This window comes from Thunnus albacares, chromosome 24 (assembly GCF_914725855.1).
Source record: "Thunnus albacares chromosome 24, fThuAlb1.1, whole genome shotgun sequence".
In the NCBI taxonomy this organism is placed as follows: domain Eukaryota; kingdom Metazoa; phylum Chordata; class Actinopteri; order Scombriformes; family Scombridae; genus Thunnus; species Thunnus albacares.
Genome location: NC_058129.1, coordinates 364,229 through 484,670, shown reverse-complemented (window position 1 = coordinate 484,670; position 120,442 = coordinate 364,229). Strand labels below are relative to the sequence as shown.

At 38.7% G+C, this 120,442-nt stretch overlaps 2 protein-coding genes across 5 annotated transcripts; both read right to left on the bottom strand.

Annotated features, from left to right (window-relative positions):
• Positions 1–5,643: 5,643 nt before the first annotated feature.
• On the bottom strand, positions 5,644–14,766 carry LOC122976772 (protein downstream neighbor of son homolog). The gene is made up of 12 exons (XM_044345436.1): positions 14,180–14,766; positions 13,426–13,500; positions 13,098–13,298; positions 12,797–12,975; positions 11,587–11,662; positions 11,390–11,492; positions 10,844–10,952; positions 7,248–7,367; positions 6,945–7,143; positions 6,790–6,859; positions 6,498–6,631; positions 5,644–6,141 (listed from the first exon to the last, which is right to left on the bottom strand). Exons 1-12 carry the CDS (start codon positions 14,630–14,632, stop codon positions 6,001–6,003), a joined length of 1,860 nt encoding a protein of 619 aa, XP_044201371.1. The 5' UTR covers positions 14,633–14,766; the 3' UTR covers positions 5,644–6,000.
• Positions 14,767–23,267: 8,501 nt separating this feature from the next.
• On the bottom strand, positions 23,268–105,712 carry runx1 (RUNX family transcription factor 1). 4 transcript variants are annotated; one of them, XM_044345138.1, is made up of 9 exons: positions 105,293–105,712; positions 103,369–103,472; positions 54,141–54,292; positions 53,887–53,997; positions 50,338–50,494; positions 41,723–41,827; positions 38,481–38,678; positions 27,212–27,358; positions 23,268–27,114 (listed from the first exon to the last, which is right to left on the bottom strand). In XM_044345138.1, the coding sequence occupies exons 2-9, from the start codon at positions 103,424–103,426 to the stop codon at positions 26,567–26,569; spliced, it is 1,476 nt and encodes a 491-aa protein (XP_044201073.1). In that variant the 5' UTR covers positions 103,427–103,472; positions 105,293–105,712; the 3' UTR covers positions 23,268–26,566. The 4 variants fall into 4 exon arrangements, with proteins under 4 accessions (XP_044201073.1, XP_044201076.1, XP_044201074.1 ...); XM_044345141.1 differs by lacking the exons at positions 103,369–103,472; positions 105,293–105,712 and adding an exon at positions 62,635–62,747; XM_044345139.1 differs by lacking the exons at positions 103,369–103,472; positions 105,293–105,712 and adding an exon at positions 56,528–57,214.
• Positions 105,713–120,442: the final 14,730 nt, after the last annotated feature.

Here is a 120,442-nt window from a genome sequence, read left to right as displayed (position 1 = left end):
TTTTTGTCTTTATTCCCACACATTTGTGTACGTGTGTGTCGGAACTATAGCCAAAGTCACGTCAAAAGAGGTCAGGTGATTGTTCTGCAAGCGAGCATGAAAGGCACCAATGATTATTTTTTTTATGCAGATAATTGAAGAACCTGTGTAACGCGAGCAACGACAGAATTTTTTGATTAGTAACTCTAATGTTATTACTGAATGTAGGAACAGTAATGTGTTTCATTACTGCGTTACAGACAAATGTAATGTGATTACAGTAACTTTGTGACGCGTTACACCCAATACTGATTATATTGCATGGTGCATTAGTGAATAGTGCATTATTGAAAAGTCTTTCTAATGTTTTGCCCCCCTCGTATTAATGGAGTGGACAAAATATTAGGAGCACCATTCAATATAATGCACCCCAGTACACCACCACCACCTACCATGACCTCAATAATAAACATAAAGTAGAATTATCACCTTTCTGACAATGTCAGCAAAAATGAAAATGTATAAGCTTCATTAAACACACAATATGTAATTTAAGGGTCTCTCAATCAAAACAAGAGCTAAAGACGAGTGTGATGACGTTGTGAAGTAGCATGGGATCATAGGAGTTGTTGTGTTCATTGCTGAACAACCAGCTTCTTCAGGTTAGGATTACTCTAGTGTGCATCATTCAGGATCTTTCTACCAGGAGCAAATTATCTGTAGAGGTCTCCTCCTCTCCAAAAACATACATACACGGGGAGTAAAACCAGTAAAAAATACTGAATAAAACTGTTTCACGTAAAAAATCAGTGTTTCTCCAATGATGTTCAGTGAGCACAGGACTTCCGGGAAGGGCTGCTAGCCGAGCTGCTCCTAACATTTGCCCAGCTTGTTTCTCTGATAACTTAAGATCCAGATGTCTGATGACTAAAATCCTTCATCTAGTTAAAAGATATAATTAAAAACGACCAAGATCTAAAAAGTTTATCATAAAAATGTGGGTTAAAACTGAATAAAAGTCAATATATAACTGTTTCTGTCGAACAACCACACCACCAATGTGTTATCTTGTAGGTGTATACTCTTTGGTAGCAGAAGTGTAATGGACAAACACAAACCCGATGCATGCATCTTGTGCGTGTATACTCTTTGGTAGAGGGGTATGATGCCATTGCCAGGCAACCAAATGAAACGGACCGTTACCTTGATTACAGTAAATTACAGATTATTACAGATTTCTCTGGCTTTGAAAATTGTTGGAAACATTTGGGATAATGTAACTACACAACTGAACAAAATATATAATATAAGTTTAGTTGTTTTTAGATATTTACATAATCTAAAGTTAGTTACATATTATAGCTTTAAAATAGAATTTATGGCAGAGCTGTTGTATTGGATTACATTAGACGGCACAGATGTTCCTGTGGTAAGTGGCTGGTGAGTATATATATGTAGACAAAGAGAGATAGGCAGTTTCACAATTTTAATTTTTTCAAGTGTGTCTAAAAACAACAGTGAGGTGTCCATATGAGCAGTGAAAGAGGTTTTCCTCGCTGTAATCCTTCCTCCTGTTCATACTGGCTATTAAAAGATCCCCTTCAAATGTGCTTTCAGTGTAAGTGATGGTGGCCAAAATCCACAGTGTGCCTACACACAAAACTGCAAAACTGTTTTGTGTGCAAAACTGCTTTTATTCATGGATTTTAGATAGCATGTTAGATTCAAATACAGAAAACATGAGAACAGTGTGAGACTCATTTAATTATGGTTATGGAGTCACAGAGAGGACCATTATGTTATAACAGTCGTTAACATCTCCAGCTCATGTAGAGAAAGTGGATCACTTTAATCTAAAAGCTCTCTCTCCAAATCTTTAAAACACATGCTCTCTTTATGCGTGCATGCTAAACGCATATATCAATGCTGGTGGTGACGAACATCTATAAAAGGCCTATGTATGGTTAGTCTGACAGCTTGCTGCCATACCACCCTGAACATGCCCGATCTTGTCTGATCTTGGAAGCTGAGCAGGGTCAAATTCAGTGCCCCATATCGCCATTTTCCAAGCTACACATAATACAGCCTCTATGCTTGACTCAAACTGTTAACTCACAGTCCTTCAGAATTAACGTTTCCCATCACTCAACATCAGACACCCACTGAACATACAGTTAGGAGGTAGTAGGCTAGCGATGCAAGCACTGACACCTGGCCAATCCTAGCACTACACCAGGTCATAATTACTACATGCACTAGACTGCATCTGTCACTCAAACCTAACTATGTGTCGTTCTTGGGCACCTGACATTACTACCAATTGTGTTGTCATGGGAGGACAGTCTCTTATGAACTATTACTTACTGGAAATATGAAATGTGATGTGGGAATACTGACAAATTAAAAATGTGGTCAGACGTAAATAAATAGACATGACTGAAATTATTGGTACCCTTGCATTTTATTAAAATAATGCACCATTCAACCTGAACAGTGTTGAAATTAAAAGATATTTTATTATCAAGGCATGGCTATGTTTGGTTTACACTGGAACAAAACAAAAAAGTTGTGAAAATAACTGAATTCATGTTTATTCTATTAAGACATTCTAAAATAGCCTGGACAAAATTATTGTTAGCCTTTAGAAGTTGTAAGAAATAATTGATTTATACTGATACTTTAAGCAGACTTTTGTGTTTTAATTAGTATAACAGGTGTTTTCAATCTTATAATCACTCATGTAGCCAGTTTAAAAGGAGAAAAATGCTCACTCTGCTGTTTTGTGCCACTGTGTGCATCACACTGAACATGGAAAACAGAAGGAAACCTAGATAGTGGTCTGACGATATTAGAAAAAAGGTGATAGCCAAGCATGTTCAACATAAAGGTTACAAGACCATCTCCAAAGAACTTGATGTTCCTGTGACCACTGTTGCCAATATTATTAAGAAGTTAAAGGCCCATGGAGCTGTAGCCAACATCTCTGGATGTGGTCACACAAGGAAAATTGGCCCGAGATTGAACAGAGGGATTGCTTGAATGGTTGAGAAGCAACCAAGGAAAACTTCAATACAGATCCAAACTGATCTTCAAGTACAATCTCTAAAGTACAATATTTTCAACTCACACCATCCGTTGCTGTCTGAATGAAAATGGGCTCCATGGTAGAAGAAGACCCACTTCTAAGAGGGAGACACAAAAAAGCCAGACTGGACTTCCATTACACAGATGAAACAAAATTAGAGCCTTTTGGTAAATCACACCAAGCCTATATTTACAGAAGAAAAAATGAAGCCTTCAGAGAAAAGAACACCATGCCTACTGTAAAACATGGAGGAGGCTCAGTGATGTTTGGGGTTGCTTTCTGCCTCAAGCACTGGGTGCCTTGAATCTGTGCAGGGCACAATGAAATCAGAAGACTATCAAGGCATTTTGGAGTGAAACATACAGTCCAGTGTCAGACTGGGCTGTATGCTGTACAGTGTCTGACCTGTCATAGTCGCAGGTCATGGGTCTTCCAGCAGGATAATGACATACATCAAAAAGCACCCAAGAGTGGGTGAGAAGAAAATGTTGGACTGTTATAAAGTGGCCTGCTATGAGTCCTGATCTGAATCCCACTGAACATCTGTGGAAAGAGCTGAAACTTGCAGTTAGGAGACAGTACTCATCAAACCTGAGAGAACTGGAGCAGTTTGTTCATGAAGAGTGGGCCAAACTACCAGTGGAGAAGTGTAAAAACCTTATTCAGAGTTACAGAAAGCGCTTGACTGCAGATATTGCCTCCAAAGGATGTGCTACAAAATATTAAGTTAAGTGTACCAATATTTTGACTATGCCATTTTCATTTGTTTTATTGTATTTAATAATGTGTTTAGTTGTAAATCAAAAACAAAGTTTCAGTTATATTCAGTGTGAAACAAAGAATGATGGATACCATATACTTCTGTCAGTTTCAACTTCATACAGAGAATTTTTTTTTTTTTTTTTAAAGGTGGAAGGGTACCAATATTTTCAGCCACTTCTGTAAATGTAGATTTGCAGATATGTAGAAACTACAAGTATTTATTTTCTGACTGGCATTTGTTTATTTATTGACTTGAGCATCATCCTTTTTCTTTCTGTATTTATCTCAGCATTTATTTATTGATGAATAAGTCCCTTGTAGTCCTCCACATCTGTGCAGAACTGTGTAAAGGATTCCTTTTCCCCTTACTTATCTTATATTTCTCCCACTGAGAAATTAATGAGGTTCTTACCTAAAGCCTGCACATTGTCTTTACACATAACGCTGACAACCCCCATTGATAAAGGACCTATAACTGGGGAGAACTGTTGTTTATGGCCATACCACCCCTGGATGTATAATAAGAACCGGATACATCGTCGGAGGCAGGACCCCGTTCATTCCTATGAAAGTTGCTCAGTGGCGCATGAAGCCGGCCGAGCTGGTTACTTCTGGTTTAGCCCTCTGGCTAACTTGAATGGGGATAAAACAATTGAATTGTGCGGCTCTTCTAGACATTCAAAATGTGGTTGGACCGCACATATCAAATTATTATAGTGAAACGAGTCATTTCGTAGGGGTTGTGACTCTAAAAAAAATGTATCTGCTGATCTACAGACATATCTTTAACAATTTAAGTCTATGGGGAAAAGTCTTTTTGGGCCAGTGTGCATCACATGACGTTGAAATTACATAGTTTGGCTGCTATGTCAAATTTGCTTCAAAGCCCAGTGCTCTTCCTGTAATCAGTTCTCTTTATACATCCATGATACCACCCTGAACACACCCGATCTCATCAGATTTCGGAAGCTAAGGGTCAGCATTGAGTGTATATAAATATGGATGTCATGACAGCTCCCCAAAAGTGAAGCCAAACACATCTCAATCGCCCACTGGTGGCTGGTTACAGTATAGGTCATAAAACCCGCCTCCTCCATGTTAGCGAATAGGATATGAGCCAAACTAAAAAGTCAAAGTACATGTCAAATAAATTTTTCCCAAAGATAATTTCTGTTCTTGTCACGCTGATGTTTGTTCAAGTGCTAAGTTTTCTGATGAGTTTGTTTTTAATTAGTTGACAATATAAGAAGGGGATGTGACGTCATGATTGAAAGCTGTGACAGCTGCTCTCAAACCTGTCAGGCAACGGGACGATTGAGGGGGCATGCCTGACTCTACCGCACAGACTCTGGCTCCAAATGACACCACACAAGCAAGATTGCAGCTCCCAGAAAGGAGATATGTATTTTTTCACTTTTGCATAGTGACAGGAAGTGGAGACACGTCCATATTTACATACACTAAATAGCTGGGCCTGGTTAGTACTTGGATGGAAGAATCTGCAGTATTTCACCTTTTAACTTTTTCAGGCTGTGGTGCAGCTTGAACTCTAATTAGTCTTAACAAAATGCACCATCATAACAAATGAAATACTGGATAAAAGTTTATGTGTGAAACAAGCAAGACAAACACATATTGTAACCATACATTCCTGAAATGTGACTATTAAAAACTCCCAAACACTCAAAGAATGTCACAAAGAACTTCCTCAGCATTACCTTTTCTGGAAAGTAACCTCAAAAATTGCACTAACAGTGCAAACTTTATAAACTGGTGACAGTTCTGTCTGTTCCGATAGTAAGGACACTCAAACCATGTAACAATGCACCAGTGATTTATTTGGATATGTTTCATAGATAAAATTCCATGGGGGGAAAAATACACAATTTATGCCAAAATAATAAAATTAAAAGCAATTTTAAACAAGCTACCTAGACTATGAGTAATAAAACCAGAACAATTGAAGCAGTAAAAGTTCATAGCTTTAAAAGAGATTAAAAGTACAGTGAAACAGCTAGATCTGTTTTTAAAGGTACTGTAAAAGAAACACACAGTAAAAGACACAGTAGTAGTGCAGTTCTTATGTGCAACAAAATGGAAATTTCCATCACACGCTTTCTAGTTCTTCGAAGGCAAATAGTTCCAGGAACACACAGTCACCAACACTTTCTCTGTCACTTCTTCCAAGTGTAGCTGAAGTTGTTCATGGTGATGTGTGTCAGAGCAGTCTTGCCCAGGCTAGAGGGCTGCTGCAGCTGCTGGATGGAGGCAGGATGGACACCACAACCAGACAGGTCCACTGACCCACCTGTATGCTGCAAACACATTGTCCGCTAAGTGGTGCAATACAGACATACAGACATATGCAATTCTCTTGGAAACAGACGGATAATTTCTACCAGTATTCAAATGACACACATGAAACATGGAGTCAAGACGCACAGATCTGATGTGGTCATGCTTGATTGACATCTCTGTGATGCTCTAGTTTTTGCTTCACATGTGACATCTGACACCTGTATGAATTCTTAAGTATTTATCCAACTTTTTTGCTTTCTTATCAACCATAGCACTTGTGGGAGTGTCAAGGAGCTTTGAATGATCAAATGTGCAGTACAGGTAACTATGGTACATGTCTCGTCCCTACATCACAAGTATTTGCCAGTCTTACCTGTTGCTTGTCATTGATGTGTATGTTCATGACAGCTGTAGGTGTGTGTGAGTAAAGAGCAGCTGAGAAGTTTCCTTTCTGTGCAGGTCGAAGGAGGTTTGTGATGGTGTGGAGAGAGGAGGGGAGGATGGGTCCTGGAGGAAAAATGAAACAAGAAAACATTTAACTACACGAGAAGCTGCCTACAGTAATGATTTTGGTTCAGTGAATGAATAGAAATAGAAAACATAAGCTGTGCAATTTGAAAACAATGGTTGTTAGATCAATGAGATTGGATGGTGCAGCTGTGTACCTGTGATCTCCAGACTGCTGATGTTCTGGTAGGTAGAACCAACCTGGCTCTTCACATTCACACTGCGGGCCTGAAAAAACACAGACTCAGACTGATGCACACAAACTAACAGCTATGTGTGTATACACTGTAGGTGTGTGTGTGTGCCTCCATACCTTCAGTGTATGCATTGTAGCTCCTCTGAAAGCAATGGGAGCCAGCAGTGTAGGGGGTAACCCGGCCTGGGAACCAGCTGCTGCCACCAAACTCTTGCAGTTGATGAGGAAGTTGATTAGGGTGAAAGTGTCTGATCCCTCCACACACACCACAGACTCTGGTTTATGGTCCAGAGACACTGTGTGACCCTCCTTACGACTGGACAAGCAGTTAAGGAGTTTGGACTGGTTGTTCTAACTGAAATATGGTATGAAACATAAACATGACGGCTGACAGGCAGAGTCAGTGAAGCAGGAGGATACAGTTGTATAGTGATGCTATCTGGCTTCTTGATTTTGTCCTGGACTCCCATCTCCTTCAGCCAGGAGAAGTCTTCATCATCGCCTGTCTGACAGTCCTCACCCTCCTTCAGGTCAGAGCACCTGCAATGAAAATCATGCCAATCATTATAATCATGTGTAGGTATTAGGGGTGTGCCTGTAGGTATTAGGGGTGTACATTATTTGGCAAGGCACAAATAGTGTTTGTTTTTTTTTTACTAATATTTGTTTCATACAAATATTTTCAAAATTGTTTTTGGGAAGAAAAAGTACAAAAGATCCTATTCTATCAGATCATTTTTTAATAACTTTTGAATTCCTATTACTGGATTACACACCATTAGACAAAAATGTCCTCACTAGATGTCTCTCTGATAGTGTTGTAGATAAATTTAAGGAAGCAATTCCATCAGTACTGAATTCACTGCCATGTCTCAATACTACAGAGGACTCTTATGTTAAAGTCCCTCCCAAATTGATAATCTTGTTGATAGTGCTGCAGGCTCATTAAGAAAAACACTCGACTCCATCGCCCCCTTAAAAAAGAAGATAATAAAACATAAGAGGTTAGCTCCATGGTATAACTCCCAAACCCGCAAATTAAAGCAAACATCGCGAAAATTGGAAAGGATTTGGCGTTCCACCAAAGTAGAAGAATCTCGCTTAGTCTGGCAAGATAGTCTTAAAACATATAGGAAGGCCCTCTGTAATGCCAGAGCCGCCTATTACTCAGCATTAATAGAAGAGAATAAAAACTGCCCTAGGTTCCTTTTCAGCACTTTGGCCAGGCTGACAAAGAGTCATAACTCTACTGATCCATGTATTCCTATAGCTCTCAGTAGTAATGACTTTATGAGCTTCTTTAATGATAAAATTCTAACTATTAGAGACAAAATTAACCACCTCCTGCCCTCAACAGGCACCGTTCTCTCCCCAAACACCTTGGTAACGGCAGTAAATCCTGACATATATTTGGACTGTTTTTCTCCAGTAGACTTGTCTGAACTAACAATGATTTGTTCAGCTAAACCATCAACCTGTCTCTTAGATCCCATCCCAACTAGGTTGCTTAAGGAAGCCTTACCCTTAGTGAGCACTTCTTTACTAGATATGATCAATCTGTCTTTAGTAACAGGCTATGTACCACAGTCCTTTAAAGTAGCTGTAATTAAACCTCTTCTTAAGAAGCCTACTCTTGATTCAGGTGTTTTAGCCAATTATAGACCTATATCTAACCTTCCATTTCTATCTAAGATCCTTGAGAAAGCGGTCTCTAATTAGTCCCATCATTTTGATGGAGAGTACACAGACCCCCAGTCCTCCTGCCAGTTAAAAACGAACAACTTTGGTCTTTGCAAACGGAAATGATGTATGTGTTCATTTGCATATAGAGCGGGTGAGTGAGATCCAATCACAAGTGGTCATTTAAGACGCATGTGGAGACGCATGTTAATACCTGGTGAGCTGTCCACTTGTGATCGGATCACCCAAGACAAATGTTAATGCCAGGTGTAGACAGGGCCTGAGAAACAGACTTGACATGTACTGTAGGCTGTTACAAGAGTTCAGTGTGGGGTACATAGGCATCGCTTAGCCTGGGCATCTGAAGCTGTAGAGATAAAGGGATTGAAGCTGAAACATTGGCATAAAGATCCTCTCACGCTGAGCCAGGAAAAGAAGGTGTGTAAATGTCTGTATGGGATCCAAGTTAGGTAAACATGATATGAGCAGAGCACAAGTTATATACATTAGGGATGTGCAGAGAGCCCAGTGTTGATGTTTGTATCTATATTTGTTGAGGCAGCAAAATTATTTAGATTTGTATAAAAGTGGAAATAGGTGTAAAAATCCAGATTTTATGCTTTATCCTATTTTTATGCTTTTAGTTTTAGGATATTTAAGTGTTAAAATGAGTGTTTATGAATAAACTATCTTACAAAGGAGGTCCCCACACCATGTCTCTAACAGGACTCTCCCAGATCATAGGCGACTGCGCTGACTACTGAGCCAAACCGAGTGCATCGCCAACCCTCGGACAGACCTCTACTTATTTATACACCCATAACACAGAGACAGCACAGTGTGTAACATGTGGAGAAGAACTTCAAAGGCCATTATTGCTTTGCACTTTTCATTTATTGCCTATGTTTTTACAACCTAACTTTGTGGAAAGGAGAAGGGTAACAACAAGTTATGAAGCATTGTAAGCACTTCCCTTGCGTCAATAGCTCAGCTTTATCTCTGGGGAACACCCCCAACTCTGAGAGTGATGTCCAAATAAGGAAATGTACGTCATGTGGCAGGTTGATGTGACTCCACTCATTAAGAGCTGCTAATAGACATACCCAGCAGAGCAGAGGAGAGAGACTGGGATACCAATGTAAAAGACCTATGTGCTGTTATTTGACTTTTTTTTTCTTCCCGAAAACAAATAATTAAAAAAAAAATTGTTAAGTATATATATATTAAGTATAAAGTATATATAAAGTTATAAATTTTCGTAAAGAACCTACTATTTGTGCTTTGCTGCATAAAGTATTTGGTTTTGGGCACACCCCTAATATACAGCTAACATACTTTGCATTGCACTATAGCCAGCTAACCATTAGCAGTGATAGCTTAGTACGTCCCCTTGGCTAGTGACACCAAACTAGCCTAGTCTTGTGTTAGATAGCAAAAAACTTTTATTTTATTGGTCTGGTAGTCCTACAAACAGTGACAAGACCTGGGGCAAGGTTTATGACCCATCCAACTTTTTTTCTGATTCATGTCATACATTGACAGCTAAGTTACCACACGCTTCCATAAAACAAAACTTTAGGCTACTAGCTGAGCTGATGATGTTAAGTCTGTTTAAAAGGTTTGCTCACTCATGAGAGGTGTCAGATTAAACTAGGAAATAAACACTGAATCTAAATGATTTACATGTATCACACACACATCACTATAAGTCAGTGTCAGGTGTAATATACAGTATATTGTGTAATCATATATTGTGGTTCATATCAAGTGGGTCCATCAGCATTGATTTCGCCACCAAATTATTAAAGTTTACTCAGTCACTTTAAGTAGTTAGCTGTTTTCAACCTTCATTCATGAAATTGCCATTGAATTATGGGTTTTCCGGATTTTCCATCATGTAGGCCTAATAATAATGGTAGTAGGTATATGATATGATTTTGGTTTGAGACATTCAAGTGGTTGGAATATTCATGTGCAGATTATATGGTAAATCAAATCCAAACCCTTCTTACCTTCCCTAATTTTCAGCAATGTGCAGCTCTCACATGCAAGAAAAAAATGCATGGAAACAGTCTATTCAAAAGTGTTTTAAATAGTTTTTTGATGGAGAAGAATCTGGGCTCAGCCCCTGATGGTTAACAGTCCAGCTAATGCCCCTGGTGGGGCTCTGCAGATGAGCTTATTTATTTCTCATTTTAGGTAAGTTTACTGAAGAAAAACATCGGTAATAATGTATTTATATTATATATATATTATCTATTGATATTAAGGGCATGACAAATTAAAATACCAAAGTCAATCACCAAAAAGAGAATAGAAATGCAAATTGAACTTACTCCTCTTCTTTTTCTTTCTGCTGCTCCTCCTCTCCCTGGTTCCCTGTCAGGTTCTGTTGCTCCCTGCTCTTCCTCCCCTCCTCCACTAGAGGGAGACTGAACTCTATACCTGAACAAGTCAACGCAAGCAGAAAACATGGAGGCAATTAATGATGCAGTCACACATTTCATTACATTAAATAAGTGAAGAATGTGAAAAGACTTAAGCTTTAAAGATGACAATGTTAAAAGTCCAGTTTGAGATTTGTATTTGTATAAATGACGCAGTCACTGCTTTGCTTACTTAAAAATATATGAATGAAAGTTAAGATAAGTTGTTGTTTTTTTAAATTATAAATGGCGGCATATAAGATAATACAATTCCAAAACCAAAGACAAAAATCTTACAGTTCACCTGCCATCTACTGTGTATTATCAAGGAATGCATGAGATGACAAAATCAAACAGGATGTTCCAAATGTAGCGAGAAAATGTATTAAAGTGCAAACTGTGTGGCAATGTTAAGTTGTACACAAATATACATTACTCTACTCTGTGAAGACTCACCTTCAGCCTTCATTGCCATTCTGAGCCCTCTAGTTGTGGGAGATATCAAGGCAACGATGCTGTTCGAGCCCCCAAGACCTGCTGCCCTGAACAACACTGTAAACTACCAGGGTAGAACAGAAATTAAGTCCAGCTGTTATTAAAACCTTTATTATTTCAGTTTAATGAAAACAAAAACCTTAAACACTAACACCTACCTGATAAGAGCAGACGTAGAAGTAAGGACACAGTCTGGCCTTAAGTAGACTGTAGAGGGATGACAGACTGACTGACCTAAAGCAACAGAGAGAAAAGGCTGTGAGATGACAAGCACTGTACATTGTTCAATTGTTAACTTAAAGTTCAATTGAAGTCTTTTTTCAAGTCCCCCTCTACTCTACAAAGTGTTTTTCTTATTGTTCTGTCACTGGATGTAACACTTTAAAGGACAGTTTCATAGTTTTTCAATGCTTCGAAACAGTAAACCATTTTCAATAAAATTGCTTAGTATTGATTCAGTGCTTCAGAAAGCTTTGTTTCCCCCATCACTAGTTCATACTGACCATTAGAAGATTCTTACATAATGCACTTACAATGTGAGTGATGGGGGACAAAATCCACAGTCCTCCATCTGTGCAAAAATATATTTAAAAGTTTATATGAAGCTTCAGCCAAATGAGTCAAATCAAGTAGATATCTTTCAACGTTAGTTTTTAGTGCCAAAGTCCCTCTTTTTGTTACTCTATTTCTACCACAGCTCAACAGGGAAACACTGTACAAGGAAACCCAAAGAGGGAATTTGATGCTGAAAAGACTGTAAATATGGCAGATATCCACATGATATGACGAACTCAGACTGCTGAAGCCTCATATAAGCTTCACATCAACTTGCATTTTTGCACAAAATGACTGTATGGACACATTGTGGAGTTTGGCCTCCATCACTTACATCAAAAGCAAATCTGAAGGGGAACTTTAAATAGCCAGTATGAACAGGAGGAATGATTACGGCAAGGAAAACCTCATACCTCTGACTGCTATTTTAAGACACACTTGAAAATTGGGAACAGAACACAGGACAGTTAACAGAACTTTTTCATGGAAAAAAAACATATACGCCACAAAGTATTATCCAAAGTAGAGTATTTTAACATATGAAAGTATGATGGAGGACCAGTGGAACAATATGGCCGACAATTATATAATATTTCATTATATCAATTTTTGTCATATACTTCCCAGTGACAGGATTTTACAACTCTGGCGAGTTATCATCATAGCAAATATCTGATCTTTTGCCAAGATGATTGCAAGGTAAACAGTAGAAATACGCTGCCCTTTAGAGGTTTTTCTGCCATAAACTTGTAGAGAGAAGTGTTGTGTGACCGACCAATTTTGTCATCAACCCTGGAACCAATGCCGCCTCACCATTCGCTCATGAGACTCTGCTGCAGTACTGTATCTTGTGCCCAGGGAGTGCTCTTTCCTGTAAAGCTCCTCTCAGCGTTGATCCTGGGAAACAGAGAGATCCAGGGCAGGGAGGGATGTTGCCAGTAGACCAGACTCTGCTGGAAGGCACAACGAAGCTCAGAGCAGGACCTGGGATCCTTCAGGGGGGCAGTGAAGATTCATTGAGTGGCACTTAACATGGCATTACACAGTAAAAATCATCTTCTTGAAGACATGGGGATAATTACTGTAATGCCACATAATGACACTAAAACTATACCTGTAGAGTGTGTGGCAAGGTACTAAACTGAGCTCTGCAGTGCTGGCTGAGCCCCAGAGCTTCTTCCTGAGCTTTGGGCTGCTCTGCCCAAGACAGTGAGAGTGGGGAGGTGAAGAGGAGACGAGTCTTCAGGCTCCAGTCTGCTGGATACTCTGTGCAGACGGGAGGAGCTATGGAGACAGGAGCAATGGCCCGGGGGCTCTGGGAAGAGAGAAATGGAAGACGACATTTTTAACATGTATTTTATATGGGTTTGCTACACAATGTCAAATACAATGGAGAGACAGATATTTTTTATGGATATGTCAAGTAATTGTGAGAAAAGTACCTTCAGCAGTGGACTTTCAACATCTTCCTCCTCTTCTTCGAACAGAGAGTCATCTTCAGAGAAAGTGAGACACTTCTACAGCAGATGTGCAAATGGAAATTATGAAAATGCATGCCACCCCTTAACAAAATTCATTTTTCCCTAATGATCTTACACACATTAATCTTATGAACACAGTAGTGCTTTCTCAGACATAATTAGACGCTAAATGCAACAATAACAACCACAGAGATGTGGGATTCTTCTCTGGTCCCTGGCTTAAACATTCAGCATGTTCAGCACGTCCTGAATAACATCTATCTCTAAACAAGATATCCATTTCAATTCCAATATCTCGTCAAAAATTTTGAAATTTAGTAAATGTTTACTCTCTAACCAGCGAAAGCTGATAGATGTAACCACATATTGTCAAGAGCTTTAAACAATTGTTAGGTTCAAGTCTGCTCACTACAAACATAAGGAGGCGATCATTTGAATAAAGTATTAACTTTTAAGAATGCTTCAGTTCACGTAATTGTGCACACAGGGTTAATAACACGTCATGTCGAGCATTCTTAAAAATGTGACTTTCTAAAAGGAGAGTTCTGTTGTGTGCATTACCTGGTAAATCTACCTCTAACGGATAACGTAGCGTTTCCTAGGGTTTGTATCTTGACAAATTGACTATCTGACTCATTTGCTATTTTTGAACGTGTTGTTCCGCTCTATCGACACAACTACACTTTTAAGTGCAGGATTAAATAAATATACCAACCTTGCTGGAAATATCTTGGCGTTCCTGTTTCTCGGCCTCAATCAACCTTGCACTGAAAGGTAAAACTCCCCGACTCTCTTTCTCTGTTGACATGTCCTCCTCTCCCTCCTTTTCAGTCGATTTCTGCAGCTTGTAACTGTCCCCAGCTTCTGCACTTCCGTCGTCATTATAAATGAGTAATTTCTTTTTCGGGCTGTATGTATTCTCAATGTTTGCGAAGGGGTTTCTGCGTTTAATCCCTCCTCCGGAGCGGTTTTGGTTATTGAAAAGCGGCCCCGGGGAGAAAGGCCGGACACAAGCCTGGGGTGAGCTGCTTTGTCCGGTACTGCCAGCGGAACCCTGGCCGCTCTGGCTAGGGAAGACTCCGGCGTCGCTTCGGGCTCTTTTCCTCCTCATTCGCATGATTTCAGCCGGTCGCTTGAAGCTGGGCGAATAGCCTGCCTGCTGAGACATACTTAAGATATGTTGCTTATCAAAAATAGTTGAAATTCAGCGACAAATTGTCAATAAAACTAGATCCGCCGATGTTTTGTTGTTGAGCCTTCCGCACTATACAAATTTGGCGCGTCGCATGATGACGTAAAGGTCCCGCTCATGTGGCGTTCCGGTCTCATGGAAAAATGGACAATGCAAACGGCTTAGGAACTATAATATGGTCAGGTTTAAAGCAGAATGTGATGAGGGAAATGTACCACTTACGAAATGACAGGTACGAAATACTACGTGATTTCACCACGCAAGTCACTTAAAACCCCTTAAATACCATGACTATACATATTTGTTAATAAAATGAATGTCATGTCTGGTTTGGCGTAAAAAATGAATTAAATGTAAAATAACATCACTAAACGTGAACTAACTATACACACATTTATTAGAATTATACAACGTCAATCCGTAATATCTTCATGAACTTAGCGTAACGTGTAATGTCTGCATTTTACAAGTAGCCTAAACGCATCATGTCCCTAGCGTCAAAAGTATGAAAATATAGTTAACTGGTCTTTTTTTTATATAGAAGTGGATAAAAATATTAAATAAATAGATATATAAACATTAACTAAGTAACAAACGCTAACACTTCTCTAAAACAACATGATTAAATATTTTCATATCAAAAGGGGTTTTTTTCTGTTTGTTTTTGTGTGTGTCTAGTGTGTATCTGTTTGATGTGGTTTAACTTTAACTTATATTAAACATTTTTTAATTTTTATTTACATTTTTTAATTTACTTTGTTAATATTGACAATGCATGTATTCTTGTCTTGTCTCAATTACAGGTGTTATGTTCAGTAATGAAACAACTAAGGCATGATTTAGCTTAAAGGAGACCTTTTGATTGCTCATGCTCATTTCCAACTCTATATTTTTATTCTGGGACTCCATTAGAGTAGCTTTGCATGATTGACAGTCCAAAAACTCCTTATTTATCTTATATACTGGCCCTTTAAGCAGCCCCTCAGTTCAGCCTCTGTCCCTTAACTGTCTCTTTGCCTGTCTTGTTTTTGTAATAAACAAATCCATGTTATTAAGCCTATAGGCTCGTTATTATGTGTGTACATTATATGTATAACATCATCATCACTGTGGCTGTTTCTGCTTGTACTATTCCTCCCTGCATTATTTTTATCTGATCTGCTCAACAAAGAGCTCCAAATATCTTTTTAGCACCACTAACAAAGCTCTGCTAATTCAGTGAGGAACATGTTTCACTTCCTGTAAATTCTTTATAATAAAAATCATCCATTATTTAGTCTTTTAAAAGATTCTAATTTGAAGCAGTAAAGCAGGAAATGTTGGATTAGCATCAGTGGTAACTTAACATGACTGTGATACGTCTGCCCCTTGTCAGGCTTCTGGAAAGAACAGAGTGGGCTCATCAGGAGGGGAGCCTTAAAGAGACATGAGCTAAGACTGACTGTTAGAAACAGAGGCTGAACAAAGGGGCTGTACAGAGGGCCAGTATAAGATAACTGTGAATCATGCAAAGCTACTCTAGTGGAGTCTCAGAATAAAAATATAGAGCAGGAAATTAGCATAATAGGTCCCCTTTAAAGGTGCAATGTGTATGATTTAGTCATCTATTGGTGAGGTTGCAGATTGTATTCAACTGAATATCCCTCCTCCTCCCTTTCCAAATGTGTAAGAGAACCTACGGTGGCTACAAAAAACATGAAAGGCCTTCTCTAGAGCGGGGTTTGGTTTGTCCATTCTGGGCTACTGTAGAAACCCCTCCCTCTCTAGATATAAAGGGCTCATTCTAAGGTAAAAAAAACACAACAGTTCTTATTTTCAGGTGATTATACACTAATCAAAACATAGTTATGGATATTATATTCAATTTCTGCCAAGTCCATTCTGCTAGATGCCACTAAATTCTACACACTGCATCTTTAAGTCAGAACAAGGTTTGGTTGTACCATTCTGCTGAAACCCTGATTCACTGCACAAATGCTCACAAACCTATTTGATTTTGAACATATATCTCAAAAAAATCTGCCTTTCATGGACTTCTCTTCCTGGAGCTGTTCTTTGCCACCCCTCTGCAATCACCCCCTCTCTCTGTCACAGTGATTAATAGGACATTATGTAAATTTAGTCTCCCTGTTAATTTCTCCCTCGTTTGTCATTACTATGGGTCATCAATCACATCTGAAGATCAGCCAACCGCTAAATTATGGTTGCTGTTGTAAATCAATTTCATCCCTGTTGGTAGACTAGAAGAGAAAAAACCAGAGCCTTAAGCATCAAAACAGTGATTCAAGGTTGGTAATTGATGGCTAATGACCCTATGCGGGGCAGCTGAAATGTTTTCATGTCCTCAATCCCCTAATGAACATGCAGTATGCTCCATGAAACTCTATGTAGTCCAAGGGAACCATAGGGGAAGTTACATTATTTATTAGTTCTTTTTAACTGTTGTTTAACCAGGTTTTTCCCAGTGACACTAATTCATTATTTCACAGGCTTGAAAGTAAGTCTAGACCATGAAGGCCCATTAACCCTCTAAGTCATGCCACAAACTCCAACAACAAAATGTACTTAAAGTATCAACAGTAAAAGTACAAATTCCACAGAAAATCAGCCCGTGTGAGTGACATAGTATTAAGTATGACATTATTAGACAAGTAATACAGATGCATCAATGTGTAAGCAGGATTTGGAGGAGGTTTGAACTAATTTAAATACAGTTAGGCCTACTGTAGGTTGTTTAGATGAGTGGACGCTGACCTGAGGTTTGGGCTCCTCCAAATAAAACTGATGGGCCGTGACATGATTAATGAAGTAGAAATGAAGAAAAAACAAAGTTCTGCTACACAAATGTATATTCTATTTGTTTTCTCTAAAGAGGTTAAATTATTTTTTACAATAAAAATATAAATATAAATATAGTCTAAGTGGAAAGAGTTGTTAAAGATTAAAAAATATGGTGCAAGATATTGACCAGGAGTGTGCCAATGTTCGCAGTATAAATAGTATAAACAATACAAGTAATGTGCAAATGAAGTAATACATATAATTGCGTTAATATAACACTCATTGTACGATGTGATGGGTTCACAGATGGGACATTGTTGATGAGGCCAACTGCAGTTGGGAAGAAACTGTTCTTGTAGCATGAGATTTTGATCTTGACAGACCACAGCCTCTTGCTGGAGGGGAGTGTTTCAAAAGGTTTATGTCCGGGAAGGGAGGGGTCAGCCATAAGACCTTGTCCTGCAGGAGAACCAGCATGATTGTATTAAAGGCAGAGCTGAAGTCCACAAACAGGATCCTGGCATAGGTTCCCGAAGAGCCCAGGTGCTGGAGCATGAAGTGGAGGGTCATGTTGCCTGTGTCGTCAACAGACCTTTTGCACTGTAGGCAAACTGTAGGGGGTCCAAGAGTGGGTCTGTGATTTATTTGAGGTGGGACAACACAAGGTGCTCAAAGGACTTCATTACCACAGAGGTCAGGGCAATGGGTCTGTAGTCATTAAGGCCTGTGGTCTTTGGTTTTTTGGGGATAAGGATGATGGTGGAGGATTTGAAGCAGGCTGGCACGTGGCATGTCTCCAGTAAGGTGTTAAAGATGTCTGTGAACACTGGAGACAGCTGGTCAACACAGTACTTCAGGGTGGAGGGAAAGGCAGAGTCCAGTCCGGCTGCCTTGCAGACATTCTGTCTCTTAAACAGCCTGTTAATATCTCTCTCCAAGATGGAGAGAATCATTGTTGTGGTTGGGGAGGAGGGGGCCTCTGAAATAAATGTAGTTGAGTAAAAAGAATAATAGGCCTATTTTCCTCTTAAATGTATTGGAATGGAAGTATGAAGTAGAATAGAATGTAAATAGCTAGCTACTCAAGCAGAGTAAAAATACCTCAACATTGTATTTTAGTACAAACTTGAGTATGGTAAATATATAGTTACTTTCCACCACTACCACTAACTAATCTGGAGATGCTCCTACAAAGAAAGAGAAAACAGAATCAAAAATGGGTATGGGGAAAACAAAAAAAGAAAAAAACATTGTCATGTGTATTCAACAAGACTGCCAATCAAATAAATTCTCTGATGCCAGCCGTTCAACCATACAACTGCTGTTTTGAAGGTGACACAATCAGATAATCAGCCTGTGTTCTACTCAGTGCCATATTGATTTAAACCACTAGATGTCACTGTTTAACAAGGATAAATGACTTGTCCACAGCTACTGCATTACATATAAGATAATTTCTCTCACTCATTGACTTTTTCAAATACAGGCAGATATATTGTCTCATATTCAACTCCAAAAACATCTTCACTGTTCCTTGAATTTGATGAGAATTTTTGAATCACTAAAGGAAATTAGGGAATTCCATATACAGTATATTCAAATATACAATAATTCCATATTTTCAAGGTATTTTAAGAGAAATTATCTTAAGCAATATAATTTAACACCCATAATAGTGAATGTAAAGGAGTGCAGTTTTTTTTTCAATAAGACCCTGCCATTGAACTGTCTGGCAGGCTGTTGGATCTGAATAGGTGTTGCAGGAAAAACTACAGAGCATGTGTGAGCTACATGTGAGTTGAATTTTGAAGGCTATGGGCAATTACATTTAAGGTTGATGTAAGTACTGAAAAAAGCTGCTAAGTCCTGAGTGAACATAGCAAAATAGTGCTTTGAAACTATGAGCAAAATAATAACCTAAAATAAATATTTTGCATCCGGTTGAGGTCCTTTTAAACTGAATTTTCATTCTTAATATATTAGTCAGGAGCAAGGTATCAACACAAAGCTGACATTGTCCCTAAAATATTCTCCTGACTTTTCTGTGGATCCTCTGACTTATTATGTGACACAATGGTTTGTTCATAATGAAAATTACCTTACATTAAAAAATACTACAATCATTTACCTGCTAAACCTAGAGGAAAAGTATCACATTTTCTATATTCCCTGCCTTATACTAAAAGCAAAGTGAACTCTACTCTGGTTAAATGAGCCATGGTGGAAGAAGTATAGGACAGCAAATACTGTAAAAATACTCCATTACAAGTAAAAGTCCTGTATGACAAATCCTACCACGGTAAAAGTACATAATTATTATCAGCTTGATGTAGTTAAAGTATTGCAGTAAAAGTAGTGCTTTGGTCCCTCTGACTGATATATTATTAAATATGACATCATTAGATTATCAATACTGGAGCATCAGTGTTAGAGCAGCATGTTACTGTTGTAGCTGCTGGGGGTGGAGCTAGTTTCAACTACTTTATTTACAGTTAGCTAGTTTAGTCCGGTAGTTTAGTCTGAGGGGTCGTGAGACAATTAATGGGAGAGGAAAGAAGAAAAAACAAAGTTCTGATATACAAATGTGTTTTCAGTTTTCAGACATTTCTCTAATCTTTTATTTTTGGTGAAATATTGGATCATTTTAACATTTATTAAAATGAAAACGTGAGAAGTTTAGAGGGAAAAATCACTTTTTAATGGAGCTGCTAACAACTCATTGACATCTGAAATGTCAAAAGCCAAAAAGGTTGGAAACCACTGGTTTCATCTTTAACAATGTGTTATATTTTAAAAGCTTGTTACATTATCTATTGTGTCAAATGTTCATCTGAAAAGTGACTAAAGCTGTCAAATAAATGTAGTGGAGTAGAAAGTACAATATTTCCCTCTGAAATATAGTGGAGTGGAAGTAGAAAGTAGCATCAAATGGAAATACTCATGTAAAGTATCTCTAAACTGTACTTAAGTACAGTACTTGAGTAAATGTACTCCACCACAGGAAATGAGTTGATAGATCCCCATTTCCCTGACCTTGAGTGCCAGTCCATTAGTTTCTATTAACTTCCAATCATGAAAACCAGTTCACAGAAACCTGAAACCTGAATTACTTCATCGCAGCAAACATCATGTCTGCTTTTATGGTTTTCAAAACCATAAAACTGTGCAGCACTAACATAATTTTGACAACAAAAGCAGACAAAATATTCACTGTGATGACAGAGCCTCCTTAACTAGAGTGAATTCACAAGTCAAGTCAATTTTATTTGTATAGCCCAATATTAAAAATCCTAAATTTGCCTCAGGGGGCTTTACAATCTGTACAGCAATACAACATCCTCTGTCCTTAGACTCTTGATTAAGGATAAGGGAAAACTCTCCCCCAAAAAAACCCTTTAACAGGGAAAAAAATGGAAGAATTCTGAGAAAGAGCAACAGAGGAGGGACTCCTCTCCCAGGACATGCAATAGATGTCGTGTGTTCAGAAAAGGCCAGATAGCAAAATTACAGAAATACAGCATGGACAAACAGGATGACAAAATTATATACAGATTGATAAGATCATTTATATGAAGACTCTGATCAGGAGAACATCGAGCAACTTCCATGTGCCGCCAAACAGAGGACCAAACAGAGGACAGTCTTTAAGTGAGTTGATTAGCATAGTCTAGTGAAGAGATCATTAGCTGCCTGACAGGAAGGAAAAACACACTCAGCAAGATACAACACTGTACTGTCACTGTTTGCACTGGAAAATTGTCAGAAGTAAAATAAATGATATATGACTGGTATTGAATGGGCTAAAACACACAAAACACTGGTGTGATCCTTTAAAAGTGATTATTTTTATGTCATGAATATGGATGGGATTCGTTGTCTCTTCAGAATTACAGTTCCTATCAGGGTAAAAATAAAATATCATGGGAGACTAAAAACCTTAATTGAATTTCTGAAATTCAGAAATTCAACTGGCTCCTGGGTGTTCAACCACAAAAGTCCCCAACCTTAACAAACCAGTTTGTAGGTAATGGTACATTTTGTGGGTGACTTTAACATTTATTTTAATTACTGTATTGACCTGAATATAAGATGATATTTTATTTTAAAAATGACAGTTGAAAAAGAGGGCATCATCTTATATTTGATGACTAGACAATTGCATATTCATAAGATCAGATATTCTTTTTGAATGAGAGTGTACCGCTGTAACATTGGCTCCTACAGAGAGAGTTGTATTATGGGTTGTTTGAAGCATTAATGTTGCTAGGCTCGTGAGTATCTTAAAGTCTGTTAGAAGTGTAAAAATGTTTTGTTAGCTCAGTTTAACCTGCAGGAGTTTCTGTTGGCTCATATAACATGTTTTTTCTGCCACAGAGGAAATAAATTCATGACGAGTGAAAATGAGTCCAAAGTGTCTTCCAACATCTTTACTGCAGAAACGGACCACAGACTGAATCTGTCAAGCTGCCATGAAGCATGATTGCTTCTTAACCCCCTTCTTCCCCTGTGGGACACAGTTCCTTATCCTTGGCAACATGTTGAGCTTCACCCCAAGTGAAGTTCATCTTGGCTAGCTGGTCTACTAATTTGATCTCAGTGAAACCTTTGGGATGTGATCTGCTTCGGCTATGTTTGACAATTTTTGTACAGGCTGGGGTATGCCAGAAAAGAAGTTTGTACGATGTGTAGTCCAAACACGTCTGAAGGTGAAACTGTACTGGCAATATATTGTACAAATGGGAATAATGGCACACACCTTTGGACAGTCTACCCACAAAGACATTCACAGTGTTGCAGTCGTTTGAACATTGTGACAGAAGTAGCTGTGTAACAGATTGAAGAGTATGGGACAAAAGTCCTGCCCACTGTCACACCTCCACACACCTAGCCCATCACTGTATAAAGTGGCCATGATTGTAAGATTGTCGGTTTCTGAAAGTTACAAAAATGTTCCAACTTCGGAGAGGTGTTGGGGGAAGGGGTTTCAGATGCTTTTCATTTATCTGACGCATACTTCATCTGAAGCATACTGACCCCTTAACTTTCTGAAACCAACAATCATACCAGCTTTACGCAGCAATACTTCTATCATGTTCTGTCTATACAAATTTATTGTGTCTCATCCCTTTATGATGGCAACTATACATTTTTTCTAACACTTTTGCTTTTAGACGTGTTCGGGCAACATTTTGTGTGTAACAGTTTCCTTGAAGCATACTGACACATTTGTTTGGACTTTCAGATGTTGTGGAGTTGGGAAAACACACCTTGGGCTTTCCCCAGCCTTGTCTTGATGTGTTCTGCGGTCCTTGCTGATAAGGCTGCCTGAACAGGTGAAGTCTTCCACAAACTAGGGTGGCTCACCATTTATTCAAGTATTGAAGGTGTTAAGCATGAAAACCAATACGCTCTGTAAACACATTGATGATTTTTGGTGTCCATTACAGTATGTTCTAAGTAAGTTGACTAACATGATACTCTACCCACACTGTGCACTCGTTTTCCCAATGTCTGCCTGCACTACAACAGCTTTTTATACTGTGAACTCTGGCTGCAAACACCCCACCTTTATTTAGCAGCCAGTGTGTGTGTGTGTGTGTGTGTGTGTGAGTGTAAACTTGCAGAGAAGGCAAGCTAGGGCATGTCTGTTTGCCTGTAGAAATTCCTTCATGTTCAGGAATAGCAGGATGAAATGTGTGTATGTGTATGTGTGGTGTGTGGGGGTGGTTTGGCATGGATACCGGTGGCAGCCTGCAGGAGAGAATTTTATATATGGAGAAAGATAAAGAAGTCTGACATTCAATAAATACAAGAAAACAGTTGTATTTTCTTCACAAGAATATTTATATAAATCAAAACCAAATGTGAGAAACTTGATGCTGCACGATCAACATTGTCAAAACAAAACTGCTGTGAGTGTGAATGTGTGTGAGGAAGGGCGATGAAAGCATGATCAAATGCAGGTGTCATTTACAGCCATGGTTTTATACAATACTTTAACAGTGGATCATGGGCAAATGTGACACACACTCTCTCTCTCTCACACACACATACATGCAGATGCATGAAAGGCTACAGAAAATGGTTTCATAGGAATAAATTAAACTATTTTATAAAACTCCATGCTGTAATAGTTTCTCTGTGTGGTGAGGGAATGAGAGAAGTGGAAGGCCACAATAAGTCATTTTTGAGTAGAATTGCTGATGGAAGACAGTGGGCCTCATGCAAGAAGCACTAGTACCAACAGATTTTTTGTGGCATGTATGAGGGATTTCAGAAAATTTGTGGCATTCATCAATTTTCTCGGACGTAGAATTTTTTCTGAGGTAGGAACGAAATTCACAAGTGGTCCAGACATGTTGTACCAGTCTTGTACAGTCTGTGTTCTTCACAGGGCAAAAACATTAGACTTGAAATTATAATGCCTTAAACTGAATTCATTTAGAGTTTAAATATGCTGCTGAAATGGACTGAAATAAAATATATAACTAGATTTGATGATTTGTATTGTCACATTTCAGCACAACAGCGTCTACATTTCAGTAGTAGTTGTAAACAGCTGCCTCGGTGTCTCTCTGCAGGTCTCTGTCCAATATCATGTTGTGTAGCAGTAACATCACCTATTGTAGGCTATAATAATATCTCCCCTAATATCTCTGTGACAGTCACATGTAATACCTCTCATATTAGTCACAGAGTGCTTTGGTTTAGAAAGACATTTTTTAGTATCTAACATCATGTCAAAGCATTCCCTCTTTATTTCTGTTACTACAGTGCTGCTGTCGTCACATATCGCTGACAGCTGGATTCATATTTTCTAATTGTTTCGGATTCCCTACTGCTATGCTAGCACTGCTAAATTGTCTGCTGATTTCAGCTCTGCAGTATCAAAGTCTTCTTTTTACTCTTTGGTAACAATTTGTGAATGAAGCGAACAGTTTGCCCTTGATGGCAATTTTAGGGGCGTTGATTATGTTAATGATATGCTAACATTAACATGCACCTCCTCATGTATTTATGTATGTATTTATTAGGCTGAAATTATGGCAAGTTTATGGAGTGAAGAGAGTTTGCTGAATCTGACTTGAAATCACACACAAAAAAGTTAGAGAGATTTAGGAGAAAAATATGAAAATGTTCTTGCATGAGGCCCAGTGTGGCCAATGTGTTCCTCCTCTGAGACATAGTTTAGGCCTCAACATTGTCTTCTGTGTTAGTGTAGAAATCTGATCAAAATGTCCCATCAAATGTAGCTTTGATCAATGCAACAATAAATATTCAATCAAGCAACTTGTTGAACTGCTGTAGAGCAATTCGGTCATTAATCACAAGGTTGTTGTTTGGATCCCCGAGCTTCTCCTGCCCACATGTCGAAGTGTTCTTGAGCAAGACACTGAACCCCAAATTTCAGCTGATACTTTTGACAAAAATCATCTGCCAAAATGTCAAAGGGTCGCTAAAAAATAAGGTTAGTTGAAATTTATGATGAATTATCTTGATGGGCGAGGATAAAGTCAGCCTTAGGGGCCTATGAGGTGATGGGCTCAGTTTTTCAAAAAATGTCCACCGATGATGAGACAGGAGTGGTGAAAGCATTGAGAAGAAAAAAAGATGGAGGGATGGATTGATGAAGGTAAACACAAACAGGCCATCACAATATTTGGCAAGAACAAATCATCTATTCACAACACCAACAACATGTATGAGGAAGAAGTCCTGTTATTTTACAAAGGAAGATGAATTGATCAGTTAAGTGCTACTGCATGCACTTTGTCAGTGTAAAGCCTCTCAATGTTTCTGTCCACTTTAATATCCTTCATTTTATAGAAGCTCCTTTCTGGGGTCTTGTGTCCCTTTCTGTGTGCGGAGTGACACTGGGATGTTTGGTTTTATAACCTAACGAGTCAGCTCAGCCCCACTTGACGCTGTCTGTTGGTTAACACACCTGTCAGTCATTCTGTTTGTTGTTTTGTTTTTGTTCCAAAAATGACAAACCAACTATCACTGAACAATTCAAACAAAGTCAAAGCAGTTTCAAAGCAATATTGATAGGTGGCAATTAATATTGCTGCTAACTGGGGGGCACCACCACTGGATGATACCAGACTATCCTTTCAGCTGTTTCAGAAGTCTTAGAGAGTCTTTCAAGTCATCATGACTTTATTGTAGCACCCGATTGCACCCTATAAACACATACTCCATGCTCTCGATGTTTTGAAAGTCACATTGCCGATATGATCTGGTACATTTGGGATTTTTTGGTGAGCACATCAAGTAGTGCTCCATGTAACTGCTAACAAAAATATATCAGCTTATTAACTAGCAGATGTCCTGTACTGTGGAAGACTGATGAAAACGTGTAGGAAATGCATCTTCAATAAATGATATGGAACACACTCAAGTGAATATAACTTACAGGTGGTCCCTTAAAGGAGAAGTCTGGTGATATTCTATATGTTTCTTATTTTCAACAAATCTCATGTGCAGAGCCAAACCAACAATGAATTGATTTACTAACAAGTATTTTGTGTACTCACTAGAATGCTAAATGTGGATTAATCCACCGTTAAAAATAGTCCCTGACAAATGCACTACTTCCTTTTGTCTGAGAAATGTTTGTTAAAAACTACAGTGTCCAACTGTTTGAAGAAATTATTGAGCATTTTTAAAAAAAAATGAAACTTTATATTTGTGGGCCCAAAACCAATGGGCTTGTAGCTGACAGGCAAGACATGAGGGGAAGTCAGAAAGTATTGAGAGATGAACTAATACATTATTGGGTATGTTTTTTTTCATGAGATTACTTGACAGTAAAAGAAGTATACAATAGCACCGGCCTTACACTTTAACTGAGATGAGCAGTTTTGTGACCACTCAGCCTCCGAGTTTGAGATCTATCTTTATGTTGATATATTATCTTTGTCAATTATATTACTTAGACTATATTACTTAGACTTATTGCCTTTCATGTCTCTCTATCATATTTTGGATTGTTGCGTATTTATGTGTTCAATGATGTCAGTTTGCTCTGCCCTTGTTGGTGTCCGTCATCACATGACCAGGAGATCACCTTATATGAGCGCAACCATTGTGCGTCATTCAAAGTGTTAGTCTACCACCTCAGCTGGCTCAGTAAGGTCTCCAGACAGCTTCAGCGGCTGCCATGTTTGTGGGGGAGCTACTGTGGCTGGACTCCACCTCCACACCCACCCCTTCATTCTGATTGGGCAAAGAGGGGTGCAGTAGGGACGAACCTGTGGAGGCATTGGTGCATGGTGGTAGGATCCTTGGCGGGGAGCGTGAGTCGCCTCCGCCTCCTCCTCCGGCCATCACGGAGAACTGGTAGGAGCTGGCAGCGGTGGAGTAGTACAGGTGATACGGTGAGGAGGTGGACTGGAAGGGCCCATTTTGAGCCTGGTGGGGGGTGTTCGCAGGGTAGGGAGGAGGCAGGTAGGTGTGATACCTCCCCGCAGGTGTAGTCGCCATGGCTGTTGCCATGGTGATGCCGAGGGCGCTGTTGGAGACTGGGTTGTGGGAGGGGGTGTAGGTGAAGGCTGCTGCAGTGGGAGGGTAGTGCACCCGGGGGTCGGAGAAGCGGGAGTCAGGCAAGGAGGGGAGGGAGGTGAAAGGTCGTTCTAAGGTCATCCTGGGGTCACCAAATGCTGTGAGGTCAGGACCTGAGAGAGAGCAAATGTCAACAGTTACAACCTACTTATCTCCTCACTTATGTTCTTCTTTCTGTTTTCTCTGTGTGTACATGCTCGTGTGTGTTACCTGTCAGTCGTGAGGAAAGGTCACTGAGTGAGGAGCGACCAGGCGAAAGGGGATTGGCTGAGTGGACACTGGGCGTGGTTATCTGGCCAAGGTAGGGATATGATTGGTCATAGGACCAAGATGGAGATGACTGCATCTGTCTGGAATCTGAGAGAGTAAGACAGAAAGAAAAAAGACAGATTCATCTTTGAAACTTTCAGAACTGTAAAGCAATTCTTTTTCATCAGAATAAGTTGAGAGAGAAGTTCTTTCCAGTTGACACACCAGCTTTATTATTCAGCTTTATGATTATTTATTAATATTAATTCCACATTTATTACCACTTGAATCCTATTTTTATAGTTTTGTCCATCATTTCTGAGAATCTGGGAACACAGAGTAATTGATGCAACAAAGTAAAATGGGTCAACAAACACAAGCAGACAGCAGTCACGTGGGGACAGGTTTGAAACAAGCCAATAGTTTTGTCTGATTATTTAAACTAGAGGTTCCTAAACTTTCTTTCTCACATTCCCCTTCAGGAGCCCAAAAAATGAAAGCACCGCTTCCCTCTATGACACATAAATCATTAAAATATTTATCAACTGGTAAAAATAATGGGGGAACTAGTAACAGAAAGAAAGTCCAATTTCATCAAAAGAATGTTTCCTGTTAGTTTTGGCAAATAAAAAATGCAAGTTGCATAAGATATTAAGAGTCTCCTGTGATATTGACAGTGAACTCGCAAGATAAGCTTCTTTGGTTTGTTTCTATTCTTCTGTTGAGACTCAGTTAGGAGCAGGTTTGGTTATTAGCAACAGTTTTAATTATAATTATCGAAGATAAGTAGCCTCTAACTTGGACCGTTTAGGGAAGCGAGTGGGTGACTGTGTAGTCTGTTGGTTAGGTCCAAACTTGGTTGAACAGCTGGATCCTAACGGAGGCTGGTGTCCTCCCATTGTTGATGGGTTGCAGCAGCTGGTCTTCTCAGTGGATGGCGGGGAAAACGACGAGTCAACTCACCTAAAGTTGAGCGGGGATCCGAGAATTATGTTCGGAATAAACGCAAAGAAATCTCATACTCAACCAGCAAGGAGAGATTATTGGCCTTAACAAGAATAACAGTACGTACGTGTTTGCTTCCTTAAGTGGTGCAAGCCACATAAGAAGCATTGATTTCTGCTCAGCTCTCAACTTTATATCCTTGGTGACACCCCAGGACCCCCCGTGGGTTGTTGGCTGGTCTCATCCAATGGAAGGTGAGAGATTGAGCAAGCTGGACGTCACACTTAGGTGCGAGTTTGCTAAGTCTGCTGGGAGCTAGAGTCTGTTTCAGACTCTTGTTGTCTAAGTTGGTGCTTTTTTCCATGATGGCCTAGGGTCAGGCTGCTGTGTGAACACACAGGCCTGGCCCTTTGTTCTGGCCATGTGCACGGCCCAACACTTCTCAGTCAAAAGTCTCTCCATCTTCTACTTTATATGTTGTTTTACTCTCAACTTGTTTCTCTGATAACTTAAGATCCAGACGTCCGATGATTTAAATCCTTCATCTTGTTAAAAGATATAGTTAAAAATGATCAGAATCTAAAAGGTTTATCATAAAAATGTGGCTTGAAATTGAATAAAAGTCAATTATGATGGTTTCTGGCAGACAATGTCGACGTATTATCTTGTATGCGTATACTCTTTGTTAGAGGGGGTATGACACTATTGACAGGTGACCAAATGAAATGGTAACCTTGATTAAAATTACGTATTTCTCTGGGTTTGAAAATACCTAGAAACATTTGGGATAATGTAAGTACATAACTCAATAAAATATATAACATAGGTCTAGTCGTTTTTAGACATTTTAATGCGGAATGGTTACATATCATAGCTTTAAGTTGGTGATTGCAGTGTTATGACTGATAGAAATGATGGCCAACATTATGATTCTAAGACCCAAGTTGTAATAAAGAACTTCAGTTGTAAATTGATGCACACGGTTTGATCCTGACAACTGTAAATCTAATCTATTATCAGTGCATGATTTGTGCAGAATGTGGTGTTTAAATACAGACTGACTGAAATGAACTTTGTCTTGAGACAGAAGCTGTTGATAGTGAAAGAAACAGAAGAAAGAGAGGTGGAGAGGGGAGGAAGCAATTAACTTAGTGTGGGGGTGGACGGATGAAGGGGAGGGCTGTGTGTTTGTGTGTGTATGTGTGTGTGTGTGTGTGTGTGTGTGTGTGTGTGTGAGAGAGAGAGTTCTTTCATTCAATCCAGTCTTTTCCCCACAGTCTAATAAATGGCACTGATCACCCACAGATTTGCAGACAAGAGTGTGTATGTGTGTGCATGTGTGTATTTGCAGACAGACGAGGAAGCAAATTGTACCCAGCAGCCAAGACGTCAATGAAGGCTTTTCAAGTCTAGCCAAGAGCCCTCCCAAGCATTGACGTATGTGTGTGTGTACTGTATCTGGGTTGGTGGTGAAGCCCAGGCCCTGTGCCAAGCCCCCTCCTTTCCTGGCTTCTCTCCCCCAGCAGAGTGCACTAATGTGGGGCAGGGGAGTCATAGACAGTTGGCGGCTTGGAATAGAGATAGAGCACATAGACAGGCATCTCTGTGGTGCAATATCTGTATTCTTGTTTATCTTTATTAAAAGTTAAATGTGGTGTAGTAAGTGTTGTCAAAGTCAGATAAAATTGACATGCTGCAGTTTGACAGGATAAATATGAAGCTACAGCGAACAGCATTAGCTTAGCTTAGCATAAAGACTCAAAGCAGGGGGAAACAGCTAGTCCAGATCTGTCTTAAGGTAGAAAAAGAAAAAGAAAACCTCAGCAGCACCTCTAAAGCTTACTAATTACCCCATTCTATCTTGTTTGTATAATCTACACAAAAGCTATAATGTAAAAATGACAGTTTGTGGTTTTAAGGGGTTTATTTTTACACTTGCTAGCCAGGCTAGCTGTTTATCCCTGCTTCCAGACTTTATGCTAAGCTAGGCTGGCTTAGGCTTCATATTTAGCATATACATAAAGGAGTTTTATCTTCTCATCTAACTCAGCAAAAATGCAAATAAATATATTTCCCAAAATATCTGACAATTCCTTCAGTATGAATGAATACTGTGAAACAACTGTGATTCTAAGTGTATTTTTGGACTTTTTTTTGTATCAAAACACCCACCTAAAAACAGTTTAGATGGGTGTTTTAGGCTCATCATGACATAAACTTCTGTGGCAAACACTGAATGCTGGGAGTCTTTGGCTTGCAAATATTAAAATACTAAAAGTAAGGTTGGTAGAGGCTGCAGTTTGTTTTGAATTAAGGTCAAAAATATTATATTAAAGTCATTGGCACCAGTGTTTGTGACATACATAGCATAAATATTTGTTACACAGTGAGGGGTATCATCAACAGGTTGCATAAGATAGGCAAAACAGCCTAATATTTTTTGTGCACATTCATGACTGTATGCTCAAGGACCTCTCATGGTTGCGGTAATTCACAATTTTTGAAAAACCTATTTCATAATGCCATACCGTATGAGCCCATTGTACAACTTAGACTTTCGTCTTGTCAGCAGTCCTCGCCATTTTACGATATGTGTTACAACATAGCAAAAGGCATGTCTGGAAATTGGCTAGACTAAAAACAAAGCTTACCTAGTCTGTTGCAGGCCACATTTTAGCCTTTGTTATTGCTCAAAAACTGACATCCATGGAAAAGTTTGGTCTCATCTTGAACCAGAACATCTGCAGATTAATTCCATACCCAATATATTATGATCCACTAAAGTTAGGCATGATATGACATGAATAAATCCCTGTTTCTGTTATCTTCACCACCATCTTGACTGTACACACCTGGCGGAGATCTACACTCTCTAGGTTTGTTTTGTTGTTAGTTTGCAACACAGTAACACCTCATATTTTATACGGTCTGAATATCATGTTCACACATTTAAATTCTTTATGCCTAAGCCCACATCAGTTTTCTTTTCATCTGGACCTTTTTCATGTGACACTCGCTCTGAGTATTTTACATCTGTTATGAGCGGTTTGGCAGCAGAGGGAACATAGTTTTACTGCACTGCCACACATGTGCAGACCAAAGCACCAAGTTCCATGCAAATGAACAAATATGTACACACACACATGCATGCACACATGCACGCACAAAGATTTTAGAAGCACAACAAAATACTATGGAACTACATATACAGTATTACTGAGAAAAAGAAAGAGAAGTGAAAGAACGGAGGACAAATATTAAAAGAGAAATGAAAACTAAGTAGGGGGGTGATGACGGGGGAGAGAGAATAAAGAAAAAAGGAAAGAAAGGGGAAAAGAAAGAAAAAGAGAGTGAGGTCTTGAATGGCTTAACAATGGTTTCCTGTTGCCATTTTAATTTTTAGAGCGATCAGAAAACAGAACACAGAAAGCACAGAGAGCTACTTCTGTTTCTCTTTCCCTCCATCCACAACTACATAGTTCTTGTTCTCAGTCTCTCACCACTACTTAACATTTTCTATTTGTTTTAAATTTCAGCCCCTTGCCAGTCTGAAACTTTTGTGATTTTCTGTTGCAAAGAGTGAAACCTAAATGCAAGTGTGAGAAGAGACTAGAAGCACTAGCAGACTAAAGCAGTTCCTCTCACAAGTAGGAAACTTTCCATTAGCCAAGCTTTAGCATTTTCACAGGTACATACTAAATCGAAACAATGACATGGTTTCACAGTTGTGTGCATTAACTTTCAGTTTCTCTAAAGGCCGCTAGATACTGGCTCCAATAAAACTCTGACTTTGTTTGAGGACCTCCTATAATCCTGTCTCCTAGAAATTACATTTATATATTTCCCAATTACATTGTGGTATCAAACATAATCACTGGATTATATTCATGGATCGATGATTGAATAAAGTACTACATTTCTGTATATTTCTGGTCTACAAAGCATGGGACTTTACCACCAGAGACCAAGGTTTGCATCCTGAGTTCTGTGTGTGGTTATGGTTAGACAACAGAGGAGCACTGCAGACTTTTTCTGTATTAAATGAAAACCATGATCTTTTCCCCAACCTCAACCACAAGAAAAGAAATGAAATACGTTATCCCTAAATATTTTTCCAACACATTCAATATCAACATTCTACAAATTGCCAGATTTGTTTGTTGATTTGTTGAATTTGTTATTTCATTTCTGCGAAGTCTGTTCTGCTAGATGCCACTAAATTCTACATGTTGCACCTTTAATGGTCTGGATTTTGTATGTTGAATTGCTGTTTCCTAATGTTTTGAGATTTCTTTATATATTTAAAGGGGACCTATTATGCTAATTTCCAACTCAATATTTTTATTCTGGGACTCCACTAGAGCAGCTTTGCATGATTCACAGTTCGAAAAACTCCTTATTTATCTTATACTAGCCCTTTATGCAGTCCCTCAGTTCTGCCTCTGTCTCTAACAGGCAGTAATGCAGGGAGGAATAGTACAAGCAGAAACAGCTACAGTGATGATGATGTTTGGTGAAGAGCTGCATACAACCAGCACACCTCCAACAGGTAAACTACTTAACTTTACTTTTCTACTTAGTTTGCAGGGCTGTGTAATGGAGTCATGGCTCAGCGTGACTACCCCCAAAACAATGGAAACAATTTGATTTGAGGTCTACTTTGTATTTTTGTCATTCTATATCTATTGTAAAAATTGTTTGCATATTTGCATATGTATTTGATCTATGTTTGAAGTTTCCGTATGTACTGTAATTGACTGTGTGAGTTACATGATTGTGAATTTGTTTAACTGCACAGTGATGAGTTGTGACCACATGATTCTCATGATATCACACCTGTGATGTGTTCTTCTGATTGACAAGTTAGCACAATGAAGCAGACGTGAACATTTTTGCTTACTCTTCCATTTGCAAAAAATGTAGTTAATTTAGTTAAGTTAGTTATAAGTTGGTCCAGAGCTGACTAGATTGAATTCTATTCAACCTCCTAAAATCCACTGGGTCGCCGGCAACCTACTTAAGCCAATTGTAAGCAGTTGCATCACACAGTAATGAGTAAAAGCAACTGGCACAATTTGACCAATTGGAGATGATTCGAGAGGTTCAGGGACACCAGTGACACCACAAACTAAAAACTCCCTAGTTCCCATATAGTTAGGCCTAAAGGTCTGGAATTTTATACAGGTTGACAAGATGTAGAAGGTATATGGTGTTCTGCATAGTTCTGGCATAAAGCATGTCTTAATTATTGTTATTCAAATATGACTCATGATAGACGAGGACCAAAAACACTTTTTTGAGCCCTATTTGAAGTGATGTAGTTTTGTTTGCGTTTTAGCCACATGCTAAACAAACACATTTCCAGAAACTAGAAGATGTCACTTGTCAAATGAAGCCTAATACATGCATTGTGGCCTTACAGTTCTTCTGTTATAAGCTTTTCCATTTGGATTTGCCAAATAGGCAAAAATTCTGTAAAAAGGGTGGATGTTAAGGGGTTAAAAAGTCCTGACTTGTCTCTCAAAGTACAAAAACAAGGTTTTTCCTCTGGACAACTACACTTTCAATTACATTTGCCTTTTCAAATGCATGTCTTGTATTGGTTTTAAGAATAAATGTTCTCGGAAGTAGATATTAAAATATTTTAGGGTGTGTTTTCTGGATTGACAGATGTCTCAGCCTGCTGAACTTGATAAGATCCCATCATAGATGTTATGTCTGTGTTTTATGGGGAGGTAAGAGAGCTGCTTTTAATCTCTTAGACATCCATGAATTTAACTAAACTTAATCTCACAGTTAGACAAATCTTTAAACTGCATGCAAAAGGTAAGTCCCCCCAAAACTGAATTATAAACTTCAAAGGCTTTCCTTAAACAATCAGTAACAAAGCCACAATATGCATCATATCCATAATAGCAGTGGTGGACCAGACATGAAATGAAATGAGAATTCTTTGTTAGAGGAATGCAAGGTGTTTTAGACAAATTCTGACAGTTAAACACTCAGTATTCAAATTTTTTTCTCACAGAAGCACTTCCTGCCAGCTAACTCTCATTTCCTCCTTAAGGCATGACTTGCTTCCTCACTTAGAGATACACACACATGCAAATGCAAACACATAGAAAAAACACTGTTTCTAACTGTACTTCAACAGTTGTGCATGCGTGCGTAAACACACTCTGCGTCACTACCACTGAAGGCAGTAGAGGAACAGATACTTCTGGGGCCACACAGAGTATCCACAGCAACCACAAGACACACTCTCACAGGTACACACACACACACACACACACACACACACACACACACACACACACACACACACACACACACACAAACACACACACATACATGCACACCCACATACCACAATGGATATCACTTAAACCACAAGGAGGAACAAGGTTTGAGGTTTGATGCAAGCTGAAGTAAGCCATGGGCAACTTTGGGAAACAGACACACACACACACACACACACACACACACAGTGTAATGTTTTTGTCTGTTGTTAAATTTTGTAAATGATCTTGTATTCAGTAATAACCAGACAAATCTTCCTCTTCTTCAGTGGTGTGCACAGACTATTAAGGAGAGGTTCACAATTTTTCAAGTGTGTCTTAAAACAACAGTCAGGTGCCAATATGAATACTGGAAGAGGTTTTCCTCACTGTAATCATTCTTCCTGTTCATACTATTAAAAGATCCCCTCCAAATGTGCTTTCAATGTAAGTGATGGAGGCCAAAATCCTCAGTGTCTTTTTAGCATCAAATTCCCTCTTTGTGTTTCCTTGGAGAGTGTTTCCCTGTTGAGCTCCAGGGGAAATATAGTAAGACTGTAATGTTGACAGATATCTACTTGATTTGACTCAGCACTGGAGCTTCATATTAGCCTCAGATAAACTTTTAAATATATTTTTGTACAGAAGGAGGACTGTGCAATTTGTCCCCCATCACTTACATTGTAAGTACATTATCTAGAGAGAGAATTGGTGCTTTATTGGTGCTCATGTCTGTCAAATATGTTAAATATGTTGAAGTTACAGCCAGCTGCTGGTTAGCTTACCTTAGCATAAAGACTGGAAACAGGGGAAAACACCTAACATGGCTCTGTCTGAAGATAAAAAATATCCATCTACCAGCACATCTCAAGCTCACTAATTAACAACTTATATCTCATTTGTTTAATCCATACAAAACCTCCAAGAAGTTGTCTGGTACATAAACTCATAAAACCATAGCTTTTCATTTTTCATAATGTGTTAATCAGCAACATTTAGAAGAAGTGGTAGGCAGATGTTTTTATCTTTGGACAGACCCAGGCTTGCTGTTTCCCCCTGCTTCCAGTCTTTATGCTAGGCCTGCCTGTTGCTTCATTTTTAACAATGGGTGTTATCAATCTTCTGACCAAACTCTCTGCAAGAAAGTAAACGAGTATTATGTCAAGCTAAGTAACATGTCCAACTATTACTTTAAGGACCTTAAGGCATTTTAAAACTAGCTTCAACACTCAGCTGGTAGTTGTTGATTGGTGCTTGGCAGCATGGATGCCAACTGCAGTACTGCTGAACCAGTATTAGTGTTGGCAGGTGGCAGGATGAAGACATTTCTTCCAAGGTCACTGTTAAAAATCTGGTTGCTTTTAGTCATATCAGCCTGTATATAAGGATTGTGACTGCAACCTAAAAAACAATTACTATATGAGAGATAGTTGAATCATTTGCTAAAATGATTTGGTCATTTTCATGCAAGAAGTCACAAATATAAGATAAAATCCAAAAATGTACTGTGCAGAGTTGTAGGCTTGTTGCCTCCAGAGAAAGAAATCCATAATCAGTTTAACCTTTAACTTCACCACCTCATTATACACTAAAGCAACCATCTAGTCTACTGGCATCACTGGCATTCTCAAAATGAAGTTAAATTCTGAAAAGAGGCCAAAGAGGGAAGTTCTTTATGTTCTTCATTAGAAGGGAAAAAGATACTAATGATTGGTTTGATTTATCTCCAAAGTTCTACATCTATTTTGGTAAATAACATGCAGAATTTTCTTTTAGAAAGTAGGACATACACAGGATAAACATGTCATGGCTAGTAGAAAACAAATGCATTGCTAATGTTTTTAACTCAGTTCTCATGTATAGATGCCTGAGAGTTTCCTGTTTTCTGAAAGGAATTTTGAAGGTCTACATAAATGATTGCCTCATAGGATTGTGTTACAGGAGCCGCTGCAGAATAGTTTCTCAATACTAAAAGCTATGACTGTTGCTCAATTAATTGTAGGGTTGGTGGCTAAATCCCCCACTCCTCCCATCTACACGTTGAAGTGTCCCTAAGCAAGACAGTGAACCCCAAATTGGATAAAAGACATATCATCTGGCCAGCAGTAGCAGCACTGAGAACACTGCTGCTGAGCAGCACTCCAGTTAGGGGTGAGGAGGACATCCAGCGCCATCTTTGATTTCACATAGTTTGCATTGACTTTAATGTAAAAGACCTTATTCTTTGGGCTTTTTAAAAACATTTTCCTCCCGTCTTTTATATCCACCTTATAAGTCGATAAGAAGACTGTCTACCATCTGGTGAGTTTGTATTTTTAACATTCTCCCTGTAACAAATTTTATGAGCTGCTCCATGACTTAAATGTCTGCGTTACAGAGGATGGCGATCCAGGATTGTGATACTTAGTATGAGTGTTCAGGATCAGGGTTAAACTACAGCATACATATTGTTTACAGCTAAATTAAGTGTGGAGCATTGGCAGCCTCAGGTGACAGCAGGATACTCTCAAGGTATGAAGCACCCAAAAGTCACACTTAAGTTGCAGCAGTAAATGAAAATGGCAGTCACACTGCAAGGATGAAGTATAAGCAGAAAAAGGTACTGTTGTTCTTTGACAGTATAGCATTAAGCTACACACTCACTGGAGTGCTGTTCAGCAGCAGAGACTGGCCGTCGCCATCTTGGTAGTGCCTGACTCTGCCTAACTCCCGGCTAATCCAAAATGAGCAAATAACTAGAGCTGAGGCGGGTGAAATGAAGCCTGGTTGCTCAAACAAGCCACTTAGCAGCTAGTGACCTGTCACTCAAAGCAGCCATGTCCTTAATTATGCATAACTTTATGGCTTAATAAAATTTAAATGGGTGAGTTGTAAAAAAATTCACCCCCCGTACAGTTGTCATGAACAGGGAAATTATTAATTAAGACCAAAACCGTTTTTTGTACCAGGCTGTAAACATGTTTATTTCTGCTGTAAAGTTTAACATGGGATTTTTTTCTGCATTTTAACATGGGGGTCTATAGGGATTGACTTGCTTTTGGAGCCAGCCTTGAGTGGCACTTCCACATTGGCTTCATTTTTCAGCCTGAGAGGTTGCTGCTTGCTCAGCAGCAGTGTGCTCAGTGCTGCCACTGCTGGCCAGATGATATGTTATCTTTTATCCAATTTGGGGTTCACTGTCATGCTTATGAACACTTCATCCAACATGTGGATGGGAGGAGTGGGGGATTTAGCCACCAACCCTACAATTAATGGCTGACCCATTTTACCTTCTTAGCAACAGCCGTAGCTCTTAGCATTGAGAAACTATTCTGCAGCAGCTTCTGTGGGCTTAAACACAATCCAATGAGGCAATCATTTATGCAGACCTTCAAAACTTCTTTTAGAAAACAGGAAACTCTCAGACATGTCTTTACACATGAACTGAGTTACAAGCTAACATTAGCAATGTATTTGTTTTCTACTAGCCATCCCATGTTAATCCTGTGAATGTCCTACTTTCTAAAAGATAATTCTGAATGTTATTTACCAAAATAGATGTTGAACTTTGAAGAATACATCAAACCAATCATTAATGTCTTTTTCCCTTCTAATGAAGAACATGAAAAACTTCCCTCTTTGGCCTCTTTTCAAAATCTAACTTTATTAAGCTTTTCCAGCTTTCTAACATTATTTTTTAATGTTGTGATTGTTTTCTCCAGAGGACTATTTGAATTAATCAGTGCCTAAAATCATGCTATGTTACGTGAGGTTACACTGATAAATGCAGCTTGTCAAAACTTGGTTCACATCTAAGTTGATTGGTTCCTGCAGTTGAACCAAGTTTCAGCTCTATAGCAGAATGCCAATGATAGTCTGACCAAGACAACATACAGTAGTATGTCTTGGTCAGAGTGGTTGAATCTTTGGCATTTTAATTATGAAGATGGAATTCTTTTCTTTGCTGCTTTTCCTGATTGAGGATGGTAAGATGTAAACTTTAATACTGTCATCTTTTTGGCTCTTACCAGCAGTTATCTGAGCGTGTGTGGGGCTGGAGAAAGTGGTAGAGTTGAGCGCTGCAGACTGGCGGGTGTTGGCAGAGGGCTGATGGTGGTGAGGAGGTGTCACCCTCATTGAGCTCCTTCTCAGCTGTTCCAGCTCCGTTAGCCTCTCGGAGAAAGCCAGAGAGCCAGTCTTGACCTCATCCATCTTCTGACGATGACCTTGGAGAGAGATAAGATGAAATTATTTATATATAGCAGCACATATCTGCAGTTTCAATTGAAAATGCCCAAAGTGTGCAACACAAAGATATCTAAATGTGATTTGTGAGCAGATCACTTTATGCTTGTAATCTGATTACATAATCCAGGGATTACAGTAACAGTTACGACCCAACACAGGCTTTAACAATGTCTCGACAATGTTAACATACTCTGTCTGCTATTGCATTCGGGAATCTGACGATGGGCGCCGCACAGGGGTCTGGCTGTCTCCCTGTGTGTGTGTGTGTGTAAATGTGTGTGTGTGTGTGTGTGTGTGTGTGTGTGTGTGTGTGTGTATGTGGTGGTCTGTCACGCTGTCTGTGGTGTTGGCTGCACTTCAAAGCAGTGAGAATAAGCTCCAGTTACAGGCACTTCCTCCCAATGGGGGAAGTGTGCATGTGTGTGTATTTATACCGTGTGTGTGTGTGGGCGAGTTAGAGACGAGTGATGGTTATTCACAGCTGAGCGGAGCTGGCAGGAGTCTTCCTCTCTTTCTGTCACTTCTCGACACTCCTGACTCGTCTGACCAGTGTCGCCCAGTTCACTTCACTTCTATTTAACACGACAATTATTCATATGACACACATTAGTGTTTGCTAGCAAAATCTATTTTTCTTCTCTTTTTGCTTTCATTTGCCATCAGAAATCCCCATGTTTCATCACACTGAGTGGGAGAGGAACTCAGTATTGCATCAGGTTCCTATTGACTCACTAAACTGCAGGGATATGATGTCTTCACTCAGTTTTTAGTTAGTTAGTTATATCATGAATAATGTAAAATATAACTTTAAGTGATCAAATAAAGAGATTACTGTACTTTCTATATACAGAAAAATTTTGCCAGCACGTAAATAAAATGACTAAATAACTGCCATGTCCCAACTATTTCAGGCAAATATTCAACATGAAAAAGATTTCCTCATCTGTGCCTATAAATAGTGAATTAAGATTATTTCTGTTATGCTCATATTTTTACATGAATTGTGTACATAGTCCTAATGATCTTGATGAAGGAGCATTATTATTTCTGCTCTACTGTCTCCTCCAACTGCTCATACTTCTACTATTAGTACTGTTTCCGATTATTCCTGTCGCCACACAAGCATGTTGATACAAACACTGGCTTTGGATGTAATTTCATGAGGTGTAAAATCATCAAATATGGACAAACTTCATAGGGGTAGTGGACTGCTTTGAAAAGATCCTTGGTTTGGATAAGTATTACAATACCATTTGTACCTTCTCTCTATGGCAGTATACCCCAATGTACAAATGCTCAAAGTATTCCAAATTTGGTATGTTCTCAGTCTGCTGTCTGAGCAGAACTTATAATACTCACAGACAGTCCAGGAGTGTTCATTTAACGGCATCAATGCTAGATGAAGGGGGCTGTGACTCATGGCGAAAGAACACATGGCAAGAAGCAAAACAGACTTAATGTAGACACTAAAATGAGTCTCTTTGGAAGTAAAATGAAAAGTTGTTGCCTCTAACAAGTCATATGAGGCTGTTGACCCACTGCAAGTGACACTGTATTATAGCCCAGTATACACAGGAAATATGCCCATAACAAAATGCCAGTAGCTAGCTAGAAACATTATAATTTAGCATGTCAAAAGATTATTTTAGCACCCTATGTCTACCAAAGAGGAAAAGGTAGTTTATAGCATATGCTGAAACCTGTTATACTGTATATGCTAAGATGTAGCGATGAATTGTTTTCCCTTCCGGGATGGGCGGGACTTAATTGCACTCTGTCTCTATTGGATGACTCCGCACCTCACAGTTTATGTTCACTGCTAAGAAGCTAATGTGTTGTTTAATAAGTGGGGAGAAAAGTTAGGGGTAGGCAGTGGATGGACGTGAAGAGCGTCGGACATACAGGAGAGTGAAGTTAGCATTCTATCACAGACCTAAAATAAGCGTTCACCTTTTTATTGACTATAAACCCCATCTTTTCCTAGACTTAACCACTGTTGTGTTTCACCAAAACTTAACCATATTAATGTGCTATAATTGCAGTGTTTCCCAAATTTTAACCATACTGTGGAACTCCTGTGGAACCATCTTCCAGATTCGGTCCAGGGTGCAGACACCCTCTCTATGTTTAAGAGTAGGCTTAAAACTTTCCTTTTTCAAAAAGATTATTGTTAAGGCTCAGACTGCTGGGGGACTTCCCATGATGCACTGAGCTCCTCTCTCCTCCTCCTCCTCTCCATCTGTATGCATTCATGCAACATCAATGCATGTCACTAACTTTGCTTCATCCCCGCAGTTTTTTTTTTTTTTTTGTGCTTTCTCATCTCACAGGAAACCCTGGGTTCTGGGCCAAGCCTTCGCAGTATTTCACAGTCCTGTTGGCATCCTTCCCTGGCTGCTGCTGTGTCATTGTCATTATTGTTATGATTGTTGTTATGATTGTTGTTATTGCTTGAGGTTTCTACCCGTTAAAGGGGAGTTTTTCCTTACCGCTGTCGCCAAGTGCTGCTCATGGGGGAATTGTTGGGTCTCTGTAAATTAAAGAGTACGGTCTTGACCTGCTTTATGTGAAAAGTGCCTTGAGAAGACTTTTGTTGTGATTTGGCTCTATATAAATAAAAATTGATTAATTGATTGATAGATTGACTGTAGCTGCCATGTGCAGATATTGTGGAAAACTAAAATTTAAAAAAAATTTGAATATAAATCCAGGATTTTGCATAATGTCTGGCGATCGCAATGTTTCAAAGAAAATGACAAGATGCTTCACTATGAACGTATCTAATTTTATTTTGAGTTAGTTGTGCAGCATTTTAGATCTGTGATGAGTTGAGTGACAATGAAAATGTATGCTGTGGAAGTTGTATACAGGTGAATCCATGTAAATGGAGAATTAGATGGGTACCACAATTGAACCCCATGTGTTACTATTTGCCGAGGAGCAAAATGTTAACATTTGTGTGTGTGTGTGTGTGTGTGCGTGTGTGTGTGTGTGTGTGTGCGTGTGTGTCAATTTCACTCACGTCGCGGCTCTCTAGGACCATCCACTGTAATTTTTATGGCTCTCTGGTACGTGGCCACTTGAGGAGGGTTGGTGAACACTGTGATGGTCAGAGTGAAACTCTTCCCTAAGAGAGGAAAAGAGTGAAAAGGGGAGGAAGACAGGGAGAGAGAAGGGGGGAGGATAGATGAGAAGATGAGAAAAAGAATAGAGAAGGACAAATAGAATGGAATGGAAAACATGGAGTTGAATCAGTCTTTAGATCTTTATAAAGCAATACTCTCTTCCCTCCCTTCTGCTCCAACATGCTCTTGGTCTGCTTGATGCATTAAGTCATGTAAATCATAGACCCCTGGACAGGACTAAACCAGGCACCACATACACACACACACACACACACACACACACACACACACACACACACACATACACATAAAAAAACAACATGATGAAGAAAAAGAAAGACCTTGTTAGAATAATCCATCCAGTAGTGTTGCGATGAAGGGTGAAAGGTCACTGAATTGAGTGATGTCACTGTTGTTTATCACAGACAACATTCTATGTTTGTTCAATGTTAAAACCAGCATTACAAAATTTGTCCACAAATCCTTGTGAAATAGGCTGTGCTAGAGGCTTCTGCTACAGAGGAGGTTAAATTCAGTATAACTGAGAAGTGACATAGACCTGATAAATCACAATTGTTTCCTCTGTTCCTGGTTTGTTAGCTCAAAGGTCAGCGTGGTCAATATGGTTTGATATTGGTCAACAATGCAAATTTGCATGCCGAAGTTCACCAAACTTGAACTCAACACAACCATTTGCACATTCCTGCAGATTTGCTTCACCCACTCTTGCAAATCCATTCATCATGGTACATCCATTGAAATGAATTGATTTAGCTATTCTAAATAGGCCTTTAGACCAGTAAATGCAACCAGTAAATGTTTAAAAGTCAGACCTGGTCTAATAACTGTTGTATACCTCTGATATCGTGGATGTGATGCAACTGGATTATTTATTATCCAAACTTTAGGTTAAGAGTTTTAGTGTCCTCTGATGTAAATACAGCTGCTAAATGGTTATGCATAATGCAGTAGGCAAGACAAAGTCTACCAAAAGTTGGGACTCCTTGGAGTGCATCATTTGTAATTGAACCACGGTCACTTGCCACATTAATGAAAACAGGAAAACTATTAGTTTCTAATTCATTTGAGCTAATGTGAGAATCTTTTATCTGTCAGATACTTTATTGGCAGTGCTGCTAAGGTTTTTTGCAGCCTAAACAGTTTCAGTACTGATTTAAAAAGGGAATGACAGGTTGACCAGAAGTATAAATGACATGTCCCAATATACAGTTTTAAAGGACACCTGGCAGCCAATGAGAAACAAGTTTTATTCGAGCATGGTATAATCTCAAAATATCAGCCTTAAAAAAACTGTATCAGTTGAAGCCTAGTCATATCTGAGAACAAATATACGTTCAATGGAACCCTTGTCTTTACTACACATTTATAAGACTATTTGTGTGTGTGTGTGTGTGTGTGTGTGTGTGTGTGTCTGTGTGTGTGTGTGTATGTGTGTGTGTGTGTGAACTCTGCTGGGGGGGGTCAAGGTCTTATTGGAAGTAGCACTCATTCAACACTGTGCCTGCTGCAAACACACACACACACACACTCTCACACGCATATGCAGACCACCACTGTTATTGTGTGCCAGGGCTAGAGTAAAGTTACCACATGTAGACAGTCTGATGCCACACACACACACACACACACACACACACACACACACACACACACACTGCAGACACATGTGGGCGATGCCAGGTGTTATTCTCACTTTTCTCTCTCAGCACATTCCCCTTATATTGGTGCTAAGAACACTGATGGCTTATGAAATTTTGTTATACATCGTGTGTACAGATGGAAAATAAAATTTCAGTTTGATTACATTATTACATTTTAATATTGACCCCTTCCAAAGTACACACAATTAAATTGGTTAACAAAATACAACAGCTGTAAAATAATCTGTAGAAACATTTCAGCTCTGAAGGAACTGCTGATAGTCAAACAGCTGCAGGTAGTAGAGATGTAACCCTTTTGCACAACTGAACATTGATATTGTCAATTTTGCAAAACCCTGGATTATATAAAATCATATTTTATGACGTTCAAGGTCCATCTTTTTTGCAATTATTCATTTCTACAATCATTTTGCATGACAGCTATACAGTGGGATGGTTTAAGTTAGGGAAAGATCATGGTTATGGCAACCTTACTATACTTTAACTAAGGTTAAAGTATGGATAGGCACCTAAAACATATATTAAGTGCCTAAAACACACAGTTGAAGATCCACTCCTAACATGTTTGCAGACACATTCAAATACTCTTCTTCTAAAAATAAATTGTGTCTGATTTTGTTTGTTTGCTTGGTTTTTTTTTGCAAAAAATGTTCAATTAGCTTGTTTCTTAAAGTTCTGTAAATTCTTGGTTACATCTGCTCATTGCCCCTCACTGCACAGTGAAGTAACAATTAGTAACACATTTTGAATGGAGGGTGACTTTAAGGTTAGGAATAAATCATGGTTAAGGTTAATAAAAAAAAAGCTAATGTTAATTACAGGTCTGTGACAGGATGCTATCTCTGATCTCCTGCATTAAAATCTTATACACTGCACAGTCCTTCATACCCTTACTTTACGATTTACACTGGACATTAATAGTCTGGTGTGCAATAGTCCAATATGAGCATAATTTCCTAGCATAATGGACTGGAAGAACTGAATTTTTTGTTGAGTGGCATGAATAGGATTAGCAGTACATTTATTGAAAAAAATAGAAAAATGTAAATACTTTATAAGAAAGGGTGTGTTTTAGGGTGTGTTCAGTCTATTGAATCTTTGACTGATGTGGTTGGTGAAGGCATTATAGTATATCCTTTGAACTTGGATTGAGCCATGACAATCAATGTCAAAGTCTCCTCTCTATTGTTTTGCCATGCTGTTGGTACATTTTTTACTCCATTTACTTCCTGTACAAGCCATTGATTCAAATTAGCATATGTGGCATGTGCTGTTTTTGTGCTGCATTGAAATTAAGTGGAAACCATGCCGCAGTAGCACAAATTGTCAACAGAGCCTGTTGTGGTTTGCAGTGCACCCGTCTTTTACTGTGTATGACAACTCTATCTGCATACTGACGGCCACTAGAGGGTGTGTTATCACCTAAAACCTTCCTCTATCTCTCTGTCGTCTGTCCTCCCAGTGATACACACCAATACATAACACTGGTAGACTGTATATTCTGCTGTATATAAACTGTATAGTATAAATAGTATACAGTATGGAGATACAGGAGTGTGTTTTGTGCAGGCAGTTTACAGAGAGTTTACAGTAAGAGATTTTGGGTGATAGAGAGAGACAGGAGTAGGAAGAGAACAGCTGAAGTCTTTGTGTCTGTTGTGTCTATCAGCCAGCCGTTCGCATCAGCCCCCCCCCCCCATATATGAGTGTGTTTCCGGGACTTCCTCTCTAATCACCCCTATGTCTCTGCCACACTTTGTAGATGAGAGCGGATTTCACACATGAGGTGAGGTGCATGTTGTGTGTGCATCATGTTAGGGCTTGCTGATTCGGGGTCACCCAGTTTTTCTCAGCCATGCTGACAGAATCTCTTATTTACACCATCACCGAATAACAACGACGTGTTTGTCTGTGTGTGTGTGCATACATAGTCAGATATTGTGAAAGAGAAAAATGATGGGCCGCGTAAAAGAGGAACTAAAGGAGAGACTAAAAACTGGTTGCATATGTGCACAAACACTCACACACACAAGCAAAGACATATATGGTGATAGTACCTGATAGATATTTCATCATCTGTCAACAAGTTCTCTTTTTGCCATTTATTGCTATTTATTTTACTCCAAATTCACTTCCCTAACAGTATGTCTTCTCAAAGCTCTGAAAATGCTGTTAACATGTAAAACACTGTTTTCACTTATGCTATTTCATCCAAATTCAAAATTCAGCCAAACTCACTATTTAATTTCTACATGTTAACCAGGGACCCATTTCACTGCATTTCCAACATACTGTACATATTCTGATTTGCAACATGAGATCATTATGCATATTTTGACATGTTTCTAACCCAGTCGAAAGAAACTTGTGACCCATGCATGAGCATGTAAGAGCTCTGTAGAACACACAAACTTGCAAATGCCACTTGCAATCTGTGTATAAGCAGTGCTTGTAAAATTATTTCACTATTTTATAATTGCTAAGTCATCTGAGAAAATAAACAATAACACAGGTTAATGTGTAGCTATAATGACATTTAACTCATGGTGACACAGGTGTCATCCACCCTTACAGTGTTCTGGAAAATTCCTTATACAGCTTTATCCTTGATTTTAACTCATGAAGTCCCTAAGTGACATCTACTGAACATCCTGGTGCAGTCATATGACAATGTGTGAATCTGTGTACCCATGACATCACTTCCAAAATGGCAGTGTGCTTGGTCAGCAAATGTGACAGAACTAGCTAATTTTAAAAAGCTTGTTTTTTGTTACTAAAGGTAGGTTTCAACCCATTTAACAATTCTGATGCTTTAATAAGATGTCCTGTATTACATTTAACCTGTTCTGACCACATTTCTTGAACAAATTGATATAAAACAAGTTAGACAGCATTTTACAACTCTGAGTTCATCATGGTAACAACATGTCCATGGTGTTGAGGTAAACATGAATCACACTATCTAACAGAAATGTGTGAGTGGCCACACTGCATTGCAGTAATAGTGCCACATGACCCTGCGTTTTTTTGCCGGAGCCCACTGCATCTGAGAAATGTATAAGTGGGTTGCATTTTTTCATGCGTTGCTGTCAGTCTGAACATGGATATGTATATTCACTCTAAAAACCAGTTTAGAAAATTTTCACTTTCAGGTGTGAGTAAAGCTGGCTTAAGGTGGCTATATACTCCTTCAGACATGCTTGTCGGAGTGTAGAAAAGCCCATTAAACCACCTCCCCCTGCAACTGCTGTGCATGGCCATTTCTGTTACTTTCCAAAATGGACAAATCGACATTAACACCCACTTTACACAGTGATTGGCCAGCTGTGTAGAGATGAGAAAGGAGTCTAGGCTTCAACTTCTCTCTCTAGCTCATCACACAAATATCAGTCAGTTTTCATATGAACAGCTGAGAGCAACACTATGACTGTCTCCCAGGAGAGAATGTCTGAAATCATGTACCATTATCGCCGTATTAAATGATATTGAGTCTCTCCTGTCTCCTTCCCCTCTCTGTATGGGCTTTTCACTCCGCCTGTAAGTGTGTTTATAGTTTGTAACATTTGAATTTGAACATCTGATGTGATCAAACAACACCTCATGAGATCCCTTAAATCACCCTTAATGTGGCCAAAACAGCGAGAAAAAAGTTTTCAACTTTTGCCAGCTTAGTGTGGACATTTTTCATTTTTCATTCACATTTTACCAACCTGGAAACAGTTGACTCCCTGACTTTGTGACATCATCACCAAATGAGCAATTTCATCCCAGATCACTGTTGATGTTGTGAAACTCAGAGGATTTATTCAAATATATATCAGGTCAGTTTTGAACTCAAAAAACTCAAAACAAATTAATTCACTCATGAGTAAAGCTACTACTGATATGCAAATCCACAGAGCAGCTCTACATTGATGTAAACACTGTGTAAATACTGAACAAATCATGTGTATAAGTATTTGTGTGTTGTAACTAAGTGCATCAGCAAAACAGGGAACACTGACTAATGATGACTAAGTTTAAAAACTTTGAAACCCATCCCCCCACCCACCCACACACACACACACACAGACACACACACACACACGGAAAAACCACTAGTCAAACCGCTAAACCGCTCATTGGTGTCAGCAGCTAGACTCACCACTTCCCACACAGACAGTTAATGACAAGAGGTTTGAGGTGGGGAAACTCTTCCCAACACTGAGTTTATGTGGCTTGTTATCATACAATACATTAAACCCTCAAAGTGTTCTCAGTTTCTTCCAGATATCAGGGTGGAAAAGCTCTTGAAACAACACAGAATGCCCTACTACAAACAAAATTTAATAACACCCGTCATGTCACATGAGGGGCATCACTGGCAATCTATATTTTTTAAAAAAGGCACCATTAGTACAACAAAAGACCATACACTGTCCTGCTGCTCTAAATATTCGTTAGAGTGTCAAATGTGTATTAATCCACCACTGAAAATAGTCTCCAAATGTTTGAGTTTGAGTTTGAGTTTGTGTTTGAGTAACGGTTGCTAACAGCTATTTTAGGAAATTACAGAGCCTTAAAAAAAAAAAGTATGCCCCCGAGGACAAAAAATACAGCGAAAGTGCCCTCTGAGGTTCCCCCACAGTATGATAAAATGCCCTCTAAGGGGCCAACACAAAGGAGAAAACATACTAAAGTTCTGTAATGACTGTCTTAGTTACAGGTAAATCAGGATGAAATGCCCTATAGAGTGCCCCTATATGTGACAATCTGGAATGAAGTGCCATCATGGGTTACCTTTCAGTGCAAGAAAATGAGCCCTGTAAAGAACCCCCAAAAACGAGAAAACATATACCCTTTGAATGAAATGGATCTAATGTACTGCCATTGAGTTGCCGTTGTAATTGGATGAGCTGAAGGTTCTGCCCTTCTAGTTGACAAAAAAAAAGGAAAAAGTGCAATTTAAGGTTCCCCTGAGTCTAACAGCTAAGTCAGGAAATCATTAGAGCATTAGCGTATTCTTTAGTCAAAATGCATTTACAACTTTTAGCTTGGATTAACTTGCACTTGTAAAAAGGGAGATTAGCACTGGGTTACCCTACAATTACAGAATGCCAAGCAGATATAGAAAATTGAAGACAACACAAAGGGATCTGCAAAATGCAGCATGAGGCAAGGGTGGAGATGCGAGAGATAAAGGGCATATTTACATTTATGCATATATATGTTTGCATTAGCCATTAGCAATTAGATGGGATGCCCAGTAGAAGTTAAACCTGTTCCTGGACATGTTAAAAGGCAAGAGGGCTAGTGCAGTTCTAGTGCTGTCAGTGCCTTACCACACCAAGTAACTGGAAAGGCAAAACAAAATGTCAGAGCTGCCCAATCATTCAAGGATGTATGCTGATTCTATGACATGGAAGAAGACAGTATTGTCATTGAATTTAAGGTGTTCCACTCTTCCTATGCCCTCCCTACCAGCAATGTCCAAGCTATGCTTACGTGCCCTAAAGAAAATGACACAGTGACAACTGCATCAGTCAAGCAATAATTCTCCAAATTGAAGCTATAATGACCCAGCTTATAAACAGATGTGGAGAGGGACGGCTCTCAGATCATCTGCTGTCTCAATTAACCGCAATAATGTCATTAACATTAACAAACTCATGACCAAAAGAATTCTCCTTTGAGTTCACCAATCTTACTTCTGGCTTCCCTGACAAGACTAAAATAGTTAATTGTTGTTAAATGTTAATAGTTCCATCTTTTTACTACAGATGTGTTTGAGAAATAAACATTTAAAACATTACCCATTCTGTGTATTTTATTACAGAGATGTTTGCTAAATAAATGTTTAAAATGTAAATCCTTTTTAGAACAAAAGTGTTGTTTTCCTTATATTCTGAGTCACTGCATAACATGTTAATCTTAATTGGGGATGTACCCTTTTTACTAAACATGCATCGTTGTTCTCTGCTGATGGGGCCCATTGAATGTATCAGGTGCCCTTTATATTTTTTCACCCAGCCCCTCAGACAGCCTGAGTCCACCATTGGTCCCTTCCCCACATGTTGTTAATGTAAAGTGATCATTCATTCCTCTATATTGGAATATGAAAACAACATATAAGAAATAGATGCAGATAAAATGAAAACAGAGCTAATAACTACAAAGATATATGAGTCTCAAAGCATTAATCTACTTTAAAAAACCAACACGTTTCATATCTTTAAATCCTCCTCAGATGGAGAGGTGCTGGGAAAATGAACCTCATTGTACTCTGTGCTGTTAAATTTGCATGAAAACAAATTTCTACTCCTCAACTTTCTTCATTTGAATTTTACTGCACATGAGTTATTAATATGCCCATTTTTTAGCAGCAGGACTGTCGAATCTGTCAAATATTGACAGTTATTCCTATATTTCCATTCAGCTGGGGAGTACATGTCACTTTAATGTGTGTTTGTGAATGTGTGTGTGAGCGAAGCTTGTGTACACAGGACTGGTGTTTTAAATAGATAAGTTTGGACATTTGCCTGCGACTGATTTAGAGTAACTGTAGTCTAGTGTGTCCGTTAAAGAGAGAGGGGAGAGGCAGAGTGAGGTAAACGTTGAATGGGGTGTTACGAGGAAGTTGTGCTGTGAATACTGGTTTTATTCAGATGTACTTCCCCTAATTTATCCAAAACACACCTATTCAATTTTTAGCAAGATTTTACTTTCAGTATTATTTGGATTGATGCCAATATAGCCCATACAGTACTCTGCCATCTTTAAATTAGGCCACTGCAAAATCTGCACACTTATTTTCATTCTTTTTGTATTTGTGTGTTGTTGTGTGTGTGTACCTCTTCCGCTGCGGCCGACGAAGCGCAGGTCGTTGAATCTGGCCACTTGGTTCTTAATGGCCGCCGTAGCATTGCGGAGCTCTGCTGAGTAGTTCTCATCGTTTCCCGCCATCACAGTTACCAAGGTGCCATCAGGAATGTCACCCAAGGCAACCACCTAGTGACATGATGGAAGACAGGAGGAGAGAAGAGGAGTATTTGGATGTATGTCCCTTTTAAGTCTTTTAGAAACCGTGTCCTCTGTTTGATAAAATAAAATTAAATGTAAGCTGTAGGCTATACTAAAAATATTCTAATAATGACAAATAAGCTCATGTGGCAATTTCTGGTGGGCCTGGATGTTTTGGTGTCCTAGCAAAGCTTATATTATCAATTTGAACTTGAAACTGTATTGATAATGCAAAACAGAACAAGGATTAATAATTACATTAATAACATCCATGGAGTTTATCACTCTCTATTTATCACTCTCTAATTAGGATAAACATGGACTGAGTTTTGGAATTACAATGCCCACCATGCGCTGGGGGATGCAAGCAAGCATGGAAGAACAGAGAGCTGAAGTGAAACTGGAGCTTCCAGGTTCCAGAAGTAAGAAAATCTCATTCAAGATCCCATTAACATTTTTAAATAATTAAAAATCCATTCTTGGAACAGAACCTCACTCATTAGTTTGTCATGTTGGTTGCATAAGGATGGTGCATTTTTAAAAAACTAATCTAATATGGTTGTTTATTCAATATTTCTGTTTGGCAGCATTTGACAAGCAGCATTTCCAGCATTTCCAAGACCGAGACCATCGCGGGTTACACAGCTGGAAGCTGCACAGAACAAACAGTCTGATCCGTTGTTAGTCACTGAGGGGCCCTAACCTATCAGATGATAATGAAGTTTGCATAAGCTCATGCTCATGTATCTAAAGGAAGGTGGACATGAAATGCTAAGGGGTTAACAGATTTTACATCCAGGGTCAGTTTTATTGGTCTTAAATAAATATACAAAGTCACATAGAGAGACAAGCAGCTTTAGACCTCTGAGCTCTCAAATTTCTTGTAAAAGATGGAAATTTTGAAATAAAGTAAATAATTTTCCTTTTTGAAAATCTAACCTCTCCCGAAACACATGCGTAAAATGGAAATGTGTGACGCTCAGCGCACTAGAGAGCACATTCTCCTCCTTCACACCTACGCAAATACAGAGCGAGGGAGGCCGATTTCCATATTAACTCTAATCACACTCAACCATCAGTGTGCAAATGACCACCACAGATACCGTACTATGGATGGTTTCTCTTGTAACCCTGAGCTCTCCAGAAGAGTAACCACAGCTGCCCCATGAATGGGACACCTTTGAGTTAAGCTTTTGGTTAAACCTCTGATTTCCCCCTTAATCATCTCCTTAAAATCAAAGAACAGCATTTTTTTCTGGGAATACTCGCTCGTGATATTCACGTTTACAATCTAAATGGTCTTGAGTTAAAATTTCAATAAGTTGATGTCCCTATAATCAGCAAATGACAGTATTGATCTGAGCCTGCAGTGGAATGTGAATCAATGAAATTCTAGTAAAGCTGTGCTGACTTGCTGGGTTTGAAAATATGGGTCTTAGCCTGGAGATAGTTTACATTCAAGAACTGGGACAGGAGGAAAGAGCGCACTAACACACACACACACACACACACACACACACACAAACACACACACATTTGGCTCGGTCAAACAAGAGAGACTGGTAGCAATGGAGCATGAAACTAGTCCAGCAGAATAAACAAGATAAAGGAAACAATTATGAAGCTCTCAGGCCAAGGTCTGTGTGTGTGTGTGTGTGTGTGTGTGTGTGTGTGTATGCATGTGTGTGTGCATTCTTAAAACAGATGCCTGTTTATACATACATACTGTACCTGTGTGTGTACCTACAGTTAAGCTTGTGTGTCGTCATGTATGCAACTACATTTGCGTGTGTGCAATATTACGTAAAATGTGTGTGTGTGTCTCTATGTGTTTGTGTGTGTGTGCATCATAAGAATCATCCACTGTCAGTAAGAGGCAGTGACATCTGCTCATGACACTCCATAATGATGCATAATGCACCAAACTCACACACACACACAAACACAAACATACATGCATGTGCGAACACTAATGCATAAAACTCAATAAATCAATCAGTTGTTTTCAGCTCTGTGGCTAAAAGCTGCTTTTCCACAAATGCATTTTGTCTCAAAGTGCAGGAAAGCCGTCCACATCCACTTACATCGATACATGAGGGAATACACTGCAAAATATTCAAGCCATCATATCTTCTGTTCTGTACATGTAAAACACTGATGATAGATTGTTTCACTAATATACATAAAAATGAATGAAAGAAAAAAAGATTGTTTTAGAAAATACTTTGATGCATCATATTCTACCAGAAATCAGATGCTTACACACCTGCAATAGCATTAATTCCCTGATCAGACTTTTCATTGCTTTCTAGTGAAATCCATGTATCTCCAAATACGGTGAGTTTGAGAAAATTCTCCTTCTTTTTGAGTAAAACAAACCATTTAAAATCGAACTGAATAGTCTGTAAAATACATAATCACAAAGCTGAGAACATGGTTGTTTTCTTTAGCTCAAGAAAAAGAAATGAGGAGGAGAAAAGGAGATATTGTCCTGTTTTCACAGGACAGCAACATTTTTGTTGTTTAGGGAGTTTAGGGAGGGAACAGAATTGCTTAAACAGAATAATACATTACTTTCAGTTACAGCTGTGAAACGCCTCAATTAGATGTCAGTGCTGAAATTATTGGTTGATGAATAAATTAGCCAAAATTGATAAACAACCATTTTGATAATCAATATTATTAATTGATTGGTTGAGTTATTCATAAAGCAAAAACACCAATCACAAACCAATCAATCATTCTCTAGTTCCAGCTTCTTCAGTGCGAGGAATCACACTTGTTTATATCCCAGTACAGTGAATATGTTGGAGCTGTGGACTGACGGTCATTCAAGACAAATAGGCCTACAGTAATAATCAACAGAGTAACTGATAATGAAAATACTAATCGGTGTGTCCTGTCATGTATTTGATGTGTGTAAGTAAAAAGATACAGACAAACTATTTTACATCTGTTATTTGCAGTGGTGGATGAATTATTCAGATGCTAAACTTTAGTAAAAGTAGAAGTACTACAGTGTAAAAGTACTCCATTATAAGTAAAAGTACAGAAGTATTATCGTCAAAATAAACTGTGTAAATCAAAAATAAAAGTATTCATCTGTAGAATAGTTCCTTTCAACATGTTATATTGTTATATGTATATTATTGTATGTATTTATGTATGTATATTATTACTGATGTAAGCAGCGTTTTAATGTTCTAGCTGGCCAAGGCGGTGCTCATTTTTCTACCTATTTAATATATATGAATGAAACATATTTTATTTGTTAATAATGTGTTTTGTAGAATCTTAAATTGTTAAGTTACTATGGCTTTTAGATGAATGTAGCGGAGTGGAAGTATAAAGGGAATGGGAACTGTGCTTGACATACACACCTTAAAAGCAATGGGCAGAGTCTTGTTACACCTCCAGTGTGTGGGCAGCACAGAGCAGAGGAAGTTGGGACTGTCTGTCTTCACCAGCTCTCCTGGATGATCCGAGATCACCTGAAAAAAACACACACAGTCACCTTCTAACCCCAACTATGAACTGTGCTGAGTTTTAGAGTATCAACAGGGAGCTGACAGGAAGTGTTAGATATTGGATGTTATGACAATTTCAGTGAGTGTATTTTTAGAGTTGTATGTACTTCCACCATGCCGCGGTCGGCCATGCGCAGTTTGCCCATCAGAGCGGCCCCACCTCCAGCCTCCTGGGCACCCAAGGGCAGGGCCTCGGTCATCTTCCCCCCCGAGGCAAGGGTGGTGGAGGGGGGAGTGTAACGCCGGCCGGGGGCTGGGTCTGGGAGAGAACAGATGAGGTTACATTCATTATATTTCCGTTTATGCTGCTCTAAATATCTCCACACTGGAGATGTTGAAGTGGTAGAATAAACAAATACAGCCAAATATCAGACCTTTAATTACTAAAAAAATCATTTTAAGGATCTGTAAATACCGTGTGTGTGTGTGTGTGTATATATATATATATATATATATATATATATATATATATATGTATATATGATCGTTGAATAAAAATTCTTAATATTCAGCCTTTCCCGTTTAAAACGAGAGCTTGAGATCACACATATCACTAAAATTCCCTGTAACAGATAAAAACAGGATGTATAAAATACAGCACAACACATCCATAGAGATGAAACTCAAAGAAGATTAAATTACACATATACAGTGCATGATGACACACAGCTTGGTCACATCGGCCTGAATACCAGAGTGTGTAGTCATCAAACTAAAGACAACAACAACACTCCTGCAGTCATCCATCTTTTTTCAAATCTTTAAATAAATAACTGGGAGAAAAGTGGCACACTATCAACAGAGAATCCAAGTTAAATTGAGGGTGACTTCTTCCGGTTTAATTCATGTAACATACAGTACTAAAGACAACCTCATCAAGTCAGGGAAGTGAGTGAAACAGTGTAAATCTGATAAATAAGCAGGGTAAAAAGCCACACAGTCAGTCAGTCAATCTGTCTGCAGAGTCAGTGGCTCTGTTGGTTTGTCAGTTAGCCAACCCACAACTGAAGCCACATGCTGTTGGTTTCGAGTTTAGTTTACAGTTTGAAACATTCCCACTGCTACTATACTGTACAGCTGGATCCTCACTGAGATGAATGTCTACACACACCCAACCAAAAGTCCCAGGAAAAAAAGTCAAACATTTGGGGTCTCAGACATTAAAAGCAAAAGTTCCAGGTCAGATTTACACACCAGACGAGCAGAGGAAAACTAAGTCGCTGGTGAAGGCCCCCAAAGCTCTCAGGAGGAAGGATTACAAGTGTGAAACTTTTGAAATTTTTTGCTAAAATGTGGTAATTTGTTCCATGGTTGTTTTGTTAGTCGCCATATCCCTAATACCACTGCTGTTGGTCAGTACACTTTCATTCAAAGTTTGGTTTTGTCGAGGAAGCAGAGGGATTGTAGACTGTGCTTATGGCCTGGGTCAACCCTGCACCAAACGGCTGAACCATCAGACTTTTTGCTACAGCAGAACTGAGGTTAAGGACTTTATCTCTAAAGTTCAGTTTATCATAAAATGGCACTTAACATAACAGGTTACAAGTGTTTTGTGGTTCATATACAAAATGCTTTATCACCTGTAAGCATTTTAAGTCCCAAAAATCTCATGACACTGCAGAAATGTTAAAAATAATCACATTATTTTATTGATTTGATATTATGAGCATGTGGGACACTCAAAGTAGAAATTGTGATATATTTCAAAACGATTTAACTTAGTGTTTTTATTACAAATATACCAAAAAAATTCTAGACATTTCCTGTACACAGTCTGTACATTTGGTGGTCCTAACCCCAGTGACAACGTCTGCTATAAAGGCATCATAATTACATGAATCACATCATATTAGTATAGTAGGCTAATAATATATTACTATACTATTACTAAACTATCCTATATTATATTAAGGTATTATTTCATTAAGGTGCAATTATAGTGGGGTAAGCAGCACGGTATGGGGAACCATTCAACATTATATTAAAACTGAGCGCCTGGTATATTTTACGAAAAGTTGTTTTAATAATCTTTTGGAAGAAAGAAGACTCCCAAACAACACTATCAAACACACACACACACACACACACACAGAGAGAGAGAGAGAGAGAGAGAGAGAGAGAGAGAGAGAGAGAGAGAGAGAGGCATATTTTCAGTGTGACGGTGCTAACTGGAGAAAACGTTTTCTCTCTCTATCTCCGTCCCTCTCTCTCTCTCTCTGTCTGTCTCTCTCTCTCTTTTTTTTTCCAAAAACCGATGAGGCAAAACTAAAATCGACCTGATCAGATGACTCACAAATGTTGACTGGAATGGACATGAAATCAAATGCATAATATCAAAGATGAGGGACACTGGGATGAATTATGAATTAGTTTTCTTCACTGTTTTACACAGCGTACTGATTGAGGTGATGCTGTCAACAACAGCGACTCATACTTTTATAGAAGCGTCAAAGAAAATCTTGAAATTGCACTTTCATAAAGAAATGACCTGTACCGTATTTTGCGTCCCAAAGAAACACCATTTGTGCGCCACAGTGCGTCCACAGATTATCAATTTCCCTGATCTTCAGTATAAATCTCCCGATTTCCTCTTGTTTGCAGCACACGAGGTAGATTCTTTTCTGATGATTTGTCGATGACTTTTCACGTTCGTCAACTTCTTATTTGTCCGTAAAAAATGTGTCCGGTTGCGGTGCGTTATCCCGTCCTCACGCGCCGGATTTAGCCGTTGTGTGTAAAAGACCGTGCGCAGATGCAACAAAACGATGTCCAAAACAGATTTCCAACACTTAAGCGAGTTTTTCTCGTGCTCTCCATACGGAATAACAGTCAGTTTGAGACTTGTGGTGAATTTTGGAACGTCTTCAAAGCTCCTTGTCTTCTCGCAGCTCTAACACATGGTGGGTATCAAAAGTGGAAGGAAACGGACAAAACAGGAAGAGAATCTGCACAAATTTTACTTTAAATCTTGTTTCATCTTAACTGTAACAGCCTTTACCGAATGAACCGCGCTCTCTCTCCACCCCGCAGCTGTCTGTCTCCCTGCCCTTAAATCAGTGGTCATCCCGGTTTACAGCGCCAGGCTTTTACCGGCAGAGCTCTGGATTTGCATTTCATCTGGCCATCTCAGCCAATGGAGAGGTTCGCCGCTGGCTGTCGCTGGAAGGCGATTGACCAATCAGCGCTAGGTCCGTCCGAGAGAAGGCGGGGTTTAGAGGAAAAAGCGAGGGGGAGGCACACAGAGCTGCACTTCCTCCTACTTTGAAGAACTGGCAAAAACTGGCTGCATCTCTTTGAATTCACACTATGTGATCAAATACAACATTATGATATACAATGTAGGATCATGTGTCATGTCTATGTCTAGAAGAGTGAGCCAAATTCGCAGACAAGTGTATTAAAAACAGTTACTTCAAATCAAATAAAGTCGATTTGACTTTTTCACAAATTATATCAAAACAGCATTTACAAATCTCCCAAATTTTAATAACACATGCAAGAAATTTTCCTTTCTGCATCTATCTCTTTCCTTCTTATGTTTGTCCAAATAGACATTTTCTAAAGTGCAGCAGTACCCTGCATTTTCTGAAAAAAAACCTAATGTTTGACAGTCCGCACTCCCTGATATCCACTGAGAAATATTACACATTGGTATTAGCATTGTGACTTGTTATAACAACGATAAAGCCAAACCTGGCTGTCAGTACCGGATATAGACGATAGGGGGCAGTAGGTGATCTAAGTCATGAGACAATCTTCCTATGTTGCCTCCTACGTTGCCTCCTGAAAACCTGATGAATGAACAGCAAAGCCAGAGAATATACACAAGCACTGCACTCAGACTCCATTTAAAAAGTGGGATTTTTATGGTGTTGTTTATGAGTAACAGTAAAAATATAACTTTAAACATTGCTTGAATTATTTGGAGCCACTTGCCAATTTAAATATGATTTTCTAACAGCAGTTTGCTTCAATAAAATCTGATGTTGGATCACAGACAATGATGAGTTCACAGTAGGAGACCACATTTATATTACTTGTATTATATTATATTATATTATATTATATTATATTATATTATATTATATTATATTATATTATATTATATTATATTATATTATATTTGGTTTCTCTCTGAATTTATATTACTGCTGCAGAAACTGGCTGTTGAAGTTTTTCTTTTTTTTAAGGAGTCTTAATGTGTTAGTCTCGTCATGTTATTGTTTAGAATTGGTCTTATTTATTTTTAAGGTTGTAGACACTTCTTATATTGTTTTACGATGCCGGCTTTTCTGTCTTATTCTGATTTGTAGTATATTTTGTAATCTATGTGTTATTATTGTCTGTAACTCACTGTTATTGCTGCTCACTTCGGCCAGGATTTAAAAAATATATTTTTTTTATCTTAATTCGGCTTTCCTAGTTAAATAAAGATTACATAAAATTTTTACTAACGTAGATGTTTTTTTCAGCATCACATTGATTCAAATGATGATTGTGATTTAATAGAGCAATATTCTACATCTTATATATTTATAACTGATTAATTCGTCATACTTTTCCTTTAATTTTCAGCTTGTTCTCATTCATGCAGAGATGTTGCTTGGGTCCAGACATTTGAATTCGCTTGAAGCAGAGATAAGATTTGCTATGAAAAAACACCGATGAGAGAATTTCATCATTATATGATTATGTGAAGAAATGATAAGTAAGCAGCTGTGTACTGTACCATCACAGTTGTTTGATGGAGCTTTCAGCTCTCCATCATATGTTTTGGTGAAAGCAAAAATGGACTGATTGATTGAAATGGCTTCCAAATGGTTCAAATTAATTGAAAGAAGATGCTACTTATGAAAAATTGAATATGTCAAAAGCAAAAAATAGATATTTTAAAGTGTTTTGTTTTATTTTCACCGTGTCAACACTGGTATTATTTACAGCATATCAAAATGTTGCTATATATGAATATGCTACTATATCTGTTACAATATGACACTTTCTTACACAAGCCAACATTAAAATTGACTTTAAAAAATACAGTATCTACTTTATAGCTTTGAATAGAAAATGCTGAAATTTGAATTAGCCTAGTACTGAAATATTTAACTTTGAAAACCATCTATGTGAATTTCTTTGGTTTGAAATCCTCTCTTTGAAATTTCCAAAAGAGAGTTTTACAGCTTTGAAGTTTTACAATTTTTTTGGTTCACAAATTCAAATTGAAAAGTTTACAGGTTGACTGACAAAACATAACCTGACTGAACAAACTGATTTTACTCAGAATAAACAGCTTATCCCTCATGAAAAGTTCAAATTTTTCATCTTGAATTTCACCGCATTTGAACAACCTTTTTAAATTTGAAAATGACCAGCTGAGTTTTAGGAACTTGAATACAGTTGACTCAACAATCTCAACTTTATGTTCTCACCTTTTCTGGAGGTGTTTGAGCACATCAAATATCTTCATCAGCACATGTGGTTTGTCCATTTGTCATTTGCTGAATACTGGACACTTGAATTTTCTCTGAGAATTTGTGAATCCAAAAAATCAAAAGAGTAAAGGATGAAGAATCTTAAACTTCAAATCAAGTTATTTTAATTACACTGCTTAAAATGACCTCCTGTACATTTCAAAGAGGGCAATTCAAACCACATAAATTCAGACAAACGGTTTTCAAAGTAAAATATTTCAAGGCCATACATTCAGTCATAAGTATTAAGTAGTAATTTCACTTTTTGGTGTTCAGTTATTTACTTCCATACAACATCTTCATGAGTCTGGTATTTAGAGTTATCTGTCAGTTTTGGAGCTAAAGTATGTCAGATAGAGAAACTTAACCAAAATGTACGATACTAATTTTAAATTTAAGAAGGGTATTTTTTTTAATCAAAGCTGGTTAAATAAAGAAGATGACTGAGTTAGTAGTCTTTTATTAAAAAATATATATATAAAAACTTGTGTTAATCCTCTTTCAACATTAAAGGTAGTTTACAGTCCTATTTCAGCGAGGCCTTTTTGGGAGTCAGTCAGTTTGATTTGAGCTAAATCAACATGCTGTCTGCCTCAAAGTGGCTGTGGGAGGAGTTTTAAGAAAATGCCAGTCTTCCTCTGCATCCATCCTTCAGTAGCCAAAGGGGCAATGATAAAAAATGTAAATGCCTCCTCTCTTGTTTTGTCCCAAGATGGACGTGACGTGATTTGCCCTTGGAAATATCTATTTTTCACTCCCTCGTTATCAGTCTACTTGTTTTTTTTTTTTCTTTACTCGTTATCTGCAGATAATGATGTGTGGATGTTGAGGTACATTTTCAGATTTTTGTATAGAAATCACATAATCACTGATTGCTAATTTACATAGAGAGCCTGATACAAGATAAACGATACTAATTAATACCTTCCTTACACCCCCCCACTGGGATTCAGAACAATTTTCCTTCAAGAACATATTTAACTGCCAGCTAAGCACAATTTCATGAAGTTAGTGTCATTAAATCTGACACTTGACATTTATTCCTCATATTACCACACTTAAAAACTATATATCTGTGAAATTCTTAGGCCATATGCAAAATATACGGACAGATTTTATAGAAACAAAGTGGGTTTTGATGCTTATACCAATTCATATTCTCATGTATCATATGCGTATATCCTGTTGGTTATATGTGGCACTGGTCTGAAAATGATGCTTTAAGATACCTCAGCTTGCTGCAAAATGTCTGGAATTTTAATATTTAGTTCAAAATGTAAAATAATTGATTTTATAACCAAATGCAATGCATAAATTCCCTAAAATAAAAAGGACTAGATCTTAGCAGTTTTGACAAAAACAGCCCTGCTATACAGTCCTTTGCAATCTTTATGACTTGAAGATAGAAGTTAAATATTTCTATGAGGAAATACTTCATCAAATGAAAATACTGCATAGATGTATGAAGAGGCATGTAAAACTGAGGAGAGAGAGAGAAAGAACGAGAGAGAGGGAGAGGAGTTGGATTTCACTCAGCCAGCTTTTCCCACTGACTGGCTGTAACATGAGCCTCTCAGTGTACTTTGATCCATTATCAATACACAGTCACAATCACCTTTCAAAGCTATTGATACCAGCTTGATATTATCAGCTACAGTAAAAAAAACCTCCATCCTCCATCAGTGGATCAGTCAAATAAATACCAAATATTCCTCAATGTAAAATATATAGAATTCCCATAGAATAAAAACAATATGTGGATGTGCTGTTATGATTTCACTGATGAATTGTGTTTTGCATAAATATGTTTTTCTAATTGTTGCACTGACATTGTTCCCCGCCATAACAGGAACACAGTAATTGAAAACAATGAAGATCTACTTGCAGCTTCAGTCCAGCTAATATTAGTATCGGCCATCTAAAGTGCACATCCAACGGGAGCACATCGTTTGGGTTTTCAATTATGTCATTTGTCATGTATAAAAATATTGCCCCCCAAAAAAGTTTCATATAGGAAATCAAAATAAAAAGCCAATATGATCAGTGCTTTTTTTTTTATAACTAGCTCCTTGGGACACCTATTAGATTTAATTTGTAACATTTCAACCTGTCAACCTAGTTTTCAGGATGTATTTTCTCAGAACTGCATTTAGGTTATTTAACATTATGAGGAAGAGGACAGCAAATTACACACAACTACAAAAATGTCAAAGATAACACAATTACTGTCCAAGTCCAAGTCCAAGACTTATTTCCATTTACACCTTCATGTACCAACAAATCTACACAGTAAATGCTTTATCCTCCATACTATCATCCTCCATTAAATCACTCAACCACCAAGAAATTGCATTCTGAAAAAATACTTAAAATTATCATGAGAATGTAAAGCTCACAACCCATAATTACCATTGTCTGAGCATTCTCCACTTGAGTCACCTTTAAGTCAATGCCTGAGTGCTATGAAGTGCTAATTCTTTGAGAACTTTTTACGTATCCCTCAAACTGCTGCAAAACATCCTGGAACCCCTGAAAAGATCCCTTGGAACACCGCAAAGACATGTCAAACATCTATACGCCACTGCAATTACATGACAGATCCATAGAACCCTCTCACGAACGCAGTGGAATCTGAGCGCACCTCTGAAACATCTCTAAGAACTACTTGAACAACAAGTAGAACTCTCTAAAGAACTATTGGATCCCATCCGGGACCTCTGAAGCCTCTCAAAGAACTAAAGCCAAACCACCAAAGAAAACTTGATATCCAATAATCTGAATTTGAGAAGTATAATGGAACAGTACAGAGATGACATCTGACCAGCAAGTCATTACTTCAGTTTCCCATTGAGCAAGGCACTGCAACCCCAGCTACATCAGTAGAAGTGCTCAGAGTTTGTACTGAGAAGCCAGTGTTCATGTCAATAGAAGTGTCAGTAGAATATTAAACTATGTGACATGCCTCTTGGAACAACATAATCACAGAAATTAACATTTAGGTAATATTTCTCCACCACAACATGCAATACATGGCAAAAGACTTTCAGTGTAATAAAAATAGAAAACTAGTATGAAAGACCAGATGTGACGGTGATGATAACTATGAGGTGTCAAGAAGAGTTAGCTTTACCAAAGAGTCCGCTGCCTGTCCGGCCTTTCCTCATCAGGTACATGGCCCAGGACAGGGGGCCAGAGCTGGAGAAAGCCCCAGGGTTCATCCTTCAATCCTGGGTACAGATACAGCAATGGCTGGGGACAAGTTTCCAATGCACCAAAAGGAATAGAACAGATGATATCAAGGGAAAAATAATAATAAGTGGGAAAACAGCAAGAGGGAAACGGGAGAAAATGGGAAGAAAAAGAACAGGAAAAAAGGAAACAATGAAATACTTTTTTTTAACTTTATGTTAGTCCAAAGTCCAAAATATAAAGTCAATACTTAAAAGAGGGTCAGAAAACTTGGCAAAGCGAGAGATACAGCCTGTGTTCACCTTCACCAACTGCTTTTATACCCCTCATTCATCTCCTCACCCCCCTCTCTCCCTCCCTGCATATTAGTAAAAAACAGAATAAAGTGAGGGAGTAAGAAGCGAGGGAGAGAAGGAGGAGAGGATCCAGTCAAGCTTAATTCATTCCCTCCTTCTCTAAAGCGTAGCCACGGGGGACACGACTCCACTTTGCCCTCAGGCTCTTTAAAGCTGCTAATTTCATTTAGCTACTCAAATGATTTTCTCCCTTTTCCCCCTCCCTCCCTCCTGCCCACTTTTTTGCTATTTGGAAGTTCTGGTTGAAAATTGAGGTCACACATTTCAGAGATACGATTGTTTGACTCGGCAATAGCTGATTTTTTGATTTTGTCTTACATTTGGAACAATATTTGTAACATTTGGTTGATGGGCCCTATAAATGGATTTTAGCTTGTATATGAAATGCTAACCATCACTGTTACCATTAATGTTTTAAACGCAATAATTAACATGTCTCTTATAGCAATGACAGTGGCTATTGATCACATTTTGCTTTGTCCCACATTGGTTGCTTATAGCCCTTTCAGACACTACATGACAACGGCACCACTGCCTTCTGAAACCTGTCATTTCCAGTGGCTTGGACCATGGCACAATGGCTTTTTGCTGTGTCAAGCAAAACACGGGCGCACACTGTGAAGAATACCCACGTGGCCAATAGAAATGAGGCAGCCAGCCAGGCAAGGAAGGCAAAATGGAGGAAAAGTGTCTGAATTCTCTACAACACAACACAACTCAGTAGGCATATCAGGTATGTTTTAGCAGTCAGGTAACTTGTAGGTTGGTAGGTAGCTTGCAGTGTGGGACAGATGCATTTTTGTTGATGGCAACAACAAAATGATATGGTCCCACTAGAGGTTTTGAAAACTCCACCTATTTTGCTCAGTCCTCCACGACTTCCCCAAACACCTAGTCAGATGTGCACTGAACACAGTGGCCATTAGCCTCTGACTAGGTAGGTAGCTATCAAAACAAAAAACCAACAAAATCCTCAGATTAGCTAAATTTACCTTTCTTAAGCTACAGCAGAGTAAGGAAAGAAGAAAGTCATTATTTTTTCCCTTTTCTCTCCTTCCCTCCCTCTTTTTAGAATCTTATTTGTAAAATTTGGTTGGTATAGATGGATTTTAGCTAGCATGTCTTGTAACGGTGTAGCATTAATAGTGGTTTAATTTTGCTTCATCGCACAATGATTGCTATGGGCCTTTAACAAGCTAGTTAGCTAGCAAAGCTAAAAATGAACAGAATCTTCAAGATTTAGTTTACTGTCATTTTCTTGTGCATGTGCTTACACAGAAAAAACAAAATGCTGTTCCTTCCAGCCAACAGCAGTGCAACAACAACAGAGAGGATAAAGATATACTATATATCTAAAAATTCTCTCTAAAAAAATGGTAAAAACATACAAATCCCAAGAGAAAATTAAAGGGAATTTCACAAGAAAAGTACATGTAGTAAAAATACAGGTTGAACTCTACCTGTCTTTAGCAACACCAAAGAGGGTACGTTAAGAAGAAAGAAAGAAGGGAAGGACAAGGGACCTCAGCAGAAAAGAAGGAAAGGAAAGAAAAGAAGAAAATTTAGGAGAGTGTTTTGGAGTATGGCCTAATAAGTAATCATATTATTCCACAAGCCTGCCTGTGGTAAAAGTCACTTACAACGTTATTCTAATTGTTGATTATCTTTATCAATGTAAACAGGAGAGCCCCAGGTATAATAAATAGCATAAAAATGTCTGCATTCCACTTAGTTAGGCCTGTTCCAGAGCCCTGGCACAGTGCACAATGGCCCACTGTGACATGGAAATTATTGTTTATATTAGCTTCACCTGTGTGTTTCCTGAAAAACCCATATTGAAAAATATTTCATTGACAAGTAGTCCAAAATCCCTCTCTATTTACTGTCAGTCATTTTATTTGAGTCAGAGTCAGAATTCTGACTGACTGACTCTGTGAAATTTATTCACTAGTACCTGTTAAAATTCCCACAATAGAACAAAAAAGGTAGTGTCCATGGCATGAAATACTTTCAGTAGCGAGGTTTCCCATTGTATAACAGTCGTGCAACAATACATTTGTTAATAACGCAAAATAATGATAATTTTTCTTAAATCTCAGTTTACTGCTCACTAAAGAGGAAAGCACTGAATGTCTATATGGTGTAGTGAAAAAGGAAATTTGAATTTTTCAGTATGCTGGTTAATCCAAGATCCATAAGGCGCTCAGTCAAGGGCGTAAGTCTAGTTTCAGAAGTCAAAGGTCATTCATCAACAACAACAACAACAACAAAAAACAAACAAACCAAAAAGAACAAGACAAAAGTGTATTTCTTGCATTAATATACTGTACATCTAGAAAATAACAAATTCTGATAAAATTGTTATCATGCTGTCCTTCAAGCTATTAATGCACTAAACTTAATCATGTTCAGTTTTCTATGATTAATAATTTGTATTAGCATCTTCACTTCAGAGACAATTGTTTTTTTTACTGCATACTCTTTGATTGATGTTCAATTCTAGCATCTTTTTAGGAAAATATTAACAGATGAAACAAATAACTCAAGTTAATAAATGATCAAACACCAATATAAAAAATAAAAATTGTTGTGTCATTTTCATCTGAGCTTGATAATTGTCTTTTCAGTTGGTTATAGGGCAGTTGTGTTACTGTGATGCGGGACCAAATTTTTGTTTCTATAATAACAATTATGTAGACCAAATCATCAATTGAAATAAACTGAGACACAGTACACATTTTTTTGCATAGTGTATTCATAAATATGCATACAGTAAAACTAAAATTGTTATGTTATTATAAAGGAAGGTGAGATTTTCAAATTCACAAGGCCTCACCTCAGTCCACACGACATCACTTTGAGTTCGGTTGTATCTTACCTCACAGAACCACTGCTTTCCATTGGTTCAAGCAACATAGAGATACACCACCTAACCTCAAGGTGACCACTATGAACACACACATGCACACACACACATGCATATGCACACATTGGTAGATGTTGAGCTTGCCACAGTGTCTCTCCCAGAGGTCCCTTGGCTGGTGACATCACCACAACTCCTTGTGTGTGTGCTTCACAGAGAGACACTGTATGTGACTGTGTGTGAAAAAACTCCCTGTAACCCTCAATGTCATCCAACCTCAGACCAACAGTGTGTGTGTATGTGTGTGTGTGTGTGTGTGTGTGTGTGTGTGTGTGTGTGTCACAGGGTTATGGGTTATGGTGACCACAGTGGTCATCTGAGGCGTGTGTGTTCATATTGAGCCAAAACTAAGTCCACAAAACTCAGCTTATTCTCTGTATGTATATTAAGTGTGTGTGTGTATGTGTGGAGGTTGATGGTAAGATATAGTGTGGTTCTGGAAACATAATTGCTTGGGCAGACAGATAGATGATTAGTGTTGCCCTCACACTTTTTCAACTCCTTTAATTTTATACAAATTTCACGGAAATTTGCATGTAGTTTACAGAGACATTTTACAAAGAGGGTGGTGCAATTTAGTACAAATTACAAGGAAAAACTGAAAAAAGTGTCAAGTTGGTTTAGTTGGTGAGTGCCAGTTCATTATATTTGGTACATAGTTGTTAAATTCTTAATAAATTAGACTTTTACCAATTCTCTCACTGACAGAAAAATTTAGTTTTCAGTGTGTACCTTTGTGTGTAAAACTACATAGCTATAATCTGCACATTTCCTGTATATTACCAAATTATACAACCCTTTCAAAGAAATGTCTGGAGAATTAACAGCAACTACTTTTAAGACATTACTGTAAACCTATTGTAACCTAGTTGGTTAATGTATCATTTGACACACAAAACTACATACTGACAAATAAGTGATTTCTGTCAGTGAAAAAAGTAATTTTTTCTTCTTACAAATTAACAACTACATATGAACCCAAATATAGAGAGTAGGTACTTATGAACTAAAGCAACTTAACACTTTTTCATTTTTTTCTTTGTGCAAAATTGCAGCATCCTCTCTGTACAATCCTAAAAGTTAACCATTACATACCTGTAAATTACTAAAATTTCCAGGAAATTAGTATTATAAAATCAAGGGACCTGTCAAATAAACCAACAAATGTAATTTAATTGAAGTGACAAAAGTGGGGCTCCCTGCTGGAGTAGGGGTTACTATACTGATCATGAATGGCAACTTCCCCAGTTCAAGTCCAGCCTGGGTCCTATATGCATGTATTTCTTCCTCCCTTCATTTCCTGTTATCTGTATATTGTCAACTTGGTATTAAAAAAAGTTGCATAGCTACTGAAAAAGTCAGAATCAAACAAACACCATTCCTTCATCTCTTCTTTATGGGACTCTAACAGCTGTGATTACTCTACAATCAGTTGTAAAACTCAGTACAGTATGTGCAACATCTGTGGTGCAAAGTGCAAATTAAAGCATTCAACAGCCTTTGACATTCATGTGAATTTCAAAAACAAAACTACGCTTTGTTTCAGGTTGGGTTGTGACCAAGGAAATATTTCTCTCTCCAGCCACAAGCGGTAACACAACTGAAGCTGCTGAGTGTCGCAAGCACTGCTGGAGCTAATTTTAAGACTTAAATGCAAGTCAGTGATCTTTGACATTCCGACTTAAGGTTTGCAGTGCATTTGAGATGCAAAAGAGTATAAAAAAACAGGTAAGTCAAGAAAATTTATATAAAACATGACATGTTGTAATACATAAAAAGGCTTGAAATGTTTTTAGCATGTTTAATACTGCTGCCACAAACACATGTGAAAATAGGTAGGTCTTCCAGATGGAGTTGTGAAAAAAAAAAAAAAAAAAAAAAAAAAAAAAAAAAAAAAAAAAAAAAAAAAAAAAAAAAAAAAAAAAAAAAAAAAAAAAAAAAAAAAAAAAAAAAAAAAAAAAAAAAAAAAAAAAAAAAAAAAAAAAAAAAAAAAAAAAAAAAAAAAAAAAAAAAAAAAAAAAAAAAAAAAAAAAAAAAGTGAAACTAAACTACTGCATTTCTTATTTGTAATCATCATCTTTGGAGGTGAAATGTTAAAGAAATCTCTCTTTCTCTGTCTCTCTCTGCCAGCGGCTGTCTGTCCCTGTCCCCTGAGTTGAGGCCACCCTGAGGCCAGTGACAATGGCATGGCAAGGATCAATACCACATACACACATAAACACACACTCTGCCACCCTGAGTGAGGGATCGATGAAGGGATAGAGAGAGTCTGGGGAAAAGGAGACTTCCTCTGGTTTTTATCTCTCCCGTCTCTCATCAGCACCTTAAACTCTTCATGACATTCTAGCTAAAGGATAGCCACACATTTTGGTGTTTAATTGTTGTTTAATATGAACAATTTTTAGATTAGAGATTAGATTAGAGATTTGAGCGAATTAAATTAACATGTCATTGACTTTGAAGCACACTGAACCTCAATGAATTTACACTTTTCTGAACATCTTGTCTCTAAACTCTTATGTAGAGAAAATTCATTTGAGAATAGATCAAATTAGTAATTTAATTCAGTGATAAAATCAGACTTTTTAGGTTGAATAGTCTGTACAATATCATTTAGCATTTATAGAATACATACACATGTTGTTCAAGGCCTGATTAATATATTTTTGTGAATGAATTATACATCTATGCAGAGATTAAGGCCACATGAAAACATGTTCTAAGATACATTTAAAAATTGAGTTTAAAGTCAGAATTCTTTGACTAAAGTGAAAAACATGAATTTGAAATATATTTAATGAATCTTACAGCTAAATATTCTATTGTGAAAGTTGTGAGTTGAGTTAAAGAGGATAAGATTTTTCTTTTTTTTTTTTTTACACTAATCCTCCTCTATACATCGGAAATCAGTTATGTATGTATAGTAATGTAGGTTTTTAAGGTAAAAACAGTATTTGGAGATTGCAACTATGAGTAAAATGTTCAATAGTAGTAAATGAGCTTCAGTCATTAAAATATGTAGAAACACCTTCAACAAACCTTGATTAATCACTTGAAAACACATGAAAGTGTGTTTGTATCCATGTGTTGGTTAATACAACAGTGTCAGTGATGTCTTGTCTTTTTGTCTTGAGTGAGTGCAACTCTGCTTTGTAAAGCTGCTTTTCAGTGAATCTTTTTACTGAGCAAAGCCACAGGAAGGAGGTTCATGTTGCCTAAAACTAAAACAAATATGATACAGAAAACAGTAGTGTACAGAGCAACGGTCAGGTGGAACTCATTGCCAGTGCATATTGTTCAAGAAAATACTGAAGAGCTGTTCAAATTTTTGTTAAAACAGTATCTCCAAACAATACAGGAACCATAACTGAATTGTGTTTGTGAAAGCTGAAAGAAATAAAATGTATGTTTATTAAGAATGACTATTTATTTGTATGAAAAAAGTTTGCTATGAATTCTTGAGAAGTTGTGACTGATTAAGAATTTTGTGTTTGGCTTTAATGTCCCGTTGAAAGGATAACAATTTTATTTGTTAATCCTATGAGATGAGCTTGTTTGTTTGTCGCGTTTATGTGGTTATAGTGTGTATGTATAAGTGTGTATGACTATATGTGTGGTAGATCCCAGGATGAATAGGTAATGCTTATACTGGTGCTAATGGGGATCCAATGGGGATGGAAAGACAGAAAGAAAGCTTCATGTAAAACTGTATTGAATCATTACATTACATAACCTAGAATTGGGCTTGATACGTAGTATGTAACGTTTTAAATCAGTATTTTATATTACCTTTAATTTTTGCCTATATTTATTTTCTTTTACCATTTTGTGCCCGTGATCTAGTCGTGGATTTATTTTTACATTTGATCTTTGTTTAAAAAAAAGTTCTTTGGTTTATTTGTTGCTTTCTGAATGTGCAACTCATCAGTCTTACTGTAGTAAAAAAACAAAAACAAAATAGAAACAAGAAAAAAAAACTAAAAACCATGTTGAAATTAAAATATGGCAGTTCACAATTACAATAACACAGAAATACACAACAGTAATTTGAAGTAGGTGTAATAAATCTGTATTTTTAACACTATTGTTTTGATCTGTCATAGAAACAGATGTTCGTTAATATACACATAAAAAAGATGATTCATATTGAAGTACCTGGTAACAGTGATGTAAAGTAGAGCTGGGTATGTCTGTTCAGTGGCACTTCAGCTCCTCAGTCAAAGCACTCTCATCAATTGATCAGTGACGGAGGAGTTAGCAATTGTCTCTAGTTAACAGAGCAGCCAGTTCTATCTCTCTCTCTGTCACACACACACACACACACACACACACACACACACACACACAGTATATGCACACACACACCTCGTCTATAATTCATGGGGTGTATTGTGCGGATGCAGTTAACTGCCGCTTAAAAGTAATTAATTGATTTTCTGACATATCAGCTATCAGGAGCACCAAATGACATGCACACGCACACGCACACACACACACACGCACACACACTTAGGCAGACACTGATATTCATGCACAGACACATTACAGTGTTATATAGACTCACACATACATATAAACACATACACACTGGGTTGGTGTTGTAATTAAGTTGTAATTATACTGCTGTAATAAGAAAGACCATCCCCTCAACACCTTTCACAACACACGCACAACACTCAGAAAACCCAATTTTTCATTTTATTAAGAAAAAGAATTCAGAAAGAAAACAAATTTAATTATTCTATCCAGTTTTTACAAAAAAGGGGAACAATGTCCTTTATTCTACCATTAAAATTATAGTGATTTTTGTCTTTTTACTGATTAACAGTAATATTTTTCTGTGTTTTGCACATCTTTACCTATCTTTATTTGACATATTTTTTGTTTTACCCCCACTGATTCATTGCCACATTACCTCTGAGATATTATTATCATTACTGCAACAAGATTGAGGAGACTGCATCTAACATGGTGCTACTTAGTCAAAATCTGCTGGATTACTTTATGGCACAATGGGGCATTGCTTTATGGCATTAACTGTGAAGGGGTGCTGCTGTAAAGCTTTCAGAGCTTCTGCCAGCCGCAGATGGAGGAAGAAGTGAAACGTTGATGGTCACCAAAAGTCTCCAAAGGTAGTCATTTCTTGTGGCAGACAATTTTTCTATATTTTTCTTACTGTCAAACAATAGCCCTTTTTGATCAAATAGTTCCAGGAACTATGGAACCAAAAGCAGGAACTTTCCTCAGAGACTAAGAACCTCCTTTATTTCCTGGTTCCTTCAGTCAAAATGCAGACAAAGTTCCTGACTTTCTTAAAAGGTTCTTGGTCAGTGAGGAGACCAAAACTGATGATGCTGAAAATAGTCCTAAAAAATACACAATTTCCTCCAGATTGATTAAAGTTTGCTAAAAAAAACAGAAACCAGCTGTTTTAGTAAATTACTGAGCCCTTTTTAGAATTGAAACTATACTTTTATGAGCTGCTGTAAAATATTCACCTTCAGTAGGAACAGTGGGCTTGGTGCTGAGAGCCACAGTCAGAGAGTATTTGGAGATGAACTGACACGTTGTCGATTTTGGTCTTTCCATAAGATTTGCTGACAACACAGGATATATATAATATTGTGTCCTGGGCCTGTTTGCCTGATTGACAGATTTTTCAGCTTATGACAGTCAGCTGTGCTGATTAAAAACCTGTAGGTGAAGTTATAGATGCCACATGTATGTCCACAGTCTTTGTTCTGATGTTAAGAAGAGGCAAGAGGGACCTGCAGCAATTTGGTATTCATTTTGAGAACTACAATACCAGCAATGTGAGATAGAAGCTACCAGTAATATCTGATACTGACAATGTTCATTAGAAATAGATAATGCAAGAGAGCTGGTAGATCTGTTGTCACTTTTTCTTTGTGTAAATTCATCTCAATCAAACATGGTAATAGTTGAAAAACTACTGAAGAGTGTGTGTCTTCATCCTGTGTATGTGTGTGTGTTGAATTATTCAGCCAGCCTCTGCGATGAGAGAAGACTGGATTATTCTTGCTAAACTAGAAATTGATTTTCTGACACAAGAAATGAAGGACAGAGAGAGAGAGAGAGAGAGAGGGAGAGAGAGAGCGAGGGAGAGAGAGAGAGAGAGAGAGAGAGAGAGAGAGAGAGAGAGAGAGAGAGAGAGAGAGTGAGAGCACATCTATTCAATCATGCACACAGTCAAAGTTAGTTAAGTGTTCATTCTTTCAACGTAGAAATAGAAATGGAGGAGGACAGAAGAAGAAAGGTGAGACAGTGTGCATCTGACAGAGAGAGAGAGAGACAAAATGAGACAGAGACAGCAAGAGAGAGGTAGAGGGAGCTTAGAACGTAGAGCTTAGAGAGGTAGAGAGAAGAAGATAGAAGTGCCTCAGGCTGTGTTTAGTGCAGTTTGAATGGCTGAGCAGGTGCATTAGAGCAGAAACTCTCTCTCTCACACACAGACACACACGCACACACACACACACTTAAAGGACAAACATAAATGCAAACTGCAAACTGGACAGTGAACATGGACATGACAACAGATCAGAAAGGTTTACTACGAGGAAGTCCAACTCCATCGCACCAACTGTCTTTGACGTCTGCACTAAGAGATGAATGAGCTGAATCCTGTCAGATTCCTCACACACACACACACACACACACACACACACACACACCACTCTTGTATCTTTTTTTGTCCACAGTTTTCAAAATCTGGCAGTAAAATCGCCAACCTTTTAATGATCAGCACTTACTTTCAAAAACAGTGATGTTAAAGGTATCCTGTGGACTTTTTCACCACCAGCAGCACTGCAATGTTTTCACTGCGTCAATCAGCGTGAAACTGCCGCCAGTCTCACGCTGATTGACAATTAGTGCTGGTAATGCACAAAGAAGCACAGCAACGCACCCACAAAGGAAGTGAAGAAGAAGACTTTTAGAAAGCAAACATGAAGATTTGTTCGTAAGTGGCATGTACAAGTGATTTCAGATAATTAATTTTCTTGTCTTTAGAATTTTCTCTGAGGTATAGATGAAATTTATCTAGACATGTCCTACGATTCATGAACAGACAGTTTGACTTGCTGCACAATGCAAAAAACACTCATTTGACCTGAAATCATAATGTCTTCATCTCAGTGAATTTAAATATAACACCGAAATCAACTGAAATACAATATAGAAGTAGACAAACTCAGGCTAATGCAAAATTAATATTCTGTTCACCATATTTATGATTTTGTTGCAGATTATTTGGATCTTGATTGGGGTGGTGGTTGACTAAGCAAAGTAGACCAGGGCCACATTTCAGCTTCTAGGAAATCAGTCCAAACTGGCGAAACATTCTCAGAGTGATGCATTTTTTGTTCTACTTTTAGGAGTATGAGTAAAAGCATTTTATCATCTTTTTAACTTGGGAAATGACTCCTCTCTGTGCTGATATTCAGGAGAGCTTAACAGGTCTTCTAACCTAATCTTAGGAGCTGCAGGAGACAGCATTCAGGCAGAGACATACATGGGAGGAGAGATATTTATTGACAACAATGAGACTATTATGAGGGACCACTGTGGCAAATACCAAATCATTTTTTGACTGACCTTGTGCAGAATGCACAAGAGCACATGCTCTCCTCAAAAATCTTGCAACCTCGAATATATATAGTCTTGCAACACTGATGATTAAACTTGGATAGCTGGTACAGCTTATCATATAATGTGTAGATTCATTCATTTCCAAACCACTCAGAAAAAAAAACAAGCTTCTTCCGTGCAAATGGTGGGTTTATTTAATTGATAATTCATTTATTAAAATGAAAGATAGCTGAGCTATATCTAAGAGGTATGTTCATATTGTTATGGTAATAAACAATAAATAAATAATATTCCCCACATGTAAGGGCACATGAGTTAACCTAGTGTATGATGGCACATCAGTAGCAAAATATGCGAGCGCAAATGAGATCCACATGCACGGGTGCAGAGGAGCTGCATGTAAAACTCAAACAGCCACACATGCATATTATTTTTGAGTGCACTTTCACAGTACTAGTGCACAGAATATCTCTGCTTGCGCAAGCAATATTGTAGCCTATAAGGAGAAAACCATGCTTTGAGCATGTACAGAATCCGAAGGAGCGTGTGACTGTTATCCCCAAACGCACAACTATCACTGCTCTCCTGCTCGCAAAACTTTCACCTGCTCGCTTGTGAAAGTGAAAGTGTTGTATTGTATCTGTAATATCATATAATAGATTACAATCTTGGTCTTTTATGATTGGCCGCTGTCTTTGCATCAGCACAAGTAAACAAGAGAGGACGATGAAACACTGTTGATTAATCTGTTGATTATTTTCTCGATTGATCAATTGGTTTTTTGGTTCATAAAATGTTAGGAAATGGTGAAAAAAGTCGATCACTGTTTCCCAAAGCCCAAGTTGATGTTCTCAAATGTCTTGACGTTTTGTCCTGACCAACAGTCTATAGATAATAAAAAAAGATATTCAGTTTAGAGGATATAGAGGACTAAAGAAGCTAGAAAATATTCACATTGGAGAAGTTGGAATCAGAGAATTTGGACATTTTCAATTTTACACCTTTAATATTTTAAAGCGCAACTATCAGAAAACTACAGCAATTTAATTTTTGCAGCTGAGAGTGGTAAAAGGCATTCTGCTGAAAGGCATGTTTACACTCTTAGGTTCACTTTCAGCATGACTCCTGAGAGGCATTTTGAGATGCTTGATAAATATGGGCCCAGGTGTCTTTCTTTTCATCCCTGTCCAGCCTGGAGATCTGAGGTATATAATCCTAGCTGCATGTCCCAGGTCTCCACTGGCCTTTCCTCCCTGTTGGATGTCCCTGTCCCCAATGTCCACATTACATCTACAGGGAGGCTTCCAGCAGACATGTTAAGAATCAGGATTCAGCCATAGACTGTAAAAAAAATAATGGATGTAGCCACCGTGAACCCATTCCGTTTTGAAGCCTCGAATTTGCATTTTGACCATCACCATCTTGGATTTTTGGAGCCAGAGGTGACCATATTTGGATGAGAGGGAAGCTGCCAGCTTGGTTAGTACAGTGCATTTACGGTCTATGTTTAACTGTGCTAATGCTAATGCTAATTTTTGCTAGCGAAAAACAGGCTTAAAGCCATTAAAACAAAATGTTCTTACTGGAATTACCACATTGGCTTCACTTTTCAGACTCAGAGCTACCCACTTGGATGTTAATGCTGCTAGGTTGTTAATGCTGGCACTGCTAGTAGGTCAGTGGATAGAATGATAGATTGACTGATGTAGACAGATGGATGGATGGATGGATGAATGAATGGATGGATGGATGGATGGATGGAGCAGCAGCAGTGCTGTGTAGATAGACGAATGAATCCAGGCCCTGAGGGCAGGAAGAGGAGGATGAGAAGAGGATAGAGGAGGAGATCCCTGAGGAAACGAGGGATGAATGGAGGAGGACAACAGAGAACCAGGATTGATGATGAGAATCTTTTATCTATAAGTGTTACTTCATGTAGGTAAATAAATTCTGCAGTCACATAACATATCTATCTTGACACTGTTTTAAAATATTGTTAATATGTTATGACAGTCCATTCCCTCTAATTCTTAGTGCTTTTTAAGGCATAAACAAAGTCAAAATAATGTTAATGTTAATCTGACAGAACTGAATTCAGACTTGAGTTGTGTTCAAAGTGTTACAGAAATGTTACAGGTCTGACCTAGTAGGGTAAAGGGGGGGGGGGGGGGGGGGGCTGCTGTACACAGCTGTAGTGATTTTAGTGATTCTTTGAGACATGGGGAAATTCATATCAGACTGTTGGACACTGGTCAAACCCACGTCATCACCATTCCCATAAGACACAGGTCCACTACAGCTGGGAGTTGAATGTGACGTCAGTAAAAGTGGATGGTGCTTGTACTCTGAGGAATTAACATGGTCTGTACAGTCAACAATGTGAAGCTGCTTCAGGCAGTCAACAATATGGAGCTGCTTCAGGCATCATCATCTATTTGGTTGGATTTATGTGGACTCTCTTCTTTGTGTGACCACCTTAAAAACATTACTGCAACAAGTAATACTCTACAATCAGCTTCAATCAAAGGTACAATCAAACAGAGCAGAATTTTTGTCGTCATACTTGTGTGCGCCACAACACAACCAATTAGATTCCTGAATGGCAACCCATGTCAAGGACCCCATTTACATGTAGTTGACTCACCTCCAACCCTGGTCAAGAGGAGGGTCATGAAGGAGGGTCGGCTGACACGGGTTGACCCATACAGATAGAGTTTAACCCGCGACACTGTGTCTGTCTGAATGGGGTATGAGACAGGTAACTTCTCTTTCAATGGAACAGCTGCAAGTTACTGAGTGATGTTTCAGAGTTTGAGTAGCCATGTGTTTTACAAAACTCTACAGGCTGTAGTTTTACCTCTGAGTGCTAAAAGCCAGGGTCTGCTTGAAACTAGTTTGTGTGAGATGTTGTCCGACCACTTCTGAAGGCAAAAGTATTATTTAAAAGTATTTTAGTAAGTACAAAAGTATTTACATCTGTTCAGAAGGCCACACTTGAAGGAGAGAATCTTGCTGTCATAGAGAGGGGTGAGACATGATGATTGTTTAAATATGGGGATAAAGGTGCACAGTCTAGAACAGTCTCTCCTTGAATGCAGTCAGCTGTTCACACAAAAAGTTAGTAGTAGTATAAAGAATGAAAAAAGAGAGCTGGTGAAAAAAGTTCAAATCCTGCTTCCTTTCTCACCTCCATACCTGATCAATTAACGTGTGTAATTGGAATCAGTTAGAGCATACTCATGCCTTCAGAAAGACTGTAGTCAGCAGGACTACAGTGAGCATTAATCTGGTGGAGGACAAATAATTGTGGCATTTAGTGAGTGTGTGAAGACAAAAAGACATTCTTACCACCTATGATATACAATGTAATATACATTAGATATATTATATCAGAGGTGACCTGCACTGAACTGGTAAAAATCTTATGCATGACAAGGCAAATCATCACTGTACACTTCTTTAGATGTTCTGCTAACTTTGGGATAATTGTATTTCTAAGGGACACGTTATGTCAGTAGGTTTCACTTCAGCATTTACAGTCTCCACAGTCATAAGAGAACACTGTTCATTATCAACAGTCACTATAGACAGCCACAAAAATCAATGCCTGCCTTCCATGGCCTAGATCATTCCTGACAGTCAGAGGAGATTTCCAATCAACTAATTAGCCATTCACACCCCTCAGGCTTTGGTTATTTTATGCTTTTTGTAACGTGTGTGTGTGTGTGTGTGTGTGTGTGTGTGTGTGTGTGTGTGTACTTGCATGCTAGCCAACCTTGAAGACTCTGGAAAACACAAACGGATCATCAAAGTGGAAGGAACCAGCAGAATCAGCCAATCAGACACTTTAAACTCAACCACAGAGTCCCAAACGAGCCAATGAATAAATTAGAAGGCTTAGTCGCTGGGCGGAATTTACAATACAGAATAGAAGGGCGCTAATGGGTACGGGCCACACATACACACATAAAGACGACACTTTGCATTCACTTGTTAACCACAATGTGGGGACAAATGGGGATGGAGGGAAGAGAGGGTGGGTGAGGAGGAGTAAGAAAAGGGTGAGGCGACTCTTTGCATGACTTCTTCGTTAACCACAGGACTAAAGGGACCTCGCCTCGCCTCGCACAGGATAGCCATCCCACCAGACTTTACAGACACGCACCCGCCATCTCACCCATTAAAACTGAGGGGAACCGATGTGGTTTGGAGAAAACCAGGCAGGGAACATTCAGAAAGCTCTGAATGATCAGAGACTTCATCGATCGTCAGATGGTTGTTCCCTTTTGGCGGTTTCTCATGCTGCCGCTTCGAAACTTCGGAGGAGCTTAGAGTCAGTGGGGAAGTGTAGCGAAACAAAGAGGGCAACTCAAAATAGAGAGGGCTGACGACATTATTTAAAAACCAGCAATTCCAACATACAGTAGATATAATTTTTTGAGTATGTTTATGTTTGTGTGTACAGTAGAGCTGCAAATGATAATGCTTCACTATATGAAATGTTTGGGATTATTGCCAAATTAGAGGACATTACATTGATTTATATTAATTTCCTGAAGAAGAACCCCTAACTGTGACCCACCTTTAACTTTAAACTAAGTCTTCACAGGGACTTACTTTTTGTTGCCAAAAGGGAGGCCCCACAATGTGATCGTATAAACAGGTCTATGTCCCCACAACATAAGTAATACAAGTACACACATAGAGTGCTTGGCATTGACTGAAGTGGCTTTGTAGGGCTGCTGAGTTTGCAATGGGTGCACAATGTGGTAAGACTCAGCTTTACCATTAATATCTGTGGCCTAGCTGGTGGTTCCCCTCAAACACACACACATTCTGCATTACAGCCACTAATACTTGCACCATGTACAGAGCAGCCTTACTACTGTAACCACTGTTTGATCACAAAATTATACCTAATAGGAAAATATGCGTGATGGATTACAATTTCTTTCAATAGCTTTCAATTACATCTTCAGTGAGGACCCACCGTAAGCATCCCAGTGGGACTCCCTTACAGAACATTGAGCCAGTCTTCATTTCACAAGGAGTAACTTACCACAAACTATTCAACACCTTAAGATCTCTGCTGTGCTCTGCAACCTAAAGACAGGACACCAGAAGACTGAAGTGGTGGGAGTCAACAGCCTGAGAGAGATCCAGGAGGAAATTCACATCTTACACTAGAGACAAGAGACAGGTGGTATAATCTCCCCTCCATATAAGACCGCCTAATATGTGACCAATATTTCACTCTCAGGTCGTGTGATGACAGCTGAGCAAACTCCATCTGCTGATGAAACCGAAGATGAGATTGAAAGCTCTGGAAAATGCTAGCACATGAAGTTCAGACAAGTACAGACAAGAAAGCAGACTGATAAAGGCCTAAAGTCCAATGTTTTTGTTGACCCATCCATCCACTCCACAGCCTCCTCCCTTCGCTGACTTTTTTGCTCTGTAATAATGTCACCTTAATTGCATGCCACCATAAGTAGCTATAGGGAATTTTTGGCAAAGAAACAAGTGTTGCTGAACAAATGGATCCACGGTGGAGAAGAAGATTATGTTGCAATAGTGGTTTCAATGAACATTTTGATCATTTCTTTTCTTCTCTAATTCTCAACACCAAAATCCATTGTAACAGTTGGGAGTAGAAGCTGACTACAGCTGCTGTCCTTCATGAAATAAAATTTAGATAAAGGGACGCTTAAACTTCTAATGAAAACTAATAAAAACTAATGAAATCCATACCCTGCTCCAGTATCTGTGAAACTGTATTGGTGGAACCTTACAAGACACAAGCGCAGACGCTAACCAGAACACCAAAAAGACGTTGATATTAAAACGCTGAAGTGATTAAACAGGCGGTCGGAAGGAAGTGAAAGAGAGCAGCAGAGAGGGAGGAGACGGAGGAGGAGAGATGAAAAAGAGGAGAGGAAATGAAAGGATCTTTATTGGAGCTCAGTCTTCCTGCTCCAGCTGATGGAGGAGGACAGGAGGAGGGAGACGCTGCAAAAAATTATGCTAAGATCTTACCCACAGAATGCACTGTAAAACTTTACAATTACTGTTTACTAAGATACAGATGGGTTACAACTGAAAGTTCAAACAAAAAACAAAATGTTGTTCCACTCTGAATGTGGTGCTTTGAATGGTGGTGAAGAATGCTGTCTACCATGACATCCTGTGACTGTGAAGACCATATGATTCACTGCATTTCTTGTGTTTCCCCACTAATTTGCTGCCCCTTTATAGTTTAAATACAGTTCAGCATCAATTCTCCTGAAACAAGAGATTTTATCTTGAAAAAAATAATATCCTTCTTATTATTGTCAACACTTACAGTACAGGGAACCAAAGCACATGATAAATGCATGATAAATATTACAATTATATGTTTAATTGACCATTAAAAAAACTTTGGGCCATAAGTACTTTTAACAGTTGAGCTAAACCCTAAAATATTAAATGTAATGTACATTTGTCATAATATGGAAAATTTATCAGATGAAAATATAATTATGAGGTTACATAGTATCATAATCTGTTTATTGCGACTCACATTGGCCTACTATATCCTGTGCTGGGGATGATCCTTTATATTATATGTTTGAAAGATCACAACAAAGCAAAGTGACTTAACCATTAAGTGTGTACTGAGTTATTACACTGATTTACTTCTCTCAAGACCTACATTTTATGATTTTATGGTTATAACCTTTAACATTTAAAAGACTGGCAATATTCTATATTTTTGTAATTGTCACCAAATCCCATGTGCAGTACCGAACCAACAATGAACTGATCTACTAACAAGTATTGTGTGTGTATCGATGCCTGATACATCTTATTCCTCTGAGCCGCACTGTTGCACTGGATGACATGTTCCTTCATTACCATGAACACACACACTGTATTTTATTTTGACTCAATCGCACACACACAGTCCAGCTGCCAATAGTTATTGAGCTATTTTTAAAGGTTACTTCTTCAGTAGGAACCAATAGGCTTTGTTGGTTTTGGTCTTTTCGTGCAATTTTTGGACAATAAGAAAAACATAAAATAATGCCAGATGTAACATATTTAGATTTGACCAATACTGAGCTGGTTACATTTAAATACAATTGTTTTTAGTTAAAAACATTTTGATCAGACCTCACATTTTATCATGACCATGATCTAAAGGCTGTTTAGATGTAATTTCAAACATACTTTTGACAAATTATCAGCATTAATCCATCCATAAATCTGATTCCTAATGTCCATATCAGTAAGATAATTTAATCATTGTGAATTCTATCATTTTCTTGCTCTTGCATTGAAATAAATTAAGTTCACTAAATAGTGCAATGAAACAAACTGACTGATGTAGGACTCCAAGATAAAACCACCAGCTGAGTGTTGACATTTTTTGCAGTGGGAGGTGCAGAGATCAAACAGCAGAGGCTGGCTGTGTGATGTGTGGCCAGATCGCCACATGGGAGCCACTGTGTGTGTGTAGGTGTGTATACTGCATGTGTGTGTGTGTGTGTGTGTGTGTGTGTGTGTGTAGTGAGGGAGGAAAAGACAGACAGACAAATAGACAGACAGACAGACGATGAAACCATGAAACCATAGAAGGTATTCTGTGCTTATTCCCAGGCTTCAAAATGAGAGCTAGAGATCACAGCTGGACAAATGACACACATGCACACACACACAAACACACACATGCACAGTGAGAGAGAGAGAGAGAGAGGGGGGGGGGGGGTGACCAACTTGTTGCACACACAGTTAAATAAACAGAAACATTACAACAAAACCAATAGAAAGAATGAAAGAGATATTTTATTGAGTCCTTATGAGGCCCTTTATTGGTGTGTATCCTCAGGACTGTGTGACTAAACATATATGGTCCCTGTGTGTGTGTGTGTGTGTGTGTGTGTATGTGTGTGTGTGTGTGTGTGTGTGTGTGTGTGTGTGTGTGTGTGTGTGTGTGTTACTTGTCCATGTGTGTGAGGCTCCAAAAGCGCTGAATCATAATGATCATAGCAGACAGCTCCTCAGTGAAACTCTGGTACTGTATAAAACCTTAGCTGTAACAGCAGGGGGTCATACACACATACACACACACATACACACCAAAATCTCCTTTCCAACTGTTCTTCTTTCTGTGAGGTTATTGGTAGGAATGAAAGCTCTCCTCAAAAGACTTGCATTTATCTACAGGTATAATGCGCATATGCAGATGACCATGAAATATGCTGAGGATATTCATGATTCCCAATTATTTTAATGATTGTGGTAACCCATGAACTTTCCTCAAGCACTGCCTTGAGGCCAGAATGTCTATTTGTACACAAGAATGTAATTGCTATCATTAGTAGTTACTTTATAGATTAAAATGTGACATAAAACCACATATGATAAGCTCATAACTTACCAACCTTTTTGACTAGTAGCCCCTTACAAAAAGGCAGAGTCTGGTTGGGTCTCCTGGCCACATTTCAGATGTCTATGAGTTTCATACATGGTTTCATTTAAATAAAATGTCTGGAGGGGATCTTTAAGTTTTGAATGCAGGACTTTTACTTGTAATAGAGTACTTTAAGTACACTACACAGGTAGTGTACTGTGTTTTTTTTCAGAGCTTTTTCACTGAAAACAGCTGTCTGCTGCTGCTGGGAAACTAAATTGAGGAGAACAGTGAGTAAAGTTGAGGGTTGTAAAACCAAAACAATGAACTGAAAGATCTCTGTTGAGCTGAGGGGAACTGCAGAATGGGTGATTAATTAATTCTTTGTTGCCACTACAAGCATATGTTACATATTCACTTCCATCCATTGTCATTAAAATATTGATAATGTAGCTTTAATGATTTGATGATCTCTGTTGGTTTCAACATCAGAACAAAATTTTTAGCTCTATTACTGTTGCTCATCATCATCATATTTATAAGAAACATCACAGCCACTAGGGAGTCTTACTGGTTTATGTATAGATTTTTAGTATTGTTTATGTTTTCCTTACTTGCCTTAAAATATATTTTTCAGGATACTTAGATGAACGTAGCAAAGGAAATTCCTTTAAAGCAGTGCAGTCAGATATTCTGTCTAAAAACATTCAGAGAATCAATAAACAAATCTGAATCAAGCATAACACTGTTTTCAGAGCTTCTCGTTTTTTACAGTGTGGTTTCCACTTCTGTCAAAACCACAGAAACCAGAACAAACCATTGGGAGACAGATGTAAAATATATACAATATGTTTCCTAACCTTTGACACAGTTGGAACACTTGTTGACAAAAGGATGAAAATGTGACATGTTTTTCAGACTGGTCAGCTCTGCTCTGCAGTGTGAGCAGTGAGCAACTGAGAAATAGTTGTCCTACTGAGTAAACTGAAGGGAGGAGGAGGAGGAGGAGGGGTTTCTGGTAAAACATCACTATTAATTTCTCTTCCCAAATTCAGCAGCATGCTGGAAAAACACATTTCTATCTTCTTGAAAACAAGACTCACAGCAGGATTACTAGTACATTTGACTCATTTCAGTTTTTGAAGCGCAGGTTGGATTGCTTAGGGTTAGAATTTAGGGAATTTAGCGTTCATAGAGATGAATATTTGTAATGAAATACATGTTTTTCAGCCCATTATCTCCAGGAAATATGTTTATATTAGACTATTGTGCACCTCCTGATTTTCTTAGTTGTGTGTTTTTTATGTAGAGAGGTGGAAAAATGTTGGCCTTGAATCTGTAGATTTGCAAAATCATCTAAAATATCTGCATTCTTGTCAGCTGATAGAGTTGTGTATTTCTGTTTTACAAGCCAAAGGGCATTTTACTCAAAATTGTGGCTAATGACATCACATAAGAAAAAAAATGTTTGTGGGTCTGAATGGAGAGGAGTGAGGCACTTCAGATGGTCTCTCCTCAAAGACATTTACTCACACAAAAACTGAAGAAATAGTTGCATGAAGTATGAAAAAAGAGAGCTAGAGACAGAAGTTCAAAGCCTGCCGACTTTCTATCTTCCTCACCACTGTCCCAAGTGAGCGTGATTGTTGGATTGTTGGTTTCAGACACAGTCCTGCCGGTTTCAACGTCAGAAACTGGCCTACTGGGGATTTTCAGGTTTGTCACATACTACTTTCTACTTTTGGTCAGAATCAATATGTCAGTAGTAGATATTATGCCATTTTGTAAACAACGAAGATCTTGCCTTAAAACATACAACTCTTCCAGTTCAAGTTCAATGAAATCCTGTATTGTGCAGCAGTCATATGCAGAAGGTTGCAGGATGCCACTGTTCAACATTGTAACTGTGAGACTTAACTTAGTCTGATTTTCTCTCTCATCCATATAGATAGGTGCTGTTGACACCAGAGCCACGGGAGCTTCAAACCAAAGGTCCACACCTTGCTCAAGCAATGTTAAGAATTTATTTGTGAAAAAAGAGCGGAAAATCAAGGTCTGTGTGCTACATTTGCATTCAGTTTATATTATTATATAATAATCTTTGGTATGTCTGGAAAAACAAAACTGGTTCTAATTAGGGATAACTGTTAACTGATTAATTGACTAGACACCTGCTGGCAAGGATAGAGATGCTCTTGGCCACCGTGATATCTATCTATGATGCATATTCACTGTTTTTTTTAAACAAATCCTACTTTTTCCTCAATATTAAGTATATATGTCTTATAAAATTTACAGGGAATTGAAGACAGCTATGGTGTACAGATGCATATTGCAAAAAGGCCAAACATGGAAATGGAGAGGACATTCGCTGCGAGAGTCTGCTTCATTCAAAGCCACTCCACCAGAGACATTCTTCAGGACTTCCCAGCTTTACAGCATATCAGCATTGTGAGTTCAAACCCTGATTGGAGTTAATGTACAAAAGTTTTACTTTTAATAAGTTACTCTTAAGTTACTCTTCCAGACAAATTTGTAATGTACACAAAACATTCATCTTTTAGATTTCCTCTAAAATTGAGCACATCTATAAAGATGATGTGGACAGGAGGTTGCTTGAAGGCAGACAGAACTGTTGCAGAGGCCAACAGGAGGAACCTGGGCAAGGAGATTCTACTCCAGTACCAGAGGGCACTCAGTCTGGAATGTGAGGAGACACACAAAGGTATTTAGAACTTTATTTGATGTTCTTCAAATAAATTATGACATCATTGCTATAAAAATTGATCCAAGTTTGCCCCCCCTCCCCCCCGAAATGAAAATCATACAACATCATAACCTTTGGAAAACTGCATTCTAAAACTGGTGCTTGAACACTTAGATAGCTTTCTCCCTTAAAAAAGTTTGGAGTGTCTACATTTTACTATATCAAAAGGGACTCCTGAAGCCGACAGAGTGAGAGCATGTGCAGGGGAGGGGGGCTGTGTGTGCACAGCAATGTTTGACACTGCGTCAGAGACTCCTCCTGGCTCTAACTGGTTGCTTTCATTTGGGCACAGTGGATTCTTGCAAATGGCATTAGGAGCACTAATAGGAGCCGGAGGAACCTGATTTTTTTCCTGTCCTTCTGTCAGAACAGTGTCAGTTTCAGCAAATATGACATGAAATTATTTTCATAAAAGTTACCAGCTGAACCTTTAACTGCAAAATAATGTCATTGTTCAGAACCTCTAATCTATCTATCTAATTAATGCCTTATTAACTTACACATGATTAATATGAAATAGAAACATTTAAGCTGCCACTGCAGACAGTTAAATAAAACGGAGTGCTGGAATACCACATTGTAAATATCATATATTCATGACAGACACTGTATTTGTTATGTGCTTTCCATAGGTGACGAAGGCTCCTACACCTGCGCTGCTGGTGAGTGGGAACCCCTTCAGTGCTGAATGTGAAATTTCTCTTCACATGGATAGAGTTGACATTGCAAAGCCAGATGACATCTCATTGGGAGTTGGTGCCCTACTGGGGATCTATTTCATCTTTGGAGTTATATATGCACAGAACATAAAGAACACTCTAATTTTTATGTAGTGCATGATTGGTATAAAGTCAAATAATAAAGTTCCAACAGGGGTCATTAAAATGGCAAATGTCTTGTCCTGTGTCAAGTGAGAAATGAACCAAAATTAAATGAAGCAAGCAAAGTTATTTATATAGCACCTTTCAAAGACACCCTTCACAAAGTGCTTCACAGTCAAAAAAAATAAAATTAAATACAATCAAAATAAATCCAAGGACATTAAGCTTATTGGGAGACTATTCCAGAGCTTAGGGGCTGCTGACTGGAATGCATGATCTCCTGAGTCTTGAAATGTATATGAGGTACACTTAGAGAACCCTGGTTGGAGGACCTAAAAGCTTGGTCCATGGTGTAGGGGTGCAGAAGGTCCGTAATATACTGTGGAGCCTGGCCATGCCGGGCTCTATAAGCGAGCACCAAAATTTTAAAATGAATTCTAAAATGAACTGGAAGCCAGTGCCTTGAAGTTAAAATAGGAATAATATGTGGCCATCTGTTGGATCATGTTAAGAGCCTAGCAGCAGCATTTTGAGCAGTTTGTTTGGTCTATGGAAGATTTATTAAGACAAGTAAAAAGAGAATTACAGTAGATTATCAGGACCAAAAATCAGGACCTCAGTTTTATCTGCATTTAACTGCAGAAAATTATTTGCCATCAAATGTCTGATTGCGTTTAAACAGTTGTTGAGAGAGTTTGTCAGTCTCATTAGGTTTAAATGACAGTACAACTGGATGTCATCAGATGTTCTTGAAACTGCTGATAATCTGTCCCAGTGGCAGCATGTATATGGAGAAAAAAATGGGTCCCAAGACCGATCCCTGGGGGACACCACCTGGGAGTCTGACAAAGACCTATTTGTGAGATAGGGGGAGAACCACTCAAAAGCAGTCCCAGAAATTTCCACCAGGTGATTTAGCCTGTGGATTAGAATGTGGTGGTCCACAGTATCAAACACTGCACTAAGATCCAATAAAACTAAAACAGAACAATTCCCGGCATCCGCGTCCATTAAAATATACAGTTTACGGAAACCAGATTGAAATTTATCAAACACCCTGTGCAATTCCAGTGTATGAACAAGTTGCCTCTCAACAGCCTTTTCTAAAATTTTGGAAAAGAAAGGAAGTTTTGAGATGGGCCTGTAGTTCTCTGGCAGGGAGGGGTCTAGGTTTGATTTCTTCAACAAAGGCTGAACAATAGCCTGCTTAAAGTAGCTGGGGATACACCCTGATCAAGTTTGTTAAAATCCTTTTTGCTCAGACTGCTGACTACACAGGGAGGATCTCCAGAGCATCTGGCCACTGGCTCTTTCAACATCTTTATCTTTCAACGGGCAGAGGAGGTCATTCCCCAAGATGATGGCCGTTGACTTGGCTAAAAACAAAACCTGGCTAAGCTAGCCAGGCAGTCGAGAGTCAGCAGTCGGGTCAGTAGTTAAAAATCGAGGCATCTAATGATTAAAACCTTTATACTGGTTTAAAACATGTACATAAAACGACATGGTTCCAAAAAGTGTATCATAAAATTCAGGCTTAACACACAAATTCAGGCTTGTGCTTTATGTTGTGCTCTGGTGTGGGTTTCTCCTTTTCTCATCCCTCTCTCATCTGACCTGCTATGTATGCAATTGTAATACTATTTTTTAAATTTTTACAGCATTAATAATGTAAAAGGTTTATGAATTATTAACCTAAACATTAGGAATCTTTTCCCAAAAATTGACCTTCTGAGAGCTTGGGTTTGTCATTATAAACCTAATGTTATCACTCTTTACGAAACTTGGCTAAACAGTCGTATTTCTTGACAATGAAATCTGAATTGAAGATTATGTTTTGTTTAGAATAGATAGGGGCAGTAGAGGGGGAGGCTTGGCAACATACTGTTTGTCACTTCTAGATTTAACTCAACTTACTACTGAACCTACCAGAGTTACTGAAACATCATCTCCTCTGTTAGATTTGATATTTGTTTCTGACCCTTTAAGGATTATTAAATCAGGGGTGCTTTCTGATTGTTTTAGTGACCATTCTGTTATTTTCTGTGTTTGGAAGATTAAAATCCCTCGTCTTCCTCCAAGATACATAGGTATGAGGCAAACATAAACTTTGATCATTTTATTCAGGTTGTCACTGCAATAGACTGGGATAGTTTCAGTTGATACCTTATGTTAAAGACATATGGAATTTTCTTTTGAGTAAATTTATTAAAGTTGTTGATAAAAATGCCTAAAAAACATTGAAAGTTGAAGGTAGACATTTACCATGGATTAGCTCAGATATGAGTCTTTTTAAACTCAGAGATAAAGTTTGGGTAAAACAACTAGGCATCCACCTGACTGGGAAGCATACAAACACTTACGAGATTTCGGTAAAACTAAAACCAGTCCAACTATTATAGAAATAGTCTTTCTCAAGATTTTTGTAACCCTAAAAAATTATGGAACAGGATGAAAAGCATCCTTAGTCCTAGTAAAATCTCTGTTGTACAGATCTGTGTTAATGATGAAGTCGTCCATGACCCTGCTATTATCTCAAAAGTTTTCAATTATCATGTTTCCTCTGTTTGTAGTTCTTACTCTTTTGTTTCATCTTATGTAAAGCCTCATATTAGCAACTCAACTACCAGTGGCTCATTTTCCTTTAAAAAAAGAGCAAACCCTGCTCTTTCCCTAACCCTAACCAAGTGGTTCTTGTGCCTAAACCTAACCAGACTTTAACCAAAGTGTTGTCACACCATAAAATTGTAACCGTTTTGGTGACATATTAGAAAATGCTCCTATTGGTCATTCTGGTACAATGACCTATGTGGTTGTATGAGGATGTGTTGGAGGAATGATTACAGCAAGGAAAACGTCTTGTGTAACATTGTAAGTTCTAAGTATTCATATGGACACCTGACAGTTCTTTTAAGACACACTGGGAAAATTGTGAACCTGTCCTTTTACAACTAGTTTTTCGACACAAAAGCAGGCAGGAGACAGGTGAAAAAGAAGCTGGAGGAAAAGGTTGCCAAGCTGACACAATTAAAAAAAATTTAAAAAAAAACGTTTTTAAAAATAGTCCTACCGATGAACACTCCTGTTACTGTAGCATGGAAGTATGCACTACCAGTTTTATAAATCTGACAGTATGTTTTAATCATGATGCACCATGGAATCAGAGTTGGTGGAGAGTCCGCTTAGATCCATTTTGGATCTGCAGCAACACAGTACCTTACCTAAGACAGAATGAATAGAATTTTGATGCAGTCTGACGCAGATCTTGGTTTGTCTCTAGGTTACCACGAAAAAACTCTTGTCTTGTCCACATCTATTTCCTTAGTTCTGTAATCGGCAGGAGCCTCCTGTTCCTCCTTCTTCTCTTCACTTCTCTTCTCCCTCCTTTCTTTCTCTTTTTTTTCTCATCTCCTCTTTCCTTTTCTCATCTCTTACATCCTTCTTTTTTTACTGTTCTCTCATGTTTGCTCCTCCTCCCCCTTTCCTGTTACTAGACTACTAAAATAACGATTTCCGTTTCTCTCCTCTTGCTCATTTTTCTTTTCATGCAGAGGCAAACACACACACACACACACACACACACACACACACTTGAAGTCCAGGCATTCCTCTCTTGTGGTTATTTATTGTAAAATTCTGCTGGGTTTGTGGCTTTGGTAAGTGTGTAAGAGTGTGTGTGCAGGAGACGGAGAGAGATGGCGTGTGCGGTTTACCAGCATGGCTAACCAATATACTGTTAATGCAATACTGGATGACACACACACATACACACACACACACAAACACACACGCACAGAGATTCTAGTTTTAATTACTTATTTATTTTAATTTCTACATCCCAAATTATATGGAGACAAATATTTGCAGTGAACATCTACAAATGATTTTACATAATGAAAAACAAAAACTCAGTTCCTATGCTCTGTGTGTGTGTGTGTGTGTGTGTGTGTGTGTGTGTGTGTGTGTGTGTGTGTTTGTGTGTGTGTGTGTGTGTGTTTGTGTGTGTGTGTGTGTGTTTGTGTATCTGTGTGTGTTTGTGTATCTGTGTGTGTGTCTGTATTGAATGAGTGGCTTTGTCTTTCTAACGGTCGTTCTGCCACACACATCCTCCTTGCTTCCTTCTTCCCTCACTATCTCTTCTTTCTGTTACAACTCAGACACACACACATGTGCACGCGTGCACACACACTCACACACACACACACACACACACACACAGCCAACCAACATTTTGAAAGAGTGAAACAACCTCTGTTAGTTAACAGGATTGAGTAAACTGTACTGTCTCGTCATTGTAATTGGCAAGACGCTGCACAAAACATATGTGGTCATATTTTACCCAGTGGAATACATGTTTATATTATACTATATTATATGATATTTATTATACTACATTTTTCTCACTGCTATCCTTCACCTCTTCTGCTCTGGGATGAAAGAGACAAAATCACAAAATTTCAGCATCAAATCTTAGTTATACAGTAATCTGCTGTCTGTGAGGTCTGATTGCATTGTGAAGTTCCCTGTTTTGGGAGTTCTGTTAAATCAAGTCAAGTCTATTTCATATTTATGTACAATGTATGTGTACAACTCTGGAGTCTGTCCCTGTATTGTGGCAACCAGTAGTTCAAAACTGAAACTTTTATAATTTTATATTTACAAATGTTAAACATATTGGTGGTTGCAGTGATGATTTTTTGTTATGTTTTGGTTCTTGTCAAAGAGTAATTTATTGGTGACATTGGCGACATGGCAGACATAATACAGTCTCTGTCAGTCATGTCACAGCTCATGTGAGATTTTCAGCACAATGCCAGAACTTATCATAACCAGTAATATCCCTTTAATATTCATTTATTTTTATTTTTATTTATTATAGCATGACATAACAACACAATACAACACAACATAACAATACAATACATTGGATGAAAACAGGAAACAAATTCAGACATGTTAACACACATTACAACACTGTCTGGAGTACAGTGTTTTGTTAACAAATTAATCCAGTGCATGATGGATAGTTTAGTTCTATGCAATATCGTCTTGTTGTGGAAATAGGTCTTGGCCACTGTAACACTTCCTACTCTCCATACTGACCCTGAAGGTATTTTCTTGGAATCTGTTTACACTGTAAGAAATGGGGGCCAGAATCCACAGCCCTCGTTCTGTGCAAATATGCATTCCAAAGTTCAGTTGAAGCTTAAATGAGGCTTCAGCAGCCTCAGTTAGCTAAATCAAGTTGATATGGTTCAAGTCAATCTCTAGTTGTTCTTGTCCTCTAGACCACCTCGACTTGCTCCTGCCTCGGTGCCTGACATGTGCATCTGTGTTTATTTGGTGTGTTGTGAAAGAAACAAGTGATGGAAAATGCATTCCAGAGATTTCCTTTAAGAGAACCTGAAAGGAGCGAGTCGTGGCTACTAGCTGTCAAAATGGCATAAATACACAGTGTATTTATGCAAAGCTCAGTAGAAGATGTCGCCAGCTGAGCTGACAACAGTTGACGGGGTGTAAGTGTGAATAAATACAGAGTATGTGTTTCACTCTGTAACATGTGAGTAAAAGGCCAGTTTTGGCAACAATCTACATACGACTACTAGAATGTATCACTCCACTGCAGCTTGACACGGAACATTCCAGGGAAGCAAAAAGAAGAAATTTCATTCTAAACAGGCTGTAACTTTGGAATATATCAACTCGATTTAGCTAAGTTAGGCTGATGAAGCATCATATTAGCATCTGCTGAACTTTGGAATGTACAGAACCAGGGCTGTGGATTAAGACCCCCATTTCTTACAGTGTAGTCTTGTCCTGAGAGAATAGCTTCAGAGTCAATATGGACAGTAGGAATTGTTACAGTGACCAAGACCCCTTTCTACATACATAATGGCACGTCAGTATTGTATTAAGATATGGATTTTGAGTGTTGTGTGATATGGAGTGAGGAGAGGTCATCCAGGAGTGAGATGGCTGGACAGGGAGGGGTGCTGAAGCAGAGGATCTGATAGCTGCTCATGACATCCAACCAGAATGACTGAACAGGTGAACAAAGCTAGAAAGTGGGAAAATAATCATCAGCCTGTGGACAGGGTGGACATTTATCATCATCAGAGAGTTTATAGTTGTTGTAGAGTTTGTAAGTTGTTATATGAGTTCTGTGAAGGATCTTATATTGTATTAAAGGACCAATGTATAGGATTTAGTGGCAATATGACAGGAAAGGACCCACTCCCTATGTAGATATAAAGGGCTCATTCTACAATAATGAAAATACAATTCTTATTTTCAGGTGGTTATACATTAATTAAAACATACTTATGAATATTATATTCCATTTCTGACAAGTTCATTCTGCTAGATGCCACTAAATTCTACACACTGGACTTAGTTGAGTTTTGGAGCTGCAAGTCATGGAGAATGTATAGTTTCATATATTGTGCCAGTTTATAATGACTTTGGTGTATGTTAAGATCTGATGTCCATTAAGATATGGGTAATGATTGAGAGTTTGTTCTGATTTGAAGAAAATGTGTATGTTTGTGATTCAGTTAATTCAGTTTAAGACATATACAGGATGTGTCATTGTGGAAATAATTTGTTAATTTTCTCCTTTCTCCTTTCAGCTGTATGTATTTAAAGTGGCTTTGGTCAGTTATGTTGTACTTTTGTTGCATGAGACATTATGATGGTTTGACTAGCTCAAACAAGTTTCACGTCTCTGCAAGTTAATTTAATTTTAAGCACGTTTTGAAGTTGAAGAAATGGAAACAAGTGACTCCCTGGAAAGTAAATGTTCAGCAGTGATGTCTAATAGACTGTACACAACTTTTTGGTGAATAAACTTAAACATGAAAAGACATGGGTATGATCCTTAACATATCACTTTAACATATTGTATTAGTAGTCCATGGCACATCAGTGGTTCTGGCTGGAAAAACTGAAATTATTTAATCTGACAAAAAACTAAGGAACAGCATGTGTGTGCCGCTGAATGTTCAAGTAGAATACAGGATCCCACAGTTTGAACTTTTCTTTAATCTTCGCTTTTTTGTGAAATATTGCATAATTTGAATTTTATTATTTAAAGGAAACTATGAGAGAAGATTAGAGGGGAAATGTCTCTTTGGTGGAACTGCTAACATCTCATTAACACCTGAAATGAGGAGAGGCCCCAGTAGACACTGCTTTTTTTTATAAGCGATCACAAGCCACAAAGATTCTGAACCACTAGTCTTTAACAATGCATTGTAGTATGTATGTACATTGTAACTGTATTATTATTATATATAAACTATAACATTTTGTAAAATTTGTAAATTTACTAGTCACTAGCTGCCCACTAGATACATGTAATTGAGTAAAAAGTAGAACATTTTCCTTTTGAAATGTAGTGAGGTAGAAGTATAAAAAAGAATACTGAAGTACAAAGACTTTAAAACACAGTACTTTCCACCACTGAGTATCCACCACTGAGTATCAGTAAATAGTAAGGATGGGTACTGAATCTTCACACCACAAACTTCTCATTAACTCATTAAGTCATATAAGTCATATTTGTATCAGTCATGCTAAAGCAAATAATTTAAGTTGCTGATGCTAAGTACTACCAAGCTGTAACACCACAAACACTGATGTGACATACAGTATATAGTATATCATGTTTTCACCAAAATATTGCTCATATGACAAGGCAAGGTCAATATTATTCTTTGTGACACTAGATCTTAAGGCAAGACATTAATACTTATGAATTATATCTGATGTCAAAGGTCTCCTTTTGTTTTGATTCAGATATAGGATTCCCAAAGAAAACTGATGAACTGATTAATTTAACATGCAATATTTAAAAATTTAAATGTCAATTATTGCTGAAACAATTCTCTAGTCTCTAGTCAATTGCCAGAAATTAATCAAGGAAAAATTGTAATTATTTGCTGGTTCATGTGTCTCTAATGTGAGGGTTTGCTGCTTTTGTTTGTTTTATTTAATTGAAAATGGAATATTTTGTGGTTTAGAATTGGTCAGACAAACAGGATATTCTCACCTCAGGCATTTTCACTATTTTCTGATATTTTGTAGATGAAACAATCAATCTACTGAAAAAAATATAATCAGTAAATGAATTGATAATGAAAATAATGATTAGTTGCAATCAAATTGCATCCTATATATCATTCCAGAGGCTGAGCACACCGAACAGACGAGTCCATTATCAGCCTGATATCTGACTCTACTGCTGCCCTGGATGGAAATCAGCTCCTTTATTGAACAAAGCACACTTGTGTTTTGACACTATGAGAAGTTATGATGTGAGAAAGCTGCTATATTAGTGTTGTGTGTGAATACACAAGTGCTCTTTGAATATGTGAATGTTTGAATGGGGGTACATGCTAAGAGTCAGCATCACCTCCTTTAAAATCAGCCAGAAGCAGACCTGTGGAGTTTCCTCTGTTAAGCTTTGCCGTCTCCTGATAACACACTCTCTTTCTGTCTCCCTGACACTAACACACACACACAAGCACACACAGCAGGTGTAGCCTCCAGATAACCAGAATCAGCTCTGGACAGACGCTGTTGGAGCTCCGTACGATGTGGCCAAGAAAGTCGAACAATGTCGACAAGTGGAAAGTGGCTGATGTAGCATTCAACGCCATGGGTTCAGATGTGGCGAGAGGCATAAATTAAAGAAAAAGAGTGACAGAAAAGCAGAAAAAACAACCTTCAAAGCAGTTTGATATATGAACTAGAGGAAGGGAACAATGCAAATTCAACACTTGGAAACACAGAAAAACAACTTTTAGTGGCTCTCGTATTCAGCCACATTTGAGATATATGGACTGGGAAAGGAGGAGAGGGAGGAGGAGGGATGGAGGTGAGATGAAGAGGGAGGATGGAGAGGAAGAAGGAAAGAGTAATATTGAGAAGAAAGAGGGAGGGAAGTGAAAAGATGGAAGAAGGGGAAGAAAAAGAATAGGGCATTCTTGAAAAAGAACGTTTGCTCTCACAGGAGCATGAAAAAGAGTTTGATAGGAATACATGAAATGAGTATTTGTGGAACTCATCATTATGAAACAGATTATAGGAATATTATTACTTTCTCCGGTTATGACAAATACAAAATTACACAGCCATTTCAGTTTCAGTGAAAAAATTAAGGTGTGAGGTATGGAAATGCTGTGAAGGTATAATAATGAAGAGACAGAGAGTTTGGCTGTCAACTCATTAACCTAATGATGCTTAACCTGTGTGAGTCCATAATTTCTTTTTAGAATCATCATTTGAAAAGATTTAGTCCTTATAAATGTTTAATTGTATACCTGCCTGTTGACAAATGACATATTTTTTTATGTTCAGTTGACCTGCTGTGAACTAATTTAAACTCTCAGTTACAGTAACTGAAAATTCATGATAACACTTTACATTAAATAAGTGGTTTATAACACACTATAATTTAGTTATAAGCAAATACAAGGAGCTGTTTATGTGTTTATTACTGTACAGTATTTGTCAAGACTAGTAAGTGTTTTACCTTATTGTCATTCATTATCTGTTTACCAGCCTCTGCATGTATACCTGACAAATTCATAAACACTTACATCTGTTTATAAGTACGTCATAAACCATTTAATTGATTAAATAGTGCTTAGAAATGTTAAATAGGGGGATTTATGTGAAGCATTACTGAATTAATTGATAGGAAGTGTGACAATTTAACAGAAATTAGTATCAAGTTATATGATCCTTTCAAAGAATTGGCTGATAAATTTATAGTTACATATCAGTTCCTTTCGCTATAACATTATAATGAATTGCTCCAAATCTAACCAAGTGCTTAAGAAGAAACCTTAGTTGCCACATGTGATTAAAAAGTTCTGGATTCGAAGGGGCTGCTGTTTCTGGTAAGCAAGTATTATTTCTGACTGTAAATTCCCATTTGGAATGTTTTTTTATGCTCTTTTTAATGTTCCTCAATACAGAAACCCAGGAGCCTCCTAGATAATGTAACACATGGTGTGATATATTATGCCCATCAGTTTTATTTATTTCAACTTCTTTTCTGAGGAATCGTGATCTTTCCATTCATTTTTGCATGGTGGACAGCTCTGAATACTACAATTACAATACCCATGAACTTTGGGCACATTTGCTATAAAGAAGAAACCAGTCAGACGTGTGAATCAGAGCAGTAGTGCATCTCAAATGCTTCATTTTTTCAGTTGTGAGCAAAACATGGTGCCATGGTTACTGAATTCATCCAATAATAACCCAGAATCTGAAAGTGAATCACTATAAACTGCAGATTGTAAAATCAGTTTTATAGAGAGGGTAATCTGTCACTTCTGCTTGACAGAATTTTAAGGACAGGGATTGGAAGTTTCTCTGAAATGTACCTTGGGAGTCGTATTCAACTCCTCATCTTACATTTTAGTATACACACGCTACCTCTGACTTTTTATCAAAGAACTAGATAGTTTCTAATACAGTTGATCATAATGATGATTCAGTTGGGAACATGTTCATTGGTATCCAAGCCACATTAGTTTTCCAACAAGACTGAGAGAAAGCCTGGAAACCTGAAATAACTGCTCTCACTTCACAAAACTCACTTCTCTTCACTTTGAAATACTGTAACAAATGTCCCTGTAAAATTACAGTAAAGTACTAGCAGCTGAAGTTGCCAGCTTTTTACTGTTTTTTTTTTACAGTCACTACCACAATTTACTTTAACAGCTAACTGTTGCTAAAATGATTACAGCATTCTGCTGTAGAATGTGAGGTTTACAGTTTGATACTGTAGTACTGCTAGGCTTGCAGTAACATACTGTATATTTACAGTCTTGCTATTGTAATCTACATGAACAGTTTTTTACTGTAAATGTTACAGTAAACAACTGAAAAGTTTCTTCTTATTCATATTAATGAAAACAATTATAAATTGCAGACATATACTGTAAATAACAATGTGTCTTCAATCTCAATGGTCCAGTAATGAGATCAGCTCAGTTTTACATTCAAAAACACATAACCCTTAACGTAGCACAAAAGAGGACGAGACAAGTGACAGCTTTATGGAAATGAACATTTATTCAGAAGCTTTCAAATATGCCAAGTATATTCATCATGCCCTTTCAAAGGGGTTCAATGTAAATTTGTTAGTTATAATATCCTGAGCTGCCAGCAAAATGAGTCTAAACAGCAACTGCTTTGCAAACTACTGTTTAAAAAAATATAAAAGCACAAATAAACAGATTGCAGGATAACACAATCTGTAATGCCTTCAAATGTCCTCTGTTATAATTTGCAGAAGGTTGACATCCAGGCTTCCAGGCTCACAGCTCACTGATTGAGAAAGAAACAATAATGAAAATCAAGCACAGAGTGAGAGAAAGAGAAATGAAACAACTGAATGGGAGAGAGAAACATTTTAAACAAGAAGGACATCTAACTTATCTTTATGAAGTGACATCAAGTTCTTCAGAAGAGTGGTGACAAGGATTTGCTGTGAGCTTGTTAATCCTCCTAGGCATTACTTTCCCTGGCTGTCATCTGTTCCCCTCTCAGAGTTAATCACAATGAAGTACCTGAAAACAACATGTAACAAATCACCTATTATGTCCCAGGTTTTAGTACAGCTTGGCAACAAATTACAGTATCTTTGCAGCAACCTAGCTACAGCTTAACACTTGGGTTGAGGTAAGATAACCGATATAACCACTCTGTCTTTTGGAGCTCAGCAGCAAACATATCTTAATCAACTTGGCTACATATTTAAATAAACTTAAATTGTTAACTTAGATAGTAGGCTATTGTTAATTATGAAATGCAAGTGGGATAAACAAGGTGTAGGTATAGACCAGGCCGGACTAAAATTAGCATTCACTGATAAGTAGTTCATAAGAAAACAATCATCCAAAAATAATCTTTAAACTAGACCTGCAAGCAGCAGTCATATGAAAATAATGTTTAAATATCGGTGATTCAAACCTCCAACTGAAGAACACTACCTGAAAATGCTCTCTTGTGCCTGTCAGGTGCTTGCTAGGATTATACCAATTTAATTTTAGCAAAAATTAAACATAGTCACTAATTGGGTAACCAGATGCACAAATGTAGTTCTATTTTCTCAGTAAGCTGTTACTGACCTTTTGGTTTGATTCCCCAAAGGAGGATGAACAATGATTATATGATCTTGATGGTTACATGTGGCTTCTGTCCCTCCATTACTGTGGCGGTGAAAATGAAAATACTGTATTTTACCATCAAATCTTACAGTAGCCTACTGTTAATGTCTGTTCTTAGTTTTATCTCCAAAAAGCATCAAAATTTACAGTATTTTACAATATTTAGAAAGAACAGTACCTTACTGTTAGAATTTGGCTGTATTTTTACAGCGATTTATTACAGTGAAATGTACAGGTGATACACCCACCTTAAACTTCTGTTTTTCATCTTACAAAACACACCTTTGTATTTATAACTCAAGGTAAATATGATTGTGCCTCCATGTAGTTCTGTGCTGTGTTGGTTAGCAGGACAGATGTGTGAGATCCGCCTATGAGTAGTTCTGATTGGACAGAATCTGCTCCATGAAGCAAACCACGCTTCTCATCAAAACATTTTCCACCTCCTCCAATGGCCGTTCCAAAATGTGCCATTCATGGCAACAAACACATTCTGTGTATTGCATAGTTTCGACACCCCCAGCTGCTGTTTGTTGGTGTAGCAGCAGTGTCCCCTCTTCTTGCCCTTTTCCTGTCTCGCCTTACTCACCTCGACACCATTCCTGTACTCTGGTTCAAATTGATCATCATGTGTCACTACTTTGCAGATTGACTTCCCCAACTACTTTTTGTTTGTTAAGTGGTATGCAGCCTTTCCAGCCCAGATCATCCAATGAGAACACTCATCTGAGTTTGATGTAAGGGATGGTGCGTTCATGTGTTGTTGTGTAGCTAAAACTGTTTTCAACTCTGAAGTCAGCAAATTAACTTTTATACACTATTCAGTGCAACTAGCTGTTTTTATGACGGATATCTGAACAATTATGTCTGAATCATCATCATGTCTGATAATGATTCATATTTCCTGTTGTTGCAGCTGAATGAGAAGCTCTGTCATCAGACCTTTACTTCCAACAGAGTGAAGACACCACTGGTTCACTTCTTAGGCCTTTAAACTGAGACTCTAACTCAGCCATGAATGTCAACATCACAAGTAAAAGTCAACAGTCTCATGAAAAACATTAGCTGAGAACCAACCCATTCAACTGTCTGTAGCTTCAGATAAACTGATGCTCATTTGAGCTTGTTCTGATAAACTGAAGCTCATTTAAACCAGAGCAGATAATCTCAACAACTACAGTAACTGCACACAGACACATCTAACTGATAAAGCTGCAGTGTGTGTCTGGCTGATTAGGTGCAAAACTAAGGACAGACTAACAGACACACAAACACACACATGCATGCACACATGCAGATGTGCATACATGTAGATGTAGATAAAGCAGCAGTGTGTGTTCAGTAGATTTCCAGTTACAGATGTGATGATTGGAGGAGAGCTAAGTGATGACATAACCACTCACCAACAACCAATAGGACTGCAGGAGATGAAAACCAATCACAACATTGATTCTCAACCGCTGATGGGTTAACCGCATGTGATCTGATCTGATCAGCTTATACTGGTTCAAATCCTTCCTGCTGTGGTTGTGGTTGTGTGCTCACATCTGAACGAGTTACACAAACTTTAGAGACAAGAAAATGGTGTTTTCTTTGTAGAGCAACTTATTCGTTCAGCTTGCTTCCAACAGGCCTGGGATTACATCACAAACCCACAAAATCTGTCCTACCTACTGTGGTTGCATTGGTTAGATCCCAGTGACTGACAGGAGGAAAAAGAAACTTTTTGTACATAAGCCTCCTGTGTCAAACTGAGGCTGCTGCGCACACAGCATGTAACCACAGCACACAGGCGGGAAACACGTGATTGGTGTCTCTGAACATGTTGGACACAACCAGTTACAGCACTGCAGGGTGCAGATACGAACACACACCAACTGGTTTTTGTCACTTAGCAGTTACCTTCGTCTTAATCCTCGTCTTACAGCAACCACCTTAAAGATTGTAACATTAAAGTCTCATTCTCAACTCATTTGTTCCATCTTCCATAGTTGTTGGTTTTATGTTGAATGTGCAATATTCTGGTGCTCAGAAAAACAGACAGGTGGTGCATCTACAGTTCTATGACTACTGAACAAACTTCACATGCTGATAAAGATTAAGTTGAGACTGTTTTGTCAACTATTCAAAAACTGCCACAGACAGTAAAAAACTGTTCAAAACAAATCTGTACTCCAAAGCTTGTAACACAGCCACATAGAACTCTCTATAATAGTCAATACAGTTGTAATGTAATATGCAGTCACACTGTTCTAGTAGAAACACATAGTTTATATAGTATAATATTGCTGATGCTGTATGCAACTTAAAATATATCCTAAGTCTGTGTAAATGCAGATGGGGATGTCAGAAAAGAGAACATGAATGAAAAAAGAAACCTTTTTTCTGCAAACTGTTAATTCTGCACCAAACATCAACAGGAAACACACATGTACACACTTACGTACATGCACACTGTGTCACAATTCTAGAGAATTTCCGCAGCAAAGATAACAACCTCTAGATTCATGCAACATCAGGTTACCAGAGCTGAATTCAGCAAAACCACTATTTTTAATGCTAATAATTCAACAGCCAAAAGGCCTCAGATTTTATCAATTTAAAGATAAACTCCTGAGAAAAGCATCTGGCTCTTTACCGTAGCTGCTAAATGCATCATCATGTTTATGAACTAGCTGCTAACTGTGTCAGGCCACTGTTTGGTGCTGAGCAGGTAGTGTACAGTGGGTATTTCCACTGAAAACAGCTGCCTGCTGTGATGGGAAAAAGGTTGATGAGAGCTGAGTTTGCAGGCCACTCAACCAAAACAATTACCTAAAAGATGCTAAAAATCTCTTTAGAGCTAAGGGAACTACAAAGCTGGTGATAATTTTCCTTTTCTCTTTAATTTTTTAATTTGAATCTTTTTCATTTTTGTCAGTCACTTCCATGGTGACATCTTTCACATTATTTGAGCCATTGTTACAATGGATACAGAAACATTGCTCTATGGAATCTATTGAAACATATAGAAAAGGAGCAATTAATGAGCACAAGTAACCAGTGAACACCTTGATTTAAATTCCTCTGCATCTAATTCCATAATCTACAAACTAAATGAACTTGTTCTACCTTGAGTGCAGCTGTGACATAAAAACAACACATCTGTATTAAAATTCAATGCAAATATTTCTCCTCTTCCCGACAGTAATATGTACTGAAGCTCACACTAATTCAATCTCAACCTTTCTCACTCAGTTTGGGATCCCATTGCAATGCATTCTGAGTGTATTTACACCTGCATTAACATGCGTTTTTCCTTATCCATTTAACGTATCCAGTTACAGACCAAATTTTAATGCCAGGTGTAAATGGGGTATATGTGTCAGACCTCACTAATAGGAGAAAATCCTAGCAGCCAGGTTCCAACATCTGATAGGAAGCTACTATCACATATGGGTATGTAGCAATCCAATATATACAGGGGTGGTGGGTCGATTTTTGTACCAGACACACTGTAAAAACTTCTTAAAAATTGTCTATAAGATGGATAAACATTCATGTCACAGCAGTCAGCGGTGGCTAAGTATTAAACTGGATGACTAATCATGAAATGATGTAGATCATTTGCTTAGAGACTTAGATTAGAGACAGCTAGTGCTGGGAAAATGAAGCAGACATGTATAGTCATTCATACAGCTGTTGGTTGATGTAGCAGGAAGGAATGCCTGCTACATTCCTCACTCTCCTCCCTCCTGTCATCCTCCCTGTGAGCTGGCAGGCTACTGTCTCACAGGCACAGCCGTGTGAGTTAAAAGTTGCTGGTTCAGGATATTCTCTCATGTCTCTAACTACAGTATGATATTGACAAGGACCTCCTGGACCTCCAACTGCCCTGTACCATTGTACCAGACAGTTCATATTACAGCTCCCGGTGTCAGAAAATATTGTTGTTGTACAGTGCAACTTCAGCTTTTATATGCATATAAATATAACCCCTCCCTGTGCTAATATCTAACCCATAGCTATAGGTCCTTATACTTAAATAACAACATCTTTTCAGTACTTTCGAAAATAGCAAATACAGTCCAAAAACAACTCAGATGAGGCATCTCTGACCTGTCAGTGGCATGGTTAAGTTATGTTTAAGAAACTAAACTACTACTTGGTTATGATCAGTTAAAAAGTATGGTCATAATTAAGAAAACAGTTTATTGCAAAAGACGTTGCTAGGAAATTGGATGTGAACAACATATTTTCCATGAAAGTCACATGCTTTGTACACCCCACCACAATGGTAGTGTCTACTATTGCCTTAATGCCTTAAACACCATTTGAATGATGTTAAAAGGGAAGGTGGTTGATAAAAGAGTAGCCATGCTATCATTAGAGATAGCCTCTTTATTTTGATGGTATTTAATACCCTAATCAGATAGCGATAGGGGAGAGATGACAGGAAATTTCTGGTCAATATTAGGATCATTTCAGTTCATGGTCGATGTTTTAACCCCCAAGCCATGGCCTTTTGGACAAATTACTGGTGTTTTGTGCTCAACAATGACCACCCCAGTCTACTATATATACAATCAGCTATATGAAAGTAGCCTTTGGCCTGGATAGAATGCTGACCTGCGGCTATCTATTATTACAACAGACCATTTGATGAACTAACAAGGTCTGGTCCATCTCTCTTTTTATATTGCAGGTGAACTGTATCTTAGGGTGTTTGCAAACCTATAGTTGGTTTGCTCTGGTCTGGTCTTTCTGTTTTGTGTTATCAGGGCTAGCAGCTAATTGTTAACAATCCAATTTCACAGCAACTCAAATCCCAAAATGCGAACCAGCTCTTGTTCAAATTTGAACCGAATTTCCCGAAAATCTACAAAATAAAGTATGAATTAATGTGTGTTTCCATCCACTACTGTTATGCGAATATTAGGAATTGATTAATCAAGATTTACAGTTAGTGGCACTAATTCTCCAGCTAGTGACATTAAATCATTGCAGAAGAAGAGGACACAATGAGATGACGTCATTAAAAAAGCAGCAGTCGAACCTCATGGAAAACCATGTGGAAAACGTGATGGGAAAATGACATTTCCATTCATGTATTAATCTGTGGAATGTTGTTGGTCTACACAGATCTGATGTTTTCTGCTGCCCCTGGTTCTCGTCTCTTCAGTGTAAGCTCAAGTGACATTTAAATCACATGCTTCATGTATGTCATGATTTATTGACTAGGTCTGTTTCCATTGCATTTTTACAAATTTTCTTTTATTGATACATCAGCTTTTCCACTTTAAGTCAAGCTTAAAAACTTTTTTGCAATATTTCGACTTATTTTCATATTTATGATGTTTCCAATCAGAAAATGTGCATAAAAACAGGTGATGGAAATGCACTCGCAGTTGCTAATTCAAAACTCAACAAAGTTCACAGCAAAGTTTATTCTAAACAACCCTAAATTTATCAAAATATGTTCCAAATACTTTTAACCAACCACAAGAACCAACAGAAACACCCAACAGAGCAGCTAAAATGATCCAGGGGCACATGAATACACACAAACATACACATGCACACACACACACACACACGCACACACACATACACACACACATATATATATAAATACACTTACCTCGTAAAAAAGCAGACTGATAGGACGACAACGACTCAAATATACTGTTGGAGGCCATGAAATGATTTTCTTCAGTTTTTCCCCTCTTGTCCTTTTTTTAAAATCTATGCATAAATAAAAAAATCAAAAACATACACACATACACACACACAGAGGCAATAAAATGTCAATAAGGGATCCTCCAGCAAGCTGAAACATCAATACTCATGGCCAATTCACAAACCACATCTATCTATTTGGGCGTGTGCATGTGTGTGTATGTGAAGGAATATATGTAGTGTATGTAACTCCTCATTGATTCTCACCAGTGTTAATGGTACACTAACACACCATACAGGGTTTCTCCAACATTAACAAACAACACACAAGATATTGGTGTGTCATTCCTCATTGAGGATGCAAGATCATTTCCTGTGTGTTCTCTCTGGGGATTTTTCTGTGACCTGAGGTGCAGTTTATAGGTTGTTAAATAATTTGGTCAGCTAATTATATAGTTGGTCATTGTTCTAAGCAATCAGAAACAATATGTTATGTTAGCTCTGTTTGCTACCTAATACATGTCCACTTTCCTTCTACTTCATTGACTTCATTGCATTTATTGTTGATATATGATAGGGAGTCTACACGAGTTGTTTCTGTGTCTGACTTCCTGCCCAGCTCGATCTGCTCTGTGTAGCTTGACGCGGTTTCAATCAAAAATAAAATGTCTGAAACATGCTACAGGATTGTTTAGACCAATACATCCATTCATTTAGAACACTGACATTTTAATTCTATTTAAGGAAATACCATCTTTTTTTGGATGATCTTGCTGGATTATTATTATTTTGAGTAGATTGCAGGGAGAGAGACAGATCGACTACTGGGTGAGCTAAATTAACTTTTTACGAGAGAGAGAGCGGTGCGCTGCCCTGTCAATTCATAAGCTTGTTTCAACAGAAATGGTCTATGTTTTCAAGGCAATATGGTGGCATTCAAGTCAGGCAGGAATTTTCAGCTCCATCTTGCCTAAATTGTCTTAAAAGGAAATTTGTTTGCAGCTATGAAATTAGACAGTGACTGCATCTACATTCTGAACCATACATACACACATTCTACACAGCTGGAAACTGACATGTTATTAAAGCCAACATAGAATGCTGGACAAAAGCCTAAATAAAAACACATGAAAAACCAAATCTGCTGCTGAGCAACCTCCGTATTGTGTCGTGCATGCGCAGGCTTAACAGGCCTAAACCAATGTAAAATGGCCTGTTAAGTGGGCCAGATATCACACATGATAGTAGCCTAATGAATGTTGTCTTTTATGTTTTTAGAAGGGGAAACTTTCTTTTAGTCTCTGTTTGTGTATATATATTTTTAATTTTAATAGTTAAAAATAAAAGATAAGAAAATTCTTTTCAGAATTTCAGATGGGCCAGTTGTACAAGTGGGCGGGCCCAAACCCGTTAGGCCCACCCACAGCGCCACACTTGTTTGCCACAAATGTTTCTTCTTTCTTAATTATGCACAATAGCCCCAGTGTCATTATAGCTTATATTTCTTTCCACAAAAGGGAGCAGAATTCTTTTAGTTCAGTTCTATTTGTTGTGGTGGCTCACATCTCAGCTCAATGAGTACTCTGTAAACCATGGGCCACCAGGCAAAGTTGAAGGAAAGTCTGTCAGAATTTCTGACAATGGCAGGTGGCGAGGGAGGAATGAATGACTGATGTAAAAATTAAGTGCATCATCACCACCATGGCCTCATTTGTTTACAGTGAGTATGTAAATGAATTAGGTGATTATTTAATGAAATGCAGGGAAGTTCAGCCTTGCTTTCCTTATTTAATGTAAAACTTTGTAATAAAAGCAAAATGAGCTCAAAAAATAGGATTACTAAAAAACAAAGTGTGGAGATTATGCTATTGTTGTGGTATTCTTACCCTGGCCAAGGTGTCCTGGTCCTGGCAGAGGTAGTCGACAAACGTCCCTGTGGTTTTTCCAGTCTGATGACTCAGATGCAAAATAATCCACAAAGCATTCTCTTTCTTTCTACCTTTCTTTATCCGTGGTATCTTTCTCTGTTTCTTGACTTGCTTACAGCTCTTTTCTGCTTCCGCTTCTTTCTCTCTGTTGCCATACGCATCTTCCTTTATCGCTCAACGCTCTTTATGATTCTCTCTCTCTCTTGTTTTGGTTTGTGATTCTCCAAATCTCCATGCTGACGACTTTTTGTCTTCAGAATTTACTCTCCTCCCGACAGTCAGTGTCACAGATGAGAGACTGTCTTTCTGTTGATATCACAAGCCACCTAGTTTGGTTTCTAATAATCTGGCATTGTGGCTTTGGAATATGCACGTGTGTGTGTGTGTGTGTGTAATCAAACTAACCACCTGCCACCCTCAGCCAACAGCTTTCACTGAGGAAGTAGCTGTGGTTAAAGAGAGTGAAATGGAGGGAGAGGGCGTTGTGGTGTGTGTTTTTGAGCATCCATATGTGCATTTGTGGTTTGTGTGTGTGTTTGTAGCAGGGGTTTAGAGAGAGTGGGTGAGTCACCTCTACTTCACCAAGCCACACTGCAGGTCAGACTGTTAGACCACGACGTCCACTAGTGTGTGTGTGTGTGTGTGTGTATGTGTGTGTGTGAGAGTGTGGGTAAGTTGAGGACAGGCGTTTGCCCACTGCTGATATTATTGTTAATGTATCACTACCAGATCAGTTCTACACAATGGTGGAAGAAGTACTACTTTACTGCAGTAAAAGTACCAATACAGCAATGTAACAAGTAAAAGCCCTGCATGAAAATCCTACTTAAGTAAAAGTACAAAAGTATTAGCAGCAAAATGTAGTTAAGTAGTATTTAAGTAAAAGTAGTGGTTTGGTAACCTGATGCACCAGATGGTTTATTACACAGAACCATCTGAGAAGTTGTCCTTGGAAACTGTTTGGAAAATGGCAGGTACTTTCAAAAAATACTTGGCAGGTGATTGGATGAACCATCTGTCTATCACCGTCTATCATAGGCTAACTTCTCGCTGTTGTCACACCTAAACCATGCCCGTAGCTGCCAGTAGTTCCTCATAGGACACTGATTGGTTCAAACCACTGTTGATTCGGCCACAAGCACATAAGTTGAAGCCTGACAAGATAGATTCTCATGTGATCTTGTGGTCTTGTGATCTTGCCAATCCAGCTGATTTGCTGATTTGAAGCATCAGTGTGTAAGCAGCATGTTACTATTGTAGCTGCTAGAGATGGAGCTAGTTTAGTCCAATGGTTCCCAATCTAGGGGTCAGGCCACTCCAAAGAGTCGCCAGATAAATCTCTGCTACAGCTGTTTTTGCTTGCTGGCTGCCAATGGCCACAAAGCAAGCATAAAAGTTGTTAGGGTCACTTGCTAGAGATGCATCAGCACTTGACAAGGAGGCAGAGGTGGGGGTTGGGCTTGTAATCTGTCATAGTTCTTAGACCTTGCCACATGCTTCTGCGATTGCCCTGCTGGAATTGTAGTTCCACTTTCTTCCTGTAGTCCCCCTATGCATCTTTTACTGCTGTGCTTACATTGTAGGCAGCTGCTCTGTAATTGTCCATGTTTCCAGACTGCAGCCATACAACCACCATGGTTTCTGGTTGTGGAATGATTTAACTGTAGTTTTGGGCGAGGTTGCTTTGGTTGTTTTATAAAATAAATCCTCTACAGACTCGGTGTCAATGGTGGGTCCTGGAACTTTCACAGACTGTGTCATGTAATGCAGACTATAGGGTGGCCTATGATTGGCCTGACCATTTCCTGACCTCTCGTGTCACTGGGGGCTTGCGTCGTAGTTTGTTTACATACTTTGACCTCAGCAAGATGGGCGCATGGTTGCTCCTCCCAAACACGGGTAGCGATTGGGTGCAAGTTTCAGTGAAACAATGGACATTACAGTTCCTCATATCCCATTGGAAACTGATGCGGAAGTGGAGATTGTCCAGTTTATTCAATGCCTTTACAGTGGTTAGCAGGATGCTTGGTACAGAAGATCCATGAGGCTGTGAAAGCAGCCGGTCTTTAATCCCTCCACATTTTCCTCGGGGCTTCCTCCAATGTTGAGATGGATGCAGAGATGCTCTTGCTTGTCTGTGTCGTCCGGATCGTAATTGGTGTTTATCCTCTCCACATTTTCCTCGATATTTACATCATTTATTCCAATGTTTACATTTAATGTTTACTGGTGTGGATTTGTGTCACGCACTGCTATTTTTCACATGAAAATATAGAAGAAATCCTATTGTATCTCTGTTGTTGTTTATTTGAGCCACAGGCACAGATCCAGTCGTTCTGAAGCACCTCCAGCATGTGGGTGAGTTTGGATTACTGTATAGACCTACAGCACCAGGACCATGCCCAGGGGCCCAGGGATCTGAGGGCCCCTAATACTCTGAGAAAAAAACTGTTAAATACATGTGGTGTATGGTTTTTGTCATTTAAAACCCATATTAAAATGTATGGGAGCATGTAAGCATTCTATATCAGTGTATATCTGTGTGATCAAAGTCTTATACCTGCTGGTAAAGTATCTTTAATCAGCCTTTTGGAGTGGAGGGTTGATGGACTGCAAACGCACATACACGCCCACAGGCAACTTGACCCTCAAATCCACGCCTCCTTTCACCACAACACCTGCACTGACACACTTCTACCCCTCCTTAACTCCACCTGTGCTACCTAAACACACACACATACACAAAGGCAGGACAGCTGTCACCTCAGCAGGTTTAGGTTTCTGACTCATACAGTCTCTCAGGCTAAATCTGATCATATTAGAGACAACCAACACACACCCAGGATTCAAGATGGAACACAGCTGAAACCACATTAACACTTTTGGTTTTCTGGATTTGGTGACACCTTTGGTGGCATGTGATTATTACACTCAAAGTCACATGCACTAAATCTTGAAAAATAAATAAGTGCTAAAAAGTTTGAAAAAAAAGCACATTTTGCTTCTTTTTTGCAGGATTAAAGTGTTGCCGTGACCCTGTACATGTAGATCCATTGTCCTGTTCAGTCAATGAGCAAAAAGTCTTGGATCAGGTGTCCAAAACAGGAGCTATCTGTACAATACAGAGGGTAACTGAGGACTGGGTTGGGAAACAGCCCAGTGGATGTCTTACTGTATGTCTTGGGAGAGCTCAGTAGGAGGCTGTTCACCCGCTGACCCCTGACCCCTCCCAGACACAACATGACCTCCAGCTGCAACTTCCTGGGTCACACTGGGGTTACATGCAGACACAGGGGGCTGAATCAGCCATCGTTATTGTAGTAAAAAGAAAAACAGAAGATTATAATGTCAACAGATTTTTTGCCATAAGTAAAACTGTGAATGATATTAAGCAAGTGTCATTTATTTTGGCAAAAAAATATATTGAATCTACACTGAGTTCAGGAATAGACAGAATAAACATTTTGTTTTCCATACAAACTAACAGCTAAAACAACTTTTATTTATTTTTTAACTTTATTTAATCAGAAAAACTCATTGAGATCTAGATCTCCTTTACCAGAGAGCTCTGAGAACAAAATACATATATACAACATCACAACAGGAGAAGTCACTCAAAGGAGTAATCACACACACACACACACACACACACACACACACACACACACACACACACACACACACACATAAAGTAGGTAAAATTCTAAATGTGAGGTGTATTTAACTGGAAACCATATACAATACTTGTGTGAAGAACTTTTAATACAAACCCATCCCGACTGAGGATGTTAAAGGTGTTATATGTAAGAATAACCCCAGCCTGTTGTGTCTCGTAATACCACTTTGTACCTCAAGAGGTGTAGCATCCAGTCATCCCTCAGTCTAACATAAGAGGATGAAAAAGTAGCGCTGCCCCGAGCAACAGAAAGCAATTGTGGAGATTTTGATCCAGGCTAAAACCTGTTGCAATTTTCCATCTTGGGCCATTATTATGTCACTTTATTAAATTTAAATATTTTTCAGGTGAGAAAGTAACCATTTAGATTCTCTATATGTGGTCAGTTTATCCAAATAACTCCTGTTTGGAACTTTGCTCTGATATTTTTGGAGATGTGAGGAGCCGCTGGCCGGGTGAGACCGACTGGTCATCTCAGCCGCTAGCAGTCCGACTTCTGAGATGATTGGCTGGTCAACATCTGTCTTCATACCAGAGAGAACATGATCCGTTGAACCGATCTGTGCAGCTCTTTCATAATTTACCACTGTCTTCATAGCATTTTGATATCTTGATGATGCCATAGCACAGATTCACTGTAAACAGTAGGCTTTTTCATCCTCTCATGTTAGACTGAGAGCAGACTTGGCGCTTCAGTGACTCACTATTACCTCTTGAAGTACAAGTGTTATTACAAGACAGGACAGGCTGGGGCTAGTGCTCCACCAAATTTAGCATTGCACTCCAATAAAACTGTCTGACTCACAATGGACAGTTTTAAAAAAAAAAAAAAAAAAGTATAAAAATTGATGCCACAAAACCAGATATCATCTTTTTTTATTCCATGCATCCGTCTTCCTTGTCAAAACCTCACGCCTACATTACCCACAATGCAACTCAACTACCGAGAGTTCTGTCAGAGACTGGGATGCATTATGCTTGTAGTGGCTAACGTAGCCTGGAGCTGCTAGCCTCAAGAAGAGATGAAGAGCAGGCTACAGAGGCTGCTAACCTTACTTCTTTCTAACTAACGTAATTCTGCTGATTGTGAAGGCTATAAAGGACCTTAGCATGATGATTGTTCCTGGCTATTATATTTCCACACTGACACCTCAAAGTGTTCTATCTCAACTGTTGAGAAAGTGTAGAATAATAATCATATGAATAATAATATAGAATAGAATAATAACATAATAATAACTAATTACTAAAAGAAAATGGCTGAGACCTTGTGTTATGTAGGCGTATGCATGTTATAACAAGTTGGATAATTATTTTATGTGGGGAATTTAACTCAATGCTTTTTCACATCTGTAAAATGGCAGTCTTCCCCAACAAACACACATCACGCATCCCTGTGTGGGTTGTGTTTGGCAGTAGGAGGGCCTGCATTGTCCCATAGGTTGAATGTTTTTGGAGGGTAACACACATACAACATGTAATGGCTAATGAGTAGAAGCAAAATGTTTCCAAAGACACAGTGTAATTCTGTTTTCTTCTGATTACAATATATGTATTGTGTACCCTCCAAAAGACAAATTTCATTCTAAATGTTTTTTGCATCACTATAGAGAATCCTAAAGCTATAAACAGTATTTTGTGATGAGAAGAATCAGTTTTATTAAAAGTGTATGTAAAAACTGTTTCTGAGTAATTCGGAGAGAAAGGAAGGGAAATGAATACAAGGTTGAGAAAAGAAGCAATGAGGAGAGCAGTGATGAAGGAGGAATTGAGTTTGTTCTTTGATATCTGCAGGTCTAGTCTCATGAACAGCTGCCCTCCCTCCACCCCAATCTCTCTCATCTCTTACTCCTCCTTTTAATCTACTTTTTCCATCCCTCCTCCTCCTCTTTTGCTCCACCTATTTTCCTACTCAACCCCCTCATCCACTCTTCTTGTCCTCCTCTGCACCCCACAGAGCTCCCACGACATCAAACCCTATCATGTCTAGACCCCGATCACATGTGTGTGTGTGTGTGGGCTCGTCGCTGTGTGTGTTCTTACCAGCTGCTAAAATACAACAGTTGAAGTGGCCTTTGAATTTATCAACAAACAAAACCAAAAAAGTGGATTTAAAGCTGAAGTCTTGAGGCTGTCCAACAGCAGCCTTCCTTCACTGGCTGCCATTCAATTATAGAGTGGGCTCTTGATTACCTTGAAGGCTTTTCATGGGAAGACTTTGACTCATAATTCTGGGCCTTTCTTTCCTCACTCATGTCCTTTTCAGTGAGAAAGTGCTTGTTGACTGGTCTGGGCTCCATAAAACTATGATGCCTTTGACTCTGGAACAGTTGTCTGTAAGTGTTACACTGGTGACCATTTTCAAATCTAGTTAAATAAAATAAATAAATAAAGACTGGTAGAAGGAGTGATGCACCTCACATCTAGGAACCCTACTCTCTTTCTATTGGCTGCAGACCTGAGGTCCCCAGATATAAAGTCCACATTTGGACTTCCCTCTTTGTGTTTCCTGAGACAGCGTTTACCTGTTGAGCTGCGGTGGAAGTATAGTAACAAAAAAGAGGGACTTTGGCAGTAAAAAGACTGTAACATTGAAAGATATCTACATAAGGTTAGGTTAGGGTTTTGTTAAGGTTAGGGTAAGCGTTAATGTTGGGCATGTGGTGGTTATGGTTGAGGGTAGGATAAGTCTCCAGGAAATTAATTTAAGTCAGTGTATTGACCTTCAAAGTGATGGAAACACACGTGTGTGTGTGTGTGTGTGTGTGTGTGTGTGTGTGTGTGTGTGTGTGTGTGTGTGTGCGTGCATGAGTGCAGTAATGTTAGCCTATGCATATAATATCAATCTAAATAATGTCATATATCTGGATTGCAGTCAAAGACTAATGTTGCTGAATCATTGCAGCTAAATGTTAGCAGCCTGAATCAGCTGTATATTTGCTGTCTTGAACACACCCCGTTCCTCCTGCAAATGAATGACTTGAATCACACACTCAGTGAGTAAGTGTATCCCTGATCGTATACCTTTTAAATATACAGTATGTACTTTTATTAGTGCATATATATGTCCATATATAATTATGTTCCATAAATGACATTAACATATATGTGAGCAACATATATTTAACACATATGTGCAACAGATGTATGTTACATCATTTTAAAATACATATATGACAGCATATTTGGTTAAAATATATGCCAAATATAATAAAATCTGGTTGGATTCACATGGAGAGCCAGGGCTAACGTTAGCTAAGAGGCTAGCAGAGCGTTAGACGCAGCATGGCCAGAGGGAAACACAGCCAGCTAGCCTCTGCTAGCCTCCAAGCTAACATTAGCCCCGGTTCTGCATGTACATACATATATATGTATACCATATATATGGTGCCATCTGCCATGTTGGGCCAGATGCAAATAAAATGCTTCAGCAGCCCAAGATACCCGCCATTGTGCTCGGGAGATGTCGGGAATGCTGCAGCAGGACTGCGAATAGTGTGTCTCGACAGCCCCACAGGGTGGGCCACCCCAGCTGGCTTCTATGGCTTCAGGTGACCTAGGGGTCCATTTGGAGGCCAACTTTTGTAGTAAAGTTAAACGTGGTCAGCAGCATAGGCGGGGCTAGGGGCCCCTCAAGCCCTCCCCACAATCCTGATGGTCCTTGGAACCCAGTTCCAACTTGCCAAGCACTGCCTCCTGAGCCTTGGATTTTGCCCACAGAGACATCTGCAAGCCAGAGTGTTGTTGACAGACAGACTGTATGTAGTTTTCTGTTGGTAGGAGTAGCCAACCAGCTTAACATGGGGCAACGCACTGATGCCTTCCCGGTAGGTTGGGGAGCCGTCCACAAGGGCAAAGGCATCAGTGGCCAGGGGCATGGACCCTGGTTAGCACAGCACATCATTTTCTGGAGTTGAAGGCTATCTAGCTCTTCTGCACTTCCTGCCATAGCTAAGGAACCATCATGGTGGTGAGAGCAGACAGTACAGTGGCAGCGTGGTATGACAACAGGCAGGGGGGCTGGTCTCCCCTTGCCTTTGCAGATTGGCTTAGACAGTATGGTAGTTGGCTCATCCACAGTTCAAGTCCCTGAGGGCAATGCATGTGCCAGGTCTAGTGAACCTTGCAACCTGTCAGCTCTCCAGGAGAATGGAGGCTGCATCCAGAGATTGTCAGCAAGATCTGGGACTGCTTTGGTACAACTATAGCTGATCTTATTGCCTCCAAGGGAGACAGCTCACTGTACAGCTCACTGTAGGAAGAGATGATCCTACATTGGGTGTGGATGCAATGGCACATCAGTGACCACAGGACCTTCTGTATCCCTTCCCTCCCTACATCGTCCTGCATCCACTCCTACAGAGAGTCCAGGTGGAAGAGGTGAGCCTCATCCTGGTTGCTCCCAGTTGGAGGGACCTCCTCTCCCACACCCACAGGACTTTTTTTTTATCCTTTTCCAAAGGGGCTCTGGCCCCTGAGAGGGTTGAAATTGTAGCCATAGGGTTGCCACAGTCTGTAGTTAGCACTCTGCAAGGAGCTGCAGCTCCATCATTTTTTGACAAATAACTTTATTTTGCGCTCAAAGTTAAAAAAAAAAATAATCTGTTGCTTTTATGGAGACATCTGGTTAGCAGGGCTCATCAGCCTCTTTTCCAACTTTCTTTTTAGCAAAAGTAATGTCTCATGTTTCATCCTTGAAACACACTGTGGTGCAAACACTATTGTGTAACATTAATGTGACTGTGTACGAGGTGAGATACATTAGAATTATTGCTGAAATAGCGGCGGCCCGATGTGATCATTTAAACAGCTTTACCAAATCAATTTCTTTATTTTCCGTTTCTATCATCATTATAGTAACTGATGAAAAAAAAGTGATGTGACTGGCTGAGAGAGAATTTAATAATGACCACATCCGCTGATCTATATTCACCTTCACTTAGCCCTTTTGCATGTTGCCACTGCTGCACATACATGAACCAAAATAGCAGGTGCGCATTGAGATGCCCACACAGTCCATGTGCGTCTGTGCTTGGCATTTATTAATGAAATCTCACCTGAGGGTGCAAAATATTAAACTGAGGGTACAATGCATGCTTTTGCAGTCTTGTAGTACTGGGCAGGCCACTGAGGAGGAAAAAATACAGACACTTACGATAAAATAAAGCAAGATGTCATTGCTGAGGATAGACAGTCCATCAATAAAGAAGCCATCATCAGATTTCACCAATGGATTTCACATATATCTGTTACTGACATGTAAACTAGTCTATATAGCTGATGCTGTAGTAAGTGGACAGGTTAGGCCATAATATCACTACCATTCCGACACATCGCCAGGGCACTAGAATGGCAATCTGGTTGCCATGGTAATGGATTACATCCGAATATTAACAACGCCCCCATTCTCTGAGAAAGAACATTAATCGTTAAATAGGAAGTAACAATGAATGGAGTGGGACTTTAAAGATGCTCACAGGGTTACTTTCTACCACAGAAGTCTAGCTGTCCCCCCATGAGATTTGGAGGTGTTGCTGTCAGCCTTGCAGCATAAGCCATGGAGCCACTGGAAACAGCCGGGCAGACATGGCTTTATCTCACCTCAGCGTTATTATTGGCAATTGTGTCAGCTAAAATAATGGGTGAGCTCCATGCCCTTTCAGTGCATGAGGAATGCTGCTGCTTCTTGCCTGGTGATACTACACCCGAACTCTGCATTCCACCCTAAGGTCTGGTCCAAGGCCCACGCCAGTCGCCTGTGGGCAGTCTCTCTTGTACCCCATCAGGGCCTCAGCAGTGTATCTTCATCAGACATGTGCCCATAGGACAACAGACCATCTCTTTGTCTGCTACAAACCTAACTGCCTTGGCAACCAGTCTCCAAGACTAGGCTCTCTCATTGGGTTGTGGATGTAATCCAACAGGCTTATAAGACAGTAGGCGGGCAGGCCGACCCCAGCAGGGGTGCATGCACATTCCAAGCGGGGCCTCGCTACCTCATGAACCTTATGGAGAGGTGCCCCTCTATGTGAGATTTGTGCGGCGGCCTCTTGGTCAACCCCATCCACCCTTATCAGGTTCTACTGCATGAACATGGCAGCTGGCACCCCATTCACGGAGTGTGTGCTGGACTCAATGCAGTAGAACATGGCCTGATAAATCATGCCTCTGCCACCACGGCTCTTAAAAAACAGACATTAGCTCGGAGTGATGTTGTTTTCTTTCAAAGCTAGCCTTGCAGTCTGGAAGGGTAGGTGGCCTTCCACCCATTTACGGCAGACCCTAGCTTCTGGCAGGGCCAGCTAAGTCTTGGTGGGGTCTTGCTCCTTGGTCATGGGTGTGTACATGGTGTATATTTGTAAATAGGTCCTTTATTTGAGCACATGGGTGATTTTTGTGGTGTGTGACATCTCATTGGAACCCATCTGGATTCATACTGTTGATGATAAAGTCTGACCCTACCATCTTCATGCCTCAGCAAAAATAGAGATTCATTAGACCAGGCTACGTTTTCCAGTCTTCAACTATCCAATTTTGGTGAGCCTGTGCCCACTGTGGCCTCAGATTTCTGTTCTTGAATGACAGGAGTGGAACCTGCCATGGTCTTCTGCTGTTGTAGCCTGTTCGCCTCAAGGTTCCATGTGTTGTACATTCTGAGATGCTTTTCTGTTCACTGCAGCTCTAAAGAGTGGTTATCTGAGTTACCATGCCTTTCTCTCAGCTCCAACCAGTCTAACCATTCTCCTCTGCCTCTCTCATCAACAATGTGTTAAACTCTAGATACTGCTGCGCATGAAAACCCCAGGAGACCAGCAGTTTCAGAAATACTCAAACCAGCCTGTCTAGCATCAACAATCATCCCACGGTCAAAGTCACTGAAATCACATTTTCCTATTCTGATGTTTGATGTGAACATTAACTAAAGCTCCTGACCTGTATCTGCATTATTTTATGCATTGCACTGCTGCCACATGATTGTATAATTGCACAAATAAGCAGGTGTACAGGTGTTCCTAATAAAATGCTCGTTGAGTGTATTATATTAACAATCTGGTTCACATGGCTTCACATGGCTTTATAGAGCCATTTCAGCTTGTTTTGGGAAACAGTGTTGGACGAAGGGGTGAAAAACTACAACCAATCACCATTTTTTCATTGCTATATTGGCAAGGATCTGGGACTTAATTGTGCTCAAGCTGAATGCAGCTGCAAAAGTTACAGGTAACACATACTCACTGTTGTGCTGTTCTGCATTCAGAGTTTGCAAAGTTCAATATAATAAGTAAAACACAGGGGAGGTGAGGACGGATGGTATGAAAGATGAGATTAGGAATGGAGAAAGGAAGAGGGGAGACCATGGAGCAACAGCAACAAGGAAAGATGTTCTCCCAGCCAGCCAGCTGTCTGGTCAGTGTGAGAAACTACTGGAAGCACAGTTAGTCACCCTCTTCCTCCCACACACACACACACACACACACACACACACACACACATACACACAAGCTGTCCACTAACTGTACCCTTGTTCAGTGAGGTGAACTCTTGACATTTTAAACTTATATGTATCATTTTTATGCACAAGCCACAACAGATATGCTGACGAGTATTTGTCAGAATTTGACCTGAGTGTGGCATTAGAGGAAAGGTCACGGGGTCAATGTAGTCTAAAGGCTTTATTCCTCTGGAAGCATGAAAGGACCATTTACAATATTCAACATTTGGGAGGAACCATCATGCTGTTAAGTTATTATTCCACTTGGTAAAATGAAGCTAGTTAGCGTAGCTTGCTAAATTTAGCAATGATTACTTTGATTACTTTGAATTCATATTATTTCAACACACACTGAGTCATTATTGGCAGCCTCTGCATACTCAGTGTTGTGTTCATCTCACATTATACAAAGGGGGGGGGGGGGGGGGGGGGGGTTAGCTAGCATTGGCCATCTTTCTTTCATGGGAACAGTTGTGGTGATGGAAAATTCTCAGACTTTCAAAACTCACAGCAGGTAGGTGCTGTTACCTTAGTACCCTGTACATTACCACGTGATTTGAATCACAACACAGAGTAACGTATGTAGTCACGGAGTAACTTGTGGACTCACCTGCGGAGTAATAGCTCAGATAACAGACAAGACTCAAACTAAGCTGGCTAACAATGTCAGCCCTAAGTTGGTTAAAGTCGCAGCGAAAGAGCAGATAGAGCATCTTTAGCTCTTGTATTGACAACAGAATATGTGAGCAGTGCACAAATATAAAGGATTTAAATCAAATCCTCACATTTGATTGGACAGCTAAACTGTGGGAATAGCTTATTGAATACAGAGCTGTAATAGGAGCTGTAGAAAGAAATACACCTCCCTCATCAGCATTGTTAGATCAGGAGGAGAATAACGAGGGAGACATTCTTTCCATTATTTTGAAAATGAAAACAACTGCTCATTGATTTGACACACACTCCTCCCTATGATGCTGCTCATACAAGCGGTCAAGCTAGACACCCAGTCATATTTGATTGATCAATTTTTGTGTACACCCCTGAGTTCAAGTTGAGTCATCAAACAATTGAAAATATTTAACAGGAAGAGAAAAGAATCAAAAATGATTTTGACAGATCTTTGGCATATAACAAGAGATAACTGAGCAATTAAGGGACACGGGATTAGAAAATGGAATTGTTATTTCATTACGTCTTTAATGCCTGTGTGGCTGTTTGAATTGAAGTGATTATATAATAGTTATTAACTTATGAATAACTAATAACTGTAATCAAGTTATAGTATCAACATTATTTGTCAGAACACATTATCACAAGTAGAAAAAAAAAATTGTCTGAGCACAACAGTCCATCCACACTCTCCTCTCTGCAGCCTCCCCACTTCTCACTCGACTCGCGTTCAGCGTCTCTGTCCACAGTAGCAGCTGTCTGTCAGCTGCAGCTCCTGGGGAGCTGAGAGGGCAGCGGCCAAACAAACTGCTTTCACCAGACTGACTGACAGCAGAAATTTACTGAACCAAAATAGTTTACTTGTCGACTCCACAGGAAGTAATCAACAGTCTTTGTATTTATTGATTTATTGATATGGTTAATAAGTTCAAAACACATATACAGCGGGATATTTGTGTGATGTAAACAGCTGCCTGCTCAGATTACGCTTCAGTTCAGAATCAGACATAAAAAAATACAGGGGGTCCCTGTTACACTGTCCCTGTTCAGTGTGGATTGACACATTTAATAAAGTGGAAGCGTATTTGTTCCATGAAAAAACACTTTCTATGTGAACTGGCCACAGTCTTTCTATCTGGCCCTCCAGCCCTCCCCCATCATTCAGCCGGTAGCTAGTGCTGTGTGTGAACACCAGATCTTTTTTCAGCACACACACAGAATGAACAGCTAGCGAACCGTGAGGAGATATTCGCTGAATTTGACAAAAAGTGTATTGAGCAATCTTTCTCCAAAGTCACTGATTCTACCTTTCTCAAAATCATTGTAACTGGAGCCTCTTAAAAATGCTCGTAGATTAATGAGTGACTCCTACCCACTCATAGGAGGTTCAGGGCATCTTCAGGGGCTCTGCAATTTGCAGGAGGAATCAAAAACTACATTTTCATTGTGTTTGTACATTCTTAAATCTTTGCTTTTATCATGAACATGGATGTTCTTTGTTAAGTGACGTTTGATATAAAATGAGTGATGTTGATATTTAAATTAGTAGGAAAACTAAACCAACAACTTGATTTGCCAGTGTGTGTTGATGTATTTTTCAGGTTCCGTCTTTTGTCTTTTCTTTGGATTTATGGTGTGTATGTTTGCCTCATGTTTCATACAGCAAGTCTAATACAGAAACGATGATGCATATTTATGAACCTCCACTGCTTCATTTTAGTTTTAATATGATCTTCAGAGTAACGTCTGCTTCCAGCAGCAGATTAATCAAATTTTACTTTCTTAAACAAGCTTTCACCCAGTAACATGAATAATAAAGACTGTGGACTGTTTACTGCACATTAGGCTTCGTTTTCCTACTGAATACAGAATTTCAAGTGTAAAACATTTATTTGTGTGCAACATTATCACTCTGTGATGTGTGTTTTTTCATTATATAACATGGCTAACAGACAGTTAAAGTTCTTAACGGCAGGCATGTGCACTGGCTCTTTAGTACCACTTTGGGAAACTCATAGGAATTTGTGTGTGTTTCTACAAACGCTCCTAGCGAACACCCTTAACTTCTGTTTGTTATCGGCAAACAAGGCCCAGGAAGTTTTCTTTTTTGTCTCTGCTTTTTCCCACTCTGTCTCTCCTGGAACTTTCCTATATGTATACGTATATTTGTATGTGTGTGTTAACTAGGGATAATTAGATCTGTCTGTAACAACACAGGGGGTCATTACAAGTAGACACACACACACACACACACACACACACACACACTGTGAGTGAGCGTTTATTCCTCTGCTCCACAGAGCTCTGATGATGTCATGGCTGAGTGATCATTTAGCCATCCAGTTGAACAGTTTGTGTGTGTGCGTCTAACAGATGTCAAAGACGAGGCATTGTCTGAACAACACACAATAACAGTAGAATATGATCTGTATTTGTTTGTACACACGAAAAAATACAGATAATCTGAGACAGATTTAGAGATTTGTGGCCAGTGGGAAAAGATATATAGAGATGTCTCATCATGAGTGGGAGAGACACCGAGGACGAGTGTGAAAATGTATGTGTGTGTTTAACAGAAAGATGTGAAGGAGATTCCATCTCCTCATGTTGATGACTCAGCAGCAGGAGGGGGATTCTTCCAGTAAAACATCTAACACACACACTCCCTCTTCACACACACACACACACACACACACACACACACACACATACACACAAACACACACACACATATCCACCTGGTCCTGTCATTCCACCGACATGTCTTGTTCAGTCTGTCAGCTGCACAGACGCTGGCAGCTGCACATGATCATACAGAATATAGACTGTAGGTCAAGTTTGGACATGAAGCTGTCAGAAGCCCATACATCATGTTACAGTAAGTATCTTTAAGTCTGAGTAGTGTCATGTCAAGAAAAACAAAACAAAACAAAAAAAAAAAAAAACATTTGTTCATGGAATTGAAAAAAAATTGACACGTTTCTCCTCAATATTTATCAGTGCTGAATCTGAGAAATAATTTTAAATTCACTGTATTGGCTAAATAAACCCTGATATATTTTCATTTGGATCAGTCATTCATCATGTTTTTATACTCTGGGTACATCAGCTGTTAAAAAGGCCTCCCTGTGCCCTACTGAATAGGGTAATACTGAAAGGGTAAATACTGGAGTGACACTAACAAACAGCAGAGACAGGGGGTGGTCATTTGTTACAATAGTTGACAGTAATGTTGCAAATTTGGAAGAAAGGAGGAAGTTGTCATCAT

What these genes read in the sequence shown, in the direction of transcription:
- LOC122976772 (XM_044345436.1), bottom strand. Translation starts at nt 14,632, where the DNA reads ATGTCTCAGCAGGCAGGCTATTCGCCCAGCTTCAAGCGACCGGCTGAA. An exon ending in GCCAAGATATTTCCAGCAAG is followed by an intron (nt 13,501 to 14,179) that starts GTTGGTATATTT and finishes CATCTGCTGTAG; the next exon opens with AAGTGTCTCACTTTCTCTGA. An exon ending in CCTTGCCACACACTCTACAG is followed by an intron (nt 12,976 to 13,097) that starts GTATAGTTTTAG and finishes GCCCCCCTGAAG; the next exon opens with GATCCCAGGTCCTGCTCTGA.
- runx1 (XM_044345141.1), bottom strand. Translation starts at nt 62,722, where the DNA reads ATGAACCCTGGGGCTTTCTCCAGCTCTGGCCCCCTGTCCTGGGCCATG. An exon ending in CGTCGGCCGCAGCGGAAGAG is followed by an intron (nt 41,828 to 50,337) that starts GTACACACACAC and finishes TTCCTCTCTTAG; the next exon opens with GGAAGAGTTTCACTCTGACC. An exon ending in TGGTCCTAGAGAGCCGCGAC is followed by an intron (nt 38,679 to 41,722) that starts GTGAGTGAAATT and finishes TCTCTCTCCAAG; the next exon opens with GTCATCGTCAGAAGATGGAT.